Consider the following 132,474-nt stretch of genomic DNA (forward strand, 5'->3'; position numbering starts at 1 on the left):
CTTCTGTGAACAGATAGCAGATGGCAACTATACGATGGCTTTAAAGCTGATACAAAAGAGCACTAAGTTGCAACTTGCAACTTTCCAAAAGAAAACAAAAATCCATTTGCCCACTTTGCAAACACTTAAGCTATGCAATACTGCAGTTGGCTTAAGCTGATCTAAAACTACGTTGCCTCTGAAGGAGGCTGCCATCCCCTCTTCTGTGTCGGTGCTGGTATTCACACAGTTGTACTGGCGTTCAGGTGGTTGAACAGTAACTGAATCAGCTCAATGATCTCACTTAAAAACACTCCCTCGCTTAGTTTTCAGACAGATCAGAAAGCTGGCCTGACTTACCAGATGCTCGTTAATGTCAACAGAAAGGGAGGCGAATAGGCTGGAAGGAAACTACCTCCGAAGAAGGTGATGAAAGGGGCATAGTTACACAGATGCTGGAGTTCCTCGCTGATCTCATTTGAAGCACACCCTCGCAAACAACTGAGAAGTGTGGTGTGGAGGTGGAAATGAGCGGTAGGAAGAGGGTGGGAATTTTTAAACCAATTTTTCCACTGAAGAAAATTAAAAAAAAAAAAAAAGTACAGTGTAGGTAATCCTACTGAAGACAACTACACACTCCAGCTGGGCTGCTCCTAGTGCCCAGAATCAGGCACATGTAGGAATTTTTTGCTAGTTCAGAGCTTAAGTTAATGGCAGCTCTGCCTGCTCAGCACCCCAACAGTCAGCTCCTTTATAAATTGATTTGAACGTACAAAAGTAAGCCATGAACTAAAAGGCAGGCATGCTTAGGCCTTCATCGGCGTGTTTTTAGTGCTCGTGACTGTAATAGCTGAACAAATCAGAAAACAAGTTAAAAATCTTGTGGCTTCCTTGTAAAGCTGAGAACTCTTCTTTAGAGGCAGAAAACTGAGGCACATCATAATTTGCTGGAGATCACAAAAGCTCCTTACTGTAGAGACACTCTGTATTTGATGTGATCTAGTAAGAAAATTACTGTTTCAGGGCTTTAGGTAGGCTTTGCAGATTGCTTTTAACACATCTCACTTCATGGAATTATATGCCAAAAAATAGATCAGTGCAAGCACTCCTCTCCCAGACGCTAAACTTTAAAGCCCGTGCAAAATAATAGTGCTGCTTAATGATCCAGCTTTGAGAATTTTTTTCCAAGAGACAAATACTGTTCTTTTTCACAACTGCTTTCTTAGAAACTACTGAACTATTTTTGCTAACTTTCTTCCTCTTAAGGATAATAAAAAGCCCTGCTTTCAGGAACTTAATTGAGAAGTATTAAACAACCCAAATTTTGCATAGATCTCTTTATCAGCTCTGTTTGTTTATGATGGTAGAAAGCCTGTATAAAGTGAAAAAAATACAAATTAAAAAAAAGATTAATCATATTTGTGTGAGCGGTGAATGACTAACACAGTTGTTTCTGTGGTATTAAGGAAAAGAATGCCTAGTTTGAAATTTTCATTCTCAAACCTCTGAGAACAAAAAAGGTGTTCTGCGTGACTTCCCCAAGCTCGATCTTGCTCTGCTTCTTGGCAGACGCTGTAATTTTTTAGGTACATTTTTTCCTGCTGTTAGCTGTGCTGCAGGGCACCATCTCTGAGGTCATTATCAAAGGGTTTCTTTGTCAGCCTGGCAAGCTGTCTCCTCCTGCCTCCACAAAGCCAAGGGCTAGTCCGGTCCCACCGAAATCCACAAAGGTCCCGTGCCAGAGCCGCAGTTAGACATTATGCTGGTTTTACAGACTCGAGTGGACCTGCGCCAGTTTACCTTATCTGATGATCTGGCTCCATGAGAACAAGTCCCTAATGACTCACGTCCACCTCATACCTGGTGTGCACGGGAAGAAGTTGTTTTTCAAGCTGGGTCCCACAAATCCCAGCAAATAATGTCTTGTTTCTCGTAGAGCTTCTTTATTCTAGGAGGCGCTGAATAAAGTATGTCTTCAACGGAGATACTTGCTTGACACTTACTCCATGTCACACAACGTCGTGGGACAAGGTGGCAGGGCGACTCAGAGCGTTCAGTCCGCAGGCATCCTCTGTGAGCTCTTCTGTGAGAGAGCACTCCGCAGCACTTGCTGGGGAGAAAGCAGCTTCAGAATCACGTTGAAAATTAAGCAGAAACAAAAGCCTAGTTTTCAAAACTGAATAGATTTACATACAGTTATTTTAGTACAAATAACTAGCATGAAAAATTTATAATTGGTATCAAAATCAGAAAAGAGTGCCTTTTTTCACCAAAGTGCTTTCATTCAGATGGATATTTTATTTTGCTTTGTACATGCAAACCAGCATCTTGGAGTGCTAATATAACACCGAAATCTTACCATAAAATTTAAAAAAGCTCTTTGAAAAAACAACTTTGAAATCCATTGTCACTAACTACTATTGCCTAGTAAATATACAGGTGTTAACAAAGCCTCTGTATACAAACCAATATATGAATGTAAATTCTAAACTACATGACTGACAAGAAAATGATTGTAACTTTTTAGCTTTGCAAGGCCTTGTGTGGATTCAAACACTGTGAATAATAATAAAGTGGAACAGGTACCTAAGCAACAGTAGAATAAAACTCTAGAGTGTCATTAAGCAGCATAAATGAGGGAAATTATTTTAAAATATGATTTTAAAAAATAGGGTGCCATTAATAAATTATCATCCCATTATGTCTGCCCCCACAGTTGATTTTGTCTTCCAAAATGTATTTAATAGGCTTACATGAAGTTGTGGCAAATTAGAACTTGCAGGTCATACCCTTGCCCTGCAAGTGTGGTTCTATAGCTCACGTACAAATCTATAACGCCATGTTTAAACCTGTCATGTGAAGCCCTGCATGGGCTTTGGGTAAATTAACCTTGGTACCTGCAACGCAGCTTGCACTGAAGGCAGCAAACTCCCAGTCAGGCAGGCATGAGGATCTGCCCAGAGGAGTAAATTGTTGGATATTGGATGAGAGGCTTCTGGTAAGCTATTGTAAAAGATCTGGAAAAGACTCCTCTGTATTCTGGTTGACTAATACTTTCCATTATAAAGGACTCTTTCTTTGGGAAGCATTAACACCTCTGTTGTTTGTTGCAGGCCTTTGATATTTAGCAGGGGAAATCCCAGAGGCTATAGTGGTACCTATTCATTGCCCAGAGAAACGTGAGTCAGTTTTACCCGTATTGTAAAGTATTAAAAACGCTGGGTCTCTGATTCATGCACAAAGGCAGATTAAAATCAGGCTGCCACCCACATCTGTCTGGCCTGCCCCCACTGCACAGATGGCTCAACTGCTCTTGAAACACCAGCTGAATTGCCACAAATTACGGCCCAGAATATTTAATAACACTAAAACCTGAGCACAAAGATCTCAGCTGCCTGCAAAGCAGGAACTTTCAAAGCAGGAACTTCCAAGGCAGTAACAAGGTGGACAGCTATGAGAGGAGATTTGTACTGCCGTCACTTTTAATCTGCCTATATTTGTGACAGGGGTCTTAAATTCCTTTTCTCTCTCTAGCCGAGATTGCTAAACACCGTACACAACCTGGTCTAGGTTGTTAGGCTGAAGCAGCAGTGATCACTGCTGTCTGAGCACAGGTGCGCGGTCAGAGGCGTGACTTAGGGCTCCCTCCAGCAAGCCCCACTCCCATTCATAATGCAACTGTAGCAAAATGGCACAGACCCTTCAGCTGGCTCACTCTCCCCACTCTCTTCGTGACAGCAGATGTAGGAAGCAGAGGAACAGTTCATGTAAGAGTGCAACAGATGCTACGCTGATACCACCGCCTCAACCGCTCCTACCGGCCTTCGTGAGGGCCCTGGGCAGAGCACTGTGCTCTTCTAGCCGTGGGGACGAGAGGGAACGAGTCCTTCCTGCCCCTAGCCCCGCACACAGGCCTAGCGTGGCCTCATAGTCCGCACATGCAAGAGCGGTCGGCAGTTAGATGATGAGGGGCCAGTTCAGAGGAGAGCGTTTTCTACAGAAGAGGCACAGTGTAAATCCTCCCACAGAGAAGTGCCCCAGAATCCTGGGGGTTACATGGAAAGCTCACTCCAGACGGCCTATTTTTGTTCAAACTATGCCCAGACTGTCTGATACTCCGTTCCGGTTAACTGGGGACTCACCCGTGTGCGGGTTCATTCCTTGTCCTGGGCTCTCAGTATGTCTACATGAAGGAATGGACATTCGGTGAGCGGTGGTAATGCAGCGCTGCTCTGCGTAGGCGCTGGAAGTTGCTTTCAGACTGGCAGAGCAAGCCCCTCTCAGAGAATACCCTGGGGTCCCCAAGGGGCGCTGGCTTCTAGTAGCTGATACAGGGCAAGTTAGTTTTCTAGCAGGCTTCTCCTGTGTATAAGTTGTACATACTTTAGTTGGAGGGCTCATTCAGTTCTTGTTTTTTAAAACATTTCAAACATTGTAATTCATTTTTACTGTGATGAAAGATACATGTCTTTTTGTCTATGCCCTTTCTACAAGAATCAAATAAATGTCTTTGCCAAGCACTTTTCCTAACAGGTCAGAATAACTATAGCTGTGTGGAATTATTTATGAAAATACAGTTAGGCACATTTAGCTATGCTGCCAATATCATTCATTTACTTTCTTGTCATTGTACCTGCAGCATCCAACAAATAACTATAAAATTTCCGTTATACCAAATGTTACATAAATCCTGAAGTCAGCTCTATGAACATCTTTAACTGCTTTATTTAGACATAACCTTTTTTATTTAAATGTATTCATTTAACCATACATTGTAGTTTAAAAGTCCATTATAATAATAAAGTCTCTCTAATAATTCTTGAAATAATTTTAAAGTTACTAAGTAAAGCTAAGAAACCTGCTAAAATTGTGAATTTTTTATAAACGTCACAAGCTGTTATCTGATTTCTAATAAACAACGTGGTGGGCTAATAAAAAATGGGATGTTTTACCTACCAGTTCAAACTGTTTGTCCCATGCATTGGCTCAACACTTTCCCCACAGGCTGTATTTTTTTAGTAAATAAATAAATACACACGCACACATATATATCCTACATGAATATACAGAACTTCGAAGTTTCTTCTCCAAAAGGCTATAAATGAAAGCATTATATGTGCATAATACTGTGTGTATCTTGCATGTATTCTCTAAGCACATTAGAATAATTTAACATGAAAGCTGAGAAAACACAGTATTATATACAAGATTTGACAAGGATAAAAGTGAAGACTTTAAAACGTATTTTGTTTAAAAAAATAAACCTCTTCTGAAGAGTATACTTTTCACAGTGTTTCTAGAAAGCTATCTGAATTCCCAAGTCCAATTCCATTTCTACCAGTTTTTCCTTCACGTTCATCGGTGTTGCTTCATCAACTTTAGCTGAAGTACAACGGTTTTCGAACAGCTGTACAGCAGTTTGAAGTTCAGAATACACAGGCTCTGGCATAGAAGTCTCTGTTTCTACCACAACATTTTCTCCAGTAGCTCGTGACCATGGCTGAAGCTGCGTGAAAAGTACTTCTGCTGTTGAAGTGTCTCTTTCGCCAGAGTCCCCTCCTTCTCTTCCAAAACTATTTTGACTTGAAGACTTGTTTGTTACTGTCTTGTTATTAGGAGCCTGACCTAAACCCATGACAGCATTATATACTGCTAAATTCAAACTCATGTGACCCTCATCATCTTCTTTATATCTAAGGGAATAAAATTGAAAATACTGAAAATACAAGTTACAAACATAGCATTTACAGCAGAAAATAAGAGTAACATCTCATTAAATTGCCAAAACTGAGAATGTCAGCAATTAAAAGACGAATTAGATTGCTATTTATTAGGTGGCACCCAAACAAAAGACATTCTATGTGAAGGAACACTTGCAAGAGGGTTCCAGTAAGTAGTTTTTATCAAATACACATCACGTAACAGAAAATAAGAGATACCTATTTATAATTGTATTTTATTTGCTGTATTTTCTTGTCCCAAAATGGAGAGTATGGCTTGTTTATACTTCAGAAGTTGTTGATATATTGATGTACTCTCTTTGGTGGATACAACTTGCAGGCTCAAAAAATTACTTTCAACAATCTAGGTTACAAGATTTTCACAGTGGTAAAAGCTATAAAAGCAAAAAGACCTTTTTTTTCTTGGTTTAACCATCTTTACACTAGGTTTTCCATCATGATAGTGAAACCTAAGCAGTAAATTGTTTCACGCTCAGCATGTTTAGAACTGAACCAAACTTAAGATAGCATTTAATTAAATATCTGGATCTTTTAAACAAAACATTTTTTAAAAAAAAAACACTTTATGATGTGAACAAGAATCAACTGGTAACATACCTGAAACGAGAATGACTGCGGAGTTCATGAGCTTTTCGAAGATGTAGGGTCAATGTATAACTCCAGGAGAAACATTTCTGACAGATGTGGCATTTGTATTTCAGAATGCCATTACTCTTGGAAAGAAAGACTGTTAGAGTCATTGAAGGTTTGCACATATATATGACCAAAAAAAAATCCCTTGTTGAAAAGGGGAAAACCACACCAACTAGCTGAAAACCTTTTTGAAGTTAACTTCCTAAAATGTTTAAAACTTGTGGTTTTTAGAACTTGTCTAATTAAGGAACCCTAGTGAACATGGAAATTCTCTGCATTGGCCATCAGTACTGCAGATATTTCCAATAGTGGTGTGACACATAGCTTCCACTAAAATGTATTCATTTTACAACATAGCAGTGATCCTAACTCAGAAATTTGAAGAAACTGGCAACAAGCGTGCATAAACTGCAGCAGTCAAAACTGTATTTTAATGTTGTGGCCAGACTCACACGATTAAAAGTGATGTAAGCTTTACACACTTTGTAGTTTCTCTATTTTCAGTTAACATATTAGTTCTAAGGATGGACTACCAACATGAGGAGAAAGGTGACATTGGATTTTAATCCCTGAAATATTTTGCTGTTGAGATTAGGATTGGCATGTTCTTTTTTTTTTTTTTTTTTAAAAAAAAAAAAAAGGTGGGGGGTTGGCCAGAGTTCAAGATTGTCAGTATGCAACTGCATGCACCTAAGGTAAGCACACAAAATCTATAGGTAAGGATGAGTCAGATATTTGCATAATACTTGCAAGAGTCCTAGAAACGTGTGCAAATGAATACTTGATTTGATGCAAAAATGAAACATTTCATTAATTCACAAGAAACTAAACGCACATAAATTTGAAACATTAGTCTCACTTATAGCAATATATTTTATTCTGCTACTTAATATGCTCACCACATGCGCTCTCTTGTAATGCTGTGTCAAAGTTCGTAAAGTCCGTGAAGTAAAACCACATCCTTCAACATCACAGCTGTAGGCATCTGAATCATTGTGTGTTTCAACATGTTTATGCAGATCATACGCGTTCTTAAAACTGAAAACAAGGTAAAACAAATAACAGATATAATAGTACAGAGGAGTAGTCTTGTGGTTAATGTTTAGGACTGGGAGGTAGTAATTTTTGGCTCTGACGATGACAAGTGAAAGCGGAATATGTGTAAATCACTTCTCTACCTCAGTTTTTCCACCTGTGAAAAGGGGATAGTACAGACATCTCTTTGATGTGCTCTGGATTTCATTTTCCATTCCCTCTTTCTTCCCACACATCCACACCATGCCCAAATCTAGGTAATTTTTCCACAACCGTGTTGCAAGGCATCACCCTCTCTTTTTGTTCACATAGAGAAAATTCTTGTCCATTGTTGGTCAGTCACTTCATCCTCTCTGGTCTAGGAATTCCGATTATTTCCTTCTGTCCACCCACAGTGTGAACACAAAAGTACTTAAATATTTGTTCACTTTATCCCACTTCCAGCATACAAAGGCTAGACCTCTCATCTTCTCTGGCAGTTAAACATAATTTGCCAATGCTTGTATATGCAACTTGGTCTGTCACATCACAATGCCCCCTTTTTTTTTTTTTATTTTATTTTTTTATTTCACTGCTGGTTGGTGTCTTATGGTGAAAGCAGAAAAGAAACCACCACAGAAAAATGAGAGTGCAAGACAGCAGAAGGTATAGTAAGCCTGTGGCAGAAAAAAATCACTCAAAGGAGAAGACTGTGACTCTCCCAGCAAACAGCCAGCAGTCGTTTAGAATGGCAAAACCCACAGTTTAAGGCACTACTGCTACACATCTCAGCTTGTCATGACGACCATTTTGTAGTAGACAATCTTGCCAAGAAAATTCACCTTTTAACACATCAGTCCTACTTGCACCATAAGTTCATGAACTACAGTGTCTCAGCAGCTGAAAGCAGATGAACAGCAGATGAATCTATTAGATTTCTTCATTGAACAGTTGATTATTTTTGTGGTGGAAAACTTTTCTTTCTTTACTAACTCCTATGTAAAACACTAACTTGGTTCTACAGTTCTGCTCACGTAGCTATGAGCCTCAAGTTTTCTTACCCGTTGTCACAGAGGTGACAATGGAAAGGACGGTCATCACAGTGTCGGAATCTGATGTGTGCTTTCAGTGAGGAGACACTTGTGCATACTGTATCACAAAGGGCACACGTAACGTGATTAACTAGAAAAGATAGTAGAAAGATACTTTCAGTTGTGTATCACAAATTCACCAGGACACTGTCTGCTATGACATATGACAAAAAATGTATTAAAATATCATATTAAAATTAACAGATTATAATACATTTGGGAATAAAATATACAGAGGAAAAAAGGGATAAAAATGGAATGCAGATACAATAAAGAGAGTGGTGACATAATAGTCAATTTTACAATGTTTCAAGTTACTTTCAAAAAATAGATAGTAAGGGAAAAAGATGTAGAGGATCATGTTTCACTCTCTAAGCTCTAACAAAAAGGATGATTATCGTCTTGCCCTTGGCTCTTTGGGAGGATTTCTGAAAGGTGAATGTTGTCTAGAGGCCTTCTGACAGACAAGCACTGGCAAATCTACTTCTAGTGTTTAAGGTATTACCACTCTTAAAAAGGTGGTAAAAAGAGTATGTCTGTCCTCCGCCTCCCCATTTCACATTCGGATATATTTGCTTAAGGCATAATAATGCTAGGTGCTTGCTAAGCTGCCAGATACAAACTGCAATGGCTGAGACACAGGTTTTCTCTGCTGACTCTGGAACTGGGGAGAACCTCTGGCAGATTGGCAGGCAGGACTGTAACATCTTAAGCTGAACAAATGCTTGCTTTGCTGCAAATGAATCAGCAACCTGATGAATGCAGTAGGAAGAAACTCAGTAAAGAAGTTTTGGATTTAGACAAAATCTGTTATATTTAGGACTTTGAAACAACACATTATCTTATAATCAGCCCAGTGCTTTACAGGTGGCCAAAGAAAAACATGCAGTTGAAGTGCTCATGTTTTCTCAAAAAAGGAAGTAAATATAATGCACTGCAACTATTCTGGAATCACTCCCTGCATAGGCACTTTTCCTCACAGTTTGTCTTAAACCAGGAAAAATGATTTTTTTTTTTTGTTTCCTCCCCAGAATAAATAGCTTCATGTGGAAAACTAGTCTGGAATAACTTAATCTGCAGAACTGCATCAGTGAAGTTCAGCAGTCTCTTGAAATGGGAGTATCCACCAGTTTACTTAGTTGTCTGGCATGTAAATATGTCCATGTAGGGAGTGATTCCAGAATACCTACAGCATTTGCATTCACATCACAGCTTATTTCAGAATAATATCTTATAGGTAGGCAAGCTCTTTAAAAGAAAATTTCCATATTTATCTATACCAGCAAGCTATTATGAAATACGCTGGGGTAAGAATCTGAAAATGTCATGTCTGCACTGGCAGTCTGCACTAACATGCAGACATGCATGCTGCCAGAATTTTTAAAGAAAGCTGAATCATGAACCAGGGAAGTAACTGGCTCTAATATCCAAAGGCATTTACATTGTGCCTAAACAGTGGGACCCAGGAATGTCTCCCAGCTCCCTCAGCCAAGTTCGTATCACAGCTGGTTTGCTGTAGCTTACTGGAACATGACACAGGTTCACATCATCCTTGTTCCTAGGTCCAGCCACCTTGTGATTTTCCCTGGCTATGCAAGCAGAACAGAGCCTGAATTATCAGGGGACAAGGACAGCCAGGCACGTTGTACAATTCACAAAGGTTTAAGTGCAGCCAGAGTGACTAGAAACAAATAGTTCAGGTAGCCATATGCTTTATTTAATATAGCAAATCTATCTTAATGTGTGCTATGCTTTAATTTTTAAAAAAACAACAGCATATTTAAACTGCTTCATCAGCTAATAAAAACAAACGCCCCAAAAAATCTTAATTTGTATTTATTTCCAATTTCTATCCAAAATCACCTTGAGACAAAGGAATAAAACTAATCTAGTAAACAAAACAAAAATAATTCTCTATTTTCTAATATAACATATAAAAATTAAGCTATTTTAGTCAGATGCATGTCATTTATAAAACCATTTAAATACAAACATGGTCAGTCCTGGTAGCTCACAGTAAGCACCAAATCAAATGCATAGTTGTTAGGCATCAATGCGTTGACTTGCAGACCATGAAAAAATCATGTTTCCTTAAGAATGCAGCTGGAAAGTAGAATGTGCCCTGACTGAGCAAGTCTGCACAAAGCTACTTGTATGTTTATACAACCTAAATGACTGGTGCCCAGGTCTGGCTACATGGTTCAAATATTCCCATTCCCAAAGCAAAGACCCACCCGCCTCTCTGCTTCTGCATTTCCTGTATGTCCAACAGCAATATCACATGTTTCCTTGTGCTTAGATGCTGTAGGATTCTTTCCCAGCAAGTCATAGCTGTTGTAGTATAACTTGTGGGAATAATTTGGGGACCTCAGGGAGATTGTGGTTAGGTCAATGAAGGACTACACCATTTGAGTGAGGCTGATTATGCACTGCAAGGTGAGCAGAGTTGCAGCCCAAGCTAAAACACAGCTTTGGCTTTAACCATGCCCCTAGTCATGAAAGCAAGTAAACAGAGATGCAAGTGAAGAATAAGCATCTGCACGGGAGCTACTTCAAAATAGAAAAGCCCCTTAAACTTTTTGATCAGAAGGCATGAAGAAGGGAATTGCCATGTTTCAGAGGGACTGGCAATGAAATTCCTACTTTCCAGCATTTGGAACACAGTTGCCCCAGTTTTAATTTTCTTAGCTGATATAACGATACTTATAATAACTCCATAGTTTATCACACCTGTTCTGTACAAGGTGACCTTAAGAAAAGTACGTTTTATTTTAAAAAGCTCTGACTTACCATGTCCCCTCATGTGATCTCGTAGCAGCCTTTCATTGGCAAAATGTTTCTGACAGTTCTGGCAAACAAATATTTGTTCTGAATTTAAATACAAACTATTTAGTAGCAATACAAATAACTTATGAAAGATTTATTAATTAATAAACTATAGCTACCAGTTTCATGAATAAACTAACACAGCATTGAGGCAGTTTCAATATTCTTTTTCATTACAGATACTCTTCAGACAAAAACTTATTGAAAAACTTAAAGGCTTAATGAAAAGGATTGTTTATCAGTAAGTTAATTTTATCCTAAACAGAATAACAATCTGTTCAAAACACTAACAGTTTGAAATTTGAGCTCTTCTGTCAATTACCTAGAATGCACCTACTTTTCGTCACCAAAACATCCACAATTCCTAAATATATTCGAAGCACTTAAAAAAAGAAAAAACAACCACCTCTCCCTTCCTCTTCAGCATGCAGGAAAGCATGCCAACTAATACACAGTTGGTTGACGTAGGGAGTGTTCTGGTGAAGAAAATACTTACTGGAAAAGCAAAGCTGAAGAGAAAAAAATTGCCTTTCAACCTGAAAGTAGTTAAATGCTCATTGGGATTACTTGCAGAGATTTTGTAATCCAAGCCTGGCTCTCGTGGAGGTTTTCTCTTCAATAATCAAAAGTCTTTCCCATGCACGGGCAGTTTCCCAGTGTCAGTGGAATGTCACGCTGTGCCACTGGCACCAAGGGAAGAGAGGCAGTGCGATGCCACAGCTGCCAAGTGAATAGCTTTTCTGCTGAAACACGGATCTAAGGGTGTTCTGTTGCTCACTTTCATTATCCTAATTCATCAGACATGCAAAGTCAAGAGAACTTCTATGCTTTATGAAAACAACTGCCTTCCTGGAGTAAACCCTGCTTTCCTGCAACTGATTTATGTGAAAAATAGAAATATTTATGAAATTACATGTGGACATTATCACAAAGCACCTTAAATGAAAATCTCTTAGAAATATAAACAGAAATAAAAGCATATCCACTTACTATCTTCTGAAACTTGTCTCTTGGCATGATCAAAAAACTTAGTGTTATTGGAGAACATTCCTCCACAAGTAGGACATGCTACAACTCTTTCTTGTGTGTGGGTTCTTAAATGATCCCAGAGCTTATGCTTTCCTTTAAATACACCTAAACAATCTAAACCAAACAAACAGAAAAAAAGCTTCACGAGTACTGTACTCTTTCTTATGTAGAAACAGAAAAGGGTATTACATACTTATGTCTTAGGGTTATATTTTTAGAAACACACAAAAAAGCTTCTTCTAGGGAAAAAAAAAACAGATTGATACTATTACAAACATCATGTGACATTTAATCCTGCAAATGTCCATGCCAAAGCCAGATTACTTGTCAGTAATCAGAATTCTTCAAGACACGTTGGCTATGTGTCTCTCAAAAATTTCAGTTTTGAATCAGCAGAGAGCATGCTGCTATACTTTCCACTCTCATGTGTCAAAGTTTTTGACTCCACATGTATGCTCATACAGTAGAAAAGAGATAACATTCATTACTATTTCTGTTGCTCCCCCCCCCCGCCCATCACAGAACTCCAGCAATCTTCATGGTCTCTGGAGAACCAGGAGAACAAGATGGGGTAGTGAATACATGTCAACATCCCCAAGAACTCTGCTTACTGACCGCTTTTTTTTTTATCTTCACATTTTCTATCTTTATATACACATTCACATAGTGGTCAACCGCAAGCAATCAGCTATCCACCAAACAATCTTTGCATATAAATAGCTATGTCCTCAGATCTCTTGAGCTCAGGAACAATCTGGCACTGTGGACACAGTGCGAGTTTTAACAGCACAAGTAGAAAGCTCTGGCTATTGGCATGTGACAAATAAGGGGAAAATCCCTAGTAGGTTAATGTATTGGTGTAAATGGAACTAAAGAACTACTTTCAGGAGAAAACTTCAGACAGATGTGAAGGAATAGCCTACCCTATCACATAAGGAGAAGCAGCCACGAGTCTCTCTCATCTACCTAACAAAGATAATAGCTATGCAGAACACTACCTTTTTAGAAAGGTGAAATAATAGCCTGGACCCAATCAAAGACTCTTAAAAAAACAGAGGACTAAATTCAAATTCAAGAGCAAGAGGTAGGGAAAGATAAAATATTCTTTTGTGGATGACACACGATAAGAGTAATCAAGTGAATCAAACTCAATGACAGGTTGAATACCTTTAGGTCTCAGAAATTAATACATAAAATTCATTTAACAAAAAGGATTTGCATAGTTCATTTAACCAAGTAGGTGCATCATGAGTTCCACTCCTACTATCCATCAGGACATTTTCTCAAGTAGAACAAGAATGTAATAGTCTTGATAACAACCCACATCCACTCCAATGGGTAGAATATAGGTGACTTCCTGGAAAGGAGTTCTGAGCTCCAGATTAACATACCTAGTAAAGGGACAGAACTCTAAACTCTTATTAAAAAACAAAGGAAATCCTAAAACCTCACCTTGCCTACAATGAGGAAACAGGATCACCAGTGTCTCTTTCACCTCTACAGTGTACAGGATACTTCTGATCAGGAGGGACCATAGAAAAAGGACAAACTCCTGTGTCTAGATCAGAAGCTGAGGAGGACTGATTATTCTTCTAGTGCAGCATGAAGATTTCTGTCGCTGTTTAACCCCAGATTCAATATGTGATACACAGGACATCAGATTTAATCTCCCTCTTACATCCTTCCTTTGTGAACTTTGCCAGGGCCCTGAGTATACCAACAGCCTCTGATTTCCCTGACCAGCCTGTAGCCATCTTTCTCTGTAATCCTCCTCTGCAGCCAATTCTGGCCCACACATCTAAGAGTTTAGTTGCCTGTGTTTGAGGTCTGCTCTAATGCTTCTATGGCCCCTCCTAATCAGAAGCTGTTCAAGCTTCAATCACACCTCTGTGAAAACAGCTAAATTGTGAGAGAGCAGTGAGAAGCCTCATCTGGGGCCTCCACTCACACACCCTGTGCTCTCTGGCTCGGGAGCTGCAGTTACCCACCCCTTGGGCCTCACTGGCCCTGCCTCTGACTTGCTATCTGGACTTCCTGGCTTGGCCTCAGACCTGTCTTGTCACAGTGGACTTGGCTGATGATCATTGGGCTGTGGCTGACCCTGGCTAGCACCACCAGGCCTGCTCTGTTCCTCTTGTTCAGGTTCTGTGCACCCTGTCAGTGAGGTCCCTGCCTGCCTGTGACCCTTAACTCCCGGTTTGCTTTCCCTTGCAGAGCAGCCCACTCTCGCTGTACCCTCACAAATTCAAACCAACTCAGACCGCCAGCTAGTCTACTGAAGGTCCCTGGAAAAGACTGATCACTTTCTGTCTGTTGTCCCAGTTCCATGACAACTGCTTCCTCACAGACATGAGACCTTACTGGCCTGTCCTTGCTTGTTAAGTTTGGGGGTGTGAAAGGAAAGCTGTCTTTCACTGCCTGGACATTATGATTCTGCATGTCACTTTCAAGTGTATAGCACCACCCTGAATGTCAAGATCACAGACTACAACAGACCCTGTAAAACCCAGGACCTGTTCTTTTGTTCCGAGGCAGGATCAATTATACCTTCGTCTCAAAAGAGGTCTTCTCAGTTCCCCAGTGACAGACAACCTCCATAATTTCAACAGGCATCTGCTACAGTATTTTAAAATACCCTATGAAAATGGCTTTCCTAACTTACAACTTGCACCTCTCTTGTTACATCTGAAGCTCATTACTTCTCATCCTTTCTAGCACAGACATGGAGAACAGATGATTTCACATAGAATCATAGAATCATTAAGGTTGGAAAAGACCTCTAAGATCATTGAGTCGAACCGTCAACCCAACACACCATGCCCACTACACCATGTCCCTAAGCGCCACATCTACACGTCTTTTAAATACTTCCAGGGATGGTGACTCAACCACTTCCCTGGGCAGCCTGTTCCAAGGCCTGACCACTCTTTCAGTAAAGAAATTTCTCCTAATGTCCAGCCTAAACCTCCCTTGGCGCAACTTGAGGCCATTTCCTCTCGTCCTATCGCTTATTACTTGGCAGAAGAGACCAACACCCACCTCGCTACAACCTCCTTTCAGGTGGTTGTAGAGTGCGATGAGGTCTCCCCTCAGCCTCCTCTTCTCCAGACTAAACAACCCCAGTTCCCTCAGCCGCTCCTCATAAGACTTGTGCTCCAGGCCCTTCACCAGCTTCGTTGCCCTTCTCTGGACACGCTCCAGCACCTCCATGTCCTTCTTGTAGTGAGGGGCCCAAAACTGAACACAGTATTCGAGGTGCGGCCTCACCAGTGCCAAGTACAGGGGCATGATCACCTCCCTGCTCCTGCTGGCCACACTATTTCTGATACAGGCCAGGATGCTGTTGGCCTTCTTGGCCACCTGGGCACACTGCCGGCTCACGTTCAGCCGGCTGTCAATCAGCACCCCCAGGAACATCTAACAGCAGGGCATTTCTTAACATATTTGAAGACATATCATATTCCTTTTCTTCCGTATTTCCCTTTTCCCCATTCTGTTATTTAGGCTATACAGTCAGTCTCGTCCCTTCACCTGTCCTAATGGGCTATATTTTCTAAAGCTATGATCACAATGATGTGTAATTTTTTTTTGTTCCTCTAAGGACTACGGATTCTACACTATCAGTGAGTTCCCCAGCCAAAAAATAGTGCATCTGTCAGCTAATCTCAAGAGGGAAAAGGAACAAAATGATGTCTCCTTGCATCCACTGACGGGATTTTGCCATCATTGCAGTGAATAGCTAACCCAAAAAGTAACTTTAACCCATAAATTGAAAAGACGCATATCTGGGGGGGGTTCACCAAGAGGATTCCAATCAAACCTGGATTTTTTTGACACATTTTACAAAACACAGCCCAATTGATTGGTTTAAAGCAAGCACAGAATTATCTGTTCCAGGACCAGAGTCCTACAGATTGTCACATTATTCTTCAGCAGAAAGTCTTTTCTTCCGGAGAGGTTCTGCTCATACACTTTGTAGGTCTGAAGCTGAATGGCATGCACATCAAATGGCAGTCCATAGTTTAGCCCTTACTCAAACAATCAAGGCATTTGCTATGAAAGACTGTCAATGGAATGTGGCTTCTACAATAGAGCCAAGGGCAGAACATCAGCTTTGAAGCCATGACAATAATTTTAACACAAGAGGTAGCTAGCAATATAGAGAATGCATTAAAAGTGCTCTTTCTCACCACAGAGTTGAGAAAAACTAGGATGGCAATAGGTGTGCTTCCCTTGATTTGAAGGGAACAGATGAGGGAAAGCAAAGAGTAAGCTTACCATGAAAGATTATTGTGAGCAAGACAACCCCGATCCTGAGTGGTAGAATATAAGTGAAAAGTCTGTTTGAATGGTATATGAACTATCAACCACAGGCAGAATTATGAGGAAACCCAACCCTGTTCAGTACTGGCAATTCTCAACTTAGACTAATTGGGAGTTGAGGGTGTTCAACCTCATGGATAATAGGAACTATTCTACTTAAATCATGGTGCCTACAAAATAGAAATGTTTCTGCAACTATTTAACGTAGATGAAAAAATATCTGAAGACTTCTCACAAGTTCCTATGCAGTATGTAGCACCAAGTGAATTTTATAAGAAACACTGCAGTGAAATACTTTTTGAAATAGAATTTTTGTATATGAACTACCTTTCCAGTGACAATAAACAGCTTTGTTCTGATCTGTAACAGTTTCTTCCTCAGTAGCATAGGCATGAATAGCAACATGTTGATAAAACCACACTGGGTTATTGAAGGTAACCTAAAAACAAAATAGAAGCATGGAGAAGAAAAGATAGTTTTGGCAAGAAATCAAATGACAGGAACATAGAATTAAGTGTTTTTAGAAACCAAACAGACACCAGTAAATATTGCAGTAACATTTAATTAACTCACCCCAACACAGAGACAATTACATCAACTACAAAAATGTAGAACATTCTGCAGTATCCACCACACAAACCAGGTCCTGAATTTTCACCTACCATCTAGTAGTTGAAAAGTCTGTCTAGACTAATTGAGTGAATGCTACCCATTCTTTGGGGCAGGGATGTGTCTGTTAACGTATTTCTGTTGATTTATTTCTTTGGTATATTTTTACCTTCTCCCCTCCCTTCACTTCTACCTGCTCCTACTCACGAGAAGGCTATGAGGGCAGTGCAGGTAATTCCAACAGAAATGGGAAGGCTGCACAATGATTAAACTGAATTAGGTGTTATGGACACGGCACTCCGTGAGTCAGTACTTATGTGACAAGGGGGACTAAACCTTAATTAGCCTCTGCCTCATTCCACAAATATCCAAACCTGCAGAGTGAAAGTAGACTGCATATTGCATTTTCTTCAAGTAACACAGGGTGTCATTCAACTGCATACTGTCATCAGTCGCAATTCAAAGTATTCCTCTCAGTTCCCAATAATTTAACCCCTTAACCTCTCTGCTGTGCTGGCACAATTTTGTAAGGCTACACATTGAATTGGGACAAGAAATTGATCTGGCTTTCAACCAAACCAAAACACTGGGGAGAAGAAATGGGAAACAGGTGAAACTCCTTAGGCTGATATTGCTACTGCCAATAATGTACAGTTGATTCAAATTTAAACAGCATTGTGTTTTGTTTTGTTTTGTTTTTTTAAGAAAAATATATAAATGAAAAAAACTATTTATTTAGTATTATCTGTTTTTAATCATTCTAATCTTAGTGGAGTGGATTAAACTAAGCTGCTAGGCATTGTGTGTGCAGAACAGAGCATTCACAGGAGGAGTTAATGCAGGCAAACTGCTGCATTTTAAATTCATACTCCAATGTATTTCACAATAGCTCCCTCAGGGAGACAAGCCCTTATTTCCTCTGAAGGGCTTGAAACATGATCTGAGAAATCCAAGGTCTTGTGTATATGAAAACATATAGGCATATTAGGGTGAATCAACTGAAAGTATTGAGCTAGACAGTGACCGAAAGCCTCTTCACTTCTTAATCAGAGTAACCATATGGGTGTTAAACCCATTTTAATTTGTTGGCACCATCTCTTTAAGTGTTTTGCCGGAACTTTCTTGAATATTTCTTTCTATGTAAATAGGATAGGAGAGGAGAGAAGTTTTTGGGGCTGTTACCTGAGTCAGAAGCTTTACCTTTGGGGAAACTGAATCTGACACAGTAGGAGGCACCACAAGAGTCGGGGGAAGCTGTATGGGTGATTTTCAAAGAGAATTATATTCATAACTGTGGGAACATATTTGCAGGAGGGTGGGAAAGGTAAGCAGTTTTCCCTGCCCTCAAAGTTCTCCTCTTTCGCAGTGTGCCCTACCCCACCTCCTGGGTCTAGTCTAGCCTGCCTACTAAGTTGGGAAACATTCTTTTAATTAATAAAATTCACAACATAGTTTGAACTTGAAAAAACATGTATAAAAAGATTTAGCAAAATGCTAAGGACTAAAGGATTCCATCAGCCAAAACTGCTCATTTACATAAACGAAAAATGGAACATGAAATCAATTAACGGGAAGATTTTGCTTCTGTTTTTTAAGCATGTTTTTCAAAAGACTGTGCTTACTGACAGATGCAGTAAAATCAAATTCTAAGGGCTTTGAAGTTTTTCTGAACCTCTTCATTTTTAAAATAAATAGACCAATCATAGCAGTATGCGAGAAAAGACTGATTGGTATGTATTAAAAAGCGTTAATAACAAAAATAACTACCCTAAGAAATAGGATTCCTATAAGCTATGAGACATAATGGCAATAAGATTTGTTTGTAACAGTAGTTTGTAATCAAACTATGCAAAAAATCCAAAAGTTATCATAAATAATGCTCTGTATTATATGTTTAGGCTTATAGCTTTAAAAAGAAGAGAATGGGGTACTTCCATGCTTAATCCACTCTGTAAAAGCCTTTATTTACCGAGATATAGTTTCTCACAGATTGACTCAACAGCAGAATTACCTCTTTCTATAAACGTCACTTTCAGATTTTTATGTCATTCCTTATTTCATGTAAAGAAAAATTAATGAAAAGAGAGGTATCAAAGCATTATATGAGTATAGATATTCTAAATTCTGAGCCAAAGAACCAAATGGATATTTCTAGACATTCTGTCCAGTAATAACATACAGATGAGGAGGTTTTTATATGATATGGCACAAACAATCTGTAAGCTGAAATGTTAAGAGGAAACTGGAAATAACTTTAGACATAGTAAGGAAAAGGTTAGCAAAGCAAAGCATGGGCTATAACCACCATCATTTCACTCCATCACTGCAGTGTATTTACTCAAACATCACATTGATTCTAATTCAACAATGTGATGCACGTGAGAGGTACAAGATCTATGTAAAGCACCACCAGTCTGACATTCCCTTGCATGGAAATATTTTCATCCTCATTAGTGTTTGCTTATAACCTCAGAAAGCATAGTTTATGTCATAAATTAATTTTATCACAACTTTGATATGAAAAAGTCATAGATAATAGAGAGCTAGGATTTAAGGATGATAACCCCTGAATCACTGAAAGGCCTAGAGAGACATAAGGAAAAAAGGATCAAAAGCCTTTGAAAAACATTAAAGTTTTTGTTTTGATTTGTAGTTCAACATTACTAAACCTACATCAGACTTGCCGATATGAGGTTTGCAAAATTGTTTAGTTTTACAGTTTTTCTGATTTCCACAGTACAACGCATCAGTTGTTTCTTCTTTGCCAATATTTTGTTTTCAGTTATATCATTTAACTCAAATGAAACAAAACTCATACAACATGAAAAAATTAATGTAGACCAGAGAGACAATTTTCCTACACTACTACTTGCTCTGAAAACTATCTTGCTCAACAGTTACACAAAAGGAGATGGTAAGAAAATGTCACCTGCAAGGCATCACACTTGTGGATGCAAAGGTAATGCTCACTAGCCATAAATAACAGCTGAGGTTCTGAGGCCAACAGTGACAGAGAAAGTGCTTCCCTATGATGTCATATCAATATGAAGTCACTTCTGATCAGGAATTAATGCCTCCACGAAGCAGAAAAAGATTTATGTAGGCAGCACTATCTATGTTAACATTGTCAAAAAAAGATAGCAACTGCTAATCATCTTGATTTACTTGATGCAGAAATAACACAGTCGAAACTGAATGGATAAAGATTCTATTTAATACAAGACACCAAAAGGCGGTCAAGATACAAACCATTTTTAGCTGAAACCAATCTTGGCCACATTTGGACATCAGACTTATATCAACAGCCTGTTGCAAATGTCTGATTTCTGTCCCAGTAAAAAAAAAAAACAACAAAAACATTTCCAACTGACCAAGGAAACATCAGATATTCTGTTGCCTTTCTTCAGACAAGCAATAAACACTCTGGACCTGCCTACAAACTACCAAGTTCATTAATTTATCATTAAACCAGGTATATTAAAGTTTTGCATATTTGCTCTTAAAACACAAGAGAAGTTGCATCTTTGTCAAAAAGATCATTTTAGTCACCACAAAAAGAAACAAAATTTCAACTCGAGGTCGCAGATGCTATGCAACTATGTTGTTTACATTTTTGTGAATGCTACCGTAATAAGTATCATGTATTACTTACAAAGATAGTGGGAAACATTGTTCAGAGGTAAGATTGAGCAAAAATTCCCAATAGTGAGTCAAATCCAAAGAATGCTGAGGTAAAGTTAGGAAAGGAAAAAACCAGCAAAATCTCAACGTATTTCACTTACATCACAATTCTCCCAATGGCAAACAAACTCCTCCGAAGTCTTTGGTAACTGATGCCAGCCTCGGCTGTTCTGCAAACAGGCTGGCAAATCGTGGTGCAATGCCCGTAACTGAGAGCCTATGAACTTCAGTTTGGTGTGGTAACTGTGAAAATTGACATGCATTATCAGCTCTCTGGGATCTTTCGCCCCAAATTCACAACTTCTCCACCAGCATCGATACTGCTCTAAACACAAGAAAGAAGTAACATTTTACAGAACAGTGTATGAAATCTGCAATCATGTGCCACAACAGTGAGAAGGCCAATAGTACTTACATTTGTAGTGACTTCACAATCTGTAAGTAACCTTAGCAGAGAAGCTGGTAATTGCTACGCACTAGATAAGACTTGCAAATCTCAGTGGCAAACAGATTTTCCACTGTCTCACAAGTGCAGCAATACTAGAGTGCTTTGTACCTTAAAACACAACTTTTTGCAGACAGGCACTTCATAGATTCAATAGGAAAATTTTGTTGAAATAAGTATTTTCTTAGGTATATACTATGACACTTTTCAGCTTAGGTCACAGAGACATTGTTAATGTTGGTCCAATTCTACTTTTTTCACCTATAATTAAAACTCATTCACCTTTAATTAAAATGTCTACACCTGTAATTATACTTGATTACAGTGTTAAGAATAAAGAGCAGGATACACAAGAGCCAAAATAGCTATATTAAAAAGTCTAGTATATTACTACTATTACATACACAGAGACTGCCTATAATTTTCCGCAGAATCGGATTTTTTTGTTTTTCCCTTTAAGTACATTTAATACTATTTAAAAGATGTAAAATACAACACTCGTCATAAAATAACACCAGTGTATGTATCCAAATAAGGCAAATACCACACAAACAATACAAGTTTGCATTTTGCTATAAAGATTCATACAAGTGCTACTTTAAACTTAGAATTCTTAAGCAGCAGGCCAGTTCCCTGAAAGGGAAGAACTCTGCCATTCAAAAACAATTTGCTAAAATCTGTTTTAGACAATTGCACCTGCTGAGGCCCTAATCTTAGAAAAAAAATCCTCAGCAGAAGTTCTCATGACATCACCTCTCCAGTCTCTTTCCATATTAGTAATAGCTATCAATACAAACAAAAATCCAGGACAATCAGATACGAAGCAAAAAGCAGGTATAAGCCCTTGTCTAAGGGCTTTATGCAGCTGGGCCTCAGGAAAGCTACGAACATCTGCGGTGCAGGTAAACTGAAGTCAGTATTCTTTTCTAGGCTAGGAATAATCTTCCAAACTGCAATGTAATCTGTGTGACAGATGAGATATAAATGACCTGCCATTTCCAGGGGGTGCTGTAGGTACTCTTCCAAGTGTTCCGCAATATGATTACAAAATTCCTCCATGCATTTCCCTACAAAGCAGCATTCTTTCCATTCACATGGTAATATCAATTCAGCACTCTTCAATTTGCTTCCAGGGGCCATTGCCTAAAATTTTTAGAAGTACAGAGAAGTTTTAGTTATCATATTGCATTTCTGTGAATTTCTCTTGTAAAAATAACAGTTAAGATTACAGGCTCCTAGATGACATGGACATTTCTTTATTTTGTTTGTTTCTTTTTTTTTTTTTTTTTAATTACTGGATATATTATTTTAAGAATCTAAGGCCATATTTTGCAAACATTTACACCTTGCCAGAAGCCACGAGTTGTAACATTTTCATTACAACCATACAGTAAGAGTCCTATGATCACCATTCCAAACATCTGCTGAGGATGCCTTCATTGTAATTTAACTCCACAGCAGTACTGTAAAAATCTCTTTCCACATAGAAAGCCAAGGTAACCATTACCAAGAGTGCAATTCCACAGTTGCTTTAGCCTGACATCAGTGTGGGCTCCTGCTCAACAGGGCTGCTTCCATCCACCCCTTCTTGTTCTTTTCAAGATCCAACTCTGGAATTAGCACAGCAAGCCACTAAACTGATGAGAAAACTGATCCAACTGAAAGCTAATTCTTGGGGCGAATGATAGACAGATGGCTAAATCGGGTTTCTGCTCAACTGGATGCATGTTTGTATCAGTATAAAGGAAGCAACGGAATATAAACTAAGGAGAAGTAGTTCCACTGTTTTTTCCTGACTCTGAACAGATATAACAATAACAAACTTTATTAAAAACTACTGGCCCGTTCTCAGTGGTTTTCCACCCCCCTACTCTTCTTCCCTGTATTACTCGCTTCAAAGATCTGCCAGTTCAGCTGCTCAGAGGACCACTCCCTAACTTGCATTATTCCCAGCAATCTGGATTAGTTTTAGGAGTTTAAATAGCCTCCAACCAGATCAGCTGACGGATCTCAATCAGCAGCAGACTTTGGAAGGAGGATGGTAACAAGCAGCTGGGAGGAGGTTCTTCATTTTCTCATCAACACATACAGATCTGGAAGACAAACTCTGTCCAACAGCCTAAAGCATCAGTATAAAAGTCTGTGTCTTCCCTGATGCTCTTACTGACTCTATTGATTAAAAAAGGCAGGCACTGACATAATACTGGGTTAGAAAAGTGGAAAAGCATGTAGGAATCAGTATGCCAACTCAATGGTGTTAAGCACTGTCAACATAACTGGCAGTATCTTTGTACTTTCGGCTACTAAAAATACCAATTTGGAAGCATTCCCCCACCTGCAAGTTAATTACCAGAAAGCTTCTGAGAGAACTGGTCATCTTGTATTGCAAGCGGGACTCTTCTCACATTGTAACAGTTTAATCTAAACTGCTGCAACCAACCCTTTTATTTCAGCAATGCCCCATCTTACTGACCTGAAGCAGGAAATGCTAGCATCCCTAAAGACAGACTGAAAGGTAAGATGACTACCATTTATGCTATACATTAAATAATCCATTGTCAAGTACTTTATTAAAGTTATTCCAGGCACAGTATTAATAATACTGAAACAAAATATTTCAAGTTATAATTATTCTAATTGACCAATGCTGGTATCCACAACATCCTAACAAGCAGACTAGACTAGAGGCAAAAACGACCAGAGAGAAAACTCTGGCAGCGACCTTGAAATCCTCCCGTCCGTAACGACGCGCACCCTCAGCGCCTCCCCCTTCCCCCGCTGTCTCTACACCTCACCTCAGCCGCCCACAGACCCCCCGCTACCTCTACACCCCCACCTCAGCCGCCCTTAGCCGGGGGACGGCCGGGAAAGCAAGCCCTTCCCGGGCAGAGAGGCTCTCCACACGCCTGACCAACGGCACTAACCGACCCCGGACGGGGGGGGGGGAAGGAATGGGGAGCGGGGAGGGACGCTGCAGAGCGCGACAGGTAAGAACGCGCACCTGCGCCGGCGGCAGGGGTGCGCATGCGCAGAAGCCGCCCCCAACGCGGGGAGCTGGTGGGGCTCTTCCCTCACAACGCGGAGGAAACGGGCGCGCTCGGGTCGCTGCTGTCCTTCTTCTCCAAGCGAAGGCGGAGCGGTGGCCGAGCCAGGCCTTCGGCGCCTCTCAGCCTCGTTGCCGAGCGCCGCGTTTCCACCGCGCTCCCTCTTCCGCGGGTGGAGCCGTGGGTTGCCCCGCGGTGATAAAGCCCATGGTTTTACCTCAGGCCAGAGTCAGCGCGCGCGTATGCTGCCTGCCGGCCGTTAACGGCCGCGGGGGCGATCTGTCCCCCGCTTCCCCCACTGCGCTGTGCGGAGGCAGCCCCAGAGGTTTATTTCCCCCATTGCAAGCCTTTCCCCATTAAGATGTTTCCCAAACGCGAGGGGTGTCGCGCGTGTAGCCGGCGCTAAGATGTTCCCCAAACCCGAGGGGTGTCGCGCGTGTAGCCGGGAGGGGGAGGGGGAGGGCGGGCGCGGTGCCGGCAGGGCCGCGCACCTGCTTGGTGCGGACGGCTGCGTGCCTGGGGACGTGCCTTCACTGGGCTCGGTCCATATCCGTTGTGATGCAGCTGATGTCCCCGCAGCTGATGAGGTCCCGCAATTTCAGAGGGCCTCGGAGGTGGACAGCGGCATGTCTCGCAGGCCCCCGTTTCTGGTGCCGGAGCCGAGGTTGAACTGCCAGCTCACGAGCAGGATGGGGGAGCTGCTGGTGCGAGGCGGGCGTCCAGATGAGAAGGGAAGCAGGCATGGGCTGCAAAGGCATTTAGGGTGGTTAAAGCACATCTTCCTATGGCTGCTGTTGTAGCTACCGCTGAACAGTCCCACTCACCACCGCCCACCCTCTAATTCTCCCATTTATAGTGCTGTTAGTTTAGGCAAACCCCCACCGTTTTCAGTATCTTTCACACCAAACACCGGCACCTTTAAAGGTAAGAGTGCATTAGCTGGCAATGGGTGCCGTTGAGAGCTGGAAGTCTTTGTAGCCAAGTGTAGGAGACCACACACATTGTTACTGCTTCCAGACTCTGATAAGTGTCCTGTGCAACCAGAATTTGTGATTTCTTGCAAGCATTAATTGATTACAGCAAGTTCTTGCTCTACTTGAATTACTTCTTAAACCACTCTTCATTTTGATAAAATCCTTACACTTAATTTCTAGACATTTTTTAAAGTAGGTAGACTCAGAAATACTGGCTATACTGCGAGAAGACAAAGTAAATTCAGAAGGAAATGCAAATGCTGTATAATTAGAGTGACAGCTATCCCTTTACTAACTAGAAATGCTCTCAGGGGTGACTGGATTTACTTTAAAACAACAGCAGTAAATAGAGCACTCTTTTCCAAGACTTTTCTGCCAGGAACACCTCATATCTCCATTCAGCCCACTTCTTACTTAAATAACCACACAAGTATATCATGCCTGGAGGAAAACTTAGTGCATGTTGGGATTTGCATGTATTTCATGGGAAAAAAAGTAGTGGAAAAGGGAGGAGAGTGAATGAGAAGTAGGTGCATTTGCCTTCAGGACAAAGTTTCTCATTTTTCTCCTTGATTATGCAATCTAAGCTCTTCTCTTTTGCGTCTTTAAAGACGGTGCTTTGTCACTGATTCCACTGTCTCTTCAGCAAAATCTTCTGTTTGCGTCAGCATGGACTTCACAGGAGGGCAATAAAGCAACTATTCTTTACGTTTTAAGACCCCCCCCCAAAAAAAGAACCCGCTCCTGCCCAAATGCCCCCAATCTATGTACCCATATTTACTTTGAAAACCAATCCTGAATTCCGTATGATAACTAGGGCCCTTGGGCACAAGTGCCATCTGTACGTCAGACAGAGAAAGGAATTTATTCCTTTGAAAGCTCGGACTGGGGTCTTAGCACAGGCATGGGTGTGAACACAGAGAAGGGAAGAGGAGCTCACACACGCAGTTGATTTATTTTTTACCTACCCACAACACAGCCAGTGTGACAGATGAGAGCCATTCTTTTTTGTCTCCCTTGCCTGGCACAGCAAGGAACTGGAGTTAGAGCTTCCCCCCCCTTTCCTTTAATGAGCTGATTTGATTTTTTTGTTTTGCTTTTTAATTGTAAAACACCCCTCTCTATTCCAGTGTCGTCGATGGCACTCCTGTGTCTGACTTGCGTGCAGTTATCACATACACAACAGAGCGGGTCTATCCTGTGTGTGAGAAAGGACAATCACTCTTGAGAAACTGCTGCCCACAACCTTGCTTTCGCTCTTCCCAAAAGTGATGAAACGTGGACCTGCTTATCATTTGAGCCTCTTACCATTTGAGCATTGCCTCTTATCATTTGAGCATCTTACCCTTTGGTTTCTGCATGTTGCTGCATATAACACACTGAGCTGTGTTTTATGTTTGAATTTAATTTATGGTAAACTGAACACACGCTAACACTTTCCCCTATAGAAGTGACAGAATATAGGTTCTATAGCTAGAAAAAAGCATCTGAATGCAGTAATCACTAATACTTAGCAGCACTGCATCCACCACAACTTACCATACAGTTCGGTACAGCAGGCTAAGTATGTCTTCTCCCAGCTTTTTTTTTTAGCTGCACTTCCAATGTATTTCATTGCCTCTCAGCTCTCAGGTCCCTCTTTCTCCCCAGTTTTGAATCTGTTTCTTGACATTCACTACGCATGAGAGGTACAAGTCTCGGAGACGCTGACGTTCCTGTGAGCCCTGTGAAAACAGCCAGCTGTGTCGGGAAGAGATACTGAAATGAGCACGTGGCTTGAGGGGAAGGCTGGCAGAACTCGGCTGGTATCTACTATCATTGACATCACCGAGCGCATCAATCCCTACGTGAGTAGTTCTGGCAAACAAGCCAGAGCATGTGCCGTCTCCTTCCTTCAGCTAGTGTCACGGCAAGAACCTCAGACTCACGTGGGTAGGAGAAGGGCAGAAATCGGTAGAAAACTGGTATCATTAGTTTCTCCTAATTTTAACTCCTCATTCTGCCATTACTACACTTTTTTGAGCCATTTAAATTTTTGCTACATTTACTGAACACCTTAAAAACTTTTTAGAATCAAAATCTGTAAGTAAACAGAAAAATAAAGGAAAGCACTCAACTGACAGCAAAAAGACATTAGAACTTAAAAACTTTGCTTTAGATTAAATAAATCCCCAAACTCAGTAATTTTAATTGCTTTTGACATCAGCTGCTCTAACAGCCACTGCAATTAATAACCAGCTTTTCAAACGTGTTAGCAATTAACCAGGCACTGTAACTGATCACAACAGCTCATGGATAAGGCAGAAAGAGAATAGCATTACACAACAAATGTTGACGAAATCCTGACTCTAGGGGCGAGACTGAAGTCTCCTGGACAAGTCTCCCCTTCCCTGCCACACTCAGAAGAGCATACCCTCTCTGCCCCTTTCAGCCCAGCTGTTGGGAATTTACCTTTAGCAACGGTGAGCTTGGACTCTCTAGAAAAGTGATCCAACGTGTCAGCCACCGTCAGGCTGTACTGCAGGGGCTCTCTATGCCGAATTCCAGCCTGAACTGAACAGTGCGCTTTGTAGCTGGCAGCAGTACACGTGCAGAAGAGCACTTTAGCATCCAGGAGGGAAAATAAATCCAGAACAGCTTTCTCAAAGCATTTTAGGGCAAGAAACGTATTTTCCAACAATGCTTACACTGTATGGTGAAGTACCTGTGGCTTTTTATAGTGTTCCAACCATTTTTAATCAAGAAAATTTAATGGCTTCTTGTCATATGCAGTGCAAATATCATAGTAGCATCTCAGCACTGAAGAAAATCACTCTAAGACGAGTTGATGACAAACACGATGGAGATACTTTTTTCCTTTCTCCTGTTGCCACAAGACAGTTTGGCTTTGCCATAGGGCAAAAGCCCTTATGTGAAAACAAACCTTGGTAACTAATCTCACAGATGCTAGTCACTTGCCTGCACAGTCTGTCTCCAAAACTACTTCAAGAGGAGTTTTGCTGAGCATCGTGGTGTGGATCAGCAGTATCCTCCTCCAATACGTTTCCTTCTCCCTTTACAGCAGATGAGGCCAACACACAACCACCGTGAAAAGGCATGCCAAAAATACAAAGGGTTAAAGACTTTCCAACAGGTATGCCTATATCAGTAATAAATGTAAGGCCAAAAGTAATTAGGAGGAGTGACATTATTATTACTTTAAATAGCACCAAGGAAATCTCATTACTGAACAAGTATTCACAAAGCAATACTAACAAAGCTATTTACCCTATCCATTTTCATGTAGTACCTATAGTTTTTATATGATTGTCATTTGGATGTATAGTATTTTTTCCATTTCTAGTTTTCAAGATGATAAATTCAGGCATTTTTATGTATGCAGAACACTAGCAAACCACTCTAACAAATGACAAAAAATTCAGTTCTAGAAATAAATTCAACTATTACCTGGCTGTTAACTTCAAACCATTTTTGGAACAATAAAAAGGTACCGAAAGGTAGCTGGTTAGACTGATAGGAGACTGACTGGTAGGTTTCTGCAAAAATACTCACTTTTCATACTGACATACCTAAAAAGAAAATTTTAATTTTAGAGAGCGTAATAGCACTTGATACAATAGGTTTTCCCGAGAGAACTCACCACAGACCATAGCTAAGAAAGATTCAACCTCCTCTGCTTTCTGTTATTACCCAGTAACAAGCTATAGAATAAATATTTTAGAATGCTACCCCATGTTTCTGTATATTGTGGGATGTACAAGGTTCTATGAGAAAATGATTAAGCTGATTGCTTCTGAAGCAAGTCTACGTGATTTGAAGAAAAAAGTGTTTGATGCATTAATTAACGACAGAAAAGAATAACACTGGTAGAGAAAGGGTTCTGTACCTTGATGCTCCTTTACTTCAGAGCCCCTGTGCCACAGACAGCATTCAATTAAATAATAGTCTCAGCAATAAACAATGACAATACACAGAACACTACACAACATCACTCCTTTGGCTCAAAGTAATTCCAGTTTGTTATGGAACAGTTGTTACGCAAAATCCCCAACACATGGCTGAAAACAATAACATTCACATCCTATAGCTGAGAAGGCTAGTAACAAATTGGCAAAGGAAATTTAGATTGCACATCCCTTACGTAGTTTTATTTCTTGTGCAGTTTGAAACAACATCACTATAACTTTGGTATTCATCTGAAAAAGGCGTAGTTGGGAGAGCAGCTGGCAGTCACTACTTGTCCAAGGTAAGCTCTGCCTGAAAAGGCATCAATTTCCAAACGTCTCCAAACAAAATAGTTTGTTTGAAACAAAACCAATCAAAATAATTTGTTTTGAAATTTTTCATCTTGCAGCACACCCAAGATACAGTTGTGTTATCATAGAGATGTTAGTAACAGTAGTAATAATAAAATCATGCTGAGAGATGATGAGGTACCATAGCAATGGTTGCAGGGAAAGTCAATATCATTTCTAAAAGGAATGCTCTGGAAAGGTTAGCTTTTAGAGAACTTTCTATTGCCTGGCCTAGTCAAAGCCCTTCCAGTGGTTATATTTTTCCCTCCTGAAGCAGAATATTATTTAAGATAATTTTTACCCTAAGAAAAATCATCCACTGGAACAACCTCCCCAGGGACATGGTAGAGCCCCTGTCACTGGAGGTTTTAAAGATGCAATTGGACAGGGTGCTAGATAATCTCGTGTAGGCTCCCTTTCCCAAAAAAGGTTGGACCAGATGATCTTTCGAGGTCCCTTCCGACCTGGGCTGTTCTACAATTATGATTTTGGACATACTGAGAGATCGAAGAGAGACATTTCTATGTGACCACCAACATGCAAGCATTTATTGTGTGATCATTCCTTTTTAAATCAGCTAGAATCAATCATTATCAGAAAGGTAAGATGCTAACTTGCCTGGATGGAATTATGCAGGTCAGTTAGCGTGGAAGGGATGCTCAGCAGCTTAAGAGTGCAGAACAACAGAGGATCATGTTAAGATAAAGAGGTTTTGTGAGGTCAGAGGTCTTTATAATGATTGATTACCTCCATATGCAATTCTTATCAAATAGGCAATTACATGTTAAAATGACTCAGGTTGATTCAATGCATTATGAATGCTACTATCAGTAGCATTAACATAGAGCAGCTGTACTCACTCTGCAGCTAAGGCAAAAAACCTCTTCTTCCCCACTTACAAGCTTAATTACCAATTACATATGTCTAAACAAAACCCTGATCTTCTAGAAACTCTATGTGTAGCACTGTAACCCTCCATGTGTGTGTATATATATATATGGATTTTTTTAGATGTTAGCCATCTTTTATTTACTATAACAACTTGACCTAGGACCTCTACTTTTGCTTTCCTTCCCCTTTTTTTTTTTCTTCTCCAAAGTACCCTGCCAAAAGATAACGTGCCTGTACCAATTAGGCACCAAACACAGGGCAAAAAAGCGTTTCAAGTACTTTCAAGTACATAAACAGCATATTTCATAAATATAACCTAGCTTCCTCTTGATCAGTGGGTTTGATGTGAAGGGCAAGCATTTGTGGACAGGACAGCTGAGGAGGAACTTATCTGGCTCAAGCCAGTGGTGAAATAATCCAGGTGATAGAGGGGCATAAAACTGTACTTCTCAGGACACTGGGAGGCTAATAAAATGATGGGATTTCATGGTATTGTGTGAAAAGGATCTGAGGAAGACAGAAGGGGCGAGGGAATGAAAAAAGACATTTTCTCTTTCTGATATGCATCCTTGTCCCTCCCATGCAGACATTTTATAGGCTTGTTGACATGTACAGAAAAGTAGCTCTGCTCCTCTGACACACAAAATCTGTCACCAGAAACCCCTTTCCTCTACATGTCCTCTTGCAACTAAGCTCTGCACAGAGACTAGCATAGCGAGCCTCTGGACACTGCTATGGCACCAAGAAAACCATTTGAGTTAATTTTAATACCCAGACATTTATACTTTGGAAGAATTTCTTGTAGAGATTATAAGGCATCCTTTAGGGGTCAAGTAGTCCATGTTAATACAGACTTTCAAACCTGAAGTCATTCCTACTCATATTTTTGCTAATACATAGAACATTTTCATAAATACAATAGGCAAAGACAGGATTTTTACCACTATCAATCTATCTTCACTGTCAAACACAGCAGCTGCTTTATCCTCAGCAAAAACCTTTAGCACGGTTCTGTGGCTCAGCCTGCTGCCCCAAAGGACCTTGTTCTTCAGCCATAGCTGGAAGGACAGATCTGCCTTTCAGGATTCCAGGCAACAACTTTTTTTTTAGTTTATTCCTTTTTGGTATCAGCTGCTTTTTCTCTGTGGGAAAGATACTACCTTCTTGACATGCAAAAGCCCAGACTGCACATCAATGTATGGAGAATGGAATGAAAGTGTAGTATCAGCAATGATGTATTTGACCCAACCCACTATTTATAGCCCTAATAGTCATGCAAACCTTGCCCATTATACACTAGGCCATACTGCCTCCATGTGGCAGATATGCTTCAGACATTCTTTTTTCTTCCATTTCACACCATCTTGTGTGGCTATGAATTTTGGAAATAGTTTTGGAAACAGTTTTGGAAACAGAAGGGATAGAATCCATACATTATTTCTGTGAGAAAGGGCAATATGGGGATGAAAAAACTAATATATCATATTGATAAGAGTGTTTTTCACACAAATACTCACCAGAAACACACAGTAAAGTACAAAGGCTATGTATATATATATAAAAAGAATGCTTTCTCAAATGTTTATTACACGATGAAAGAAGACTAATTGAAAAAAATTCACATCCTGAACTTGATCAAAGGGGACTGATTGCTCTTCAGGCCTATTAGCTAAAAGCAAGATTGAAAGAGCAGTTTTGAAAAATTACATAGAACTGTATCACATTCTCTTTTTCAGTTCATAACTGGTTTGATTCAAACTTGACTAGAAGACCATAAAAGTTGCTTTAGCATTAGACCAGCTATCTGATTCAAGTAGCACTAACACTGTGTTATGGGTACAGGGGTTTTCCCATGACTAAAATGGAAATACTTTGTGAAATTGGTATATTTTCTTCCACACCACACTTATCCCCAACCCCAAAGCCCCAACCTCCACCTAGTTTACCAATGTTGTTAGATACACGACCTAAAGAAGATAAAAACCACGACAATTATTGTTTTGCCCATTTGTGTCTACATCTCAGTCTCTACCAGCTGACCACAGGTGCATTCCACCTCACTGTGAACAAGGTCTTCATATGTAATTTCCAGACTGGAAAGACGTGACATGGTATGGCTGAAAGGGTTTTGTAAATCACCAGTGCCATAATGTTTAGGCTTTCCCTGCTTTGGTTAAGATGTATTATGATGCTCCTGTCAAATTTCAATCTTACTGCACAAAATACACAGTGCAAGGGGGTGCTAAATTTATGGTGAGACTTTTTTTCCTTTTTTTTTTTTTTCAAGACAGTGCAAGGTCTAGAGACAGCATGAGAATCTCAGGATTAGGGTGTTGCAGGGTGCTATGCCAATTTTAGCTTACATTTCATTGTATAAACATTTCCCCATCTCTGTTTGGTATCCAGCAAACAATCCTATTAGAAATTTTCCAGACATCTGTGTGTTTTTGTCTCTAAGTACTGTCCATTTCAAAACTTTTCAAAGTATAAATTAGTAGCTATACATCTGTTGTTGTTGGTCTGTTTGAACCTGCTGCTGTCCTGACTGCTGTTGCGTTGGCTGTGCCTGGGGCTGCAAGACATCAGTCTGAGGCACTGACCTCCATGTCAGAGGATGCTGTTCCGTTATCTGGTTCCCTAGAGGAGCAATGGAGTTCACCAAGGTGGTCAGGTTTATAAAATGGGCCACAGACTGAGGATTGGCTGCCTCTGGCTGCGGCTGGATCTGAATGTCATTTTGGCGGTTGTGCAGCATGGCGGAACCGCTGACGGTGTCAAATGTCACGGTGAGAATTGAGTTGTCCAGCTGTAACTGGCGTTCAGGTGCAGTCAGATGGCCCACAGCCACTGGCTGGAGGTTTGTGAATTGGGTTCCAGCTGCTGTCGTAATGGGGGTAACAGTGATATTTGTCAGCCCGACAGAACTGGAAGGGGCTGTGACATTTGGGTCGCCAAGGGTCACCACCACCTGAGGAAAAACAGAAAGGTAACCTCAACCTTGTATCTTGCAGATGACTACCAAATATCAAGCATCAAGAAAGATGACCTGAGTGCTGATGGGCTCACGTGTTGCTACTGCCAGCAAGAGAAATCTTACACACAGAGGGGAACACAGAAAGCTTGCAATTTAACAACTTCCACACATAGAAATAAGAAGGTAATGGGAGGGAGACATAGGCAACATTCACAACAAGCAGCCGTATTAACTTTCACACTTTTAGTCACAGCTTCAGCCAGTTAGTGGTATCTGGCAAACAAGGAGATGGTAACACCAAAGGAAATGAAAACAAACTTGAGGAGCTTACTGGTCCAACTCCTTTTAAAGTCTCTATGTTTTTTTAAAGTCTCTATTCATCTTCGTATTACCACAATTTATCAAACTAGCTCTAAATGTTCCAATCACGCTTTTGTGTTTGCTATTAGGAAAGAAGAAGGGTTATCCCTCTAAGCAATGCCTGCTACCCATCACCCTGCTACTGGAGCTCACCTGCTGGATGCTCTGCACAGCTGAATTAGTCTCATCTCCAACATTCCCTGTGAATTCACCTTCCTTCTCTGGGTATTCACTGAAGGCAGGGTCCTCAGGCACTTGAGCTTCCTCCTCCTCACCTGACTTTTGTTTTCGTTTCTGGCCACGTTTAGGAGCTTTCATATGCTGCTTCCCTTCTGGTAATTCTCCCTGTTCCAAGGCTAATTCCGGCTGGAGCAACACATTTCCAAACAAAACATCAAGTCATTTTGCTTAGTGAAGTTCCAAGTAAGAGACTATCACCTGAAGTTGGTTTACTGTCAATTCTCAAGTGAAGAAACAAACTTTAGCAAAAACCTGGTATCAGGGAATGAGACCTCATCCTGTAATTACCTCCGTTTTACCAGCACCCACATTATACAAAAAAACAGATCAACAGCTTGCATCTGCTTTTGTTAAGCTCTAAAAAAGCACATTCCTTGCCCGTCAGCCTATGCCCAACATCAGCCTATGCCCCACCCCACCTTCCAGCAGGCCTGGAATCTAGCTGCCACCAGTATTCTGCAATGACAAATTTACCTGCACAATCCCAATCGAGGAGGCATCAATGGTAGTCGTCTCTGGCAGCTGCTCTAAATCATCAATCCTCACCGAAAGAATCTGTAGACAAAGAGGTATCAGCTGGTGAAGTGCAGCAGTGCACACCACAGTCAAACAATACAGCATTGCCCTAATAAATCCTGTCACAAAGCAAAAATGATGTAGTCTACTATTTTACATGTATCATTTAATACAAGGGACTTAACCATGGCTCTTTTTTAAATAACCTTTTGGCATATAATCTTCTCCTTCTCACTGACAACCAGCAAAGTTTAAAGACAACAATATAAGAATATGTTTATTTTCATATTCTAGACAGAACACAACCCACTGGGAAGTGATGAATTCTATAAAAAACAAACAACGTGTTTGAAAAAAACCTATGTCCTACTCCATTATTTTCAGCTGAATTTATACATCTCGGCTTATCAAAGAACAGAGACAAACTGCCCTCTGGATTGCAGATACGTAGCATTTTTAATCCAAAAATCAATAAACAAAGCTTTTTGTTGACTTCCTTCCCAGTCATCATGATAAAAAAAATGTTCACAGAAAGCAATGCTAATGATAAATTGCTAGTTTAAAAAAAAAAAAAGCCTCAAAGGGAACGGACAAGCCTTAGTCAACATAAACAAGAAATGCTGAGGAGAAACACAATAGCTATTCAGAAATTTTGAACACAGAAAAAGCCCCGTTGGGGTCAGACAAAACATCCCTCTAATTCAGATCCTCTGCAGTCAGCATTCATCTTTACTACTAAGAATAATTTTGTATCATCAGCAGATGCTGCCATCACCTCTCTATTCACCACTTCTTTCAGATCACTTCTGAATACAGAGAACACAATGGGGAAAAGAGAATCAATTACACTCATTAATGGATGAAGACAAAACGTGAAAAAAATATACATTTAAGCTGAGGCAGAAAACGAAAAGGGATTTAAATAATCAGAACTTCATTTTTAGGAACTGACGATCAGCTATGTTTACTACTGAAACATAACGTATGAAAGGGCTGATTCAGTTAAGTGCATGCTTAACAGACACCACCTAAAATTGGCCCCAAAAGAACAGAAAAAAGAGAGAGAGAAAAAAAGAAGTAATTCCTTTCAAGTCACTGAAGGCCATAAACTTTCTTTACCAAAAAAAAAAAAGCAAAAAACCCCCAGAAAAACCAAAAAACAAGCCACCCCACAATTTACGTACCAAACTAACTCACCTCTGGATGTTTACGCCTCATATGTCGACTCATGGAAGCTCTGGTAGAAACCTTTGTCCCACACAGCTGACAGCTCTGGGCTTCTACCTTATCATGAGTGAGCTGGATGTGCTTCTGTAGCATGTAATCAGTGACATATTTCTTATCACAGACTGAACATGTCCACTGTTTTCCTACTGGTAGCAGATGGAAGGAAACGCTGTTAGCAACAGCCCCCAAAGATGAGTACTGTATTGTCAGCATCTCAACAAGAGGAACAATTTTATGTCGGTAACATGATGTGTAACACTAGTTCCAAGACAGGCAAGTCTAAAGCAAGCCTAGGAACAAAATTAAGATATTGTCTTTGGATACTGTTTTTTAAAGGATTTACCTGTATGAATCAACTTATGAGTCTCCATTGTATTTCTCTCACTAAACGTCTTGCCACATAGCTCACACATGAAATCTTTGATTCCTGCATGAAGAGCACATTTAACATCAGAGTGAAAACAGTCTAAGGTATCTGGGACAATTCCAAGTTTCATATTACTAAAAAAAAAAAAATAAATAAATCACAGCCAAACAAGCAGAAGCAGCCCAGCTTCACCAACTTCACCAATTTTTATCTAAGCCGTGCCACTATATCTGGCCATAAAATGAATCCAAGAGAAATTGATGTGGGAGGTAAAATTTTGTTTTGGGAAATGAAAAACTGAAGAATAACTTAAAACAAAACCAACACTCTAGACCTACCCTAGACCAAAACAACCTCTCTTAAAAAAGCAAAACATGAAACCAACTAAACTATGTATCTTAATTGTGTAACAGGTGGTCTTGGCTGATGAAAGGACAAAATCTCACTTTTCAAAAAGCAGAATATGCATTTTTTTTAATTAGTGTTCCTTATACTCTCTGACTGTTCTAGATAAGAGCTGTCTCGGGAAGCATTTAACTGATTCAGTGCAACTTTTGTACATCTTTAGAGATCTCACCCGTGTGTCTTTTGTAATGCTTCAGCATGTTGACTTTCTGTGCAAATTTGCGGTGACATTCCTTGCATTCATATTCTTTAATCCCTTTGTGAAGTTTCATGTGGTGACGAAGTGCATGTTTTGTCTTCATTCCTGTGAGACAAAAGGTACAGCATGACAATTAGTCCATTGCTCCCACCTTCAGAGGAGAACTCAGGATGATCATGTTGTTAGCCAAGAGCTCTAAGATTATATTTGCTGCATGCCCACAATTGTGTATTTCTAATTGTTTAGGTAGCAGTGTACATTATCATTTTAATTCCAGGAAAAAGCTCTGGAAAACATCTGAGTAACCACTGAGGAAGAGGCAAAACAGCAGGGACAAGCAAAGACAAAACATCATTAGAGATGTCAGACTTACTGCCTTCCACTAAAATACGAGTTCAGATTTGTTCAAGTTACAACGCGAACAATTCAAAAAGTCAAAGCAACTTTGACTCTTAAGGCTTACAGAAAGAAATTACTCTATTTCTTAAGCCTGAATACAACCTAGAATGAAAAAATTAACTTGTATTCACTTTTGTGCTGCAAATGCATTGGAACTCACTCAGGCAAGCATTCCTTAATCTGACAGAAGCAAATTTTATTAAAATCGGTTTTGTCTCTCAGGCCATGAAACTAAATTAGGGGTAGTTTATGTAACCATAAGGCTCCTGATTAATACAGTTTCTACCTCGCAAAAATGCAGGATTTACAGCACTCCGAGGACCTTCCCAATATTCTAAGAATGGAAGTAGTTTTAATTCAGATATTCACCTGCTATTCTGTATCACAATTAATGGAAAACAAGGCATTAGACATACCTTTGCCACATTCTGCACACAAGTATTCTCGGATATTATCATGGACCCGCATATGTTCTTTTAACATGTCTTTTCTAGCAAATGATTTGCCACATTGCTCACAAGCATGACTTTTTACACCTTAAAAATAAATTTAAAAGACAACATAAACAAAAAAAAATGTTAATGAAAAATGTGCATCTCCTAAAAACTGACTAAACTGGTGAATTAGAGGGCAACAGTCCACCTGTGTTGTCAACCACATCTTTCATGCATATTGTAGCCCAAACTAAATTAGAAGACTTTGGAGAGAGAGAAAAGCTGGCTTTTTGTGTGAGATCTGAAAAAAAGATAAAGCCTGACGTAGGAAAATACTGAATAGCATGAAATAATAATGAGCTGTTAAAAATGATTTTGCATTAGCAGTTTTCAGCCTGTGTAATGGTGAGAAGGTGGCATGGATAAGAATTTGGGGAAGAACAGAATAAAGAATTAGGATTTTCAGCAGGTGAATCCTGCATCGTATAAACTAGGAATCTGGATTGTGTGCCTAGACAAAATACCTTCATTAATACTACCTGCTTTAGAAAACCAGCCTACCCTGAAAGCACAAGTATAACATTTATCTTATTGTAACTTAGAGTCAAAAACCCTAACTTATTTCCTCCTGAAAAAAATAAGGCAGGCACTGGCAACAGAAATTTCTTTTTAATATTGATAATAATTAAGAAACACAACATTTTTACCTGTATGTATAAGCTTATGTCTTTCCAGATTTCCTATACTGTTAAAAATCCTTCCACAGATTTCACATGGGTGAATGTATCTGAAACCAGAGAGACCAAAAATTGTGATTCTTTTCTTGAGACAGAGGTGGTTTTCAGGCACCTCTGTCAGTAACTGTATTTCATTTGGTAATACTAGTTACCATAAAAGCTCCTTAAAACATAAATGCATTTTTAAAATGAGCCTTAGGAAACCCATAATTTCACTCCAAGCTTGGAGCAGTCTGGCATTGAGATATCCTCAAATTTTTAAAAAATATTTACCAAAATCATAGATTTACACTTTACAAAGCCCAAACTGGGAGGCTGTTGATTAATCATCTGTGTGAAATGAATCATTAGTGATATATATTTCAAGCTTTTAATAAACTTTTTAACACCCATTATACAGTTTCAGATATTTTAGTACAGCCCAACTCTCTAAAAGCATCAGGTGGCAGAGCCACTGTAACTTCAGCAAGATAGCTCCTCTTATCAGTCCAACGTGTCATCTTACTTCTGCACGTTAGGATCAGGCAGGTTCTCCCGATGAATGACCATGTGTGCATGGTAAGTTGCCTTCAAGGCAAAACGTCGGTTACAAATGCTACAGCCATAGCCCTTCTCCTTGTGCACGTCCATTATGTGCTTCAGGTACTCCTTCCCTCTGCCGAAAGTCAACTGTGGAATGAACCAATAGTGAATGAAAGGGGAAAAAAGTCCTCGGGAACAGCAACGACCTAGTTACATGTTACCAGGATCTAGAGTCAGAGCTAGTAGACATAAATAGCCTGAGTATCACTAGATGAAAAATCTGTGAAAGCTGGAGTTAGGCCTGAACCTCTTTGGCCATTACAAGCACATTGCTTCAGAACATCAGTTAACTCATTTGGAAAACTAGATTGAGATGGACCTCTTTGTCCTCTTTGTGCACAGAGGAACAGCCTTGAAGAGAGCCACGTCTAACCTCCACTAGCTGTCAAAGCAAGAACGCCACAGATGGAAAAAACGTCTTTTGAGCTCTAGGGGCATGGTAAGCTCTAGTCTGCATAGTAAGCTTTGGCACTAGCTCCAGCAGAGTTGGTATTTCTAGGCGTTGCAGGGCAGTGATTCTAGCTCAGCTCCTGGAAGTGCTACAACTACGATAGACAGGTGCTCCACTACTTAGCTCCCCTGGGCTAAGCAACCCTGCATACGCATATATGCTCCAACATACTAGGGCAAAGTGCCATAATGACATGATCTTTTGCTCCAATTTTGGAACTAGTCACGGTATTTCTGACAGCACTGCACAGCTTGGTAAAGGTGTACTTTGGGATGAGAAAAAAAACAAGAGAGAGATTCTTAAGAGCTCAGAAGAGGTATTTCACCAAGACTCATTCGTAGGAGTGCATGAACAGATATTTTCAGCCAAAAAGAGCCTCCCCACCTCATTGCAGGTAACACTCATTTTCCACAGCTGTTGCCTTACACAACTGTTTACTTCACAAACACCCGCAAAAGTGCTAAAAAGCCCAGCTTCCAAAAAGCCCTTTCTAATTTGAATGGCACAATTGCCCTCATTTGGAAGCATACAATTTTATATAGTTTATGTACTCATTGTCAGGCGTTAAAATTACCACATTGAAAGCAAGCATGTGATTAACTGCTGTGATACCACATCTTCTTATGCTTACTGACATAAGCTTAAAATCAGTTTGCTCTTAAAACCAGTTCACAGATAAGAACAGAAAACTGAAGTAGTATTATCTCCATGTCTTTAAAATGAAGATAAGCTAAGCACTTTCACCACGTTAGGCGTAGACTGTGAAATAAGCTCTGATTTCCAGGGGCCAAGTCACTGGCTTGACTACCAAAATTCCCCTGTCCCTATGTCAGTTTGGCCAGTTTTGCTGTTCTCACTGATTGCTTTTACATCCCACCCAGCCCAGCACAGCATGCTCGCCCAGTAAGGGCAGAGAATCCAAAAGGGCCTTAAAGACCCCATTACTTCTTTACAAAACGGCAAAAGCCATGCTGTAAGAGGTTTAAAGTGTCTTACTCTCTCAGATGACAACTGAGTAAAGTGTATTCCAGCAGTACTTCTAGTGCCATCCTGTTAGTAATAAAGTAGGCCAAGAAGAAGCAGTCACACTGAACATAAGCAGCAGTCTTAATCCTCCAAACTGGATATCCACTAGAGAACCATCTGATCTTATCAAAATTAATCAATTTGTGGACCATATCATTCAGAAATGCTGTAACGATTTTAATTTTGCACATAATTAAAAGGTGGTATAAGATTTGAATGTTCCTTTAGTGTTTCTTCCTCCAGTTTTGCTTGCTTGCTTCCTTGCACACAGCGTATGTATGTGTATTTCTCTTTTTAAGTGGTTAGCATGCACCTTGAAGAACACCACTTCAACTCTTATGGAATAGCATCGCTTCATAGATTAGAGGTAACAAGCACTGCAGAAGAGAGCAGACCTGTGGACTGGCCTTGTCTTTGTCAACCCTTCCTTAATGTTATTTAAAATTCTGAATGATTTATAGACATCTCCACTCCCTCCCCCATCCCAAAACAAGTTAATTTGAAAGTATTTAAAGCTACCTGGCACCTTTTGCAGCTATACTTGTGAGGCTCAGAATCTGCACTTTCATCAGAGTTGTCATCGTTTTCCTCTGATGAGATTCCAATTTTGCCAATGAACTCTTCTCTCTGGTGATCATCCATTAGTGCTATGTCCTGTGTAGGGTGGGAAAGAATATTCTGTTTTAATAGATTAAACTTCTATTTCAAAAGGTAACACCTAGTCAGCTTTTGTTGCCATGCAGACTGCCTTGCATTAACAATTGCTGTAACATTATTTATTTAAAATATCCTCCTGCTTCATTTAATTCAGATAAACAAAGTTCCTCTGTCCAGGACTAAACAAGGAACAACTGTTTATCCAAACAAATAATACTCAATTTTTGTGTATAAAAGGAACTGTAATGTAAACAGAGACTCAACTGGTACAGTGTTACATCCATAAAAGCATCTTTATGAGCACCACTGAGTGATACAGTTCCCTTTCAATTCAGTTCCTTACAATTCAGTGTTAACCTAGTTACGTCAAAATAATCTAGGTCTGCTTAAGCACTATTAATAGGATTTTTTTGTGATTTGGAACATTTTGATAAAACCAGGTAAGGAACTCAATACACAGGCAGTTATGCTGGCATATACAAGAGAATATCACCATCACTGGCATGGAAAGGGCAGGAACAATTAGATCTCGTTTGTTTTTTCCCCACAAAGAGAGGGGATGACAGTAACCCCTCAGCCCAACCAAACTAGAACTGGAACAATACATCTGTCTGCAGCCTTCCTGTTAAGTTATTCTCCCTGCTTTAAACTCAGCAATCTCTGTGATTCACCCAAGGTCACAGAGCTGGTTTTTCCATTGCATTCAGAACAGTGTTCTGCAGTGGTAGCTGAAATAACTTCAAATATGATAGTCCACATACTCTGTAGCAATCCAGATGTAGAAACAGAGCCATGGGTAAATCAGAGCACAACTCATGCGAGGCTGCAGAAACATCAGTGCACAGGGTACATAATCACTGTTGTGTTGCCAGTATGAACATGTGGCCATAACAGTCTCAATGTATTTATTGATATGCTTATGTATCTGCTAAGTAACATGCCTTTTCTAATAAATTATTAACACAATACCTTAAAATGGACATGAATATGATCTCTCAACACATCCACCCTGAAAAATTTACGTCCACAGATTTCACAAGTGTATTTCTTGTCTCCATGTGTTAAAAGGTGTTTGTTCATATTGCTCCTACATGAAAATACCTAAAAGAAAAGAAGAAGGAAGGAAGGTGTTGTGGTTTAACCTGGCAGGCAGCCAAATACCACGCAGCCGCTCACTCACTCCCCCCGCCCCCCCAGTGGGACGGGGAGAGAATCGGAAGGGTAAGAGTGAGAAAAACTCGTGGGTTGAGATAAAGACAGTTTAATAGAACAGAAAAGGGAAAATAATGATAATAAATAATGATAGAATATACAAAATGAGTGATGCACAATGCAATTGCTCACCACCCGCGCTGACCGATAACCAAGTAGCGATCGGTACTTCCTGGATCACGCCTACCATTCATATACTGAGCATGACGTCACATGGTATGGAATACCCCATTGGCCAGCTGGGCTGGCTGTCCTGATTATGTTCCCTCCCATCTTGTGTACCTAGCTCAGTCAGTAGGCACGGGAGCTGTCCTTGGACTAGGAGGGCACTTAGCAACAACTGAAAACATCAGTGTGTTATCAACATTCTTCTCTACTAAATCCAAAACACAGCACTAGGAAGAAATTTAACCCTATCCCAGCCGAAACCAGGACAGTATCCACCCCTTATTCCATACCATTTACGTTATGCTTAGGTCTCACATTTTTCGATACATTTCAATTAATCACCACTATCTTTTATATATATATACATATATAATACATATACATACATATATATACATATAATACATATACATACATATATATACATAAATATATACAAATGTCCATTGAGTTCTTTTAGTCCACAACTTTGGGCTCCATCTGTCATAACAGTCTTTCAGGGCCAGAAGGATGGTGTGTGGTGTTGGGCTGTTGCATCCTGAAGCCAGTTCTCATTTCGGTACTGCTGCACTCGTTCAGTTCTATCATCGTTGCACTTTGCTCGGTTTCATCGGAGTCAGCTCATTCTTCATTAATCTGGGTGATTTTCACTGCTATACCATTGATAGCAACCATAGGAATAATGATATACAATATCATATAACAATTGACATCATAAAATTCAGTTCATTGGCTATTTTCACCCAAAATCAAATCCCCTTGAGGTACACACCGGACTTGCCCATCCTTTCGCATCACCCACCAAGTGCACCCAGGTCCTTGAGCAAAAGCAATCCCACGGATGGGTTTTCCCTTGCCAGAGGCAGGAGTAACCCAGACTGTCTTCCCCAGCATATTTCTTATGTGCACGACAGGGACTTTATCTCCATCTACAGTACGTAAGAGTCTTGATTGGGCAGGGCCAGCTCGATTAACTAAGCCAGCTAGTGTTGACTAACCAGGTGGCTTTTGCTAAATGTGTGTCCCAATGCTTGAATGTCCCACCACCCATTGCCCTCAGTGTTGTCTTTAGCAGCCCGTTGTATCGTTCGATTTTCCCGGAGGCTGGTGCATGGTAGGGGATGTGATAGACCCACTCAATGCCGTGCTCTTTGGCCCAGGCGTCTATGAGGGTGTTTCGGAAATGAGTCCCGTTGTCTGACTCAATTCTTTCTGGGGTGCCATGTCGCCATAGGACTTGCTTTTCAAGGCCCAGGATGGTGTTCCGGGCAGTGGCATGGGGCACAGGGTATGTCTCCAGCCAGCCGGTGGTTGCTTCCACCATGGTGAGCACATAGCGCTTGCCGTGGCGGGTTTGTGGGAGTGTGATATAATCAAACTGCCAGGCCTCCCCATACTTGTATTTCAACCATCGTCCCCCATACCAAAGAGGCTTTACTCACTTGGCTTGCTTGATTGCAGTGCACGTTTCACATTCATGGATAACGTGTGCAATAGCGTCCATGGTTAAGTCCACCCCTCGATCACGAGCCCATCTGTATGTTGCATCTCTTCCTTGATGGCCTGAGGCATCATGGGCCCACCGAGCTATAAATAATTCACCCTTATGTTGCCAGTCCAGATCCACCTGAGCCACTTCAATCTTAGCAGCCTGGTCTACCTGCTGGTTGTTTTGATGTTCTTCAGTGGCCCGACTCTTGGGCATGTGAGCATCTACGTGACATACTTTTACAGTCAGGTTCTCTACTCGGGCAGCAATATCTTGCCACAACGCGGCAGCCCAGATGGGTTTACCTCTGCGCTGCCAGTTGTTCTGCTTCCACTGCTGCAACCACCCCCACAGGGCATTTGCCACCATCCATGAGTCAGTATAGAGATAAAGTACTGGCCATTTTTCTCGTTCAGCAATGTCCAAGGCCAGCTGGATGGCTTTTACCTCTGCAAACTGGCTCGATTCACCTTCTCCTTCAGCAGTTTCTGCGACTTGGCGTATAGGACTCCATACAGCAGCTTTCCACCTCCGATGCTTTCCCACAAGGCGACAGGACCCATCAGTGAACAGGGCATATTGCTTCTCGCTTTCTGGTAGTTTATTATACAGTGGGGCTTCTTCAGCACGTGTCACCTCCTCCTCTGGGGATATTCCAAAATCTTTGCCTTCTGGCCAGTTCGTGATCACCTCCAAGATTCCTGGGCGACTGGGGTTTCCTATTCGGGCCCGTTGTGTGATCAGTGCGACCCACTTACTCCACGTAGCATCGGTTGCATGATGTGTAGAGGGGACGCTCCCTTTGAACATCCAGCCCAGCACCGGCAGTCGGGGTGCCAGGAGGAGCTGTGCTTCAGTGCCAACCACTTCCGAAGCAGCTCGAATCCCTTCATATGCTGCCAATATCTCCTTCTCAGTTGGAGTGTAGCGGGCCTCGGATCCTCTGTATCCCCGACTCCAGAACCCTAAGGGTCGACCTCGAGTCTCCCCTGGTGCTTTCTGCCAGAGGCTCCAGGTGGGGCCATTCTCCCCGGCTGCGGTGTAGAGCACATTCTTCACATCTTGTCCTGCCCGGACTGGCCCAAGGGCTACTGCATGAGCTGTCTCCCGTTTAATTTGTTCAAAGGCTTGTTGTTGCTCAGGGCCCCATTTGAAATCGTTCTTCTTCCGAGTCACTTGATAGAGGGGGCTTACAATCAGGCTATAATCTGGAATATGCATTCTCCAAAAGCCCACAACGCCTAAGAAAGCTTGTGTTTCCCTTTTGCTAGTCGGTGGGGACATGGCTGTTATTTTGTTGATCACATCCATTGGGACCTGACGACGTCCATCTTGCCATTTTATTCCTAAAAACTGGATCTCCTGTGCAGGTCCCTTGAGGTTACTTTGTTTTATGGCAAAACCGGCTTTCAGAAGGATTTGAATTATTCTCTCCCCTTTCTCAAAAACTTCTTCTGCTGTGTTGCCCCACACGATGATGTCGTCAATGTATTGCAGGTGTTCTGGAGCCTCACTCTGTTCCAGTGCGGTGTGGATTAGTCCATGGCAAATGGTAGGGCTGTGTTTCCACCCCTGGGGCAGTCGGTTCCAGGTGTACTGGACGCCCCTCCAAGTGAAAGCAAACTGTGGCCTGCACTCTGCCGCCAAAGGGATGGAGAAGAAGGCATTAGCAATGTCAATGGTGGCGTACCACTTGGCTGCCTTTGACTCCAGTTCATCTTGGAGTTCTAGCGTGTCCGGCACGGCAGCACTCAGCAGCAGCGTGACTTCGTTCAGGCCACGGTAGTCTACTGTTAGTCTCCACTCTCCATTAGACTTTCGCACTGGCCATATGGGACTGTTGAAGGGTGAGCGAGTCTTGCTGATCACTCCTTGGCTCTCCAGTCGACGAATCAGCTCATGGATGGGGATCAGGGAATCTCGGTTGGTGCGATATTGTCGCTGGTGCACTGTTGTGGTAGCGATTGGTACCTGTTGTTCTTCAACCCTCAACAACCCCACAACAGAAGGGTCCTCTGAGAGACTGGGCAAGGTGGACAGCTGTTTAATTTCCTCTGTCTCCAAGGCAGCTATACCAAAAGCCCACTGGTACCCTTTTGGGTCCTTGAAATACCCTCTCCTGAGGTAGTCTATGCCAAGGATGCACGGAGCCTCTGGGCCAGTCACAATGGGGTGCTTCTGCCACTCGTTCCCGGTTAGGCTCACTTTGGCCTCCAACACAGTTAACTCTTGGGATCCCCCTGTCACTCCAGAAATACAGATGGGTTCTGCCCCTTTATAGCCTGATGGCATCAGGGTGCACTGTGCACCGGTGTCTACGAGAGCCTTATACTCCTGTGGCTCTGATGTGCCAGGCCATCGAATCCACACAGTCCAGTAAACCCGGTTGTCCCTTTCCTCCACCTGGCCGGAGGCAGGGCCCCTCTAGTTCTGGTCATAGTATCTGCTTCTCACTTCTTGCAAACATGAGTCAAGAATTCCTTCATTACAGTCCAAAGTAAGATCAGCCCTTCTACTCTGTCTGGGGAACTGTTCACTGGAAACTGGACCGTCGTGAGACAGTTTTTTCCTGAAAACTGGAGCAGCATTTTTCCTGGGAGAACCCCCTTGTGTGATTGTTTTTCCTTGCAACTCACGTACCCGTGCCTCTAGGGTCAAGGTAGGTTTTCCATCCCACTGCCTCATGTCCTCTCCGTGGTCATGCAGGTAAAACCACAGGGTGCCCCGTGGTGTGTACTTTCGATATCCTCTCTCTTGAGGAGAAAAACGCTGACTCCTAATGGCTGAGATACTGGTCCGTACAGGTGGGGAATAGGACATACCCTCTTCGAGTTGCTGGACCTTTCGGGACAATTTCTCTACAGCCTAGACAAGGGAGGAGGAGATAGTTTCTTCAAAATCCCGAAGTCTGCTAACCACCTCATCCACCGTTGGTGCTTCTTCCTCTTTCCAGCACAGTACTGCCAACGAACTGGCATACGATGCTGGTGCACTCCGTACCAACTTCCGCCACATGGGTCGCGTGCACTGAACGTCATCTGGATCTTTGGGCGTTTGGTTGTTGTCCAGGTCACTATAAACCACCTCCAGCACGCCTAGTTCTCTCAGGTACTGGATACCTCTCTCCATAGTGGTCCATTTGCCTAGGCGATATATAACATCTTCCTTGAAGGGATACCTTTCCTTCACACCTGACAGCAGTCGCCTCCAGAGGCTGAGGGCCTGTGTCCCTTTTCCAATCGCTTTGTCAATGCCTCCTTCCCTAGCAAGGGATCCCAGCTGTTTGGCTTCCTTCCCCTCCAATTCCAGGCTACTGGCCCCATTATCCCAGCATCGGAGCAGCCAGGTAACAATATGCTCGCCTGGATGACGGCTGAAATATTTCCGCATATCTCGCAGCTCACTCAGGGATAGCGATCGGGTGGTTTCCATCTCGTTTATGAGTTCTTCCTCTTCCTCCTCCTCTCCTTGTGACGGCCCTGGTCTTTCATCATCCCTTTCTAAACGACCTGATCTCCGCTTCCAAGATTTCCTCTTCTGTACAGGGGCAATGGATACCAACAAGGGTTGGTCCTCTGGTTCAGCTGTAGTGCCTGTTGCTGGGGTTTGGGTAGCTGCAGTGCCTGTCGCGGGGGCTGGAGTAACTGTAGTGCCTGTTGCCGGAGTTTGAGTGGCTGCAGTGCCTGTTGCAGGGGTTGGAGAAGCTACGGTGACTGTTGCCGGGGTTTGAGTAGCCACAGGGGTTGTCATGGGGGTTGGAGTAGCCGCAGTGCCTGTCGTGGGGTTTTGAGTAACCACTGTGTCTGTAGCCGCCCCCGAGACTCGCCGCTCCGCCCGCCCCGATGAGGCACCGCTGCTTGCCCTCCCTCTTTTCTTGTTCCTGAGGGTTGATCTCTGGACAGTATTCCTGAATAGTTGTTTAACCCTAAACAAGGCCTGAACCACATTCAGGAGACATAGCAATATGAACATGCTTGTTTGAGCATCCCAAGGATATTCAAAATTCTCAGGGAATATTGTGGACATCTTTGTGAAGAGGATAGAAGAAAAAGGAGTTTCTGACAATATGGAAGGGAAGATGAACAAGTGGGAGAGAGTGTCCCATCCCGTCTCCCCCTTAAATTCATTCTCCGAGGAGGAACAAGTGCAATTACCAATAATTTCTAAGAGGTGGTTCCCGAGGTACAGAAATGACGGCAGTGCCGAGTACAGATACCAGATTAGACTTATGACCAATGATTTTATCACCTCATAAAACAGCAACAAAATGATAATCTTGGCCCAGTTCCGACTGATGATAAACAGCACAAAAGGGAACACATACTGCAAGCAAGGTATTACATGACCCAACATTGAGAGCCAGCCCCACAACTTTGACAGCCAATACATCAACATTGTGACCAATCAATATAATGGATGCTTATAACAATTTTGCCTTAACACACTTTGGTCAGATCTATCGTTATCTCAACCCTTCGAGCCCCACGTTGGGCGCCAAAAAGGACTGTCATGGTTTAACCTGGCAGGCAGCCAAATACCACGCAGCCGCTCACTCACTCTCCCCGCCCCCCCAGTGGGACGGGGAGAGAATCGGAAGGGTAAGAGTGAGAAAAACTCGTGGGTTGAGATAAAGACAGTTTAATAGAACAGAAAAGGGAAAATAATGATAATAAATAATGATAGAATATACAAAATGAGTGATGCACAATGCAATTGCTCACCACCCGTGCTGATCGATAACCAAGTAGCGATCGGTACTTCCTGGATCACGCCTACCATTCATATACTGAGCATGACGTCACATGGTATGGAATACCCCATTAGCCAGCTGGGCTGGCTGTCCTGATTATGTTCCCTCCCATCTTGTGTACCTAGCTCAGTCAGTAGGCACGGGAGCTGTCCTTGGACTAGGAGGGCACTTAGCAACAACTGAAAACATCAGTGTGTTATCAACATTCTTCTCGTACTAAATCCAAAACACAGCACTAGGAAGAAATTTAACCCTATCCCAGCCGAAACCAGGACAGAAGGGTTTTTGTATCATGTTCAGGAGGGCTACAGTTCTTTGCAAGTTATCCAATGGATAGTACAGAACATATTTACTGTCCTGTTTTATTCATTCTAGCCAGAAACATGTAGGAGCTCCTATTATCCAGCCAGCAGGCTACCTCAGAAACTGCTGGCACAGCAAAATACAGGTGTACAATTCCAAGTAACTGACTGAAATTGGCCGTTCATCAGAGGTGGACTTCCAAAAAAGCTGCAGCAGAATTACATAGGGTAAATTTAGAAATATTTAGACAGTCTTTTGAATCACGAATGTTCCACCTATCTACAAAAAGACACATCCACAAAATCTACGTTCATTGATATGTAACACACCCAAAGCATCAACAACAAAGGTCTATACACCAACTTAAGAGTTGCTTGAGTACATCTTGCACCATGAATCATTAAACATTTATAAAATCACTAGTTAAACCCACAGTCTTTGTACCTGTGTTAACAGCAATTTAAGATCACGAGCGTTACACACCCAAATGCAACAGTGCCATCACTACACCGTGAATTCACTTTGATTTCTAATAGAAAATGATTCCCAATGCACACAGTCAACTCCAGCTGTTTACATTCCGGTAGAAAAACTTCACTCTAAATAACATAAGCCATGAGATTTCACTGACAGACCCAGTGGCCATGTTACACTCTACATTGTACTACATGTCCTGGAAAAAAGTCTAGTCTGAACTTCAGTTTTGTTCTTATCTTTGTCCTAACAGCTCCCACCATCCATGGCCACAGTGGGCTTGGATGTATAATGGGGCTGAGGCAGTTTTAGAGAGTAACGTCTTGGCTGGGCGACAGGGCTCGCTGGTAACTAACCATGTGCCTGTCCGAGTTGCGAGGTAACCCGACTTTGCACGTACCTCATTGCAAGTCATTTACCCTCAACCTTTTGGCAGACTCTCTCCCTATTCTGGTAGGCTGCTATTGTGGTTCAATACACAGGTGGTAACTTGTTACGCCACGGTAACTCGTTTGGAGGTGCTGGGTTGAGGCGCACCGTACCCCTGCGGTATCCTTGGAGCTACAACGCAGAGCTTCACACGGCACACGCTGGCAAAGACGCTTACCTTCCCGCACACGGGGCATCCTGAAGGCTCCTTCTTGTAGCGAACCATGTTTTCCGTGCTGTGCTCAAAGTCTTCTCTTTTCACACGCCTCACCCCTTAACAGAACAGTCCCCATCAAAAAAACAAAACAAAACAAATAAACCATGGTTTTCCACTCCAATCTGCATGCCCTTTCAGGTGAATACTGTAAAGAAGAGTGAAACACTGGGAAGAGCCTCAATGCAGAATTCAATTGCTAACAAAAGGATAATTTCTAAATTAAAACGGTGTCTTAAGGATATAAAAGCAGTCTGCCAAAGTGAGGTATTATGGCTTATTGGTTATTACACCAATTGTAAAGTGTCTGAAAACAGACGTTTATTGTCAACACCTGGAAACAGGCAGATCTAGTAGGTCTTGGCACTTTGATCAGATATCTGGCCCCCTCGCAGTCTCTAAGGAGAGATGCAACCATCCAGCATCATCTTTAATGCTCAGTGAGGAGTTCAGACCTCTTTCTGCTACTTTCAGGAGGGAAGAGGGCTGCTGCTGTTTTGTGACTGCTAAACATGAGACGCCTTGCCATTGCCATTCCACCCCTTGTCCTCTAGTTCATGACACAAAGGTCTGAATCACAAGAGCAGCCAGTGGTAGTTGGCTACGCCCAAAGCACCAAATTAGACAATATGGCTGCTTTTTTTAAATCACCTTTGGTTTTTATCATCTAGATCACTAGAGGCATTTTAGTATATATTTTGTCAATCTACCATCACCCAAGATTTTCCAGTCTTTGAGTACCTATAACAGATGTTTGAGATTTTGAACAGTAAACTCTTATAATCTCATGTTCATATATTCTCAAGATTTTCAAAGATAACATCACACAGCATTCCATTTATACTATATTTATACAGAAGTCACTTTCAGTTGTACATTGCAAGTTAATTCTCTGCCTTCAAATTTTCAAGTTACCACACATTTCTTTTAAAAAACAACAGAATTCAAAGAAAGAAAAAGATATAATTAAAATCAGCTAGTCTAAACTACTGCATAATAAGCCAAGCAACTTTCACATGACTGTTAGTAGCACTGGATCCAATCACGTGAGGCTGAAAAAAAAGGTAGGCACATCTCCTAGAAAGTTTTTCATAGAATTAGACAACTCCCCTCCAGGATCCGTTACTATTATTTTTAATAAATGACACATTTTGCTGAAACCTGCTACTCCAGATCAGGTAACTGACGAAAAAAATGACATCTACCATCCAGAAGAATCTAATGCGCAATCATTTCCTCAACCTTCCCACCTCTACTACCGTTTCAAGAGTAATAATTGGGTTGATCTGCAGTATACCTACCTTCCAAGTGTCGTCTTTGATGGTCTAGCATGACATCCTTCCGGTAGAACATCTTATTGCAGATTTCACATGCAAACTTCTTATCCCCATGCTTTTTCTTGTGTTTTGAAAGATTACTGTTTGTAGAAAAGAATCTGAAACACATCTCACACTGGAATGTCTTGTCATCTGTAAGCAAGAGAAACCATGCAGCTCTTTACAGATGAAAACAGGTTTTGTATGTTTGTGACATAGGTAGCTCTTTTGTTAAATCTGAGTTTTAACATATAATCCATCATTATATGGATTGAGGAGGGAAATGCAAAAGCATGTGTTTTTATTTTACTTCAAAATTTTTTTCAAAGGCAATAAATATATATGACGCTAACTTGAACATGGAATCTAGCATTGTAACTTCCTCACATGGGCTATTTCCATTGTGGTCTAGCATACATTAAAATTATGTTTGGAGTGGATTCTGCTACAGTTGATTCAAGTTTTTAATGTTGGTAAAATCACTACAATGCAGCAACACAGCATCACACGAACAGCTGCGTCTAAGCACCAGACTTCTGTCAGCACTGGCTCTTAATACCAGTCAGTCCAGAATAGTCCAGAAGAACGTATAAAATCTCAAAAATATACCATTACATGACAATAGGCCTATGGGGGATTTGTTTTGATTCAGTAGTTGAGACTTTTCTTGAAACATGAAAGCATGGTCCTGCAGATGGAATCTGCCAGTGCTGTAGCAATCACAAAGAAGTAACAGTTTGATGCCTTGAAGAGTAGAGCAAAAATTGCTGCTTGTTTTGGTCAACTCAGAGAGAAAATGAGCTGCTGCCCTTGAATAAACAGAATACTGAGGCTACTTGGCATCACTTTCCATTCTTCGTAAGGCTGAATTTTTACAAAAGCTGTACCCTCTGAAAGGAAATGAGAAAACCTACTTTGAATGGTGCTGTAAGGAGCAATTACCCAGGTGATTCTGGACTGACAGTCATCACGGGTCCATAAAAGTAATCAGGATGTCATTTTCTAAGCATAAGGTCACTCAGCATAAATAATATCAGTAACCACAAGGGATGGCTATGGGAGCAAAGGGCAGGTTCTAGTGATACTACGAAAAAAACATCTAGAGAGACTACTGCAAGTATAAAGCAAGCATGAGAAAGCAGAAGAAAACTGTAATCCCAGAAAACTATAAACTATCCATAGTACTGGCCCCCCTTCCAGTTCCTCTGTTTCAGAGAAACGAGGTGAAACTTAGTTTCAGGAAAGAAAATTAAACAGAGATGGTGCCAGAATATCTGTGAACATACAAAGGAAATACCAATGAGGATATTAGACAGGTAAGCAGGAGATACTAGAAAAAGCAATACATAAGCGGATGTGTTGCTTTACAGATTACTGCTTAAACTTTTCTTACCACAAAAAGAGTTTTTTTGAGGGAAGTGGGGCAGGTTGCTTGTTGTGATGATGACAAAAATCTAAAGTCCTACTCCCTTCTGTAGTTTCTATGCTGAGATGGATTTGTGGACATCCCCCAAAATGGAGTTGAGACGCCAGGGGAAGCGGAACGGTTAGCCATTCTCACCTGTCCTGCAGTTATGGAATTCCAATGCACTCTCTATCCGAAAGGCCTTTTCACACGTAGTGCACTTGTATCTGTACTCACTGTCAACCTGAGGATTGCAAACAGTAAGTGTTTAAGCGGGGAAATAGCCAAGTCACGTCTGACAGAGAAATTCTAAATCTCAACTACTTTTTCTGTTTTCTGTCTTTTCCAATTTTTCTTCCTTCAACAGGACATTTAAATACACATTGATGCAAAATTCTGACGCTGTATCATCCTGCCATGTTCCTACATCTGAGCTCTATACAAAAAAAAAAAAAAGAGTAGACCATGCACCTGTGTGCACGTAACAGTCTACCTGATAACCCCCGGTCCAAAAGAGAGACAGAATTTTTGAGAAGCAAGATGTAATCTGACCCATCCTCCAGCTCCAGAACTGATGCCAGCAATCTGAGAGCTTAGGACCTTGATGCCAAGCAGCAATGGAAATATTCACTGATGAGGCCCCACTACACGCATGTTTAATATTTATATAGCAGCAGCACTGAAAGGCCCTCACCAACAGGCATGGTGCTGCTACTGTAGCTTTACACACGTGCGCATAGTCCTTAATGACACAGCCTTTACCTAGACAGATCACGCGTTAAATGACACTATAGGTGCGGATAAACGAAACAGGGCAAGCAAACAAGACTGGAACAATCCTATTTAGTACCACAAACTGAAGTCGGATCTCACCTCTAGATCATGCAGGTCCAGCTAACTGCAGCTTGTCTGGTTGTAATTGATGCCTGAAAACAACTTTCTATCAGAAATTCAGGCATGAAAAAGGACTTGTATGCTCAAAAATGTGTCCACGCTTTGCAAATTCATCAACTGTTCTAACAGAAGATGTTACCTCTCCCTATCAGTCTTGTCTTACTTATTCACATGGATATCCGCTCAAATATAATTGACCCAAGCTCCCCAGCTAGCACCTGGAAGCTCCCTGTACATTTTCACCTAACCTCAGAAAGAGCCCGCTAGTCATTTCCACTCACTTCGTTCCTGCTGTGCTTGTATGAAACATGCTGCTTCAAGCTCTCTTTACGGCTGAACAGCTTTGCGCATTCCTCACATTTAAATAGTTTGTCACCTGAGGGGATCAATCAAGATAAAATAAAAAGAAGAAAGTAGTCAGCGACTGATAATAATCAACTCCAGGCAAGACAGGGGAAACCAAAGCACAAGCAACTGCAAACAAACAGGCTAGTGATGAGAAGCTTTAGTAACTCAGGAGATCCAAATAGTGGATTTTAACCTTTTCCAACAATTTTGACAACAATTTTGTTTGGTTCCCCCACCCTTTTTCAGTGATTATTTTTCACAGAATCCTTAGAATTAGGTCACGGACCCCTGGAACTGCAGATCACAAGCTAAAAACCACTCAGCTGACATTTACACAGCAATGTTACCCGTGTGCCTGTGAAGGTGGGGGGGCCAATATATATGAATATACTTAAAGGGAAGAACAGTTTTGGAAAAACCATCACATCCTTGCCCGCATTTAAAATATGTACCTAAATTCAAATTTTAAGTACTCTAATTTCAACTTTCAACTATTATCTTCTCATGCTTTGGTCTGCAAAACTAAAAGAGTTCCCTAGAGAGAGTTTAAAAAAAAAGAGAAAAAAAGAAAAAAAGAAAAAAAGAGTTCTATTAAAATTATGTGCCCCAATACCTAAGAATAGCCTAGCTCTTTTATTCAAAGGTGGAACCACCGAGAGACAAAATCAATATGCAAGCGAGGCAAAATCAAACCCACCGTGAGAACGGATGTGCCTGCTGAGGTTGCTGCTGTTCTGGAAGATCTTACTGCAGATACTGCATTGATAGACTCGCTTGTGCTCCCCAAGTTGTTTTATCAGCTTCCGCCGTATACCATGTCTACTGGAGAGAATTAAACTTCTTTTGAGGGACATGGTGTTTTGGTGATGAGCAAACCTACTGGATTAGAGAAAGAAAGGCAGGGACTGAAAGGTATCCCACAGGTTGCAAGAAAGAGTCCCACCAGCTGGCAAAAGCTAGAGGAGTGTTATGCTCAGCTTCTGGCAGGAGAGGGGGGCCTGGAGCTTCCTCATTGCCAAGGCCCCCTCCTGGCCATCCCCTGGAAGCAGCAGATGTCAGAGCGCGGCTCACTCCAAATTATCTTTACCCAGCACAAACGCGGAAAAAAGCAGCAGCCACCAGCCTCAGAGATTCTCTTTGCAGGCCCCTCAGAGGAACATAAAGGATCTGTTCTGCTTATCCTCTGAAAACATTAGCACTATTTTAGCTTAGAAAGCTTGGCAGTTCACATGCAAAAGGTGTACATGATAAGAGGGCAGCAGGGTGCCAGGAGGCAGTACTGTTCTATTTCCCAGCGCAACCACCCGCTGGAATGCATTTTTGATGGCTCTGTGTCTGCTAAGAACTTCAACATACAGCTTTAATAGCTAATTTTGAAAAATCAAGTGCTTTAATATACAAAAATAATTCAAAAAGCCAATTTTACTAAGACAAAAAGACATAAAAGAATCTAAATTAATCAAATGATATTTAAGAGTCTCCCTGAGGTTCTGTAATACTGAAGTTTTACCCTCCCATTGCTCTAAATCTGAAGTATCACACGCACAAATCAACGTGAAGTCATTCATGAGTTAAGATGACAAGCAAGACTGAATAATAATGGTTAGCATAATTTTTTTAGCAAAAATCTCTTTGCCTGTTTTATGACCAACATTCAATGGGAGCAATATTTCACCTTGCAGCTGCAGGAGGCTTTTGGAATCACACTAAATAAAAGCAGTAACATGATGGAAAATTAAATTCTCATGGTTTATGCTCTGAAATTCTACCACCAATATCTCACCATCTGTGCACCATCCTTCAGTGCACAAGCCATCTTTGTGGCACTCAAAGTCAGCTCTTGTAGCAGCAGCAGCATCACACAATTTTACGCTAATAAAAAGGAGCATCGTGGGCCCAGAAGTTGAGCAGAGCTGTTACATGCCCGTGCTGGTTTTGGCTGGGATAGAGTTAATTTTGTTCATAGTAGCTAGTATGGGGCTGTGTTTTGGATTTGTGCTGAAAATGGTGTTGGTAACATAGAGATGTTTTCGTTATTGCTGAGAAGTGCCTACACAGAGCCACGGCCTTTTCAGCTTCTCATGCTCTACCGAGCCTGAGAAGGCTGGAGATACACAAGAAGGTGGGAGGGGGCACAGCCAGGACAGCTGACCCAAACTGGCCAATGGGATATTCCATACCATATGATGTCATGCTCAGTATATAAACTAGGGGAAAGCTAGCTGGGGGGCCGCTGGGCATTCGTCGGTTGGTGGTGAGCAATTGTTTTTCATTTGCATCACTTGTCGTTCTTGGGTTTTATTTCGCTTTCTTTTTGTTATCTTCCTTTTCATTACCCAAGTACTAACTGGGCACAGTTAGCCCAGTTAGTACTTGGATGGGAGACCGCCTGGGATACCAGGTACTGTAGGCTTTTTATTACTTCTTGTTCTTCTTCTTTTAATAATTTATTTCAATTATTAAACTGTTCTTATCTCCACCCATAAGCGTTCTCATTTTTACTCTTCCGATTCTCTTCCGACATAAACTTAATTAAGCCTAAGAGGAAATTCTGCATCCCAAAGCACTTACTTTGTCACTGAACTGATGCTATTTGTGGTGCTAGGCATCTTCCCTAAAACCAATTCCATAATTCTCTCTTCTGCAGCTGAAGGCAGGGCTACCTCTTCTGGTGGGACCTCAGTTACAACGTCACCTACACGTTCCGCTGCAAACACATCATAAAAATACAGTGTTAATGTGGATAGCTAGAAATAAAACCTCAAATGCAGGAATTTGCTTTTGTAATGAGATGTGGCACTGCATATATTATTTGTCCATGACAAATAATGGATTGCTAATGAGTAGGTAGTACTTGAAAGATAGAGAAAGTGGCTACTGAATGATAAATAAGACGTAGCCAACATCTCTTAGAGAGGAGTAATTTCTTACCTTTCCAACCTATTACTAAGGGGTCAGTTTCATGCATCATGAAATTTCCTACTAGAACTTCCTTAAAAAAGGTAAGGCCCTGAAAAAAAACCCTTTCAAGAATAAACCTTAAGGTAGAGAGAGGAAGGTATCTCCTCTTGGGAGGGAGGATGCTTTCTCTCCTGCTCCTTCTTGCAGAAAGCTAGGCAGGTCTCTCATAACCACTATCCTGTGTTTTTCTGGGCCTCTCTATTACTAAAAGAGGAGAATGCAGGTAATCTAAGTGTAGGTGCTGCAACATTTAGTGTAGACAAGGACCTCAGAGATAATTTTAAAAGTTTGTAAATAGTCTGCTTTAGTGATCTAACTAAAAACCTCCATCTTGTCTCTGTGCTACTTTTTAGGCCTTTCTGAGAAGGCATCAATACAGACGTATGAGAGGGTATGTGCTTAGCATTTTCTTAAGTTTTGTTTTACCTGCAGAATCTTTCTCTTCAACAACAACAAGAGGTGTTTCTGCTTTTGCTGTTTTGGGCTTTCTTCCCCGCCTGGCCTTCCTCCTTGAGTCTGTACTGGCACTGGCTGCATCACAAATCACTGGCTGATCCACAGGGCGAGCCTCTGCTGCTTTCTCTGCAACAGCCTCATTTTGGCTGCTTTGGGGGGCACCTTTAGCTTGTTCCAGGTGACTCAGCAAGTGCTCTGGGTGGATGGGAAAGAACAAGAGACTAAGAAGGAAAGAAACTGTCATGAAATACTCAAAGGGATAGATCCAGCTGAAGCCTATCTATTGGGTCAACCTCACTTAGCAGAGACTTCAAATTATTTCAAAAGTAATCACAATACCTTCCTAAATAAAAGCATACAGACTATTAAAAATTGAAATGATTACTCACAGGGACTGAATTTTTTAAGAGATTTGATAGATATCACTATGTCCCCTGATAATGGGTACATTTTTCCAAATGCGCAAGTTATTTAGCAGCCTAAGTCCTCTTTTCAAAAATGATTCATCAAATGGTCAGAGCTCTCAAATATTCTAAGTTCTTTTGAAAACTGCATAAAATAGCTGCAAATTAAATGCAGGAAAAAAAAAGTGTTTCACTACCTTTATTAAATCTGTGCCGTAAATACCAGATAGACAATATCACTAAGTATAAGCTGGTGTCACTGACCTTATACACTGCTCATGCAGTTCCCCATCCTTGATATTCCTAACATTCACGTCATCTTCTAGACAACAGTTTTATTTCTTCTAGATTCAACATCACAGTTGTTTGCCCAGAGACTGACCACTGCCATATCCAAAATATCACTGTTTCACCTTCCCTGCTACTCTTTTTCTTAAAGGGAACACAAAAATTAAAACCTTTATCTTACTGCATCATGGACGGGGTATGGCTTCACAGTGTCCTGCTTTGGAACAGCAGAATTCTCCTGATGCTTCTCAGTACTCTCTCATGAATTTCTAGGACTTCTTACCTGTCAGCAACTGAGGCTCCTGGAAAGCAGATGAACACACTTTACACGTCCACTGGCTAGACTCTGCTTCTGCAGCTCCACTGCATTCTGGAGCGTTCACTAAATCACAACAAGAAGAAGTGCTGAAAAGCTTTGAAAATAGGAAGGTGGTAAATCCCTGTAGCTTTGTTCACCTTGCAATAACTCCCTGGGTATCACAAGTTACGATTTAAGCAGTAAGAGGCCCCCAGGGGCAGCTGGGACCACTTCAGGATTTTCCAAGCATGAACACTTGAAACATCAGAACAGATAAGAAGTCAGAACAGAAACTAGATGATGCCAGGAGAGAATATCAGTGCTCTTGTAAAGTCTTGAGGGTCCCTTTATCACTTTCTAAAGAACTGTGATTATCAAAGGCACAATATAGAACAATTTTTAGCACTTTTAAAACCGGGGTTACCAGTCCTTTTCTGGGTCAGCTGAGGACAGAAGCAGGAAAAGCCTCCTTGCTCTCTGTGAAAAGCATTGCAGAGTAAGAACATTTGGATTAATGGAAGTAAGGGTGAGGGCAATGAAAATCTGGTTTTGAGCAGTTTCATTACTTAGGTGTTCTATGAAACCACCATATTCGTGTTTTAATTAACATATCAGCTCACTCCAGATGAAGAAAATAAAGAAGAAACTAGGGGGGAAATGGAACTGGAATGAAAAAAAAAAAAGAGAGAAAAACGGTTACTCTGTTCACAGTCCATTGTCTGTAAGTTCTTGGATGATATGTCTGAATTTGTCAAGACGATCTGATAAATCTGGACTGGTTCAGAGATTTTTTTGGTACACACAAAGCCGAATATTCCACAATCTACAAATATTCCACAGTCTACAAGACTCCCCCAGAGGAGGAGGATGACACCGAAATTAGGTTAAGTGAATGGCAGCACAGGAGATTCACACTGTACCTCAGTTTCTGCCACAGATTTCCTGTATGATCATTAGCAAGTCAGTTAACCTCTCTGCCTGAGGACCCCATCTGTAATGGGACGATAAACTTACTTCCTCCTTTTCACTGTTGACTCTTAAACCAACACAAAAGATTCTCTGAGGCAGAGGTTGTTCCCTGCAACAAATTATGTTCAATGTTCTGCACTACAGAGGTGTGATCTCATCCATGCTGTAATAAATAAATAAAAAATGACTAGACAATTCAGCAACAGAGATTCCTTCTTCACAGGCTACATAAAGAACTTCTTCTCTTAAGAGCTCTGTCCGGGAGGCCAAAACCAGCAAACCTAAACCCCAAGATTCTGCATAACTTTAAAAAAAAAAGAGTCAGATTGGTAAGCAATGTGTAAGCTACTGTATCTGTCTCATGAATTTGCACATTAGTAACACTGAAAAAGCACTATCTGCAAAACTGAAGTCTGTCTTGGAAAATTGTCCTTGACCCTGCACTTCCCTTGCTTCTTAGCTGCCTCAGGCAGTAAACCTAGAAATCCCAGTTGTGCAGTGGTTTGCCAGGAAGAGTCAGGTCCTGTTTAGGTTCCCACTTCTTCAGACTTCCAGGGCGGCTGCAGGGCAACCCAGTTTACTTGGAAGCATAGATCTGTCAGTTGGCAACAGTTTTGTACAACGAGGCAAATAGTCAGAATCAAAAGAGGCATATTTTGTTTTGGAAACACCAAAACACTACATCAGTGGGAACAATTTAGGGTTCCCAAAGTATAATAAGCAGCATTTTGTTTCCATTGAAGTTGGACTTTCAGACAGTAGGATGAAGGATGTAAGAGGGGCTGTTCAAATTCTTCTTAGTTTTTTTTTCCGCCCAGAAAAACCAATGATGCCAAACTGAAAGACAACTCCCCAGTCAACTTCACATTTTAGCTGTGACAGTATGCAAGTTAAATGAATGGATCTTCTAATGAATTGTTCTGTACACATCTGCAACAACTCTCCTCCTTCTGGCTACTTTTAGTAGGCAAAATTTAGCAAAGTAATCGTTTCAAAGAACAGAATGGTTGTCTTTTGACCCTGAGCTGCGCTACATGCTCTGAGTTACTTTCAGACATGGCAATTTGTGTTAAGTGGGTTCTTAGTGTCATTGTTCCACTTATCAGAGATTACAGAGTGGAGGGGCATTGCTTCATAATCGACCTTGGGGATTGAGTTCCTATGACACCACTAGTTATTTCCTGAATGATATGTTCTTTGCCAAGAGTATCTGTATTGCTTATAAGTTTATCTAAATTTGAGTTCCTGTAATCAAGTACAGTCTGAACTCTAATAGGCTTCTGGTATTACTGTAATTTGGGGATGGCCAGTGTCCTTGTCATTTCCAAACAGCACTGTTCTTACATTCACTCACAGTCTCATGTTTTCGTCTAGAGTCTGATCATTTGAACTATTACACTTTGCACAGGAAGTCTAAAGATTTTCTTTGGAATTGCCCCCACCCCAACACTAACCACCTCCAAAGTCAGAAGCAGTTGTGGTTTTCATGAAAAATCATCTCCCTAAAGGTTTATTGGCCCCTCTGTCACTTTTTAACCTGCATATGTATTTTAAGCATCGTGCCCATGAAAATAAAAAGAAAAATCCAGACTTTCAAATCCTCTCTAAATTAATATTTGCTGAAAAGTTATATAACCATAACATCTATAATAGAAGTGATATACCTAACAGCTCTTTAGATCTATACCTGTCCTCTATCTCCCTACCGTAATTTTGCATACCTGCTGGATCAGCTGCTGGTATGCTGGATTTCTTCGTCTTTTTATGGGGGAAGACAGCAGACGAAGGTTTTGAAGAGATTTTATTCCCCTCTTTATCAGATTCCATCACCACCAAGCACATATCTGTGAAGAGGAAAAACAGTTCCTTTTTTTTACTTTCCAGACCGTTTGATTCTCTTACTCTGTGCTGAGGGCAATAACCATAGTCAGAAAGCTTTGCCCTATAGCAGGCCTGCAAAAAACTTCCTCATGTAAAATCCTAACCAGGACATTCTTATGCCTGAATCTCATACAACGTGCCTTTCATATTCTGGAATGTATAGCGAAAGGGCTGAACAGAGAAAGCAGGATGTACCTAAACAATATTTTTGAATACCTATATGCACACAAAAATATTTGAACAAGTTAAACTAAAGAGGAAAAAGATGAAACCTCTCAGTTAATACCAAACGGAAACATCTTAGAATTCAGAAACTTGTTAACCACATTGATTCAGCTGTAGCACTTAAGACTCTGCTTACCATCAAGATCAGCCATAAAGCATGCTGATGGCAATGGCCTCTCCCCAAGCCATTCGTCACCGTCAGCATAGCAGTAATACCATTTTGGGAGTACTCCCAACTCAAGATCAGAAATAAAATGCTCTTGCAATGCTAAAGGATCACGCCTTTTAGCTGTAGAAATGCAAAAGTAGAAGAAAACGAAGGGGCAGAGGAACAAAAGACTTCTGGCAATTCTAATTCAGATTCTAAAAAATCTGCTGCCCTTTGCCAATGCACAAGCAATCATGTGGAATGGCAGTTCACTCTTGAGCTTATCTTATTCTAGTGAGTCCCATGTAAGGCTGCATAAGATAAAAGTTTTTTTAGAACTGTATAACAGTTCTGAGCAAAACAAAACATTTTCACTACACCTGAAAAAGAATGGCTTCCTTAGCAAGTCTGCATATACGTTTAGATTTACACTGACACTTGAGTTCCTTTGTTCTTCTACCCAGAAGTGTTTTTGATGCAGCCACCAGTTCTTTAGTTAAGACCTATTTATCCAGGTTGTTCACTCTGAACAGGCTGAATCATCAACTAGGCCATCCGTTTTCAAAAACTCATATATCATGGTGAAGAATCTATGCTTTCTTCTTGTCGGGCAACCATGTATGCAGGTTAGCCTGACTCTAAAGGCTAACAAATTCAGGGTCAGAGCCTATTTGATAAACAGCACTGTCAACTACAACAGTAGGGGACTATCAGTCCCTATCAGGACTGGGCCCTTAGGAAGGAAAAAAGGCCCCCACACATACCATTGGCAATACTAGTGACCTGCTTCAGCACTGGCTTTTCCATTTTTTTGGCGTAAAAAGCTGCATACCACACTCGCAGCTCAGTTCCTGGTGGGATGTCCCGGGAGGTGGTGAAGTAAATATCATTGTCATGCTGGAAGGCAGTTAAGTTTTGATGCTCATATTCGGTGGCTGGTCGCACCATCATCATCCAGTTGCAATCATCTTCGTTTGAGGTGTCAAAATATACCAGGGGCCCATCCTTCTGGAACACCTGCCAAGCAAAATATGCATATAATAAAACTCCAGCAAATAATACAAAGTTAAGAAGGATTTTTATTTTCTGCTTTTGCAATGGCTTCCATTCAATGTACATCAGAGACAAAGCAAGCCTCAACACTTGCATCAAGCATGTTTCATGTATTGGTCACGTCTTCAGATGAGTAAGTCTGAGACAGACTACCCAGGACAGGATGGGAACAAACTGAATTTCTATCCTAAGAATTCTTGCTATAGCCATCTGTTTCTCACAAAATTTGAATGACTGAATACAGGAGAATGGATGGGAATCCAAACAGCACACTGTGAAACACCCATCAGCCCGCATCACATTTCTAAATGTTTACTTCTGAGTTAGGTATTACTGAAAACGTAAGACTGAATTCAATTTTTACTGTAGCATTTTTCCCATCAAAACTTGTCAAGAGAAGACTAAAACAAATGCAAGACAGAAAAAAAAAATTTATTCTGCGTGTTCCCTAAACCTAATGCATCTGTCACTCATTCAGCAAATACAATCAAATTGAAGAGACTCATTAAAACAACTGACATGAACTGCCATAGTCACTGTCCCTCTTGTATCATCACATGCAGAAAGTGAAAGACAAGCAGTTTTGCTGACTGTATCCTAGCTCTATCTCCTATAACGATGTTTACTTCAAATATGCAGAATGAGCCTTTAGTTTGGTTCTTCTGTATCTTGCCCAGAGAAGGTAGTCCGTTACAGGGCGTGCCTAAAAGATGTCCCAAATAACCCTCCTACATTTTTTTCCATAGTGGTAGATAGCATAAAATCATCATGGATAAAACTGACTCTGTTATTGCTTTTCATGTGCCGTGTCTTACCTTCAGAGGAAAAACCGATTCTTTTTCCAGCTTGGCAACTCTCTTCGATTCAAACGGGCCAAACTGTGTACGTTTCACTAGCTGAGTCAGAGCAAATACTCCTTCAGTCCCATCTTCCAATTGTCTTATCTCCAAATTAGAAGGCAGAGATGATCTAAGAATTGAAGAGAGAATTGAGAAAAAAACAATTACACATGGGACAAAACTGCAAGAATCCATGGAAGAAAGAAGTCAGCATCTATTTCTCCCATCTCCAGTGCCAGAAAACTTTTTTTCTGATTTCTACAAGGATTTATAAATAAGCAGAGAAGAACAAGTACCAGCAGCAGAGGAGGGCTGAGTCAGTGTTCACCTGAGAGAGCTTAACCACTCAGGGACCTGACAGGCTGCACGTGAGGGTGCTGACAGAGCAGTCCAATACCATAGTGACACTACTCTCTATCATCTTGGAAAGATCATGGGCACACCAGGGGAGGTGTCTGATGACTGGAGAAAGACAAATGTTGCACCCATCTTCAAAAAAGGCCAAAAGGATGACACAAGGAACTACAGGTTGGCTGGCCTCACTTCAGTCCCTGGGAAAATCATAGAACAAGACCTTTTGGGACGCGTTTAGGGGCACATGAGACGAAGGTGACTGGAACAATTACCAGGGATTGATTAAGGGCAACTCATGCCTCACAAACCATTTGCCTTCCAGGATAAAACGACCAGATTTGTGGATGATGGAAGAGCAGTGGATGTCTTTTCCCTTGGCTTTAGCAAGGCTTTCAACACTACCTCTGATGATATTCTTGTATCCAAGTTGGGATGTTATGGTCTGAATGGGTACATAACTACTAGAGTAAATAACTTGTTGGGTGGTCAGGCTTAGAGAGTCATGGTCAATGGTTCTTACTCCACCCGGAGGCCAGTAACAACTGGGGTACAGCAGTACCTGTCCTGTTTAACACCTTTATCAACGATCTAGAAGGGGCAATTGAGTGCACTCTCATCCAGTTTGCAGATCACACTAACTGAGGGGCACAGTCAATACATCTAAGGGCAGGATTGCCATCCAGAGGGACCTGGATAGCCTGGAGAGATACACCAACAGGAACCGTATGAAATTCCAAGGACAAATGCCAAGTCCTGCACCTGGGAAGGAAGAAGCCCTGGTGATGGTACTGGCTGGAGGAAAGACCCTAGGGGTGGTGGTAGGCAGCAAGCTGGACATGAGGCCATAGCATGTCCCAGCAGCAAAGAGGGCCAAACGCATCCTGAATGGTATGAACAGAAGTAGCCAACAGACTGAGGCAAGTGATTGTCCACCTCTGCTCTGCGCTTGCTAGATTCCAACTGCCTACTGCCTCCTGTTTTGGGCCCCCAGTACGGGAAAGACATTGACAAACTGGAGCGAGCTCGGGGGAGGACCACCAGGATGGTGAGGCCTAGAGCAATCACCCTGGAAGGAGAGGCTGGGGAAGCGGGGGCTTGATCAGCCTGGGGAAGAGATGGCTGTGGGGGCCCAAACAGCCGCCTGTGCACACCTACAGGGACATCACTGAGACGAAGGCGTCAGGCTCTTTGCAGGGGCGCATAGCAAGGGCAGAAGAGACAATATCCATAAAAAGGAAAAATGAGCAGTTCTGACTGGAATACCCTGAGACCTCTTCCAAAATGAATCATCCTATGACTCTACAGAAATTTGTTTTTGATCATGCTTATTTTAAAAAATAAGCTATATTCCTCCCCAAATTTTAAAACTTGCATACTTAGGCAGATCATAGCCCTTAAGATGAAAGCCTATGAATTTCCCTTCTGTCCTCTAGCCCCCTTATTACAAACATTAATCACAAGTCCTACTGTGCTCCCTTGCCTCTCTCATTTACTAAACAAGCTTCTGAGAAGAACTATATGTAGTAAATATTGTTACTACATATAATACACAGAGAATATCTTCCAAAATGACTGGAACCACCATATTGGTTTTACAGACACCAAACACAACCCTATTTTTTCAGCTCTGTGCTAACAGATGAAAAGCTAAAAATAATCAGCCAGGCTACTGACTACTATATAAAAGTTGACACTGGCAGATCCGTTTTCCTGTCTAGATGAAGAGAAATACAAAAAGATTGCAATCTTAGTGAGAAGCAAATGAATTGAAAAAATGCTTTAAGTTTTAATAACAGAATATGCAATGTTAAGAGACAGTGAAGTTCAGGAAACGTTTCTTAACGCTTCTTTTCTAACCATAAAGCATCCATTTTATCTTTTCAGTAGGACAGAGGAAACAAAGATCGCGTGGTTAAGCAACTAGACTGGTTTTTAAGAGATTCATATCCAGTTTGTGGTTAAACTTGCCCTCAACCTCAGACAACTCGCTCTTTCAGCTACTGTTCCCCAGATGTAAAATAAAGGCTGCGATTATATTTCTTCTTTCCCTTTCTTATCTTACCTGTTTTCAGCTGTAAACTCTTCAGGAAAATAAATAAATTTTTCTGTAACACGGCCATTTTTAAACTCTGCTTTCAAATCCACTATCCAGCAGCCAACACTTACACTAGGGAACACTTACGCATCTGCATGTCAGAAAAGTCTGAAAACCAGTGCATGCACCATATTTGCAAACGTTCACAGTTGGAACATCTGGACACTACAGCAATTCTGCACCGTACAAATAAATGAAAGCATTGAATTGCAAGGCAAAAAAAAGAAAAAAAAGATAAAAGGTAAGAAATAATAGTTTAACTTGTCATTGAATCTGCTTAGTATGGGCTAGAGACTTACCGCACTGCCCAGTTTCCATGTATAAGAAAAGCACCTCCATCACCAGTTTCTGTTATTCCTATGGGCATTTTGAAATTACCCTCAAGAACAAAGCACGTCTAGTGTCAGGACTGTTAAGACAGTAGTTAGTCCCAACTAACACTTGCTGCAGGAGTTCATCTGAGGCGGGTTTCCAGACACAGGAAGGCGGTGCCTGGCAGGAGCTGCAGGGAGCTTCCTTTCCTGGGAAGGCCCAGAAAAACAGCTATGGCTCGTGCACGCGTGCAGCCAACATACGCTGTGGGACACCAAGAGCATCCTGTCCAAGCAGAGAGGGGTCACAGCACCCGCGCAGCAGACCCAGCACATTCAGTATTTGTTACAAAATGATCCTGGGAATACACACTATGACCTACATAGCCACCATGTGTTAGACTTGCTGCCCACGTGCCCATGTTTTCTGTCCATGACTTCCCAAGAAGAAATATGGAAGCCCTAAGCACATTGTATAATACATAAAGCCATTTGAACTTTCTTCCCTTTTTGGATTTGTACTGCACTTTCACAATAGTTGTTTCTTTTCCTTAGCCTTACATTTTATACCTTAATATGAATTTTGCTGACAATGCCTGATTGCCTTTCTCTGTAAAAATCACTACTCAGTGTTGTTTTCTCCTAATTAGATTCAGGCTATTTGTTTCTTTTAGCAAGCATGAATATTTCTGCTGTGCTGTCACAGATTTTCTGACAGAAGATTACCTCTAATCTTTGTATTGTTGTAAAGAGTCACAACAATAACAACTTGTTTTGCTTCTCAGTGGAGAAACTACAGAGGTTATACCAAGCAGGAAGACACAACCATTCATATGAATGAGAAATCCTTACACACTTTTCTGAAACTAATACAGTACATCTGAGGAGGGGAAAAAGTTGCGGGTACTCGACCAAGACAGAAGTCATCACCCCATCTGGCATTATCTGACTTTTTGCCAGAAACTTCAGCAAAGAAGCCAAGTCCTGATGAACATCAAGTTATTTTTTGGCTTCAATTCAGTAGAGCATTAAAGCGTGTGCATCAATTTTTCTATTTAATCAAGGCCATGTGCTTTCCATAGATTGGGACTTCATTTTTCAGCTGTCAGTGTGACATTCATTAAACAGCAAATATGCTTTAGAGAACTAACATGGGTGTTGGGTTAGTCAGAACTAATACAAACGTTCCTTACCTTGCCCTGCTCAATACAAAGGAGTCTTTGACAGTCACCACTGGGCCCAGCTCAGGACACTCTGAATCATGGTACTGCCCACAGTCCTCACACCCTGCAAGGAAGCAGACAGCATACAGAAAGGTTGATGGAAAACACTTTTGTAAGACAGCTGCCGCCTTTTTTCAAATACAAAATCTAGCACCAGGCAAAATACATACGTATAGAGGCAGAGGTTTATTTATATTGCTTAAAAGAACATGTATAATTGAACATCAAGTTGATAGCTGGCACTTGTGTAGGTGAGATAACAACACCATGATCAGTACTATCAGAAGACAATTGTTTAAATTCTCTCTCAAAGGAAAATAATTGCCTTACATCCGCAGTAAATATTCTGCTTAAAGATGGCATTATTCTTCAGATAAAGTGCCATAACAACTAGCAGCTAAAGACAACCACATTACTACCTTCACCAGAACCCAGGCTTTTAGAAACAGCTTGCGTAGCGTGGTCTTTTTAGCGACAGGAGGCATAAGCCCAGTACCCCAGTAGCAGAACTGGCATGGGGCCTCAGCAGGGCTGTGGAAGCCCAGCTCTGCCCACAGCTGCACCTGGCCCACTCATGCTCCTCACCCACGGTGCAGGGAGAGATACCTCCAAGATACCTTCTGGTGCCTTTCCAAACAAGTCAGCTGGCTGTGCAATACACTTTGGCCACCTCTTAATTCACTGTCAGCTTACCTAAATTAACTTTTAGTTTAAGCAGCTGTAAATTACCCAGAACTGAATGGTTCCTAAGAAACAATTTTCACACCAGGATGACTGAGGCTTTCTAAAATAAGCCAACTTAACAGGATTTCAAATGCATGTATATTGCATCACTGTGAAAAATAGCTGTCAAACTGCCCTGCCTGGTCAGCTGCTGACGCAGCTTAAGAAGAGATCATCGCACAGGAGTTATATTCCTATAGTGTGATTTCCATCTGAGCTCCACACTCACAAGGGCAAGTCAGGTAAACCCAGTAAGGGTGCAAAGTAGAGGGTGGTTACACCTTGTTTGGGAAGAGAACAAGACAAAAGCCATTTCACTCCAGGGTATGCCCCCCCAGTAAAGCTACTCTTTACTCCTAACTGGAAAACTCTCCCTCCCAGTATTTGTCCCAGTGAACTAACAAAAGGATTTCTTCTAAGACATGGAAAAGGGATCCCAAACTACAATAACACAGCTCCACGTTGTTTTTTTCTTCTGTCAACAAAAACCGCTTAGCAGTGAAAATCCACATACATTTGACAAACGGCAGTACCAGCTCGTGAAACCCCCAAGCCTGGCCGCTGCTTCCTGTACAGCTGTTTGTGCTGCCTTCTGGTGAACCAAGGAATGAAACAACCAGCTTTTCCCATCAGTTTATTTTTCAGCTGAATGAATTTCCCAGTCCAGTTTGCTGTACAGCACCAGTTAGTTGTATCAGAGGAAAGGATCAGTGGGCAAGTGCTATCCACATAGCACCAGCATCAAAACTAAGCCTACAGCCAAATGGCCTCCCCTGTCCTGCGCTGTTTACCATACCACCACCCCCCTTAGGTGTGCCTGTAGCTCACACTCCACTTAATATTACTGAAATAATCTGGGCTAAATACAAATTTCCAAAACCAAAAGAGAGGGTGGAGGAGCCACAGACGAATGTGTAAACCAGACTGCTGAAAAGAACTGGATTATCATCCACAAAGGGTTGTTATAACCAATGGGGACAAGAAGGAATAGCTGGAGCGACAGCTTCTTAAACTGGCTTTGCTGCCAAAGGAAACGAAGCACTTAGTCATTCCCCTTATCTTTTGACTGCACCTAGGCACCCCTCACTTCTGCAAAGATAGCCACTGCACAGGTTCAACAAGGTGCAGACAGCACTGTCCAAAACTACATGCAGGAATAAGCTACACATTTCTCTCGATCCTTTGCAGATGAATGATCAAAGCAAGGGGAATATGATACTGACATTGTGTAGCATGTCTCTCAAAATCTAAGGGATGTCTTACAGTAGACATTCCGCAGGGCTGTTACACTCACCATATGCGACAATTTCAAGAGACTATGGCCACAAGAGAAATACAGAACTAAGCATGGGGATAAATGGTAAAATACCCTGGGGGAGTATATTCACAGACTTCTATAAAAAATTGTCCAAAACTCTCTTATGTCTATGAAATACATACTCAGTGACATTAAGTATGGGAGTGCACGATATCATTTATAACAACTCACTTTTTCAGAACATAAGCAGTCCCCATATCCCACGGGAAAAACTTATAGAGAGCACAAGAAAGCTCAAGAAATTCAATGACCACAGCCTCCACTGGAAGGGGGAAAATCATGTTGTGTGACACCTTCTATCTGTGCAATCAGGGAATGGTATCACATCACAACCCTTTTGCTATCCACTGGGGTCTTTTTATGAAGGGGAAGATAAGGTAACTTCACCACTGGTATCTGCAACTCAATAAAAATGCCTATTGAGTCAACACAATTTTTGAAGGAACCCTGGTGAATTTGTGGTGGAGGGAAAAGTGCAGCTTTCTTTCCGATATAGTTGCCGTAATGTTAATGTGCAGCTGTGGAGCCATCAAGGGTAAAAGACTGTGGATCCATACCACCAAAGACATATGGTCCATTCTGCTCTTCCCAGATGGGGAAGTTAACTTTTTTCCATGGTAACACCAGATCCTGCATGTCCAAGGTGGTGACAAAGGTTAGTATGGTGGCTGCAGGGTTAGTATGCCACTGGGAAACAAGCCTACTAGCCAAGCTCCATCAAGCATGGGACTCTGCCACCACACTCCCTGGGCACACCACCGCTGCAGCCTCTCTTCACGCGCCATGACCCCATGAGTCCAGATCCCAGGTCACAGAGCCCAGCCTGGCACACAGGGTTACAGAGAAGGCAGATCACAAAGCCGAGCTGCATGAAGCGCAGGCCTAGCCGCAGGGGCACAAGAAAACGCAGTGAATGCCATGAGTGAGACTTGTCAGGACAGTCGGTGCATCTCAGACTGGGCTTGTCCGGAAAGAATAACAAGCCTGCATCCTCCTCCTGTGGAGGTGCAGATCTTCAACTCAGGCTGGAGGTCAGAGCTCCCCACTGACGCCGCTGGTTGCTAAAGCTGGCTGTATAAACGAAGGGCTTAGACTAGCGCTAGGCCTTCAATCCCACTTACTTCAACCATGAAAAAGCTGTTCTGCTAACTCACATTCAGAGGTCCCTGTGTGTTTGCTAACAAAACCAGGATAATGTGTATGCTTAAAATTAGCACCATTCCCTCTACTCCTCCATAAGCTGTTTCAGCTTCCTTTACATAAATACTTTTCTAAATAAAAACTTAGTCTGTATTAGTCTTTAATTTCAAACATTCTGGGTAGACAAGTCACATCATGAGAAGTAAATAATTTTCCTTTCTAATACTTACAAATAAACATAGTCTCATCACTGCCATCTTCAGCCATTTTTTAAACCTGCCAAAATACAAAAGATGAAGTTAGTTCTCAATGACTTTTACTTTCCATATTATTGAAACATCCCTTTATGGAGTAATGATGCTGACTGACCCAGAGCATACCCAAACACATTACTGCCCCTGCAGGAGTATCAGTGGAAAGTTAAAGAAATTAAAGTTGCTAAAAATCCCCCAGTGACTGCTGTATCATTACATGTGTTGCTGAAATCACTACCAAGAAGCCTAAACGTCTGTAGGTTCATAGGCATTTCTCTCTGAGGCAATGCTGTCTCATGCCATTCCCCATCCCTCCTCTCGCCAACCTCCAGCCAACAACCTCCTGTATGTCCCTGCACCCCCTGCTATAAGCTTCTGTGGAGCCTCAAAACAAGCCTGGCCAGAGGACTAATCCAGGCCAGCAACCACCACTGCAGAAACAAGGCCCATCTGGTTCTGTGCAACATTTTATTGAATAGTAGGTTAAAAAAATTATTTCTGAAGGGCGGACTACTTATTTAATAAACACAATAATCTTAAGAACCTAAAAACTGCAGATATGATCACACATTTGTTCCAAAGGCAAAGGCATACTGTGGTAACAAGCATCAGAAAACCTGGGAAAACAAATCCTGTCTCTGTCATTGATCGTCCATGAAATGGTATATATTCACTTTTATAAATCAGTTTTGGCAGTACGTATTAAAAACTTGCATAAACACTATCTATTGCTCCTCAACGATGTCTAGACAACCTAAATTACGGTTGGCAAGCAGTCTGATTATGTATGGCTAAGATCACGACACAAGCAGGATCCAGAAGATCGTTTTCCCTTTTCCAACCATGAAAAGGCTCTCCTCTTCAAATAAGCAGTTTTCCCAATGCCCCTATGAGAGGCAAAGACCCAAGTCTAAAAGAGAATGAGGCTGCAGAAACAGCAAGCACATTGGTCAAGAAAAGAACAGGAAGGAGTAAGAGACTGAACCTGTGAGAGGGAGGAGGACAGGAGGAGAGGAAACATGACCAAAGATGCACCAAGCTAGCAGAGCCCTGTTCGAAAAAAGATGAAGCATTTGCTACTACAACAACAAAAGCCAAGCCGAAGATACGCACAAGCGCAGCTGTTACTCAGGATCAGCATAGGAGCAGGAGTCCCTGTTATGAGTTTACTCTTGAACACTGGTGCTTCATATGCTCTGCCTGGCTGGGCCCTGGAAATATGCCTCAGGCTGGAGCCCACAGCAGCAGCTGCTTCTGCGCAGGTACCGGTTCTACTGACTTCTCAGCATAAGTGAAGTCCCTGTCCTACACAAACCCTTTCACTGTTGCAGAAAGGACTCCATGCTTGCGCCAAGTCTGCTGCTAACGCCACGATGGCACCCCTGCATGCCAGGGAGCAATGTCTGATACGCAGCGGCCAGCTGCACCCATACTCCCCTCCGCCTCAAGCCTCCACCAGAAGCAGCGAACAGGTTCCTTCACCAATCCATAGGCTACTCCCAATTAGCAAAGGCCAGTCCATCACCACACGGAGGTGCGCTGTGTGGAAAGCCAGCACGTCAACTGATGGCAATACAAAGGGACACCTGGTCACTGGGGCTCTTTGTCACAGCAGGAGGGATCCTGCAGCTCAGTCATCTGGGCAACAGCCTAAAGAGGATTTTGGTCACCGAGCCTGGGCACCCTGGCAGTCCTCCACAGCCCATCCCAAGCACTGCCCTCCACCAAATGTCAACAGCACAATCCTCCTAACACCTGCTTCCCCCATAAGGGGCCAGCACTGCCCATCTCTGGCACAAGCTAGGCCTTCCTTGGCTATGGCTTTTGGGGACTAAACTCACTTAAACATTTATACAAAAGCCCAATGCTGAGCACGAGCAGCAATTCAGGGAATTTCGCAAAAGCTCTTTTCCTGAAAGCACTGTAAACAATGCAACAGGTATTTAGGGAAACCCACAGTATAATGGTTCAAAACAAGCCACAGAAAGCACATTGTAAGTTGATTTCAGAAATGGTTTGTTTTGCTTTTTAACCAAGATATTTTGTGGATGCTCTGCACTATTTCAAGAGGTGTACGTCCAGTTATTTTTAGTTTGTGTCCTGACAAGACTTCAATCCTAAATATGGCTGAATTAACAAATACTCTTCTTCGTCAATGGTTCAGATACACAGGGGGGACAGTGCAGCGAGACCAGCAATACTGCTGTGTGACCTGCTCGTCAAAGTCCTTCACCTTCTAGGACTTTCCTGTGTCGCATTCTTCACAAACAGCAGATTGATGACATGCAGCATTACAGAAGCAACGTCAGTGTTGTTCTAGGGGCCGTCAGATGAGAATAGCAGCAAAGGGGCGGAGAAATCGTAGTAGCATAAATGTTGTTCAAGGTGATGGGGAGAAACTGGAAAGGTCCCTCAGACATACCTCACGTAGTTGATAAGGGCACTACATCTCAGTCATTATCTGCATTAGCGTAATTTTCATTTTTATAGCAAGTACTTTCATTTTCCACATCGCAAAATTTCTGATTCATCATCCATCTTTCCTACGCTCAGCACAATGACCTGCTATGCTCTGAAATAAACAGGAACGGGTAACATTCTATGTGTCAAATAAACTTACACCTCAACACGCAGGTGCAAAAAGAGGACTACCTTGCATTAGTATTTGCACCTTGTTACAAATTCCTGCGTGCTTTCCCCCCCCCCCCGCTTCCTACTTTACAGGAAGCGTAGGAAAGGAACTGCACCAAACTGGGTTTAACAATTCTGCTTTGTAGACACATACTACTTCTCACCCATAGACTTCATAACTCCTCACAAATCTCAACTGTATTTCCCACGAGTTTTTGAAATAAATGACATTATGCCATCCGCTCCAGCTGGTAAACAGAGTCACAAAGTGCCACGCTAGCTCACATGATGGCACTGAAGACAGACTTTGGAGTTTTTTTACCCTCATCTGCTGTTGTTTTGGGCCATGTCTGATTTTTTTGCTTTTCAAGCATTTGTATCAGAAAAACATTCTATTAAGTCACTCATCCTACCACACATTATTATGTTATTCTCTTGCAGAGATAACCAACGCTTCTGGGAATTCTAGATATTTTTATATAAAACAGAGAGCAATCATTAAGCAGTGAATAATCAGGTGAAAAGCTACACAGAAGAAATTAGACCACAGGTACAAGGCCTAATTCTGACTGCAGAAAAAGAGCAGAAAACCAGAATTTTCTCCTTGTCTAATTAATTGAGTGACTTTGTGCCCTAGAATAGAGCACACGGCTAAGCACACAAACTCCAGCTGTGACACAGACCTCTGAACATTTTTGAAACTCGAGGGAACCCAGATGAAGACACTGAGGGGCTGCAGCGTCACAGGTATCTGCTTGCAGAGCATGACATGCAGCATTAGTGTCAGGGAACCACTTGAGCCATAAGCTATCAAAAAATGGTGTAAAAGCATACTTTCCCCTAGTAAAAAGTTGAAGAAAGAAGTCAGGCTCCAGTGGTAAGTTGAGTAATTTTGATCTTGTAAATGGATTTGAAAAAATAGGTAAGAAGAATTAAAAAATAAACCCAAACCCTAAAAATCTGTATTTGAATGTAATGACCAACAAAGCAAAATTAAAGTTTCCCTTTCTTATTTCTTCAGTTTTCCATTAAAGTTCTACAATGGGCTTCTACTAGTGTGAATAAATAACTTGAAAACACAAGCTGATGGGTACTGGAAATACATGGGTGCAAGCAGAATGCACTTAAAAATACCCTTTGTTTTCTTCTGATGGAAGTCTAATTTGTTCATGCTGCTGCCCACAGTAATCAGAAACTACCTGGCAGAGTATCTGGTAAACCACAGCGAGGCCTTGTATTTCTAGCAAATTACGACCATTCTATCAGCTACTGTCGAGAAGGGGAGCAATTTCAGTACCAGTTAGGGGGAGCACAGAGTAACAGAGCGGGTGCTGACTTTATGCCACCTGCCCCTTCCAACATTTCCCACGATCAGTGTTCACCCTGAATATTCACACCCACGACAGGGTGAATGAAGTATACGCAAAGTTTAATGAACGTGAGCAGAAAACGAGCGTATTGCAGAAAAAACGTCTCTACGAAGCACTGCAGACTGGGGCTTTCATCCTTTCGTCTTGCAACCGACACACCGCACCTTCTTCCAGAAGGCACGCATCTGGAGAGCCAGGGCAGGGGAAGGATAGAGCCGCCAGCCAGCGGGTCAGCCGTCGGCCCCGTCGCCGGTAAGGGCCAGTTCCCACAGTCGGTTACCAGACCTGCCTCCTCCTCCCACCCGCTTCCCTTTGGATCCCGCCCTCACACCTGGAAGCAGCCCCCCACCCCCCGCCCCGCCGAGGCGGATCAGTGCCCCGCCGAGGCGCTCCCCCGCTCTCACAGCCAGCGGGCTCGGCAGCTGCCGGCACGGGGCGCCCCGCGGCAACCGCTGCCCCTCGACCCGGCTGCCGGCGGGGAAACGCCGCTGCCGGCGGCGCCAGCCCCAACGCGGCCGTTTCCCTCACAGGGCCCGCGCCCTCCCCGCACCAACGGTTTTACCGGCCGAGCCCCGCCTGTGGGGACAGACCCCACCCCCCCGCCGTTACACAGCCCCAGCGCATCGCCCCCGAGCCGCCGCCGCCCGCGCCGCCGCGGGGGCTGCCCCAGCCCGCCTGACACACCGCCCCGGCGGGGCCGGCGCCCGGCAGCGCGGCGAGGCGCAGCCGGGCGGCGGGGCCGGAGCCTCCCGGCGCCGCGGAGTGTGTGGGTGGGTGTGTGTGCGTGTGCGGGGGTAGGTGAGGGCGGGATGAGGCCTCGGCGCGGCCCCGCGCCCGCCGCGGGCACGGCCGGCGCTGAGCGGCGGGACCGCCCCGCAGCCACCAGGAGCCCGGCGGGCGGCGGGGCCCGGCCCGAGATCCGGGAGCGGCTCCGCCGGGTTTTGCCTCGGACCCGCCTCGCCCCCCTCCCTTCTGCCCTCCCTCCGCGCGCCGCGGCGCGGCCGCTGTAACAAAGAACAGGCGGCATGGAGGCAGCGGCGGCGGAGGAGGAGGCGGCGGCGGGGCCGCAGCCGCCGCCGCCCCGGGAGCCGTCGCCACCGCCCCCGCCTCGGCCCCGCGCGTCCTGGGGAGCGGCGGGGCGGCGAGAGGAGGCGCGGCGGGCTGGGCCGCGCGGGCCAGGAGTGGGGCGGCGGAGCGGGGGTCCCGCGTGGAAGATCCCGCGCGTGGGCCGGGGAGGGGGGCGGGGGCGGCGGGCGGGAGCGCGGGGAACCGGCGTTACCTGCCTGGGGAATGGCCAGACCCGGATCGGATCCGGACTCCGGGTTCCGATCCGCTCCGGAAACCACGCGCCACCGGAAGCCGGCGGTGCCGGCCGCAAAGCACGGCGGGAAATGTAGTCCACCGGCGGCGGGGAGGGCCGCACGGCGCGGCCCGCCGCCGTTAGCGGGGGACGGCGGCGGCGCTGTCCCTCTCCCGGCGCCCTCATGGCCCTGGCTCGCCCCTGTCAGGGCAGCGGTCTGCCCGGCGGCGGCCGGACCTTCAGCACCGCGTCGCTGGGGTCCCCCCAGCCGGGCCCGTTCCCGGCGGGTGTAACACCTGTGCGAGGGGCGGGCGCCCCCGCGGGGCCGGCTCCCCCGTACCGCCCTCCGCGCTGCCGGCGCGGCACTTCGGCCCTGGGCTGGGCGGGAGGAGGAGGGTCGCTGAACTTGGCTTAGCGCCCGTGTTGTACAAGCTGGGTTTTCCCCTTTTCCTCCTGGACAGGGTCGGCCGCGAGGTAGGAGTCCCACAGGCAGCCCGTCCAAAGGCGTTAAGGGTCCATAGGAACTCCGCATCAGGCCCGTAGCAGGCTGCAGGCCCTGTGGTTTTTCCCCAGTTAAGCCCTGAACAAGTACCCGAGTACTGGTCTCCTCTGCAGCCAAGCCTCGTTGCAGCTAACGAGTTCAGCGCTCGCAAGTCTCATCAGCCCGGCATTACCAGGATGTTATCGGGGCCCGGGCCTGTTGTGCTCGATGGCAAAGAGCCTGGCCACACATACCGTTCAGGAACAACCAGCGATGCCTATTTTTTTATGTAATGGGCTACCATCGAGACCTGGCGCCCAGCAAACAAAGGATGTGGACTTGGTGCCCTCCTCAGCTCAAGGGGTTTTAAACCCCCAGTTTGGGTTACTGCGGTGCTCGCCCCTCTCCCAGCTGAAAGATGCGCTGTGCAGCCAAGGACACCCCTTCAGAGGCAGAGGCGAGGGCCAAGAAGTGCTTATGCTTTTTGTATTCAAGCAAGACGCCCCAACTTTTTCCTCTGGTAAGAAGTGTCGCCTACAATAAAGTCCCCCCAAAACCTCATGCGGTCTCCCTGCTGCTGTGGTGTTACTGGCCAGTCTTCACAGTAAGAGCACCCCTGAAGCTTCAAAGACGACGGAAAGCAGGCGCCAGCTCTGTCCTCTCCAGGGGATGTGCTCTTCTCACGGCTACGTCTTTAACAGCTGGCTAAGGCCAGGCCCTTTCTCGCTTCTCACCTTACCCATCCCGCGTCCCCTTCTCCACAACTACCCAGTTTCAAGAGGGTTGTGTAGACAGTATTGTGACTCCCTTCTTCGTAAGTGCTTGGGTAAACTGAAACAATGCAGCATTTGAATTTTGAAAATGTTGCTTCTTGGCAAAACAGTGTTAATTTAAGGAGGGGGAACTGTTTATTCTTTAAAAATGACTTACCAGAAGTTTTAAATGAGCACAGGAGAAGTAAGGGGACTTTTTCAAGGATCTAACTGCACGTGCAGGTCATTTGCTTTTTCAAAGGCCGAAATTGACTGGCCTGTAATTTTGTATAGTCTGCTTTTACTTATTTTCCCTGTACATCTCAGTGCATATTCACATTCACAATGCTGTCTTTGGGCCTCCGCCTAGGTTTCTCCACCATCCAGTGCACAAGGGTGGTTATCCTACTTGCAGTGCATTCACTTTGTCAGAATAAGTATTAACTAATTCAGAAGAGTTATCTGTATGTTCCCTAGCTGAAGCAGTCTGGAATTACAATGCACGGTGCCAGACCTAGTGCTGCGACATCCATTCCTGCTCTTGCTGATAGGTCTTGTCACTTCTGCTAGCGTACACGAATGGCATCACACAAGTTAAAAAACCTCACCCAAGGTTAGAGCAGGAAGCAAAAGTAAGAAGGTTTGTTGGGAGACTATTAGGAAATTTCAGCTAAGCACTTCAAGAATATTAAATAAACAGGCACAGAAATGTGGGCAGTAACTCCCAGTAAGGTAATACACAATTTCCTTGCAAAAGAAGGTACAGCACTCACTTTGGGAAGGGAAATAAAAACACTATCGTGGCTATTTTCATGTGAACGCCTATTTTTGGTGTTTTTTGTCATGCCCCCCCCCGTCTGGTAGGGCTTTGTGGCAGCATTAATTTAGAACATAACTTTTTCAGTAAAACGATCGCAAGAGAATCTTATTCCCAGGCTGTGCTCATTTTAGTACTCATGTCTTCTATATAGGATCTAGGCCCTAACACTCCTCCCCCTTTGCCCTCAAAATTACAAATGGTTTCAGGATAATACAACATAACTGAGAGAAAAAATAACAAGTAACTACAATGAATTCCACAATTCCTTCTTGCATTAGATTCCCACCGAGTCCATGTTTCAGGCAACTTCCCAAGGAACAAGAAGGAGCTACGTGATATGGCCGGGGTTATCAGAAACAACCCACAGTGTCAGCACAGCGTAGGTGGAGAACTCTGCTCCTGAATAAACAGGTAAATGGACTGTGTAAGCAACAGGTCAAATTAGTGAAGGAGAGTAGAAAACCATCTGTTACGCTTGGCTGACTAGGTATGTACACACTAGACAGAGACACAGAGACAATTGGCTTTTATTGTATGTACAGCAGTAGTTATTTCTTTAAAAAATCCTCTTCTCGGGCTTTTTAGTGATATAACAAATCTGTACATCACAGACTTCTTAATTGCACCAACTTAATTTTGTGTACACACAGAAAAAAGAAGAAAAAAACCCACCACAGAAGAAGTGACTATCACGAATGCTAGAAAAAAATGGTTTACCCCACCTGGAATATCAGAGCATAATACATTATTGGGAAATACACAGTTATAGTTTTGGAAAGACAGACCCATCCTTCCCAGCTATTTTCACACCATGCCAGCACCTTGCATAGTAACAGTTTGGGTATCCTAAGTGAAGTATTATTCACCCTTAACTTAATCATCCTTGTTACATAGTTCATTTGAGTTGTTTGTCACCAAGGCTGTGGCTTAGCAATGTACAGAAGCATATGCTGACTTTAAACACATGAATAAATCCACTTAGGTCCTGTGGAGGTCAAAGCATGAGGTCAGCTGTTCCCACTCACACCAGGAATGTCTTAGCCTGGAGCTACGGTATACTTAATTCTGCACCAGGATAAGCACTTATCACAAACTTCAGCAATAAATTAAAATGAAAAAGCCATGCCTCTCCCACCTTGTATAGAGCTATTGCTCCTTGTAACACCTAGAGCTACCAGAGCTAAAAAAGATGTTAAAACAAGAGCAAGACTCTTATTTTCCTTCCCCATACGCATTTGGTAGCATTTTATGTAGTCGACTTCACTTTTTCCTATGATACGTTGCATACCAAGAACACCAAAACTTTACAAGAAATACACAGCAGAAAGCTTTCACTTGAAAACCACCTAGAACCAGCAAGGAGATGCAGTACCAAGAAATGCTGTAAAATTCCACTGATCCTCAAAACTGGCCAGACACCTCAAAAAAAGCAGCACTGGAAGCCAAGTCCTCTCAAGAGCCAGACAGTAACTACAGGTCTCTATGACCTGGAGCCCCAACCTCTCCCCCAAAGAAAGGGCAGGGGAAAAAGAAAATCTAAAGAAAGCATAAGAATAAAGCCCAGTATTTATGCCTGCACAGTTTACGACCTGTCCATTAAGTCGAAAGGTAGTTTGCCAAAGGTAGTTCGCTTTTTAAATGAATATGAACTTTTTTCTACTACAGCATTCCTTCTCCTTCCTGCTGCCTAAGATTCACAAGTTTCATATATAGTTAGGAGTGAAATGACTATCATTTCTTCCTGGGATGAACTGGATATGAAATACTAGTGACCTAGGGATAAAGGACCCCCTCCTCTTTGAAGTGACTTTAAAAGTGATCTCAGTCACTTTAAGAAAGTTACCTAGCTTGTATTCGCACTTGAGATATTAGGTAGTTTTATTGCTTTAATCTACAAAAAGAAATTTAACTCTTGTACTACTTACTAGGTCAGAATTTGCACTAAAGCCAAGGCAAATCTTGGTTAGGTAAGGATGCAGGTTGTCTCCATCAAGGCAAATGACAAGCTAAAATGCCATAAAGCAATACAAACCACAAATACAGATTAAGAAGTTTCAATTATGGGCAGAAAAATTCTTTAGAAAGGAAAAGCAAGCCTTCATCTCTTAGCCCTCATAAAATAAATACCATGCCTTCTTTGCTGTACAGAACATCCAGAAACACAAAAGTATAAGAAAGGGGCAAAAAGGAAGAAAGATTTCAGAGGTTGTTTCCAAGCTATTGTTCCGAAGTAATTAAATTGGAAGACAGAAAACAAAAAGTTTTCAGTGTAATATCATGCAGAGATTTGCTCTACTGTTCAAATGTGTAGTTATTAAAATTATGAAGATTGTGAAACATGAAAGAGCAAAATGATTCCCTCAGCATCCTTCACACAACTGCAGAAGAAATATGCAACGCCTGACAGGATATGTTGCAGTGTTAGTTATGCCAGTTTACAAATCCAGTCTTCCTGACCCAAACCTGTAGTATAGCTCCCACCGGTTGTCAGAACCCAACTCACACTGACCTAAATACTAGTACACAAAAAATGTACGTACTCAGATCTCCTGATCTTAAATGACAACCTAATTGTCTCAGAAGGTGGGAATGGGATTCAATATTATGTGCCTTTGGGGCTGTCACAACTGAGCAACTCAATTCTCTCTTTGTGTTTAGTACTTTAGCTTGTTTTTACAACAGGACATAAATTATTTGTAGGAGTAGGAAGAGGTGAGGAACACACCAGCCAGGTATGGAGGTCAAACATCAAACCAAATGATGTTTATTTTCTTGAGGAGTGAAGGCAATTAAAAAACAAGATTCCCTTTTTTACCCCAAATGCCTTGCTTTCCTCATCTTAAGAATTCATTCTCTCTCAATATATGTGAGCCCAAAACTTCACAAGTTTGCAGTATAGAATGTTCTCATTCCCACCATCAAGACATGCATTTAGGCACTCACCAAGACCTTAAGAAAGAGGAACCAAAAAATGACTTCAGTGTGTATCTGTTCTTTGGGGTAGCTACAAGCAAACCCTACTCCTGTATTCTGCAAGTTATTCAGAATACGTGTTATTTCCACCCCGTTTTACAGTACATGATAAAGCTTCTGTAAATTGAAGTCCCAGCTCGGTAATTTAAGCAGACTTCAAGTAGTGTTACGTGCTCCCTTTACATTCCCAATTCCACAGCTCTTCCCTTTTAGTGTAAGGGGGTGCTACCCATGGAGCTCAGTCTCACTTTGATTTCTTGAACTCCGTGACCAGTTGTGGTTTTCTCCTTCAGCAAACAAGACTGAACATTTAAAACATGGCAGGGATTTGACTCCCCACCCTGCCCCATCATGGAAAGAGCTCCTAGTAAAGTCAAGGGAAAAAGCGTATGTTGAGAGAACATAACATCAGGTTTTTAAATGCTCGTATCATGAACCGCTGTAAAACAAATGAAGAAACCTAACTTCTACTTTGTATTAAATTAACAATAAACAAAAGTGTTCAAGCACATTCAAGCTGGACAAGCCTGTATTACTGAACTGGGATTTCTAAGCACGTTACAGCTCTAGAAGACTCATTTGTAACCAATTTTCAAAATATTAAATATTATCAGAATATTAAAATGCCTTCAAGTGTTTTCATAATAAGCAGCATGCTTAAACATACAACTATTTGATAGTCTGGACTGCCATACTACCACAGTGATTTTAGGAGGTTACACACAAACAGTATTTTTAAACAGTAGGCTCAGTTAAAAGATTTTGACAGTTCATGTCTTCTAATATTTTCTTGGTAAAAAAGAAACCAAAACCCCTCTACTTTTATATTCTTTGTAAAAGTACTTACCAAAGAATCTAGAGTCCATCAGAAGTTTTGAAATGTGTTTCTGTTCTTCAGTGACTTTCTATCTTTGAAGAATGGTTTAAGTTGAAAGCCCAAATATCTGCCAAAGGGTTGGATGTCTTTTACGGGGAGGAAACAAGGGGGGGAAAATCACTGTTGGCAAAGCAGGCACAAATCTATCATCCATTCATGTCAGTAATTTAGATGGAATGGATGTTTTTCTTGGCTAAGGAGAACAGGCTTGGTCCTTTGTCCTCAGTAGGAATGTAGATGATGGAAAAGTACAGGTATGCACGAAAGATGGTACCTGTGAAACACTGACTGACATTTTACTCTTCTTAATAGCCAAAACAAGAACTATGCCTTTACTTTCATCAGTTTTTCCTTTTAATTTAAAGGAGCCAGCTGCAATATTTAATGAGGCAAAAAAGTAAAAAACCTCACCCAACCAACCACTCATCACACGACAACACTGGTACATCTAGAAACTGAAAGACGACTAAGGGAACTATTATTTTTTAAAAAGCTCTCTTCACAACTGTGTTTTCTAAGAACTCAGTAAGTGTCTGGCAAGTAAAACAAGCTGTCTAATGAAAAGCATTATAGGGTTAAATATGCTCTATTCATCACTTATTGCTCCTAGCTTTGCATTTGATATGATGGTTAATATACTTGTCTAACAAGTACTTGGAAGAAGGAATTAGAGCCCCTAAGATAGGTTTTTGCATTAGCAACGCAGCTTCTCACACAGGGAAGAAAAGCTACATATAAGAATTTGTAAATGTTTTGTTTGCGAGTAGACTCAAGTAGAATTTAAAAAAAGTTCTGTTTTTTAAAGCATAACTTATGCACAGAACATTAAACAATATGCTAGTATAAGTATTTGCATAATTTATTGATTTATGGCTAATATAAAGGCATCTCTCCACCTACATGGACTGAGCAGTTATTACAGCAGGCTACAGTTATTACAGTAGACTATCTTAATCAGCACTTTAGTTCTGCTTCTGAAAACTTACCCGTTTCCAAATTACAATACAAACTGGATCTGGGTCTCTCTTTTCCCTTTCAGCCTGACTAGAAAAACAAGTTGAGATTTGCGTTGCTACTATTCCAGGCTGCTGTAAGGAAGCACAGTGGTACCTTCTCTCTTCATAGCGGTTCAGTCATATAGCAGTTCTTAGCTCCCTGTTAATGTAAACTAGGCGCTTACATGCAGGTCATTCCCACCTGCACCATTCCCCATCCTCCCTCATCTTCTACAATAAACCATATGGTCCTCCAAAAGCTGTCATGATACAATTAGTGCTGCTTGTATTTGGAGGAGCAACTTTATCATCAGAGAGAAAAAGCGTTCTGGAAAAATAAACAAAAAAGACAAGCTTTCTGTTTATTCCTGGACCACTGTATTAGTGAACATCATTTTATGCAAGTCATCAGCCGTATTTGTATTCTCTAGTACTGCTCTGTAAACAAATGGTCAACTGATGTGCAAGTATCCCATCAGAGAGTGTTCAGTCTTATACGTATGGTTCTGCCGAAGCACCATTCAGTTTGTTCTTGCTTTTGTTTTTGGAAAGGAGCTTTCTGTTCAGAATACGTGAAAGTGTGCCTCCCTTCTTGCGCGTTTCCTCTGACAGTGGCTGCTGCAGGTAGACAAGATCATTGTGCGATTGACTCATTCCTGGATCCTTCTGATGATGTCGTCGGCGGAAGAAGAGCTTCGCGCTTTTTTTCAAAATCCCACCTGTGGAAGCAAACAGCAGAGGTGCAGGACACTTTAAACAGAACAGGCTGCTTTCTTCTTGGAGCTCAGCTTTAACTGTAACTGCAGCACGACTGAAAAAAGCTTTGGTCTTAACATTTCCAGTTTAAGCATCACCCTGGTAACTATTCAAACAATATTAGAAAGCTAAGAGCGTGGTGAATCTAAAGCAAGAATATTGATGGTTTGTAACCTAGAGGCCATAATAGTATGAGTTCCATCTTGGAACAAGTGATTTCAGATGCTGGCAAATGCGAGCAGTCGTCGTGCTTTCAGCCAGAGGCACACATACATACACTACGTGTTACTGAATCCTTGCCCCGCTGTTGATCCAGCTCTCTCCCAACTGAACACCACTGAGAAACTCAGACTCCATGGAAGTACGTATTTCTCCGCTTCTCCTCATTCCATGCAAGTATCATGCAAACCGAATCATGACAGACTTGGTAGTTCTAGATCTATGCATATACACACACTTGTACAGTCAGCAGAAACATTCAGGAGAGAAGAGCACACATATACTGCTAGAGGAGCACTAAAGAAAAAAGGAATTTTCCTTCAGTTCTTTCAGAAATGATGCTGTTGAAAAGGAAGGAAAGCTACTGTGAAACATGCCTATGAGCACTCAAATATTAATCCTCTGATTTCAGCTTCTAAAGTCAATCCACGCATCTTGTGGAAGTCTCCTTCCTTATGCTTTATTAGTTTCAAATGCTCTTCTGAAAGGTATGGTAGTGTTCAAACATACACATGCACAGCATTTGGTATGGGTTGTACACTGGGTTCTCACATGTCAAACAGGCATATCCAATCTTTCCAATACAATAAAAATACAGATAATTTTATAAAAAGAATGAAATAAAGGAAGTAATGTTACTCTCTGTTGTTTCAGAGATCAAAGGAGCTGAGTAGAAAAGATTAGCCCACGATGCACAACATGAAGGTGGCATTTTAATTTGAGGTGAAGGACACTGATGGTGCTGGAGAACAGTACCTGGCAGTCAACCTGCATGCAGTAGGCCCATACAAGCCAGACAGTATGTATTCTGTATGAATTTGGTAGCACCACCTAGAGTAACAATCACGAAGCATTTGCTATTTTAAAATCCTGTTAGGAATAGCAATTCACTTCAAGCAGATTAAAAATAATATTACATCTGCTTCCAATAGGTTCAGAAATTTGCTCAAATCCCTTCTGCGGTAAATTAGGTTGCTTTATTTTGTTGGATTCCTTTCCTTGATCCCATGTCAAAGCTATTATGCAGCCAAGGCAATTGCAGCTGTCATCTCACCAGGGACTCGGGACTGATGTTGCCAACACCAGCCACCAGTACTCTTCTCTCTTTGCAAGCTCGGGTTGTTTGTGCAGCCACTGTTCTGCCAAACTCCACCTTCCCTTCCACGTGCACGTGTGTGCCTGATGTGTAAGGCAGCTCGGTGGCAGCTGGCAGGGACACCGCTCCGAGCTACTGCCAACACTCAGCCTGGGGTCGGTACATCAGCCCAATATTAAAATAGCAACAGTTTTGTGCAGAATTGGGTAGTGGTGTTGTCCAAGTGGCACGAGCCAATTTGAATGAAGGAGGACCCAGGTAGCAAGCCAACACAGGAGCCTTCTGGCAGTCAGACTAGTACGTGAGGACAGTTATCTCCCTGGCAAAGCTTCCACACCTCGCTCCCGCACCACTATCACGTTTCCCGATTCTTTCTCAGTTCAGCTACTAATTCCTGTCACCGCACGGTCTTGGTTCTGCTTTTCCTCCCATTGCAAATGGATACAAAAAGCAACACACAGACCAATTCTTTCATGCGATACTGTGCAATAGCTAGAATTACATATTTGTCCCCCAAGGACTCGACACAGGCTGCGTGTCATGTTGCACAGCGGCAGCTGCAGAATAGGTATTTCATGGCAGCTCTGTTACACTCAGCCAGATGATGCTTTGTTCAGACCGGGGCAGTTACAAACACGTGCTTGGGATTATTACTTTGTATTTTAAGGACTAAGCACTCAGCACCTGGGAGGATATTCTAGCATGTTTTGTTTTGCTGCTGCTGAGACTTTTCTCACAGGGCACGATGGGATGGAAGCAGAAGTCAGCTGAAAGCAACTGGAAGTCATGGATTTGAATCTTGACTGCTCTCCCATCCCCCTCTGATTGATCTTTTTCGCAAGGCAGTACCACTTCAAGCTGTTGTCAACAGCATAAAGGAAACAGTGTTCAACCCCATGATACTGACAGTTGTTAATATGCAAAGGCTGGGGGGGATTGATGAGGCCTTGCTGCTCTGCGGCTTTTGTTTTAGCAGTCAGCTGTTCTGCCCAGCAGTCCTAGCAGCTGCAGCTGAAGCTGTGCCAACAGAAGGAGTAGGACAGAAGGGTTTATCCGTAAGCAGCTATTTAGTGCTACCCATTCAGAACGATTTCCCATACTAGGAGACAGAACCGAACCAAGAAGGCTGCAAAAATTGTACCAATGGCCTCGCTGCAGCTGCAAAACTGGAGGCAGTGCTTCCCTGAGAGCAGCACAGGCTCAGCACAAGCAGCAGCCCCCCGACATGAAAGCGCCCTGTGTTTTTGGAGGTACTGAGGCCATTGCTACCTGGAAGCTTGCCAAATCCCCGCTGCCACCCATCAGTCTCTAGCCAGTTTGGTACGTGCTGCCTGACAGTGGCTCCAGCTGTTGTGGAGGCATGCACCCCTGCTAAGAAGGCAGGGTAGGGCAAATCACAAACTTGGCGATGCTCGTGCCATTTGCATGCTTACTTCTCGAGTCCAACAGGATCCATATGCCTACTCTGCCCCTAACACCAGGAGATAAGCAGAATGCATGTCAAGAGTGCTGTACAGACTAACTGGTCTTCATAGGTTCCTCTGCACTAGTTTAGGGCGTTCTGAAAATGCTTGTGGGGCTAGGATCACTTCTGAATCTCATTTCTGTTAATGAAGGAAGATTTCCTTCCACATCTACAGGGAAACAAATAGAGATCACTTTTTCCATTCCTTCCCAACTTCCAAAACAGTTTTTATCCAGGTGGTTCTGTAAATACCTCATAGCTCTACGAGTTAGGCTAGAAAAGAGATCTAGAAAACTGTAAGCAGCAGGTTTTAAAATAAGCATTCTGCATATGCATATACAGATATGGGGTCACCCATGGTTTGCATGAGCAGATGTTTGATTGATAACCAGATACTACAGGAATGGGCATGACGGAGAGAGATCAGGAATGTAGAGCACCCCTCCAAGCCTTCCTTGCTGTCCAGTCTGCATGACCCACCTGGACAGCACGACCGCCAGAAGAATGATCTGTTACAGCAGACTTGTCTGCTAAGACACCTGAGCACGGGAAGGTAATTTTGGAGGAAGGAAAGAAATGGATGGGGGAAGAAGAAAACCTGTGCCAAACTACGTTTTGCTTCGGTTTTTACAATGAATGTACCATTGTAAAGCTACATTTTCTTAAAAAAAAAAAAGACAAAAATAACTTACTGTGTAGGAAATTAATTCTGGTTGGCATAGTAGTCCTCTTAAGTTTATAAAAGGGAATGGGTAAGAAAGAGGAAGTCAGAAAGGTAAAAAACAAAAATATGCAAGAGTAGAAAAAAAAAGACAGACAGTGCTAACTTTAAGACATTAATACCATACACAATGCTTTTTAAAGCAGAGGGGAGTTTTTTTTGTTTTGTTTTGTTTGGGGTTTTTGGAGTTGTTGTTGTATTTGTTTTTGTGTGTGTGGTTTTTTTTTTAAAGGGAAAGTGTTTGACAAAACAGAAACCTTGAACTATTCAAAGCTAACTGAAGGTAGGGGGGTTGAAATGTGCAAATGTTTTCCTATCTCACTCCATAAAATGCTACTCAGCTATGACAAAGCAGAGATACAAGACTTCCACGAAGAGACCTGTGTATAAAGAATGGGATTTGAGAGTGGGTTTTTTTAATATTTTTTTCAAGATGAGACAACTCTCAAATGTAAAAGATACTTTGCACTTTTTAGCAGTTCTATACTACACCATATAAACAGGATCTTTAGAAGCCTGATCTCTTTGCAACATACTGCACAGGAAAAAACAAAACTAGACAACAGTTCACATACAAACTTTCACTTGCTTGTTTTAGAATAACACGTTAAAGAGTCATCCAGAGGTTTTGCAAAATCTCATACAGCCTCCTAAACTTCCTGCACAATTAACCCTCTACCCCCACCCCAGACACACCCAAAAGTTTCCAGTGCCTGACCATCTATGTCAAATTGATTGTTGCTGTACCATCCTGATCTATCAGGCGGAGCGATACAGCTGCGAGAAGGCCAGAAAACCTCGGTGCTCTAAGGGAGAGCCTTGGCAAAGAGGTCCAGTGTATGCCTTATGTGGGGGGGATTACACAAATCTAGTAATATACTCAGGTTTTGTAGTAAGCCATTTTACAGTATCTCTGGGTAAGGAAAGAATAGCAAATAATAAAGTGAAAGAGGGATGGATATGGGTGAGAAACACAACAATTTTTGCAACTTCAATGTGCAGCCCAGGAGACTGGTGTGCCGCCTGTTTAGGACATAGTCCACTGCACTGGCTCTTGTGTCAGACTCCTTAACAGCTCCCATGTTTACCACTTAGCCACAAACCAGTGCTACAGCCTCAGAGGTTAATGGATTTAGAATCAAAAAGAATCCTAAGACATTTTCAAACTGCAGCTATCCAGGTGTATAACTACATAAGCAAAATGATCTGACCTTTTACTTACTTATTAAATTACCCTTTATCCCATTTTCTTTAGCAAACTACGTATTAATGAAATCAGTGAAAAGGGAGAAACTGTTCACAAGGCAATTAAGCTGAGTGTACTTCTGGTTTAGCCATGGTGCTTCCTGAACACACGCTTTAGTGAGGGCAGGGGAGTCTTGTGCTCAGAGATGTGAAGGAAGAGAAGAAACATATCAGAAAGCAACTGTGGAATCCTGCTATTTTCATCTTAGTAATGGGACTGCTAATGTAGCACAAGTCCTTGTTTACAAGAACATGGTTTTCGTCAAGGAATTGACAATGTGGCTAGTTATTTCTCTCTCAGATAACTGAGTTGGGCTTAGTGAGCTACGCTTCAACTTCTAAGGGTGAACCCTTCCGCTTCCTGATGGAGGGGAGTGTAAGAGAGCCTGCCACGTCTTGCAGAGCCAGAGGACTGCACTCTTTATGGCTGCTAGTAAGACAGCTTCAACCAACGCCACGAGGAGTTTAAGGATAAAAATCAGTAAGAAAGGATGAACTACTACAGTGTTGCATGACACTGCCAATTACGTAGAGAAAGCAGTCATTCACTAAAGCGGAGGTAAGGATCACATACCTTTAGATTTTTTCATGCTCCCAGTTTCTGAAACACTTAATGAGCTCCCAGATATTTCTTCACAGGTCTGGTCTAAGAGTGTGTGGGTGTCCCACTGTTGGCTGCCGTTCTCCAAACCCCGAGCCTTATGGGCACTTTGCTGTGGGTCAGTATCAGGTACTATTTCTAAAGCACCTAACGACAGCTTTTCATCAGAGGTGACTTTTGCAACAGCTTCCTCCACAGTGGGTGGATCTACTTCTTTGCAGGAGCTGTCCATGGCTGCAGCATAGTCCATCATCAGTGCAGCTTCACTGTCCTGAGATAAAGAGGTCTGCCCAGTGAAAATAAGAGACAACACTGACACAAGTGCTTTGCTGGAAAAGAAACTGCAAAAGCCTTCCTGCAAAAGTTCTTTTCTCTTCTTTACACTTTTACTTGTATTGCTTAGGGCTATCAGAAAGCCACTGTGAGGCTTCCTTAGCTCCACTAAAGAAGAGGAGCATACAGCCAAGTTTTAATAATGTTGTTAACGCCAAATGACTCAAAAAAAAAATTTAAGTACATGCCTCCCACCTATGCCTGGCCCCACTGCTAATAATGGGACTCTTTCCTACATGTGCTGCTGTAATGAAATATCAGCATGCATAGGTCGTTCTAAGAAAATAAACATCAAAGTGTTTCATTTTGTAGAAGGACGACTTGGCATCTACATCAGCTAAATACAAATCCACACAGGCCCAGTACCCCCATTTCCCAAGCAGATACATCCATCACTGTGGCAGCTGATCCTCATTCCCCCCTCTCAGCACAGCACAGTGATCATGAGGGGATCCATGCCCACTGACTCGGCTTTGACTCAGAGCTCTTTAGGGGTCCTGTGCATAATAGGAAGACTTGACAGCAAACGTCCATACAGCAGCCTGCAGGGAAAGGACTACAGGCAGGCACCAAGCATCAGATGGCAGACTGAGGCTGTGGATGAAGAAAGTCTGGAGGAATGCTATATACCATGTGAGAAATAGTCTTCTGTTGGCCCTCCCTCTGGAACAGAGCCCAAAGGACTAGGACGTTTTTCAGAAGGTTTTAACAACTTTCAAAAAAACAGAAAAATTTTTCATACTTTTCCTGTGCATCTTCCCTCCATGGGCGAAACACAGAGAAGGACTAATTATCCTCTGTTCTCACCTAAATTGGTTTTCTCAAATCCCTAATCATCCCACTCCCATCCAAGGATACCATGCATTTTTAGTCAGGCTATCAAATCTAACAATCAAAAACCAACACCCTCCCAAACAAACCCATCCTGATTTGGCTAAACCTGAAACAGTTATTGAAACAAACTGACACACAGACCTAGATCCTGCAGAGACTGCTGAATGGGAGACAGCAGAACACGTTAAGTTAATGTCGCACTCAGTGGAGCAAAGACTTTACAGTACCAAGCATCAAATGTAAGTGTTGTTTTCTGCTCTACCTTGGACACCCCTGATATGATAATGGTGCTCTTCTTTCTAGGAGACTTCAGCTTCTGCTTTGCAGACTCACTTAACTGCCGAATGGCTGCTTCTGCAACAGGATCGGTGCCATTCAGTACCAGCAGTTCTGAAAAGAAAGCATTATTTCAGAGGGAAGAAAAAAAACCAGGAAAAAACAGAGCAAAGAGAGGCAGAGCTTGTTCTTGACTTAAAATTCAAAGAAATTAGCAGAAATGGTATAAACACCAAGCATACCAAAACATCTTCCAATTTACCACCCAGCTATTGGGTCTTGTCTTTCCCTTACCCATTCTTTCGAGAAAAGGTACCTAAGTTGCACTTACAAACCCTTGCCCTGAGCACACAGGAAGTTTTGGAAGCCTAGACAAAACATCCAATTATTTCAATGCATTGCTACACTGCGGTGACTATAATCCAGAAGCGGTGGGAGAGCATCAGGTATCACAGTCATGAAGAGCCATAGTTCTAACACGGTACAAAGCTGGCATGTGCTACTACTTTTTCAGGTAGCTCTTTTGCTCTTTTTCCAGACATCCTTGCTCGGCATTTCCAGATTGGCTATGGCATTATGATAGAATGGGGAAGGCAAAGTGGCAGTCACTCTGTTCTTTATCAGCTGCCTCCAAAGCCTGTAAAATGCACCTCCTTTTCCCCTCCAAACATTGCACAGGAGTACCAAACCTTCTTTATAAAATGCTCTTTAGTGACAAACACAAGTTTATTTTTAAGCATGGCCATTTCTGGCTTGTAGTATGCAAGTACTTTGGGCACAGCAAATACCCACTAATCAAATTCGTCAAGCTTAGGAACAAACAAGGCTAAGAAAGTTAACAAGACAAAAATCCCCATATTTAATTGTCTGATGTGGGCTCTTCTGTTAAGAGTTTTAACAATAAAAGAATACAGGCAGGAATAGCACCAGTGTTAATTAAACTGAGCAGCGTCTTTTGTTACTGTGACATTAATGCAATAAAACACGAGGCCTGAATAATTATGCTGCACCAAGTGTCTCGGAAACTTTTGGAACTTAAGAGTATGTGTGCACAAGAGGTATGCATGTCCACGCATGTCTGCACACTCATTATAAACCTCTACTTTTCCATCTCCCCAGCCACTGCAAAGCCCCCAGGAACAGCTGAGAGCATCCAGGACAGCATCAGTGGCACTTGCTAATTCTTATTGTTGTCATCACTTAGAACTATGGCACGGCCACGGCATCTTTTCCATAGTGCTTGTTGCTATTTTGGCATGATGTTTGTAATAACTACTACCTAAGTTACTGCCATACCAAATGCTCCTTTGTATTTCTTTCATTTGGCTTAAGTTTTCATTCTAATGAGTAATTCTTCCTGCTGTATTGTATAAACATTTCACAGAAATTCCCCTGCACTCCCATAAAAACACTGTCCATATCAATGTGCTCTAAGTCACCTTCAGATGAGTTTTCCAGTAAGTGCTTTGTATCTTTAATATCATAAACAGCTGTGAGGGTCAACTCAGAAGTCTAGCACTATCTTAACATTTCCCAAATTGGCTTAGTAATACCATGCTGCTTCATGGTATCAGACTACTACTTAGTCTAGAGGCAGGGAAAGATACAAGTACTATTACAGCTATTCAGGGTTATTGGTTCATGCTCTTCCCCAGATTTCTGTTTTTTTGGCCAATACATTTCTATCTCTCAGCAAGCCTTCTGACTGTTCCAGGAGAGAGTCTAGATCATCTCCAGATTGTCCCATCTCCACTCAAATCTGTACAAAGAAAACTGGACTCCACATCATGTGCCATTTGCAGCTAGACTGGGTCACATCTTTCATTACTGTTGCCTACAGAGCAACTGAAAGATCAAACAGTGACCACACAAAGGACTGAAAAATATGCTGCAGACTGAAAAATATGCAACTTGAAAAGGTAAAACGCCCCAGAGTCAAAATCAGGTTTAATACAGTCAAAGTGAATTTATATTAAAGTTATTATCAATGCCACCTGACACTCTGAAGGCACTTCAACTGTATGCCAGGTGACTTAGGAAGGTGGACAAACAGGCACAGCAAGATCGTGTATTTGCATTAGCACAAAAAAGCCCAGTGGCAGAGCTAGGAAGAGAACTCAGTCTTCCTTACATCAGTCCAGCCTCGTGCCTTCTGTTCAGCTAGGGGGGACTTCACAATGGCCCTAGAGGTAAGTTTCACAGGGTTTTCATTTTGTGCCGTGTCCGCCATGCCTTTATAAAGCAGGAGTCTTTCATTCAAAAGTAAGAGAAAAGACAGCCTGGCTTTTCTGCAGTCATCTCCGCTCTCCAAACCACAGCTCATTGTTACTTATTGAAAATCAGTAATTTAAATCACCAATTAAAAACAGACTTCTATTGCAAGACTGCTACATCCCTAACCACAGTACTTGCTGACATAAACATCTCACTGCCTGTTGAAAGGCAGTAGCCACATGGGTTTGCTGTTATTTTAACAGGATTACATTAATCCCAAGTGCAGCAGAAAGAGACGTATTCTCATTAGCAGCTTTGAACATTTCTATTACCTGTATCTGAAGACGATAAAGTTTTGCTGACTGGAGCACCGTGAGAATGGATAGCTTGAATAGAGAAATCCTTTTCAATCATCTTTACTTTAACTGGAGTTTTCACAGGAGAATCTGAGAACCAAGTTTTTTTGTTATTTAAACTATTCAAGACATTTATTATGAAAATAATAAGAATTTATTACACCAATGTTAAAACCTGTTCAAATCATAAGTGTTTGAGAAAGTTGTTTAATACAAATTCTCAACGCATGCTCTATGGTAACCTGACCCCAGAGGATCTGTGAAGTGTAGGAATTTATTGTTTTTAAACATTTTACTGTAATATGCTAGACAACACCCACTAAAATAAAAGATCTGCTTTAACAACTTAAAAGAATGCAGCTCTTTGTGAGACTTCACACAAAGACCGTTTAGAATTTTTACTTTCACACTTATCCCAAGAAGAATCGGAGAATCTACTCCTGAAAGAAACTTTGTCACAAGATGACACTAATTCTCATTAGAGATTATAATACAGATCAGAGTTAGAAGGCACAGGATGGTCATCAGCAAATACTGTAAGAGTCTAACACTTCTGTCATGTGGAAAATCATCCACCAAACCCAAGCTCTTCTGCATTATCACTCTACCACGAAGCTTTACAGTGTGTATTAAAAGGAGCATTAACCACTCCTCTTGTAAGAACAAGGTTTCATGAAAATTAAAAACCTGATTCTGAAGAATACAAACAATGCCCCCCCCCCCCCCCCCACATCAGAGAAGTCTGGGCAACAGCGCCTTTCCTTACATCCCGCCCCCCCCAACCTTCCTGCTCCCAACGGATAACCCTAAGAGTGAACACAGGAAGAACTGGACTTCCTCACCCATGCTCAGTGGAGATGATCTCCCTTCTAGACGAGGTTTGGTTTTCACAGCAGTTACAGTAGTGACCACAGTCCCACAGGGCATCACAGTGCGATCCTTTTCTATCTTAGTGGCTGGCACTGGAGAAGAGACTTGCCACGTCTTTAATTCATTGGGTTCTATAAAAGAGAACTAGGAAGACAAAAAAATGTCACCATAGAAGCACAGTCAAGTAAGAAGGACACTAACATTTCTGGTTAGTACTCCTTTAACATTTTTACTAACCTTTAAGAGCCAACGAGCTAATTCTTTTGATAGACACAAATACCACGTGAAGTGTTACCATGCAATCTGAATGCGCTACTCTAACTCAGCCACAAATGGCACTGCACAAGATGAGCATTCGCAAGTACTTCCCAAAGTGAAAGATCCACTGTAGAACCATCCAAACGCAGTAGTACCTCTGCACTAATGGATCCCAGCCCGGGCCCCGGCTCTGAGCTGCTCTCACTGGCCCTGCTGTTCAGTGCAAAGCTTTGCTGGCCGGAAGGTTGTTTCCTGAACAAGTCTAGAGGTACAGTCACCTTTGCGGACAAAGGTCCTAGAAGAAATAAAATCAACAAAATCAGCGCACATCCGAGCTGTCAGTATGTTTAAGGGCGAGAAGATGGGAAAGGAGGAGGAAGAGAACAGGCAGCTAACTGCAAGAACTAGTTCTACACCACGGGACAGAAACATGGCCGTTTTCACAGCTTCCTTTCCATTTTATGACTGTTCCTCAGCCTGGCCTAATACTGTGCCACAGGGAAGACTGAGACATGAAACATTACTTATTTGCCACTATTTCTGGCCATTATTTTTCCCCGTATATGCAGAATGTTTAAGGGAAAAGAAAACATTCATTTCAGAGAATACTCTGGTGCATCATTAATAATATTTTTTCTTAATTTGCTCTTTAGTGCAAGTTCAGCACTTCTCTTGTTCCTCCCCTTACTTTATTAGCTACAGTAGATAGACTGGAGCAAACTATCAGTAAAATTACTGCACGATTTCAGGGATGAAAACCTAGTTTTCTGCGGAAATCAAAGATAAACAGAGATCTACATTACATTCACATTACTCAGCTCTCTCCTTACTAATATGATTCTACTTTGAGTTTTCTACTCAAATTTCTGGGAGAAGAACAGCTAAGATGGTATACAGGGGAAGAAAAATGATTGCCAGTGCAATCAATTGGGACTTTTTTCTTCAAGAAACCAAGGCTGGTAGGATGCGGAATGTTACTGGTATTGTTTGAAAGACCCACTACTAAAAATGCACATGTACAGGAAAGACTAAACTTTATGCAAGAAACAATATATATTTGCTGACTGTATATAGATCCCATTTTTTTGTTAAAAATAAAAACCATTTCAGAGAAATTTTTTAAAGCATTTGCTTAAATTTGGCTTCCCAATTCCTCAAATAATTGCAGATCATATGCAAGGTATTGAATGACTTTGTATATCTACAGTATTAAAAATAAAAATAAATATAGTAACCCAAAACCAAAAATCAAACATAGTCCACTTGGCTATATTACTTATTAACCATGGCTTAGATAAAAATATTATTACCTAATAAATTATTGGCCAAGCCTTCAGCCATTATCACAGGACACCATGAGTAAAAGCACATTTTTTTTAATCACTGGGTATGAAAAGCTGTGGCCAATACTTAAACTTTTTCCTGAACTAAGTTGAATATAACTGACAGTACTGAAACACAGAGAAATAGCTCAGTGTCAAAAAGTAATGCTTCTCTTTTTGTTTGTTTTACACCTGAAACCTGACATAAGAAGGAAAAAGCAAACGGATCCAAGAGGTGAAATACAGTTACTATTTCTAGCTATAGCAAAACTCTGTATCAGCAAAAGAACATGCAATGTATAGGAGAAGAATTTATGATGTTGTGTCATCACTTCAATAAAGCCCAAGTTATGAAATACTTGGAGCAAGTTTACAAAGCTCATGCAAACACCTCAACATGCTCTCTGGTCTCAGCACCTACCCACCCCTTACCCCACTAGGAAGGTAACGCTTCTCCTAATAAACCAAATGCAATAATTCAGTGGAGGGGTCGTCTTGCCACTGAAGGCTACTTGCAAACTGCAACGACAGAATCAAGTAGTACAAAGGTTTCAGCCCCCATGTTTTATATTTAATCCAATATAATCAGAATCAGTGTGTTTTATACCTGATAATTGCTAGGCAGCCTCTGGGGCTTGAAAAGGAAGGATTTAGGATTAACACCCATGATTCCCCTTCAGCCACAGAAAGACCTGGAAAACTTCACTTGAAACCAAAATTGTTCACAGTGGATCTGTTAAAAGTTTAGAAGGCTGAAAAATTAGACTATCAGCAGATGGAAGACTCAGGATGTTGACAGTCTAGAAACTCAAGGCTTCTCTGTAACCTTAACTCTGAGGAGGACAGAGACACACGAACAGTGTATTCTCTCTTCTGTCCATGATTACTGATGGAGGTAACGGTGTACATAGACAGCACTTAACCCAGGTCAATCAGTGTTGCCCAAGAACTCTCTGATTTTCCACGGATTTCAACTCTAAGACATAAATTTAAGGACAGGCTTATGGAGTTTAAAAATACAAACTTAAGTTATAAATTTTCCCCAAGCTCTCTGTTTCATACAAGTTTGGCTGGCTATTTTTGTCTGATCTCTCTTCCACAGCTGTTCTTCCCCCCAGGGCTGCCTAGATCCGTGCTTGAGGCATACCTGATTTCAATACCAGGACAAGTCAGCATAAGACATCTACGCTTTAATGCAGGTTCAGAAATCTAAGAGTTTCTTATATAGCTATACAGCTGGGTAGAACTAAAAGAGGACTTGTGTCAACATTTAGCAATGCTCACAAGCTGATCATGCAAAATAATTCAGTTTTAATACTTACTATCCAACTTCCCATCTTCTACTATTTGCAGTTGCAATGCTTTTGATTTGGCACTTAGTTCACTGTGAAGTAAATGAAACTATGTTAGGCGAGCAGATTTTCCTTCCCACTTAGGTCTTCCCCTTTCCCATTCTGGTTGCCAACACCCTAACTTTTCTTGGCCCGCCAAGCAGTACAACTTGCTACCCGAGGCAGGCAGCACTACATGGCAGCACTGCCGGGCTGCTGGGTAGCGTCTTTTTGACCTCAGGTAAGACTGACTAAAGGGATCATAGTCAGAAAAACGTGGCTTGCTTCTCTCCAGCACTGTTGCAGAAGTTTGATTGCCTAAAATTTCAGAGGCTTTTCTTCTCTCCAGTAATGGACAAACACTGCCCTTCAAGCTGATGTTCGTCCCTAATCCAACTGCTACACCACAGCACTAAGAAGCTATTTTTTCCTGGCAGGATCAAATTTATAAGTCAAGGTTCTGGAACAGGTCCAATCAACAACCCGTTCAAAGCTGTGGGGTATCCTGTCAAAGCAGGGAAGTGTCCTGCAAAAGCAGGACGGATGCAAGTAAATAAAAGTAGTTACAGTCTTATGTGAGAAGAGTCAGTATTACTTTTCCAAAATAAGACTCAAGGATGTTGCAAGATAACAAGAACTAGTTTCTGTGTGACAGAACCGACGTGAACTATTAGCAGAATTACTGGCATGTGTGGTACTTCATAAGATGGACTAGACAACAGATAGAAAACCTTTCCTCTAATTGAGACAGTGAAGCAAACTGGGTACCTAGTGAGGAACCTTCCAGTAAAACTTGATTTTATAACCTTCTCAGTAGGAGGCGTGCCACAAAGCTTAAGGGCACATATGTATGTATTTTATTTTTATGTCTCCATTTCAGGACGGTGTGATCTTGGTTGCAGGCATCCCACCTCCATTAGATGCTGGGACATCAACTATGCAGCTGGTTTTAAGTTTTTCTCTGCCACTCCCATCCCCTCCCACACCTCCAAAACTTGAAAGGAAGGACCTTGATGGTACTATAGCTGCTTTTCCCATGAAGCTAAACCAGAATCTGACATGGTGGTCAGTACACTAGTCTTCAGAGTGGTGGGTATTTTCATTTTTGAAGAAAGGAAAGAGGGGAGGGGATATGAACTTGAAAGAAGGTGTGCAGCCACATCCCGATCACTCATCTGTAAAAGTCCTCAAGCTTACCTCATGCACTTCTGAAAAGCAGCCAACGCCGTGGAAAACCCAGCATTATCCCTAGCGTCAAGGCCAAATTCCAGTCAACTTAATCACATCCTGCCTGCCCTCTCTCTGCACTTTCAGTTGGAAAGGGTATTATTCTGACAAATTTCCTGTCCGAAATCGCTGGGAACATGTCTGCTCTGCAACACCGAGCATGGATGCTGTTCTACCAACAGATGGCTGAAGTGATTCACAGACCCAGTGGCCGAAGCACTGTGAGACACTCCAGAATAGAAAGCTGCTACAGAAGTGCATTTTTTCCTCCCTCTTATCGTGGAGAAGAAATCGCATCACGTTAATCCTTAAGTCTTGAAGGCAACACAGCACACTGTCACAGAAGAACGCTGTCTGATCTGTGGCTTTCCACAAAAACTGTAGGTCCTCATAACTAAAATCAGACTAAAAGTCTTTGGACTGTGCATGTCTGAAGGAAGAGAGCTTCCTATCTGGTTTTCCACTTGACAGCAGGATAAGAAGCAGTTGCACACACCTCCATCAGACCGCATAAAAAGGTGAGGCCCTTCAGTGTTGTTCTAAAACATCAATTTTTCTTTGCTGACTATAGTGACTTCTAATCACCTCCACCCCCTGCACATTCTCAGAGGGGTCTGGTGTTCTCCCAGTCCTGTACAGCTTGTGATGACCAACCCTGGCGCCTTCCTTCAAATCAAGCAGCCCGTCACTTTTCCCCTCAGCTCCCCTGTTTCCGCAGTGCACGCTCCCATAACATTCACGGGCACAGTCCAGCAGACTGCGATGAGGAGGCAGAAAAAGATCTGTGCATTGCACGATCACTCCCCCTTCAAGTTGAGGAGGAGCACGCAGAAGTGCACACGACTCCTCGAGGAAGAAAGCACTCAGGTTGGACAGGGCCAGGTCTGAATACACGCTCAGTTCCTTGTAAGCTAAGCCTCTGCTTTGCAAGAGAAGGAACAGATACAGTGGATGCCAGGCTGAGACTAGACAGTGAAGAAAAACACCGCACAAACCCAACTGAAATACTACTCTCTGAAATATATATATTTAGAGCGAGAGAGAAAAATGGAACTGAGATGGGAGAGGAAAGCTACAGAAAGAACCAGAGAGACTCCACTGGGCATGAAGTGCCTCTCACGTTAATAATCTGTTAGAAAAAAAAGAAAGCCGTATGTTGCATGGCAGCATCTCTACCCCATTCCCCTGGGAAGCTGCTTCTGCCTGCCTGTGCGTGTGTTTAAAGCCACTAGAGGAACATCCCTCTAACCCACCCCGCCATCAGTCACTCCCCCTTCCTCAACTCGCACAATACAGAAGCTACCAGATATTTCTGCTCTGCTGCTAGAAAGTGGAAATGAAAATAGTTTTAGAACTGCTCACTTTTGACCTTATTTACAGAAGCTGTGTGAATCACAGAATACCATGCAGGCTGCCCTTTAGTTCTACAGAAAAAAAATCTAGTTAGTTTTACACTCCCTTTTTTAATCATAGCCACCATTCTTTTAAATGGTCGATTTTTTTGCACATTTACATTTCCCACTCAGGGGAGGGAAGGGAGAGACATCAGATTTCCTCAAATGCAGTTTTCAAGGTAAAGTGACTTCAAAACCTTGCTAACATTTTTTTTGGCACTGTATGAAAGAACAGGGTGATTTATTATGCCTGTTACTGCTGTCATTTACTAGAATCAGATATCTACCAGGGAAGATCTAGAGACCTATTTGATCTCATATCCATGCAGACTGTAATTAGATATCCTCAATTTCTGAGGCCACCCCACCAGACGTATTTCAAAATGCCATTTTTCCCTCAAAAACCTTACATAGTTTAAGTAAAAGAAGATGCTTTACTATAAAAGTATTCTCAGTAGGTAAGTTACTTACAAGATAAACTCTTCCTTCCAAAAGGGATTTGCAGCATTTTTGGCTACAGAGCTGGAAAACTTCTGCATAGGGTCATTCAACTGAACTATACACGCAAGGTTTGTGCTGCCTGTAAGGGCAAGAAAAATCAATATCCAGTTATTAATATTCCATCCCCAGGAGGACACTTACTCAAAAGAAAGTGAAGAACCCCCTTCCTTACATACCGTGCTTTTGAATAGTTCATTGCAAACACTTCCTCACCCACCCGCAGAATAAATTTCTTCCCTCCCCTCAGTTTGTATACCATCTACATTCATGGCGATGGTCAAGATTGGGTCATCATTGTCCTATGCACAGTTCTACATAGTGTGAAACAAGACGACCCAATTTAAATTCTGGCATGAAGCAAAAAAGTGCAGGAATAAAAAGATCAAAAAGGATGGGGAGACAGAATGAACAGCAAGGAGGTGGCGGTGCAGGTGCGAGGGGAGGAGGGAGTAAAGTTGCATTCAACTGCTTTAAAAAAAAAAGAAGTTTTCAAAATTCCTACACAGTCACAGTGGTTTCTTTGGACATCAAAGCAAGCTGCTTCTGCTAGCAAGTGAATGATGACAGTAGTGTTAATTAACAATGGCTTTGTGGACTGCGGTTTTTAACAAGTTCATGGCATTTTAGAGTACTGGTGCAGAATTATCTCCACCTTGATCTTGGAATTTGATAGCGTGGCAAATTGGCATATTAGAGTAGTTATATTGCTGCTCCAAGGGGAAATAGTTTGCACAATGTGTTAATCTTAAAACAATTTCTTTTCTACGGCTTTCACAGCATCAGAAATCATCTCAGTCCCAGGGTTCTAAAATATCAAGGAAAGCGGCAAAAAGCTCAGTATTGACTGTGTGCAAAGCAAACAAAAGATATGCTGCCTCCAGTTCTCCAGAAGAATCTAGGTTTATATTTACTATCATCAACTCTCAGTTGTCCTCTGGTGGTGCATCAGGGCTGTGGATGAGCCCTATCTGAGGCACAGAAGCAGCTTGGGCCTGGCAAGGTTATTAGAGACAAAGCACTATGTACACACAGCTTATTCGGGATCCAAGCTAACCCTGGAGTAAGTAGTTTAGCTGCTTTCACAGCATGCTGAGCCTGAGTTAATGAACCTGGGGTGGTTTTCTGTTAACCCAGCCATATGTCTCTGCAGCCTGCTCTTACTGCCAGCAGAGCTCAGCAGCCCAGGGCAGAAACGCCTGTATGGCTCTGCCTGAAATTACACCAGAGCCACTGGAACGGGGTATTTCAACATTTCTGCCCCGCATACCCTGGTGTATACAGCTAACAATTTTTTCCTTAACAGCAGAGATCACTTGTGCCCTAGATGATACACTGTGGGCCATATAGTACTAAATGTAGGATAATCTTTGTTGACATACACAAACCAAGGAGATAAAAATGGACACAGCCCATAAGCAGAGGCCAGTTCTGCTACTGGTTACTCAGCAGTTGAACTAACATATCTGCAGGAAAGCCACAAGCTCCTATAAACCTACGTTAGCACCCATGGTTTATAGGATGATAATGATCGACAGACAAACCGCCCCTCCCCAACCCTCTACGTATCTATGCAGGTTAGCCTGCAATATCGCACACTCTTACCGAGTCTCAGAGTTGCAACAGGATAATTAATTATTGCTGCAAGACAAGGCCAGGAAAGGGGAAGGGAACAATAATCAAAAGGCAGCAAGCTATGTCCAGAAGCTAGCATCTTCCCAGCTGTGCAGTACTTCCACTGGATTTCGAGTGTACCAGCTAAACCCCACTAAGAAGCTTTATTTCTCATACTCGGTTCCAAAGCGTTTACACTCCCAGAGTTGCTAGGGAACCAGTAAAATTCCCTCCATCTCCTTTTAGAAGAGCAAATGGTGATTTTGCCTCTCAATATCTGGGTTCCCAAAGTAGAGCACGTTAATTGTGCCCCCTTCCTCTCATTTTTAGGGAGGGGGCAGAGAGGCTTCCCATAAGATGAATCCTCTCTTGCATGCACTGTATGCACAGAAAGGTATCTCATCTCCTGAGTTTTAAAGGCGGCCAAAATGATCTGCTCTTTTGAATTCTTGTACTACAGAATTGTAGCGTAATAACAAATTCTGAATGAGGCTTTCCTGCAATCTACAGTTTCCAGCACAGTTTTATTTATATAGGACATTTCACTGCAAAGAGTTCCAGAACTGCTATAAAAATAATTTGCTTTTAAAAAACAGTCTGCAGTAAGTTACAGGGGAATCACTTCCAACCAGGACGAGCAAAGCAGCATTATGCAAGAGCCTGGGGCAGAAACCTATTACATCTAACTGAAAAAAGGAGTATAGCAAGTAGGATATATTTATCCAAAACTAGTGCCTTGCCCAATTTAGCAGCCACAAGCTTCCATTAAAAAGACTGTTACGGAATTGTTAGTGACCATAAATAAGAGAGTCTTAAATTTGTACTTCCACTGACAAAATCTGAAATATGCTTGCTCGTGCCGCAATCAGTGACGCAGGCGTGCTTGCACTTGAAGAAGTCTCAATACTTGCTAGACAGGCTTGGTGCTTCTTTCCAAAACGAACAGTGCAACTTCACTAGGCAGTGACCTCCTTTTTGGCTTCATTCTCCACTTGCAAGAGGTACTCCCTCCCCTACCCACCACGGTACCTTATTGGGGGGAAAAAATCCCCAACAACAAAACACCACCTTTGAGGAGAGTTTACATACACGAGAAGAGTTTTAGATAAATCAGCAAATTGCTCAAAAATAAAGAAAAGCAGCTATAAAAATAAGGTAATACTGAACCAAACCAATGTCATTGCTAGCAGTTAATGGAGAGCTGGATTTGAGCCCCTCATCTTGGGTACACCCAAAATGATAACTTTTAGAAATTAAAACTAAAATCCAGAAAATAATCAACCAACTTTATAAATTTCAAACAAATTTCAATTTGTTTTCAACAATGATGGATTTGTTTACAAGAAGATCAAGATGTTTAAATACTTAAATGAACCAAAACATACACAGTTTTGTACAAGCATGACTAAGTCTGTTTCTCAGAGTACAGCAATTTCTTACATCTTCTTTTGAGAGAAGGTTGTAACCCGGAACTTCCAAATTATTTCAGCCAAAAGGAAAAAAAAAAAAAACCCAACCCTGCTTGAAAATGAGCAGCATCGCGTGGGCTACATTACCTGCAGCACTGTGATCAGTTAGGTTTACCGCGATGTTCTTTACCAGCAGTTTGAGTTCATGAGCCCTTGGAGGTTTAGGCGGACTAGTGCCCTGAGGGAGAAGGCTTATGTTCTGTACATTCTGTGAAAAGCAAGCAGAACAAGAGGGATCGCGCATATGCAAATACAAAATACTTTTAACTTCTATCACGGCGATATAGGGAAGCAGACGTGCACTGGGGTGTAACATCAACAGAGAGCCACGCAGGAGTTACGATCACAAAGCCTCCACTGCCAAAGGCTATGTTGTTTTAGAGAATGCGTTCCAGTTGTTTCTGATCACCGAACGGTGTTAAACTTACTCATTTGTGAGTCATTAATATATAATAAAAACACTAAGCAGAAGGACACTTTTGAAAAGATTTAGGTAGGAATAAGACTTACCTGAACCTCCTTTATATCTGTAGGCCTCGTACTCAACACTACAGATGGAGAAGCTGAGCTAAAGAGGTTCTTCAAAACATCTCTGAGTGTTTCAGATATTGCACAAGTCCCTGCTGTCTGTCCCTAGGAGGAAACAAACAATCATGCTTCTCAAAACTCAGAAGAAAGAAGTTAAGGCAAAAATTAATTTGGTATATCTAAACCACCAAAGCTATCTAACATTAACTTTGCCAGAGAGAGACATGGTTTCTGTTGCCAACAACAAAATGTAACAAGAGATCATGCAAATAATTACTTAAATTTCTATATTATACATTAAAGGAAAACTAGAAATATACACTGAAAGTCACATGCCTGTTCTGAGTTAGGAAGACACAGCTATTAGCCACAAAACCCAGGAATTTCATTAACAGTTTATATCTTAGGATGGTGTTTTAAAGTTTTTTTACTGCTTTGCATCCCACTGAGAGAGCAGATCAGGTCATCAGATAAGCAGATCGGAACTGTTCCACTGATTTAATGGGAGTTATGCCAGCTTGCAACAGCTGAGAAGAAGCTACTCCTGTGCTGCACTGAAAAAAATGTTATAGCATCTCTTGGAGGTCTTCAACCTTGCTGAAAAGTGCACTGTATGGACAGATAGTCATGCTGCTCTGGGGGACTGACTTGTACGTTTGTCCGTCCAAAAATCTCATGGCAATCTGCGCTTAGCACCACTATCTCTGAGGGATCAGAACAGACCACAGATTTTGCTTACACACGTAGCTTCACACGATTAATTGTAAGGTATATGAAGATGGTGAACTGCCCCTGCCCTCCCTGTGCTCCTGGAGAAGCCTGCCTTCCCATGTCACGCTCCTCAGAAAGCCTCTTCTGCTCAGTTACCTACAGGGAGTGGATTTTCAAATTAAGCTATCACAGAAGGGGCAGTCTGATATCCAATTGCTCTGCAGGTAGCAAAGGAGAAATCTCAGTGAGATTTCTAAAGAAAAGATTGAAGTAGGAGACGAAGATCTGACCTAAACAACAGAGGACTCACCCGTCGTTTCTCACCTGATACCACACCTGAGAGACTTTACTATTACAGAACAAGACTTTACAAGAAAGGGAACTGATTACAGATGCAGATACAGAATAGCTGGAGAATGTAATAATCACACAGAGCAGAAAAAAGGTACCCTTCTGCCTGCTGCTGTCTTGACAGGGGCATGCCTACAACCGGCGTGCCATGGCCAACAAACAAGGCCCTGCTGCAAAGGCAAGGACAGCCAATTTGCACCAGCAGGGAGAACAAGTAGGGGACCGCAGGCCTAATCCTGGTAGATGGCTTCGATAACGCTGCGGCTGCGCACCACCACTTTCAGCGCTGCCTGACCCACGCTGCTGCAGCCACGCAGCACAACGAAGTCGCAAGGCAGTAACAGCTCGAGCCTCAAACAACCGCATCTCTGCGCACACGGCAGAGCACAGGCTTTGCTCCGCCACCCTTGGCACCCTGCACCATGCTCCTCCGTTACAGAGAGCTCTCTGCACGAGAGGCAATCTGTCGTTTCAAAAGCCTCGGTCCTTTCTTAGGTGTAGGAGAATGATCGTGCAATGACTTCCTAAAGGTAAGCTTGCAGCTTGCACAACAGGTTAAACAGATTTGGAGTAACAGCCCTTTCCCAATTATCCAAGTGTTACAGAAACATTTAGGGTGTTTCATAAAAATCCCAGGAATGTTGTGTACAGAAATCCTGTTTCGCTGCCTTCTTACCTAACCGCCCTTTGATGACAGGTCGCTACGGTTCAAAACATACAACAGCATTGACCAGTCCCACAGAAACTCTGCTTTGTTCACACCGTGCTCCCTCAAACAACTGCCAAGGAAAGAAGCAGCCGCACATTTCTGCAACTTGCAGGTAATACTCTTTTACTTTAAAAAATATTAAAGTAAATTAGGCTGTCTAAAGCCTCAGTTTCAGTAATTTCATTACTTATGTTATTTAAATAAGCAGATAAATCGTCATTAGTTTTCACTGTTTTGGAGGTAATTTCCCTCCCCTGTCCCTACCTAAACACTGTTTGATGAAGAACACTGTCAAATTGTAAAATCCCAGCCACCTCTCGCTTTGCCATCAACCTAATCTGACATTTGTTATTTAAAGGTAACAACAGAACACTAGTCATTGGACTTCTACTCATAGGTATTTTCTGATGTCTCCATCGTTATTTGGAAAGCAGTTTGAAGAGCCTCCTGTCAGCCCAGCCTCATTTTTAGCCATCCTTATTTGGAAAGAAAAGCTCCATCACGACACACTCTACAAGGCAAGCCATAATGGCTTCATTGTCAACCAAAAAGGCTTAAGACAACGCGTTTTACTTTGGGTTTGACAAGGGCTAGGGGCGTACAGCCAGCTCCCGTGGCCAGCTTGGGGCACAGCAGCACATGGAGTCACAGTAGCACAACGGCATGCAAACCCAAGCCCTGCCAGTCAGCCAGGCTGCCAAACGCAACTCAGGTTCACCCAGCTAGTATCAACTGAAAATAGGTTATTATATCCACCTCGTTCAACTGATGACAAAACCAATGTGTAGATAATCACAAGCAATTAAAGGTATTCATTTGTACATACAATATTGCTTCCGAAAGAGGAAAAAACAAGACACAAAAGCTGACATTTAAGTTTAGGAGCTGAAGCAATTTCCGAGGTGTAGGTTGCTCACAGGTTTTAGCTCTTTGTTTATTCCCTCCCCTCTTCCCTAAGTGCTAATAGAAACTTCAAAGTGAAAATAAAGCCCTTAGCTATTAAGAACTTAACAGGCTCATTTAAAAAACGCAGGCAAAGCACAGCAAGTTACAACTCCTTTGCAACTCTGGACTCAGGCATCTCTCAAAAAGCAGGTTGTGAAGTCCAGTGACTGTACCAGAGTCATCTGTATTTGCCAGTAAGTACTTAATGACTGTTCAATATGTGGATAATCAGCATGCCACCCCAACACGTGAAGGTCATTTATACTGCTACATATGCACAGTAAAATCTACATTAAAACACACTTCAAAAGACTTGTCTGTCTTTAGTTAAGAGTTTCACATTTCTGTGTACAAAAACTGTGGTAATAAGTTATTAAGATTCTAGGTCACTCAGTACAGGTCTTTAGAAGCAGCTCTACTATACAATAAACCTATTTTTTAACGAGGCCTTCAGTCAGAAAACCAACTTGACAAAACAGAAGCAAGTCTTCACCCACTGTTGTAAGAAAGGCTTAAGTCACCACGTTTGTGCCAAAAGAAATATAATTGTGAAGGGCCAAAGGCAGAAGAGAGTCTCAGTCATGAAGAAACTTTTTCAGGGGATGTCCCAGTAAAAAAACCCCAATGAATCAGTGTTTATATACCAAGATAAGGTGCAATTCCAAAAGCATCAAGACATTTTTAGATCACCCATCATTTCCTTAAATAATTGTACTTTTTCAGAGCTGTTTCTGAACTATTGTTGCCAGATTTCAAAATTGATTTAAGTTAAGGAAGGGGCAACTTGTAATTACTTTCATGGGAATATCATTACAATTGGGTTTTTTCGTTATTTTAGAAGTGCTTTGAGAGAAGGTATTTAGGAACAGACATTTTTCACACCTTTGAATTTGGATCAAAAATGTTTGCCAAGTCATTTGTCTGTCAAATACAATTTATTTTTAATGCTTCACTAATCTTGAGAAATGCTCCTAGATTTCAGAGATGGAGGGTTTTGATGGATGAGCCATGGCAGATGTCGCTGAAACAGTTCAAGATGGCACTGCCGACAGGTAACTGCTCCACGCTTCTACCGAAGGCAGCCAGCAGAAAGGAACGGGCATTTTTGCTTCAGCTCTTCCAGCCTCACCTGATACCTTAGCTCTATGCACTTCTACTGCTAACCTAAAGCATTACACTGAGTTTTGCACCGAAGGGATGGAGACCCATCTTCTCTACCATTACAACAAATAAAACTTACTGACTGACCTCCTGCACTGTTGGCTGGATTTCAAAGTTGGTTTCATTGGCGTTAATGAGGAACCACTCAACTTTGACGTCTTCTCCTTTGTCTTTCACAGAGAGTTGAAGCTGTGGATAGGAAAGCAGTTATTGGAGAGTGTTCTGGTGTCCTGTAAAGAAATTGCAGGTCAAGCTCTGCACTAAGGCTCGCCAAAGGAAGAATGATACCAGTTTCTGAGTAAGTAAATTCAAAGTGACAGTCTAAGAAGACAGAAGTTACTTAAGCTTTGAGAGTGCATGCCAGTCAAAAAAGGGTATTGTTGTTCTATATGTCTGAGTAGTCTACCCAACGTGTTATTTATCCACAGTCTCCTAAAGAGGCGGCTTAATTTATGAAATTATCACTTGCCCCAGAGGGAAACTGTAATATTATTAAACATTTTACCAGAGTTAACATGAGTTTGTATGCATTTTGCAAACAGGAGGTTCAGCTCAGCTGCAGGATGAGATGTAACAAAAGGGAAGAAGAGAGAGAACAACACTTAACACTTTACCTGCAAGTGAAGTGGAGACAATTTCACGCTGTACAACTGACCTTCTGCAGCCACGGGTGAAGTATGTGAGACAGTGACAAAAAATTTAACGGAATCTCCCACAACATTACAAGAAACCACCTAAAGAAATGAAAGGGGCGGGGAGAGGGGGGACAAAGGAAGGGAAAAACAAATTAGTCTTCAGAAGAAGGTTTGGTGAAGGCAAGAGAGAAACTAAGAAAAAGAAGGGCTTTAAGCTACCAGAATTACACTAAATTCCATAGGTGGGAGATTTCTAAGCAATTTCATTAACATCCCTACTTCCTCGTGTACATTCACTTCTAAAAACCATAGTTCAAGTGTTCGCTTCTGGACACAGAATTTAATACCTGGAAATTCCGGTATTGTCCAAAATTTCTTCTGTATTGTTATCCAATACAAAAGTAATTCCTCACCTAACAAAGACTCCTTTGTGTTTCACATCTCTATATACTAAAAGCTCAAAGATCCAGTTTTGCATAAGGGAGACAAAGAAGTTTGTTGTTCTTCTTCTTCTGCTCTGAACTAAGTAGCCTACCATAGGACAGCTGGTTTTGCCAAACAGTATTTGTTTCAGTGGTATCCTACAAATGTGAAACTTTGGCATAACCCTGCTACTGCAGAAGAGGATTTTGTCTGAGTAATTCCACTTCCCAGTGGGGTGGGAAGGGGCAGGAGCCTTTAAAAGTTTATTCAAGTCTTTGACCAAACCAAGAAAGGCGCTGAAATTTGGTGACGAAGCTAAATGTCTGGGAAAAGTTTGTATGCCACGTGATTGCAACAGACTGTTGAGTACACTCCCTCAACTTTTGGGAGCAGTAATTTAACTTGTTATCACACTGAGTTTACAAACACTGAATGGTTTTTCCTCCCTCTCCTCTGCAAACCGACCGAGGTGCCGGAGCTGCCATGCAGAATTCCTGCAGAAAGCACCTGGCGGCACAGGAAAACCCCAGGTACAGAAGTCAGAAGAGAGAAGCGCCAGAGAGAGAAGCTCACTTTGCAAACAGCCCTGCTGGTTAAAGACAGCTGCTTGTCACTGTCCTGCTGTGGTTACTGTCCCCACAGCTCCACCGTTGGAAAGAATAGCTGAGCCCTCCTTAGATTGACTCAGGCAAAGTTAACCAGGTTAATGCAATGCGCAGACAAATAATTTGCTGCAAGATTTGTTTGGCGGAAACTCTGCATGTATGCTATTAAATTATGTTTGCGCACTTACTGCTTCACTTATGGGCACTGGATTGAAGCTGAGGGCTTTAAAATGAATCATGTACCTTCTGGAAGATCCTTATCAGTCTCTCCTTAAATATATTTCGTCTCCCTGGGCTCTACAGCATACATTTTAAGAAGCACCAGAGCATTATCAAGGGCTTCAGAGCACATCCATTAAGATAGAGACTTAATTACAAAGGCACGGGGGGAGGAGGGGGTGGACACAACAAATAAAAATCCCAACCACACCCACAAGCAACAAGATTTGCCTTTTCAAGTTTGTCTTCTGCAAATTATAGTTTAGAAGCGGACAAATCAGTTTCCCTCACCTCTCCCCTTCCCCAAAGTCTAAATTCCTTCAGAAGTGATTTCTGACCCTTAATCCCATATAATTAACATGAACACCCACTATTATGATGTAACATAAAGGATTTTTAAGCATTTTTAATAGCTAACAAGACTGAAGAGCCTAACTGCTTATTTTACTTGTAGTTGAGTTGAAACACAGAATCACTCCTTTCATTCACGAGGATGGATCGGCATGGTGGCTCTTTAAAGACCTCAAAAATGAATAGGTTCTTCCGTCTTTTTTGAGGGCAGAGGAGGGAAAAGGACAGATCTGATGCAAAAGCTGCTGACACTTGCATGTCCTAAACGCAGTGGTTTATTATGCATGCTCATTTTATCCACACATGGATAGGAAGTTCAGTGCATTCAGAACAAGTTGGACTTGCTGCACATGTGATGCAGAGCCATTCATCTGGAATTTCTGAATGTCTAAGAGCCAAGGTTGCCAGGTATGCGGTTGATTACTGCTTAAAAAAAAAGAAAGCGTGGCAGGAGAGCTGGTAGATGAGTTCATGTGCCACTTTCTTCTTAACTGTGTTTACTGCTTAGTAAAGGATGGAAACAGACACTGCAGGTGGTGGAACTTCCACTCTTCTGTCTACACCTTGTCAGGAGGTACTAAATCCATTTTTTTATATTTGTACCTTTAGTTTAGCACCTTTTAGTCTCCTCGATTAATTTATTTTCTGCCAGAGACATCTGCCAAGTCCTACTCCCTTTCTCCCCTCACTTTTAATAAAATAACTGTGGTCTTCAGGTACAGAGGTCTGTTAATTTTTAATCCAATCAGAAAAAGGAGTGGTTCCACGTTTGTTAATGGAAAATAATATGTTTTTATATCACAAACAAAGGTGAATCCCTTTGTTCTGTGAGTAGGACGGATTATGGAGTCAGAATACTGAGAGAAGTAGAATTCTGGGCTAGAATTTGAAGAGAACGCAATTCTGTTTTCATCTAAGATGCTGCCACAAGTGGTGAAAAGTTGATTAAAGAGACCGCAACTGCCGCTTCCCTTTTTAAGTGACATTGCTTTAGAAGTGTAGCAGATGATTTTGATAGACCAGAGCAGAAATATGTAAGCCATTTTCCTCAGAACAGTCACATGAAGAAAAATACTGAAGCTTCCTGTGCTACGCTCCTCTTCCTCTGTGCCCTGATCCAACCTGCTTCCTCAAATTCATTTTCTCTGCACAGATGAAGAGCAGGAGAAGGGATGGTCAGGCAAAGCACCCCTTTCTGGTCAACAGGGGAGAGAAAGAGGAAGGGTAGATGTTCACAAGAAAACAGTAGCACCTGGACTGATGGGAAGGGAGTTGCTCTTCATTTATCTTCTTCACCTCTCTCTCCCACCCCTCCTTATCAGGGACATCCCCAGTCATCAACACTTTGTGTTTTAAAGTCTAGAAAACCTGTCATTTTTACAACAAACTGTTCTTTAAAAATTAAGCCCTTGCACGACCGCACAGCAGCTGTGCCCAGCTAATTGTGGACTCCCAGAGGGGTCACACCCAGCTCTCTTTTGTTACTTTACATCTGGACAAGCAAGACCTCCTAAGTTAGCAGAAATAGGTGAGGTGAAGTAGCAGCACAAAGAAACCAGGACTCTTCCACCAGCAGGACTAAGGTATTTTCTCCCTCCAGCACCTCCGCAGCTCCAGCTTCCCCCGGCACAAACACCCCGTCACCAGCCAAGGTCTTTCCATACGCTCTGGGGATCGCCCACGGAAGGGGTTCCCAGCCCTTCCTCAGGTGCCTCCTCCGGCAAGGCTGCGCCTCAGCTGCTCCTCAGCCCTCTGCCATCCCTCCCCACACTCAGCTGACTCCTAGCACTTGATCACCCCCATGCCAGGGTTATTCTTGCTATATCCTCAACACCCTCCAGCCTCGCCCCTCACCTGCCTCCACCCCTGACCGCACTAGCCCACGACGTGGGTGAGCTGCCGTGGCAAAACTCCCCGACCCGCCGGGGCTCTGTTCCCCGACTGCCCGACACTGGCACCCAGCTCCAATGAGCTGCAGATGCTGTAACACACCTTGCTTATACGTATCTAAAACTGCTAGTACAATTATCCTAAAAAAATTCTCTTTCAGATAAACAACTGCAGGAATGAAGGAGACTGAAAAAGCACTACCACTGGAGTAAGACAAGTATTTTTCTGAGAAACTCAAGCATCCAAACTTGTGTACCCACAGCTATTAAAGCTCTTCCCCCTGCTTTGCCCTCCCCCTCTGTATCTTGACTTTTTCCCTTTGTGGTTGCTCTGGACAGAGCTGCAAAATTTCAGTTTCTTTCCTTCCTGAAGCAGCAGCAGCAGATGCTTCATCTCAAGGAGAACCGTGCCTCTGCTCCTCACACGTGGTGTCCTCTCGCCTTGAGACGTTTCAGTTTTGGCACTGGCACCAGAGCGATTTGTGTGTTTCACACGGCCTCATCATTACTCCTCCGGGACAGTCGTCCTCCCTCCCCTCTCCACCTGCGGCAGCAGGTTCCCTCCCATGGCCAAGCAAAAGGTGAAGGGCCGTGGTGTCAGGGGAAAGTTCTGACAGCCCTGCCAGGGAAGGTCGTCTTCACCTTCCTCAGGCCCCGACCGCACCATGTGCACGTGTAAAATTCTCGGCATCACAGGCCTTGGTTGCTTTTCTTCTGGAAGGAAATCAGTTTTACTGTATTGGTATTTATTTCCAGAAATAGCAGGTTACTCAAGGTTACTCAGTAGCGTGCAAGTAATAAAAACCTTTAACAGTTTGCACAAGAAAATGAGTATATACCATGAGGCAGCCACACAGTGAAAGCTGCCTTAATCTCAACTGTAGGGACCAGTACGCCATTAGATTCAGGACCCCCACAATTTCCCATGTTTGTACTCCAAAACAAACTCCTACTCCATTCTGAGAAGGAGAAGGCTCCTTTTTTGGCATGGAAAACTTATCTTGTCAATGGCCACACAGACAGTTTGTGTGCTCAGCTTGAAACCCCACTATAAGAAAATTTTCCAGTCAGAAAATTCTGCCTTTTGATAGTCATAACACTCAGCAGTTCAGAAGAATTGCACGATCTTCCTTGGTTACCAGAGCCTACACATTAACTTCTTGAGGGGGTTCTGTAGCTTCTTCACCATCTCCTCTTTACCCAAGCAGTTTACCAAGTGACACAGACAAACCGAAGTAGAGAAGACAAATGCAACGTCCAATCCAGCTAGGGGCAGATTTTTAGAAGCCTGTATCAAAGCGAATTTGCCTGCAAATATAATGAGACAACCCCGGAACAGTTTTCCAAAACAATGGGTTTAGGCAGGGTGAGTGACGGAATGAGTGCAGGAGAGAGAGAGTTACCGTGTCAGCAACAGAAACAAAGCAGAAACTGATAAAACAAATTTATCCACTCCTTTGAGACCGACAGACATACAAATTCAAAAAAGTGGAAAAAAGGGGAGTGGGGATAAAACAAACAAGCAGTGAGTACAAAGAGACAGGACAGGAAGAATTTTCAATCCGCCTATCAAGTGAAGTAAATATCAAATGGTGCGAGGACAGGAAGCAGTACTTACATTTAAGAAGGGGGAAAATAAATAAATACCAGAAATAGACTTGCTAGTTTCGCATCACTAACACGCAAGTCTTTACAAACCATTTGAGAGACAGCATAGCTGAAGACACGGAGACCAACAAAAGACAATAAAACGCAGGAGAGGTTTGCCAGTTGGTGCTACCGTAGCTTGGAGAGAGATTCAGTTGCGGCGACACAGGCACATCGTGCCGGTGGGGTGCTAAGGCATCCCTGACCCCTGCGCCGAGCTGGCAGACGTGGCACAAGCCTATAGGACGCCCGCACACATCTGCAGTAGCAGCTGGAAAACAGGCAGGCGACCTGACAGTGCCAAAACCAGTATTATCTCCACTGAAGCAAACAAATCCCCACCCTGATGTCTTCCTTCGACAAGACACTCAGTTCTTAAGTAGGTTAGATCCATTATGTTGTCTTGTCTCTTTTAGTAGGGTCACCTCACTGGTAATTAAGCTTGTACTCCATCATTCCCATCTTAAGGTGAACGAGGACGTGTCTGAAAGGGAGAGGACAGTACAGTGAGCAGGGAGGTGAAAGCTGGAAGCAAGTTACAAGGGAGCCTGTCAGGCACCGACACTATTGCACAGTTAACGTCCAAAATTCCTCAGGAGAAATCTGAAAGAAAGTGTGATGCTGAGGAAAGCAATCTGGGAAGCAGCAATACAAAGGAAGGTCAGGACGTCACACAGAAAAGCTGAAAAACCTTGAAGACTAGAAGGAAAATGCAATTCAAAATACAGAGTGTGTGTATATGAGGATTAACAAATATTAGTCCTACAAAGGGCAGCTTATCACCGGGAGAGCACCAAAGGAAGAGAGAACTGGATGCATCAAGTCAGTCACAGCGTGAAGCAGCCACGGGAGAGGCAGACCGGAAGCCTAAAATTACTTTCAGAGACACAAAGAAGCAGTAATCTCCTTGCATGGTGAGACCTCACCTGTAGTGCTGAAGTGTGTGTCATTTCAGCCATCAAGTTCAAGAAAATGGATTTAACTGGAGCTGCTGCTGCAGAGAATGAGTGCACAGGAGTGACTTATGAGGCAGGACAGTATCGTGAAAGGAGACTTCAGTAACAACTCACTTAGCCAAGGTAAACAAAGCCTGGAAGGAAATATAATTCCTTCATGATGTATTCCTTCATGATGACAGCAAGCAGCATGGAAGAAAAGTAAATACATCAAGGATAAAAGATTATATTAATACAGAAACTAAAAAAGAAAAAAAAAAAACCACCACAAAAAAGCTGCATGGGCCATGATTCCACTTGGGCTTGTAAAAAGACCTCAGTCATTAAAGCAGCAAAGCTCCGGGACAACTTTTCAAGCAAAACAGGGAGTTAAAAGACAATAGGAACTGCACATGATGGTCAGGGCAGTTCACCCCACCAAAAATAATCAGAAATAAACACATGTATGTAACTAGGAGTGAGTCCCAGTTAGTACTATAATGGTGACGATGAGAAACCAGTCTTCCCTGGAGCAGAAAACAGCCTTTGCTACACGATGTCTCTACTTGCCTCAAAGCAAGTGGAACTGGAAGCCCCGACGCCCCAGCACGGCACGAACACAGGCTGCCAGCACGCAGCAGGGTGGCTGCAAATGAAGTGATACCAAGATGAAGCTACGACAGCTGTGTGGGAGAATAAGACCTTTTTGGGCATGCTGCACAGCTCATGGGAAAACAGGACCTCTCACAAGCCTGCAAAACAGTCCTCCTTTCTCTCCACCATTTCCCCCAGCAAGATTCATCACACAAAAATTAACATGAAGCTTTCATATTTGCTGTTGCCTGTTGTGATTCAAAACAGTCATTCCTTGTATAGCAACTTATTATCACTCATTAAAGGAATGGCACTCTGAGAGCATTTTATTTCTATTTAAGCATGAAGCAGGAAAAGAAGGGAGACTTCTGTTGTAGTCTGCTCCATCTAAACCCATCAAGAGAATCATCTTTTTTGTTGCCTTTTTTGCTGTTGTCGTTGTGAAGTTCAAAGCCTCCGGAAATAGACTGCAGTAATGGAAAGGCTGGCAGAATTAGCTAAGAATACTGCTAATGTTTTCTTTATTAAAACAAAACAACCAACACCACACAATGAAATCAGGCCACTTCATTCTATATATTTAGGCTCTGGCCCAAAATTGGAGTGAAGGCGACGTATAAATAGAGGCGTTGTCAAGAAGCAGCGTGGTGTAACCTTCAGCCACAGAGCAGCTCTGTCCCTATCACAATGGCTTTGGCCAAGCTCACAGCCAGCAGCTTCCCCAACCACGTCTGCAGCACTGCGCTGTGGAACATGCACCAGTTCTACAACTTTCAGCTTCTTCAAGGCAAGGACAGTACGTATGTATATACCTACGGCCTGCACGTGTCAGCATGTGCCCTGGTCATAAACAGAGCTGTCAGCAGTAACGTAATAATTACAGTCTGGCTGGCAATCCTGTACTGTTTTGGAGCAAGACTGCATGCGAGCCTTCCCAGGCAGGAGGCTCGCTTCCAGCACCAGGCAGGCTCATCACCTGGCCATGCTCTGTGGCCCAGCATTCGAGAGGATAGAGGACCACCCACCACAAAAGAAATACCACAGGGCACTATCAGCATACAGTTGCGTTAAGGTATTACACATCCCATGTTTACTGCTATTTTGATCTCTCACCCTCAACCCTCCACTTCCTTTGGTGATCACAACCTCTCTGATGTAAGGTCAAATACATATTTAAAATGACATGCAATAAATCAAGCCGTGGCTGCTAAACCAAGGCACCTATATGCTCCTGCCATACAGATCACAAGTAAAGCAGCACGTTGAACCTATTGCAGGAAAAGAGTTTTTGTGCCAGCTGATGCCTCAGGCAAGTGCAGAGCTTTGCAGGATGCTACAACATTGATAAACACGCAGCATATGGTCACAAACTACATTTAGAGCCAGTCACACCAGTAGTGAGTTACAAACACGTATCAGAAATTTGAGTTTGGACAAGCTGCAGAGAGATACTTCAATTTCATATGCAAAGATTAAGAGTTTGAAGAGCGAGGGGTGGGGGGGAAGAAAACACCACGAAAATATGTAAGAGAGAATTACCAAATGAGAGAACTCCTGAGGTGTTTAGAGAAAGGTATGCATTTAAGGAAGGAGGGAAAGTAGCTACTGGAGTGCCATTCTAAGGTTCTTATATACTGAAATCTAAATAAATATTTAGGTTGTACCTTAACTGAAGGAGTAAGAATAATTCAGAGAAATTTTTCCAGCAGCTGTGCACAAGATTATGGAAATGGGTTTTGGGACAGTTCAGAACAACTCAGTTTACGTAAGCAAACCTGTTTTAATCCAATACATTTTTAAATGTGCTTATATTAGTTTAAGCTGCTGCGAAACCACATTAGATTGCTGGCTGCAGTATAACAGCTCGATTAACATACTGAAATGGCTCAACCCAAGGTCAGACAAGGACCAGAGACTGCACAAGGGAGGCTGCCGGATCGCAAAGCCACAGGTAGAGGACAGCAAGAGAACAGCCCTACAGCGGCCAGCAGTTCCCCGGGGTTAGGCTACCACAGAGCCAGCACTCACTACCTCCTGCTGCCCAAGCTTAACCACAGCAGGTTAAGGTGCCCACGGGGCACCACAGGCACTAACTTACCTCGCTGCTACGGCAGTCAGAATCTACAGTTAAACAACACAAAGTTAACTGAGGACTGCAGCAGAGATGTTTCCAGTAGTACAACACAACTTCAGGGAAATCTAGGACTGCAGCGTTGTGCCTTGGTTCTGGCACGCAGGCAAGACGAAAGCGGATTTTAGTCTTGAGACGCTGCTCTCATCGTGGTCCAGCCACGAGCTCAGTACTCCGAGCACAGAGCTGGCCCCACGCACCCCTGCTGAACTCTGACGCCGGCCAAGGGCAGCCAGCAGATCCAAACCTCCTGGCCATCTCCCATGCAAACACATTTGCAGCCCCGCCCGCCTTCCAGCAACGTTTTAGACACTGCACGGCAAGACACCTGTTTTTTGTGCTGTTAGTCGCTAGCTTTTATGTGTAGCAGACCTCCCTCGGTGGCTGGCTTCACACATTATACAGCACGCCACTTTTAGACCTAGCAGTCCCCTCTACCTTACAATTTCCCATTGTGGTGTCTTAGAGTGGCACGGGGTAACACTAGTGCCAGCTATACAGCCCTACCAACTCCAGTCTCTCTAGTCGCACTGCTGGGGCAGGGATCCCTGAGAGAGGGAAAGGGAAAAAAAAAAAGAAAAAAGGGGAAAAAAAAGAGAGAGAACAAGTGCACAAACAACTTTACATGTTGGCAATCCCTAGCTGCCACCAATCAGGGTGTGCCTACAAGTTGTGTATCAGGCAGATAAGCATGCATAGTTTTCAAAGGAATCATAGTAGAGCTGCTTAACATCTAAATCAGACAAGCAAACCAAAATAACAATGCGAAATAAGAAGAAAAGCATTAGACTAATTTGATGCAGGTGCCTAAAGCTGAGCACCAGTTCAGATCTGACTAGTAGTTACAGTCACTAAGATGAAAATGCAGAAGCTATCATTGCTAATAAGCATACATACATTTTTACCCTGTTCTAAGAGCCACATTCTGCCTTATTTTAATTTTCTATGTACTAAGCACGGGCAAAATCACTTCCCAGCATGTGGGGTGGGGGTGGGGGTGGGAGAGGAAGAAAGAGACCATTCGCTCCTCACTGAATACAGGATTCAGTAGAGTCAAGACCTCACTCTCAGGACTTTGCAGCTGTTCCACTGATCCTTACCCGGCTCCAGCTTATGAAAGAAACCTGTAATCAGCCACACAAACAGCAAGAGGCAGACAAAGATGTTTTCCTGTCCCAAAGAAGAAGTGTCCCTTTCCTTCTTCATGAATTCCCCACCCCACGCTGCAGCAATAGGATGGGGAACCATCATACCGATGGTGGGGCTGGGGGGAGAGAGCTGCTGTACAAGTTCATCAAAGGCGTACCTATAAACTTGGCATAACCCTGGTTATTGTTCATTTGGTAGAAGCCCTGGAGCACATTCTACTCATGACTTGCAAAAGAAGGGAACCAATGCAAAGAGTTTGCACAGGTTCATTAGAGAGGCAGCCTCTTACCAGCCTCGACAAACTTAGGTCAAGGGTACAGAAGTATTGACAAACAAAACTCCCACTGACGCTAATAAGAAAAGTTAACATCTCCTGCCCAAAAGTACACTGGAACAAAACAAAACCGAAGTTTACCTTCTCGTGAGCTGACTTTACAATGCTAACAACTTGTTTAACTGCTAGCTCAAGTGGTTCTGGTGGGTCATCTTCCTCAAACGTAAGCAACTGTGAGTCCTAAGAAAGAAGAAAAAAAGAAGCATCATTAGGTGATGAACCCATCGTTTGAAAACAAGTGACAAAAATGTACTGCCAGTGAAGTTCCTGGAAGAACCGGAGATAAAATTGCAAGTGTATGTCAAAACTTGTATGTATTAATTGCACGACACCTCACTACATAATTCAGGGTAAAACCAGGATGAAAACCTATACTTAGGACATAACTATGGGCCTAATCATAACTCATCTTTCTCTGTAGCAGAATATCAAGGTACACAGCATAGTGCAGATCGAAGCCCATGAGCAGCAACAGAGTTCAGTGAATCTGCTCTTCTTGAGCAAGGATTAACCAGTGCTGTAGTTTTAAAAGGCGGTTTTGGTTTGGTCTAATAATGCAGCTGCACCAGCTATGCCAAAACTAAGAAAACCCCAATATCATCTTGCAGAGGTGAGGAAAGAAGCCTTCCCCTCCCAAATCCTTCCTCATGTGTGATGGCAGGTAGTGATGACAGCTACTCAGTCTTCACATAGGCAGCAAGGAAAAGGCAGTGTATACCTGCTTTGGCAGTGAGGTCATACTTTCAGAGACATCAGCACTCGCATTCTCCACCTGCTACCCACTCCGAGCGGCCATTCGCCGCATCCCTCGTCACCCGAGGTTGTTTTGCACGCAGAAATTTCATTAGCAGTGCGCCGCTGACATTGTTTTGGGAGGCTGACAGCAGGAGCCACGCCACGCTGCAGTGCCAGGCAGTGAACTCATGGCAAGAGATGGCTCCAGCTGCTCACCCAGGGAAGGAGGGTGCGCGTGCCCCTGTTAAAGTGGCTTTGGTCTCTGGCCAGGGACGGGAACTGCCGCTTGTTTCTAGTTACTTTCAGTTCCTAGCACCTGTGCCCAAGCTGCCTGGGCTCTCCTCTTCCACAAGCATAAGGCAAACCTTCATTTCTTAGCACAACCCATGCTTTTCCGAACTGCGCCATATAATTTGAGAGGGCAAAGTATTTTCTTTCCGCTGCCCTAACTTATGGTGATGTCTGTAAAGTGTTAAACTGCTTTCCTTATCTTTCACACACACCCGTTGCCCCACTCTTCCTTCTCCCCCAGCCTGCCCCCTGACATGTAAGAAGAAAGCACGCTGGGGCCGCCGGGAAATGAACCTCCTAGACCTAGGGAGAGGGCTGCGCACAAATTCGGAGCCCCGGGTACACGCCGCTTCCAAGATAGTTTAGCCTCAGCATTTTCCACTGACACGGCAGAGGTTCAGTCCTCAGGACCAGGGAATTAGGTTGCCACAGCCTCACCTAACCTCCTCGCCTCTTAGACCCGGGCATACCATTGCAAACCACCAAATGGGATGCCACGCTGTGCCCTTTGCAAGAAGGGTAGGTAGGATGGGAAGGGATGCCAACGTTTCACGCATTTATCTGACCCGGGTTTGAAGCAAACTAATGAGAAACTGAGAAGCCCACCATCCCGTGGCGGTTTGGAGAGAGCTAGCCCCAGCGTTACACTGACACGCACACGGGTTCAGCACGGCCCAAGACAAGACGAAGGAAGCCCAGCTCTGAGAGTTACTTGCCAAAGCACCGGCCGCAGGCCCCGTGCCGGCGCCCAGGGCAGGAAGTTTCCATCGTTTCCTCCTCCCCGCACCCGAACAATGTTATCGGCGGCGCAAGCCCCTGCCAGGGGCCGCGGGGTCACGGCTTTCCTCCCCGTCCTTCCCTGCTCCCACGCGTGTGCCCACACTGTGCCTCTGGCCGGCTCCTTCCTGCAAATTCCTGCCAACCAGCAACCAAACATCTGTATATACACACACACGTACATACATACACACACACACACACATATATGCATGCATATATACACACACACACACATGCACACGGAGGGGCAGTAACACATCGGCAGGCGCTGTCAGCACCCCCATCTACCTTTACAGCAAGTCCCAGCGTCCCTACCGCCGCTCCTCGCTCCGGGCGGGGAGGGCCCCCGCCGGCACAGAAGCACACGCCGCCCTCGCCCGACCCGGCACGGCCCGGTGGTACGCCCCACGGCCGGGAGGCCCACGGCCCCAGCCCGGCGGGCGCCGGGGAGCTGCCGGCGGCGCCGCCCGGAGCTCCCCGGCCGAGCCCTGCGGCGGGGCGGCCCCCGCTTCCCCGCCCGCCCGCCGCCCCTCACCTGCGACCCCGGCACTCACCGCCCGCGCCGCCGCCTCGGCGCTGAGCGCCGCCACCCAGGCCCGCCGCCACTGCCGCCGCCAGCTGCCCAGCGACAGCGCCCAGGCCAGCACCGAGCCGCCCTCCTCCAGCAGCTCGTCCCGCCGCGGCGGCGGCAGCGGCGGAGGCGGCGGCCGGCCCCGCCGCAGGGCCAGCAGCGCGTACTGCACCAGGTAGACGGCCAGGGTGGCCAGCGCCGCCACGAAGAGGGCGACCAGCGCGCACCAGCGCAGCTCGGCCAGCCCGCCCGCCAGCCACGCCATGGCTGACCATAATGGGAGCCGCGCTACCGGCCCCCACCAAGGCGCGCGCGGCGGCGGCGGCGGCGCGGCCGGGCAGCGGCAGCCCGCGCAGGGCCCGAGCCGGGAGCGGCGGCACGGCGTCCGGCCGCCTGCCCGGGGAGGCGCCGCGCCGCACCGCCCGCCCACGGCGCAGTCACCGCCCGGCCCGCCCCCGCCGGCGGGGCGGCGAGGGGAGACCCGGCCCCTGCCCCGGCCCCTGCCCCGGCCCCTGCCCCGGCCCCTGCCCCGGCCCCTGCCCCGCGCTGCCGGCGTGGGCGGTGGCGGGGCAGCCCGTCAGCGCGGCGTGGGGCTGGCGCGCTGCCGGCGGGGCCGGGCCGCGCATCGCAGCTCCCGGCGGCGGGGGGCGCTCGGCCCGCGGCTCCCCCGGCGTCCCGCGGCAGGGCGGGTGAGGGGGCGCCTGGTGCCCCCGGCGGCGGCGGCGGCGGCGGGAGGGAGCGGGGCTCGGGTGGGCGTCTGGGGCGCCGGCTGCGGCGGGACAGCTGCTGCCGGGCGGGTTGGTGTGCGCCCTGCGCCGGCGCGTCTCAGAGAAACCATTCGCCGCATCGGGCGGTGCGGTGGGCAGAACGGGACGAGAAGAGCGCTGCCAAGGATGGGCAAAACGAGGGAGTTTAGTAGAGACAGGGGGGCGAGGGGCGTTCAGAGGCCCGGGAAAGACACAGGTGACAAGCTAATAATTTTCGTAGTTTTTCACATAACAAAAGGTTTCCCCTTACATCATTGTTATTTAGTGATGTCTTTGCACGCTAAGAAACAACTGCAAATGAAGAATCAAGTGAACAGACCCTCTCATCTTTGCACACAATAATAGATAAAGGTGTTAATGCCTGCTTGTGGGCAGAGCAGGAGTCGGTTACAAAACAGGCTGGACTTTTTCCCCAAAAAAGAAAGATCATATAACCTTTGTGTTCCAGAGGCTGAACCTAGTTTATGTCAGAATTACAAAGTCCAGTGGATAAAATTGCCACGCTGTGCCCTCAATGGGCATTTTCTGAAGGCACCCGTTCACGTAACAGGGTAACACTTGCGGGTCTGTGATCGGCCTTCCCGCTCACCGCTTCACAGTGCTGCGGGAACAACTGAGGAGATTACGAGGCATTTTATTTTTCCCTCTGCTTCCTACCAAAGGGCGAACGCAAGCTTCCCTTTTCTTCCTGGTGCCACAGCATCTCCTCTGCCGAGGATGTCAAACACCGGTAGGAAAAAAAAACATTTCTGTGTTTCATTGTGACCTGCGGCCTGGAGCGTAAATTTCAAATTAAGTACTTTCTGCAAACCATGGTGAATGACTGTTGTTATCAGTGGGAGGTTTGCGATAAAGGGGAGGAAATTGTCTTTTGATAGTAAATAAAAGTTTCATAATTATTTATTTCTGTCACATCCATTTTTAGTAAGTTCCTGTTTGGTTTTCAGAGTGCTACCTTACCAGCTATTTGTGTCCTCATTTTTCTTCTGCTTTTCTTTGCCTGCTCTGTTTTTTTCGTAGTGACTTTCTTTACCTGTGGCAGCTCCCAGCCGATGAACCTCACTTGTATTTTTTGCCCAATCCGCGCACTAAAACAACCAGTCATTGAGGTTGGTCGTGAAATGTCGTTGTAAGTTCTTGCTCTGCTCGGATTTAGGCTATTGCCACTGTAGCCTTAAAGGGCAGAAACATCTTGTCCTTGCTGGAAACTGGAATTCCAGACCATTGGAGTGTGTGCCATGGATCACAGAGGGGAATTCCCCTGGGTCCCACGGTGCCTGGCTCTGGTGTGCCTCCCGAGGGAGCCGTGCAGATGGCAGGTGCCGAGGCACAGAAGATGTGCAGGCTCACAGACCAGGCAACAAATGCTTGTTTGCTGGACATTTTCAAGCGAATTCACAGCTAGAAGCAGAGGTAAAAAGAAAAGGGAAGTGAGTGCATTACAGAGTCACTGAATGGTTGAGGTTGGAAGGTCTCTGGAGGTCAACTGGTCCAACCCCCCTACGCAAGCAGGGCCACCCAGAGCTGGTTGCCCAGGACCGTGTCCAGATAGATAGCTTTTGAATATCTCCAAGGACTCCATAGCTCCTCTGGGCAACCTGTGCCAGTGCTTGGTCACCCTCACAGTGAAAAAATGTTTTTCCTTATGTTCAGAGGGAACCTCCTGTGTTTCAGTCTGTGCCCACTGCCTCTTGTTCTGTCACTTGGGCACCACTGAAAAAAGCCTGGCTCCATCTTCTTTGCACCCTCCCTTCCGATATTTATATACACTGATAAGATCCCCCCTGAGCCTTCTCTAGCCTTCCCCCACCAGTTCTCTCAGCCTTTCTTTATGGGAGAGATGCTCCAGCCCCTTAATCATCATAGTGGCCTTTTACTGGGCTCTTTCCTGTGGAGACCCAGCACTCCAGGTGTGGCCTCACCAGTGCTGAGTAGAGGGGAAGGATCACTTCCCTCAGCCTGCTGGCAACACTCCTCCTAATGCAGTCCAGGATGCCATTAGCCTTCTTTGCTCTAAGGGCATGTTGTTGGCTCATGTTCAATTTGCTGTTCACCTGGACCCACAGTCCTTTCTGCAAAGCTGTTTTCCAGCTGGTTGGCACCCGGCATGTACTGATGCCTGGAGCTGTTCCTTCCCAGCTGCAGGACTTTGCACTTCCCCTTGTTGAACCGCATCAGGTTCCTGTCAGCCCATTTCTCCAGCCTGTCAAGGTCCCTCTGGATGGCAGCACCCTCTGGTGTATCAGTCACTCCTCCCAGTTTTGTGTCTTCTGCAGACTTGCAGAGGGTACGCTCTGCCCCGTCATCCAGATCATTAATGAAGCTGTTGAACAGGATTGAACCCAATATTGACCCCTGCTGTACACCATTAGTTACAGGCCTCCAACTAGACTTTGTTCCACTGATCACCACCCTCTGGGTGCAGCCGTTCAGCCAGTTTTCAATCCACCTCACTGTCTGCTCATCCAGCCCATACTTAATCCGCTTCTCTATGAGGATCTTATGGGAGACAGTGACAAAAGTCTAGGTAGACAATGTCCACTGCTCTCCCCTCGTCTACCAAGCCAGTAGTTTCATCGTAGGAGTTTATCAAGTTGGTCAAGCATGACTTTCCCTTGGTGAATCCATGCTGACTACTCCTGATGACTTTCTTGCTCTTCATGTGTCTGGAAATGATGTCCAGGATTAGCTGCTCCATAATGTTCCCAGGGACCGAGGTGAGGCTGACTGGCCTGGAGGTCCCAAGGTCCTCCGTCCTACCTTTCTTGAAGTTAGGAGTGGCGTTTGCTTTTCTCCAGTCCTCAGGCACTTCTCACAACCACCATGATCATTCAAAGATGATTGAGAGTGGCCTTGCAATGACATCTGTCAGCTCCCTCAGCACTTGTGGGTGCATCCCATCAGGGTCCATGGACTTACATATGTCTAGGTTGCTTAAGTATTCCCTGACCTGATCCTCTTCCACCAAGGGTACATCTTCTTTGCTCCGGACTTTCACCTTGGTCTCTGGGGCCTGGGATTCCTAAAGGGCTGTTACATCAACATTTAATACAGTGTTTATGAATATGGAGGCTAGGCCTCTGGGAGGAGGAACAGGTTGTTGCCTGAGAAGCAATTTGATTATTTTGTGTTGTAAATACATTGTCGACATTTGCACCTTTAAGCTGCAAACTCGGCAGGGCCAGAACATGGTTTTATCTGCTGTAGTTATTTTACTGTATGGGCATACAAAGAATGGGCTAGTCAGAGGTCAAAGCACTTGCCTGGGATACAGGGAAATCCTGCGCTCCATTCACTGACCAGCTGCCTTCTGCCTGCCTGACTCCAGGCAGGTGATTTAGAGTACACCTACATGATACTAAGGAGCAAGCTGCTGAGATCTCCAGAGATCCACAACAAGAACCGTATTACCATGTTAGCACAGCACCATACATAGGTTAATTGACCCTGCTGAGAGACCAGATTCATTAGCCAGGCACATTAATTTTAAGATCCAAACAGTATCTTTGCCCAGTATTGCATGGTGCTGCACCAGCTTGTCTGCAGATAGCTCAGGGATTTCTAATACAGCACTGCACTGTGGCAGACTAACCCGCCCTTAGCTTGCCCCATGTTCCAGTTCCCCACATATGCCATGCAGACAATTTTCTTTAACTGGCAGGAATTTTGTGCATCTAATTAGTGAATATGAAATGACAAGAAAGAGTAGAAATTACATTGAGATATTAAAAACAGTTTTCCTTTACAGAACTTTATCAACTATCTTGTTACTAGAAATATTTTACATTTTTACTTTTGAAGTATAGCAAAAATAGGTGGCAGCTAATATTTAATTCTTTTCCTTTTTCATGCACCTGTGGACTTGGAATAGCCCTTTCTGAACATTCAGGATTTTACCCATTAAAGCATAGCTCTGGGGATGCAATTAGTAGAGTAATTAGTTTTTCATAATTCCGTGTACTTTGAAGCCGGGAACTGTGATTCTGACTTGCTCCTAGGCTCTGCTATGTGCTGTATTTCTATTAAGTAACTTCTGTATTTCCCAAATCCCAGCTTTTCTTTTAATTAGCAAGTGTATATCTCTGTCAGTGATGGTTGCAAAGCAAGTTTAAAAAATGCAAAGTGAGTGAGATTGATACAGAGTTGATTTTGGAACAAGAGAGATATAAATGTATCATTCATCGCAGCTACCTCTCATGTCCTGTTTTCGTCCTTTGAAGTATGAATTTTGTTAACCGTTTCACTCTGTGTTGCAAAGGCAAGAAGAAAACTGCAGACCTGTAGCTTATTCTGACCTAGTCTACGCTAGAATGTTTTGCTGGTAGAGCTACCCTAGGCACATGAACAACCAAGAAATGTCTCACCTGTTAACTAGTGCTGCCAGGTTCATCATGCATCTGAGTTTCCAGAGATGCTCTTTTTCATCCCCCAGACAGAATGTGGGCAGAATTTTAGGACCTTGGCTATTTGTTTGAAATTTCCAGGTTTGTTGGAGGTGGGTTGTGCTAGATCTGAGACTACCCAGAGTCCCATGGTATAGATATAAGCAAAAGGAGCAAGATGAGATCATAGTTATTTAATCAATTTCATTTTTAAAGCTGTAAGCAGAACAATGACAGAAAAAAGCTGCAACTAAATGCAACTAAAACTGCAACTAAATGATCACTTATACAATTAGAATGCACAGAGATAAAATCAATCCAAACCTTTCCCACTAATTCTCTGCCTCTGAGCCCTCTGAGTGCATTTTTTTACACACATGAAAGAAAGAGAAGGTTCATAAGAGGCCATACATGCAGTCTAACATAAAGTCTGAAACAAGTGCTTTGTCAGGACAGTATGAAAGTGTAAGAGGTGCTTATTTTTGCCAAATTGCACTTTTTCCAGTGTCCCAGGACTCTGTGTGATGCCACCTGTGAGGTGGCTATAACCATGTCTTCATCATGAGATTTTGCTAGCGTAACAGTCAGCCTGAGGTGATAGCACTGCACACTCTTCATTGACAGCTCTGCTGGCAGAAGTAGATCTGTTGATCTTCACACCTGAAGGGTGACCCCTCGGCATGTTACTTCCCATGGAAGAGGGGACCATTTCCCCTTTTACATGTAGCATTTCAGCCTCTCTCCCACTCTTTGACCTGCGGTGCTAGCGGCAGGTAAGAGGCAGCAGGTACCTGCTGACTGTGGCAACTTTGCCCCGGAGTTGTCGGGCAAGGAGAGGCACAATGCTAAAGCCAGAAGATGAGTTCCTCCATTCCGTCCTGCCCTTACATATACTCTCCAGTCTGTTTTCTGTAGCCCCTTCCTAGGTGAGATTCAGCACGTGTGACCCATCTTGTCTCACGTGGCTCGACATACCAGAAACGTTGTCCCCTGCATTGTGACAGCTGTCTGAGAAAGAGAGTGATGGGTGCGCAAAGGGCTGGAACAAGGGCCAGGTGCGATGCCCAGAGAAGCTTTGTGGGAAGACGGTCAGCAGTCTGGCACCAAAGGAGGTGCCACTAAGCAAGCTTTCATAATTAGGAGCTAGCATGGGGGCAAGGAGGCTAGCACTGGGCTGGCTCTTGATCTGGAATAACTCCCCCCACCTCATGTCTTCCAGAGAACATCCTCTTCTTAATGAAGGAGTCTTGCTCCATACAAAAAAGGCTCTGAGATGATGGTATCATTAGACCTTCACTTTGACTAATTACTGTTATTTTTGGTTCTTTTGCAAAATCAGGAGATATCTGATCTATCCAAGCACCAATCTTTATTGAAAAAAAAGTAATACATCCACCATGACCTCATAGTAGAAAATCTTCAATTCATTTAGGTCCCTTAGTTCTTCTTTGCCCAAATGCCTACATCTCTTAAGTCCTTAAGAAGGCATACTGCCAGGAGCTGAGTTTTTCATTAGAACACAAAGTTTCTCTTACAGCTTTGTTATTATATATGTTATTAACATACAGGCATGGTTCTAAAAAAAAAAATCTTGAAAAAGCAACCATGCCCCATAAATATAAACGTTGACAAATTGGCTAAGTTTCTAAACAAATGGGTCACAATGTTTTATTTTGACCAAACATAATTTCAAGTTTTGTATTCAGATATAAAGCAAAACTGCAAAGCCATGTTTCAATCCTATTAGAGCAACCATAGACCCCAACTTAGTACACCTTGGATACTGGTACTTTCTTTTGAAGCCATTCATGCACCAAAAATACAGCCTATCAAGGAAAAAAAAACCCAACATGAGAAAGCACACAAATAACGGCACCGTGGTGTTTGTATTCATTGTAGCACATCAGTATTTCACCCATTAATTTTAGAAGTCTCTTATCATTTTGTCATATTGTAACTATTTTGCTTTTCTCTGTAGGACCACACTTTTCCAATATTCGGTAAATAATCTATTCCTAGGTGGTCACAACTTTGCAAAAGGAACAAAGGCTAACAACAGACATTTTGTTTGGAATTTCTGATCGTTTCTTTTACTACTTGTGTCTGGCACTGCAATAGAAGAAGGAAAAATATTTTTGAGAGTATTATTTTTTCTATGATGATGACTTAAAAAATATATTTACTAGACTTCAGTAAAATACCATGAGTTTTTAGAAACTAAAACATGGCAGACAAGGTTCTTTTATTTTCTGCTTTATTTTCACCTGCGGGAGCCAGTTGTATTCTCTCCACCAGAGAGCGCGAGTCTCACCAGAGGTGACGGTGCTGGGATGGAGCGACTGCTGTGCCCTAAGCAGTATTGTGAGCTGCCTTCCTCAAGGACGGCAGTCTAGACACGATGGGTGATTCCAGCTACGTGACGTTTCATACTTGTGGGTTAATTTAGGCTCAGAGTTAACATTATGCCCAAATGGTTAAGGCTTCCCATGTCCACAATAGAGCTGAAGAATCTCCTGACAAGGAGCCACTAGAGACATCCCTGCCTCTCCTTCTGAATCTTGGGCTCCAGCCCAGGAGATGCTGACTTCCCAGGGATGTGTGCTTCTCCTATGCAGTACAAACACTCGTATGCTCCTCAGACACATGCTTGAGGACACTAAGACCAACTGGTTTTGGGAACGTCGGGCATCGGAAAGAAGAAAGGACTTAGTAGTAAAAGAGATCTTCAAGTTTTAGACTGAGAGCAAAGGCATTTCAAGCAATGTTGTAGGAAATTAATAGCAAGAGTATGAAATAAAATAAAGGCTTGTGAAAAATCTCAGAACCCACACCTTTCTCTAGAAGAACAGTGAAAATGCTCCAACTCAGCTAGACAGCTAAGAAAATCCAAGGGCATGTACCAGCTTTGTGTTGCATGTCATCCCAGAGCACACCCCCATGGGTACTGTGCTAAGGCTAAAATACTTAAGAGTCTGGAGCGCGTGGGTACAGGCTCACCCACAATATGGTTATGCAAATCCTGCCAGTTACTTGAAGGAGAATGCAATGTGTATGGCACAGGCAAAGGGTAAAAAGCTTTTAACTCCTCACTCATGAGTTCACATGACGTTCAAGTGCGTTGACTATATGTTATCATAATAGGTGTTAAGCTACAACTAATCCTCTTGCATTTTCTTAGACAACTGTCTGCACTGCAGAAACCATTGGAATAGACTGGCCTCCGCCTTGGCAGTCTCAACAGGGAGCCGAGGATTGAAGAGTCTGGAGATGTACCTCATGTCTCCACTCCCAGCTGTCAGTTAGGCAGAAACCATGCTGCTTAGTGAAGGAAATACTGGAGAAGACGGCTTTTAGACAAAAGTGTATTATAACATGCCTTTGACCTAACAGGAAATTTTCTCCAAACTCAGCAATTGCTGTGTAACAGAGCCATATTTAAACACAGTCACATGCATTTTTATATACATACATACATATATAGAGAGAGGGGTTCACCTTCTGTGTGGTGCTTTCGAGTGTGGCTCTTCAGGTGGGTGCGATGTTGCAGTCTTTTGTTTCTGGCTCCTCCTAGTGCCTGTAGACAGTGTCAGAGGCACGTAATAAGTTGTAGGATCATCTCTATAAAGTGAAGGTAATACATGGTTCTTCCCCTCTTGAGCCTTGTAGTAATACTTGCTAAAAAACTACCCAATTTCAAATCTCAGTTTTAATATCAGTGATTCTCCTCCAGACTTGTTCAGAGTGACAGGTTGGTATTTTCACAGGTTTTTTTCTCATGCTCTTAAAAATGCATTTACATGACTCAGTCAAATTTCTCCTGAAACAAGTAATCTGAATGCAAGCTAACAAAGCTAAGTTTCCTCCTTGTGGCATTTGGTTGCTCAGTTGATTGATGAGTGGAGAAGAGGCAGCAGCAAATAGCAGCTGCCTTGTTACTCACAGTCCTGGGCTGCCATGCAGAGAGGACCTCTTTACCTTTCCCCCTATGGGTGGGAAGAGCTGTGCCTGTTCTGACATTAACTGGACTCCACACAGGGTGCCCCCGCAGAGCCAGAGATGTGCATGAACCCAAGGACTAGCCAGCTGAGGAAGGAGTAAGTAGGATGGTGGTCAACAGAGCTGTATTTACTGTTCTGTTGGTTTTCCTCTGGTTTCACATCCCGCTCTTCTTAGGATCCACAGGTCCAGGTGGTGAGGTGGAGAAACTGCAAATGTATCTCCACAGGTATAGTTGCCGCACCTGGTGAAGCCCTCAACACGTGCAGTTTTCAAAGCCTGTTCCAAGAATCATAGAATCATAGAATCATACAGGTTGGAAAAGACCTCTAAGATCATCATGTCCAACCGTCAACCCAACACCACCATGCCCACTACACCATGTCCCTAAGGGCCTCATCTACACGTCTTTTAAATACCTCCAGGGATGGTGACTCCACCACTTCCCTGGGCAGCCTGTTCCAAGGCCTGACCACTCTTTCAGTAAAGAAGACCCGAACTTCCCCCAGTGCAGTATTGTAGGGGAAATATTATTCAACTGTCCTTTGGGAAGTTTTTCTTCCCTTAAACTCTTTCATAGACTTTATAGCTTAGAGGAATGGATGCAGTTTTCTTGTCAGCCAAAAAGGGTTAGAAGGTGTCAAACCCCAGGGACTCCTAGCTGTTCATTATGGAAGAAAGGAAAAAGCAGGAACCAGAGCCATATTCATCACAAATGACACCTTAAAACAGAGGCTGATTTTTTTTTCTTGTTTTGGCAGGGCCACAGCGTGCTTTCTATAGCTTATGTTCTGCTGCTGTTGTCATCCTACTCTCTCCCACCTCTTCTTCTGGCCCGTTGTCCTTTGTTTCTCCAGACAGCTGCCTGTTGAGCCTGCAAATCTCAGTATGGTCTTTTGCTTCCAGCAGAAGCATCCCTGGATGCTAGTAATCCCAGCAGGTCATGCTGCTTCATCACTGCCTCATTTTTAACACCAGTGCACTTCATTGGAGAGATACATGTTGCTGGATGGGACCTTGTGCCCTAAAATGTCAACTTAAGCTAATGATTACAACCAGGGCTCCATGACATCAAAGAACTGTATGCATTCTAGGTGCTGGACTGACAAGACATTAAGAAATTGTTAATGGTTGTATCAAAACTGCAGAGGCAATTTAAAGCAAATTCTCTGTTAACAGAAACTGGCTTTGCATTCGAGGTACTCTTTCAACACATGTAAAATGAAGGGGAAATAAAAGTGGTGTATGTTGCTTCATTGCAGCCAACACCTTGAAAATTTCTATTGCCAGCGTATTTCAGGACTGGAAATAGAAATATTGTCCATGTAGGTCTCATAGCAAAAATTATCCTGTTAGTGTTTGTGTATTAAAAAAGGAGTGACAACTGGAAACATCCTATGAATGGAAGAGTAAGTTTGCAGAGCAACTGTCTTTGAAGCGGACAGCTGGAATTAGAACAAAAAATAACCATGAAAATGCAATGCTTGGTGTTATGAGTAACTTCTTATCATTTTGGTTTGCTTCTTGACTTCTATGTCAAATACAGGTTGTATGGTCTCCAGAGCAGACATTTCTGTGAAACATTTAGGCAGATGTTAGACTGCTTTGAAACAGTACGAGACAGAGGACTGTATGCAGATCTTAACTGGATGCAGAAAGAGCTGGAGGAGTTCCTTATGCTGAAAGGAGAAAGAGGGAGCCAAACCTTTGGTGATTTACCACTCTGTGAACGAGTCAGAGAGCAGCTCTCCCCCCTCTCTTTACCTTTTCCACAGCTCACCTACCTTCTGATATGCAGGGATGCTCTGTGGAGGGACAGGCCAGGATACCTTTATCCCTGTTTTCAAAGAGATTTAAGTAGCATCAAAGACCCAAATCCTCTTGATCTTGGAGTGCTTTTTCTACCCTTGATTCTGACCATTTGGCAGACCTGGTACTTCAGCTCTGCCGTATGTTTCACCTGACCTATTGCCCCGCTTACTCTGACAAGACAGTACACATGCACACGGTGACAAGCACTGGGGGAAAAAGCACAGATAACTGTTCAGCACATGTTCTTGCTGCAAATCTTTCCCTTCCCACTAAGACCATTCTTTGCTACCCAGTCAGTGATTTTCATGAAACTTATTGGAGATTAACTCTATTAAATGTGAGTGAAATTGGTCAACTGGTTCGACCAAACTGCACAAATTAAAAATGGCAAAGGACAGCAAATGTGGAGTCCAAGAAGTTGAGAAAATTGGCTT

At 43.1% G+C, this 132,474-nt stretch overlaps 3 protein-coding genes and 1 long non-coding RNA gene across 10 annotated transcripts; all 4 read right to left on the reverse strand.

Annotated features, from left to right (window-relative positions):
• Window positions 1–3,871: 3,871 nt before the first annotated feature.
• LOC142092667 (histone H4 transcription factor-like) lies at window positions 3,872–12,423 on the reverse strand. The gene is made up of 6 exons (XM_075172942.1): window positions 11,781–12,423; window positions 11,249–11,326; window positions 8,429–8,549; window positions 7,253–7,391; window positions 6,318–6,433; window positions 3,872–5,672 (listed from the first exon to the last, which is right to left on the reverse strand). Exons 2-6 carry the CDS (start codon window positions 11,259–11,261, stop codon window positions 5,276–5,278), a joined length of 786 nt encoding a protein of 261 aa, XP_075029043.1. The 5' UTR covers window positions 11,262–11,326; window positions 11,781–12,423; the 3' UTR covers window positions 3,872–5,275.
• A 4,539-nt stretch (window positions 12,424–16,962) lies between these two features.
• LOC142092671 (uncharacterized) lies at window positions 16,963–24,153 on the reverse strand. The gene is made up of 3 exons (XR_012677152.1): window positions 22,361–24,153; window positions 21,028–21,251; window positions 16,963–17,075 (listed from the first exon to the last, which is right to left on the reverse strand). It is a non-coding gene; the product is annotated as an uncharacterized LOC142092671 (long non-coding RNA).
• Window positions 24,154–32,125: 7,972 nt separating this feature from the next.
• Window positions 32,126–76,453, reverse strand: PRDM15 (PR/SET domain 15). Of its 6 annotated transcripts, none has more exons than XM_075172999.1 (25): window positions 76,376–76,453; window positions 71,068–71,113; window positions 67,627–67,720; window positions 63,650–63,803; window positions 62,546–62,798; window positions 61,249–61,371; window positions 58,544–58,642; window positions 57,539–57,763; window positions 56,723–56,858; window positions 54,849–54,973; window positions 54,085–54,179; window positions 53,066–53,153; window positions 51,490–51,657; window positions 50,153–50,247; window positions 42,119–42,250; window positions 41,012–41,146; window positions 38,939–39,102; window positions 38,404–38,483; window positions 37,679–37,798; window positions 36,837–36,968; window positions 36,236–36,319; window positions 35,863–36,038; window positions 34,624–34,704; window positions 34,063–34,275; window positions 32,126–33,543 (listed from the first exon to the last, which is right to left on the reverse strand). In XM_075172999.1, exons 2-25 carry the CDS (start codon window positions 71,102–71,104, stop codon window positions 33,067–33,069), a joined length of 3,486 nt encoding a protein of 1,161 aa, XP_075029100.1. In that variant the 5' UTR covers window positions 71,105–71,113; window positions 76,376–76,453; the 3' UTR covers window positions 32,126–33,066. The 6 variants fall into 6 exon arrangements, with proteins under 6 accessions (XP_075029100.1, XP_075029089.1, XP_075029079.1 ...); XM_075172988.1 differs by having other exon boundaries at window positions 54,849–55,027; XM_075172978.1 differs by having other exon boundaries at window positions 35,863–36,035; window positions 54,849–55,030.
• A 2,501-nt stretch (window positions 76,454–78,954) lies between these two features.
• On the reverse strand, window positions 78,955–121,456 carry C2CD2 (C2 calcium dependent domain containing 2). 2 transcript variants are annotated; one of them, XM_075173023.1, is made up of 14 exons: window positions 121,067–121,456; window positions 118,788–118,886; window positions 108,409–108,528; window positions 107,882–107,983; window positions 103,900–104,022; window positions 103,477–103,597; window positions 100,280–100,388; window positions 97,179–97,240; window positions 94,690–94,829; window positions 94,249–94,420; window positions 93,383–93,496; window positions 90,823–90,950; window positions 89,367–89,679; window positions 78,955–84,009 (listed from the first exon to the last, which is right to left on the reverse strand). In XM_075173023.1, exons 1-14 carry the CDS (start codon window positions 121,346–121,348, stop codon window positions 83,783–83,785), a joined length of 2,112 nt encoding a protein of 703 aa, XP_075029124.1. In that variant the 5' UTR covers window positions 121,349–121,456; the 3' UTR covers window positions 78,955–83,782. The 2 variants fall into 2 exon arrangements, with proteins under 2 accessions (XP_075029124.1, XP_075029135.1); XM_075173034.1 differs by lacking the exon at window positions 121,067–121,456 and adding an exon at window positions 119,425–119,685.
• Window positions 121,457–132,474: the final 11,018 nt, after the last annotated feature.

The sequence above is a fragment of the Calonectris borealis genome, chromosome 1 (genome assembly GCF_964195595.1).
Source record: "Calonectris borealis chromosome 1, bCalBor7.hap1.2, whole genome shotgun sequence".
NCBI lineage: Eukaryota > Metazoa > Chordata > Aves > Procellariiformes > Procellariidae > Calonectris > Calonectris borealis.

Coding starts and splice junctions, on each gene's coding strand:
- LOC142092667 (XM_075172942.1), bottom strand. Junction 6,434..7,252: donor ATTACAAGAGAGCGCATGTG/GTGAGCATATTA, acceptor TTTCTTTCCAAG/AGTAATGGCATTCTGAAATA. Junction 5,673..6,317: donor CGCAGTCATTCTCGTTTCAG/GTATGTTACCAG, acceptor TTATTCCCTTAG/ATATAAAGAAGATGATGAGG.
- PRDM15 (XM_075172970.1), bottom strand. CDS start 71,104: ATGGCTGAAGATGGCAGTGATGAGACTATGTTTATTT. Junction 62,799..63,649: donor AATCGGTTTTTCCTCTGAAG/GTAAGACACGGC, acceptor TTTGCTTGGCAG/GTGTTCCAGAAGGATGGGCC. Junction 50,248..51,489: donor TCAAAGACGACACTTGGAAG/GTAGGTATACTG, acceptor TGTTCTGTTAAG/GGGTGAGGCGTGTGAAAAGA.
- C2CD2 (XM_075173023.1), bottom strand. CDS start 121,348: ATGGCGTGGCTGGCGGGCGGGCTGGCCGAGCTGCGCTGGTGCGCGCTG. Junction 89,680..90,822: donor TCATATCAGGGGTGTCCAAG/GTAGAGCAGAAA, acceptor TTCACTGGGCAG/ACCTCTTTATCTCAGGACAG. Junction 84,010..89,366: donor GAGCATGAAAAAATCTAAAG/GTATGTGATCCT, acceptor TTGCTTCCACAG/GTGGGATTTTGAAAAAAAGC.